At 54.3% G+C, this 134,461-nt stretch overlaps 38 protein-coding genes across 38 annotated transcripts in view; 18 read left to right on the top strand and 20 right to left on the bottom strand.

Moving 5' to 3' along the window:
• Positions 1–1,611: 1,611 nt before the first annotated feature.
• Positions 1,612–3,343, bottom strand: BBK36DRAFT_1203571 (MFS general substrate transporter; the record flags this gene model as incomplete). Its single annotated transcript, XM_024897271.1, has 5 exons — positions 1,612–2,089; positions 2,161–2,575; positions 2,617–2,677; positions 2,748–3,214; positions 3,272–3,343. 5 exons carry the CDS (start codon positions 3,341–3,343, stop codon positions 1,617–1,619), a joined length of 1,488 nt encoding a protein of 495 aa, XP_024749368.1. The 3' UTR covers positions 1,612–1,616.
• Positions 3,344–6,969: 3,626 nt separating this feature from the next.
• BBK36DRAFT_1160162 (hypothetical protein) lies at positions 6,970–8,813 on the bottom strand (the record flags this gene model as incomplete). The annotated part of the gene is made up of 3 exons (XM_024894268.1): positions 6,970–7,565; positions 7,668–7,880; positions 8,615–8,813. The coding sequence occupies 3 exons, from the start codon at positions 8,811–8,813 to the stop codon at positions 6,970–6,972; spliced, it is 1,008 nt and encodes a 335-aa protein (XP_024749367.1).
• A 228-nt stretch (positions 8,814–9,041) lies between these two features.
• On the top strand, positions 9,042–10,570 carry BBK36DRAFT_1121002 (oxalate decarboxylase; the record flags this gene model as incomplete). The annotated part of the gene is made up of 3 exons (XM_024890769.1): positions 9,042–9,398; positions 9,527–9,866; positions 9,924–10,570. 3 exons carry the CDS (start codon positions 9,042–9,044, stop codon positions 10,568–10,570), a joined length of 1,344 nt encoding a protein of 447 aa, XP_024749366.1.
• Positions 10,571–17,290: 6,720 nt separating this feature from the next.
• Positions 17,291–19,489, top strand: BBK36DRAFT_1121103 (sulfate permease; the record flags this gene model as incomplete). The annotated part of the gene is made up of 3 exons (XM_024890789.1): positions 17,291–17,636; positions 17,732–18,621; positions 18,683–19,489. 3 exons carry the CDS (start codon positions 17,291–17,293, stop codon positions 19,487–19,489), a joined length of 2,043 nt encoding a protein of 680 aa, XP_024749365.1.
• A 2,233-nt stretch (positions 19,490–21,722) lies between these two features.
• Positions 21,723–31,332, bottom strand: BBK36DRAFT_1120856 (hypothetical protein; the record flags this gene model as incomplete). The annotated part of the gene is made up of 5 exons (XM_024890750.1): positions 21,723–22,268; positions 22,349–23,112; positions 23,199–25,025; positions 25,082–30,942; positions 31,004–31,332. The coding sequence occupies 5 exons, from the start codon at positions 31,330–31,332 to the stop codon at positions 21,723–21,725; spliced, it is 9,327 nt and encodes a 3,108-aa protein (XP_024749364.1).
• A 1,518-nt stretch (positions 31,333–32,850) lies between these two features.
• On the bottom strand, positions 32,851–34,291 carry BBK36DRAFT_1203540 (GPCR, PTH11-type; the record flags this gene model as incomplete). Its single annotated transcript, XM_024897270.1, has 7 exons — positions 32,851–33,115; positions 33,182–33,277; positions 33,345–33,721; positions 33,788–33,855; positions 33,923–33,959; positions 34,018–34,037; positions 34,102–34,291. The coding sequence occupies 7 exons, from the start codon at positions 34,289–34,291 to the stop codon at positions 32,851–32,853; spliced, it is 1,053 nt and encodes a 350-aa protein (XP_024749363.1).
• A 1,043-nt stretch (positions 34,292–35,334) lies between these two features.
• BBK36DRAFT_1120935 (cytochrome P450) lies at positions 35,335–37,171 on the top strand (the record flags this gene model as incomplete). The annotated part of the gene is made up of 3 exons (XM_024890761.1): positions 35,335–35,406; positions 35,495–36,604; positions 36,794–37,171. 3 exons carry the CDS (start codon positions 35,335–35,337, stop codon positions 37,169–37,171), a joined length of 1,560 nt encoding a protein of 519 aa, XP_024749362.1.
• A 1,497-nt stretch (positions 37,172–38,668) lies between these two features.
• On the bottom strand, positions 38,669–40,732 carry BBK36DRAFT_1120797 (cytochrome P450; the record flags this gene model as incomplete). Its single annotated transcript, XM_024890743.1, has 9 exons — positions 38,669–38,834; positions 38,910–39,070; positions 39,161–39,245; positions 39,306–39,646; positions 39,697–39,772; positions 39,825–39,890; positions 39,947–40,235; positions 40,299–40,430; positions 40,486–40,732. The coding sequence occupies 9 exons, from the start codon at positions 40,730–40,732 to the stop codon at positions 38,669–38,671; spliced, it is 1,563 nt and encodes a 520-aa protein (XP_024749361.1).
• Positions 40,733–41,724: 992 nt separating this feature from the next.
• BBK36DRAFT_1120599 (terpenoid synthase) lies at positions 41,725–42,818 on the top strand (the record flags this gene model as incomplete). Its single annotated transcript, XM_024890719.1, has 3 exons — positions 41,725–42,001; positions 42,070–42,358; positions 42,413–42,818. 3 exons carry the CDS (start codon positions 41,725–41,727, stop codon positions 42,816–42,818), a joined length of 972 nt encoding a protein of 323 aa, XP_024749360.1.
• Positions 42,819–43,656: 838 nt separating this feature from the next.
• On the top strand, positions 43,657–44,628 carry BBK36DRAFT_1121075 (NAD(P)-binding protein; the record flags this gene model as incomplete). Its single annotated transcript, XM_024890785.1, has 1 exon — positions 43,657–44,628. One exon carries the CDS (start codon positions 43,657–43,659, stop codon positions 44,626–44,628), a length of 972 nt encoding a protein of 323 aa, XP_024749359.1.
• Positions 44,629–44,843: 215 nt separating this feature from the next.
• On the bottom strand, positions 44,844–46,944 carry BBK36DRAFT_54150 (alpha/beta-hydrolase; the record flags this gene model as incomplete). Its single annotated transcript, XM_024898232.1, has 3 exons — positions 44,844–45,936; positions 46,012–46,754; positions 46,840–46,944. The coding sequence occupies 3 exons, from the start codon at positions 46,942–46,944 to the stop codon at positions 44,844–44,846; spliced, it is 1,941 nt and encodes a 646-aa protein (XP_024749358.1).
• A 922-nt stretch (positions 46,945–47,866) lies between these two features.
• On the top strand, positions 47,867–49,918 carry BBK36DRAFT_1160152 (hypothetical protein; the record flags this gene model as incomplete). The annotated part of the gene is made up of 1 exon (XM_024894267.1): positions 47,867–49,918. The coding sequence occupies one exon, from the start codon at positions 47,867–47,869 to the stop codon at positions 49,916–49,918; it is 2,052 nt and encodes a 683-aa protein (XP_024749357.1).
• Positions 49,919–50,761: 843 nt separating this feature from the next.
• On the bottom strand, positions 50,762–52,003 carry BBK36DRAFT_164700 (hypothetical protein; the record flags this gene model as incomplete). The annotated part of the gene is made up of 1 exon (XM_024897762.1): positions 50,762–52,003. The coding sequence occupies one exon, from the start codon at positions 52,001–52,003 to the stop codon at positions 50,762–50,764; it is 1,242 nt and encodes a 413-aa protein (XP_024749356.1).
• A 2,827-nt stretch (positions 52,004–54,830) lies between these two features.
• On the top strand, positions 54,831–56,723 carry BBK36DRAFT_1160150 (kinase-like protein; the record flags this gene model as incomplete). Its single annotated transcript, XM_024894266.1, has 1 exon — positions 54,831–56,723. The coding sequence occupies one exon, from the start codon at positions 54,831–54,833 to the stop codon at positions 56,721–56,723; it is 1,893 nt and encodes a 630-aa protein (XP_024749355.1).
• A 682-nt stretch (positions 56,724–57,405) lies between these two features.
• Positions 57,406–58,188, bottom strand: BBK36DRAFT_1121230 (hypothetical protein; the record flags this gene model as incomplete). Its single annotated transcript, XM_024890801.1, has 2 exons — positions 57,406–57,971; positions 58,050–58,188. 2 exons carry the CDS (start codon positions 58,186–58,188, stop codon positions 57,406–57,408), a joined length of 705 nt encoding a protein of 234 aa, XP_024749354.1.
• A 1,561-nt stretch (positions 58,189–59,749) lies between these two features.
• Positions 59,750–60,796, bottom strand: BBK36DRAFT_1088158 (hypothetical protein; the record flags this gene model as incomplete). Its single annotated transcript, XM_024888985.1, has 1 exon — positions 59,750–60,796. A coding segment is annotated over one exon (1,047 nt), but the record flags the coding sequence as incomplete, so codon positions are not given.
• A 580-nt stretch (positions 60,797–61,376) lies between these two features.
• On the bottom strand, positions 61,377–62,534 carry BBK36DRAFT_1120002 (hypothetical protein; the record flags this gene model as incomplete). The annotated part of the gene is made up of 2 exons (XM_024890643.1): positions 61,377–62,008; positions 62,066–62,534. The coding sequence occupies 2 exons, from the start codon at positions 62,532–62,534 to the stop codon at positions 61,377–61,379; spliced, it is 1,101 nt and encodes a 366-aa protein (XP_024749352.1).
• A 611-nt stretch (positions 62,535–63,145) lies between these two features.
• Positions 63,146–65,716, bottom strand: BBK36DRAFT_1169704 (hypothetical protein; the record flags this gene model as incomplete). The annotated part of the gene is made up of 1 exon (XM_024895352.1): positions 63,146–65,716. The coding sequence occupies one exon, from the start codon at positions 65,714–65,716 to the stop codon at positions 63,146–63,148; it is 2,571 nt and encodes an 856-aa protein (XP_024749351.1).
• Positions 65,717–66,157: 441 nt separating this feature from the next.
• On the top strand, positions 66,158–66,548 carry BBK36DRAFT_1135634 (ribosomal protein S21e). Its single transcript, XM_024892706.1, has 2 exons — positions 66,158–66,209; positions 66,274–66,548. Exons 1-2 carry the CDS (start codon positions 66,178–66,180, stop codon positions 66,503–66,505), a joined length of 264 nt encoding a protein of 87 aa, XP_024749350.1. The 5' UTR covers positions 66,158–66,177; the 3' UTR covers positions 66,506–66,548.
• A 494-nt stretch (positions 66,549–67,042) lies between these two features.
• On the bottom strand, positions 67,043–68,874 carry BBK36DRAFT_1120722 (DNA photolyase, class I; the record flags this gene model as incomplete). Its single annotated transcript, XM_024890733.1, has 2 exons — positions 67,043–67,589; positions 67,646–68,874. The coding sequence occupies 2 exons, from the start codon at positions 68,872–68,874 to the stop codon at positions 67,043–67,045; spliced, it is 1,776 nt and encodes a 591-aa protein (XP_024749349.1).
• Positions 68,875–70,345: 1,471 nt separating this feature from the next.
• BBK36DRAFT_1141943 (XLF-domain-containing protein) lies at positions 70,346–71,968 on the top strand (the record flags this gene model as incomplete). The annotated part of the gene is made up of 1 exon (XM_024893488.1): positions 70,346–71,968. The coding sequence occupies one exon, from the start codon at positions 70,346–70,348 to the stop codon at positions 71,966–71,968; it is 1,623 nt and encodes a 540-aa protein (XP_024749348.1).
• A 7,846-nt stretch (positions 71,969–79,814) lies between these two features.
• On the bottom strand, positions 79,815–82,046 carry BBK36DRAFT_1120693 (hypothetical protein; the record flags this gene model as incomplete). Its single annotated transcript, XM_024890727.1, has 2 exons — positions 79,815–80,576; positions 80,850–82,046. The coding sequence occupies 2 exons, from the start codon at positions 82,044–82,046 to the stop codon at positions 79,815–79,817; spliced, it is 1,959 nt and encodes a 652-aa protein (XP_024749347.1).
• Positions 82,047–85,992: 3,946 nt separating this feature from the next.
• BBK36DRAFT_1203494 (hypothetical protein) lies at positions 85,993–87,486 on the bottom strand (the record flags this gene model as incomplete). Its single annotated transcript, XM_024897269.1, has 2 exons — positions 85,993–86,034; positions 86,119–87,486. 2 exons carry the CDS (start codon positions 87,484–87,486, stop codon positions 85,993–85,995), a joined length of 1,410 nt encoding a protein of 469 aa, XP_024749346.1.
• A 923-nt stretch (positions 87,487–88,409) lies between these two features.
• Positions 88,410–91,344, bottom strand: BBK36DRAFT_1160141 (hypothetical protein; the record flags this gene model as incomplete). Its single annotated transcript, XM_024894265.1, has 3 exons — positions 88,410–90,122; positions 90,181–90,552; positions 90,634–91,344. The coding sequence occupies 3 exons, from the start codon at positions 91,342–91,344 to the stop codon at positions 88,410–88,412; spliced, it is 2,796 nt and encodes a 931-aa protein (XP_024749345.1).
• A 4,337-nt stretch (positions 91,345–95,681) lies between these two features.
• Positions 95,682–96,688, top strand: BBK36DRAFT_1164440 (ribosomal protein L14b/L23e; the record flags this gene model as incomplete). Its single annotated transcript, XM_024894645.1, has 4 exons — positions 95,682–95,695; positions 96,086–96,380; positions 96,519–96,596; positions 96,656–96,688. 4 exons carry the CDS (start codon positions 95,682–95,684, stop codon positions 96,686–96,688), a joined length of 420 nt encoding a protein of 139 aa, XP_024749344.1.
• A 2,242-nt stretch (positions 96,689–98,930) lies between these two features.
• Positions 98,931–103,019, bottom strand: BBK36DRAFT_1121375 (hypothetical protein; the record flags this gene model as incomplete). Its single annotated transcript, XM_024890819.1, has 2 exons — positions 98,931–99,166; positions 99,227–103,019. The coding sequence occupies 2 exons, from the start codon at positions 103,017–103,019 to the stop codon at positions 98,931–98,933; spliced, it is 4,029 nt and encodes a 1,342-aa protein (XP_024749343.1).
• Positions 103,020–104,843: 1,824 nt separating this feature from the next.
• Positions 104,844–106,450, top strand: BBK36DRAFT_1120070 (hypothetical protein; the record flags this gene model as incomplete). The annotated part of the gene is made up of 2 exons (XM_024890655.1): positions 104,844–105,429; positions 105,492–106,450. 2 exons carry the CDS (start codon positions 104,844–104,846, stop codon positions 106,448–106,450), a joined length of 1,545 nt encoding a protein of 514 aa, XP_024749342.1.
• A 304-nt stretch (positions 106,451–106,754) lies between these two features.
• On the bottom strand, positions 106,755–108,793 carry BBK36DRAFT_164662 (malate dehydrogenase; the record flags this gene model as incomplete). The annotated part of the gene is made up of 5 exons (XM_024897761.1): positions 106,755–107,517; positions 107,578–107,821; positions 107,881–108,145; positions 108,204–108,235; positions 108,301–108,793. 5 exons carry the CDS (start codon positions 108,791–108,793, stop codon positions 106,755–106,757), a joined length of 1,797 nt encoding a protein of 598 aa, XP_024749341.1.
• Positions 108,794–113,296: 4,503 nt separating this feature from the next.
• Positions 113,297–113,518, top strand: BBK36DRAFT_1120046 (hypothetical protein; the record flags this gene model as incomplete). The annotated part of the gene is made up of 1 exon (XM_024890650.1): positions 113,297–113,518. A coding segment is annotated over one exon (222 nt), but the record flags the coding sequence as incomplete, so codon positions are not given.
• Positions 113,519–113,824: 306 nt separating this feature from the next.
• BBK36DRAFT_1085205 (hypothetical protein) lies at positions 113,825–114,415 on the top strand (the record flags this gene model as incomplete). Its single annotated transcript, XM_024888951.1, has 1 exon — positions 113,825–114,415. A coding segment is annotated over one exon (591 nt), but the record flags the coding sequence as incomplete, so codon positions are not given.
• A 1,998-nt stretch (positions 114,416–116,413) lies between these two features.
• BBK36DRAFT_1135629 (hypothetical protein) lies at positions 116,414–118,396 on the top strand (the record flags this gene model as incomplete). The annotated part of the gene is given in 7 exon segments (XM_024892705.1): positions 116,414–116,432; positions 116,479–116,543; positions 116,580–116,634; positions 116,867–116,911; positions 116,924–117,693; positions 117,771–118,072; positions 118,130–118,396. Coding segments are annotated over 4 exon segments (1,380 nt in total), but the record flags the coding sequence as incomplete, so codon positions are not given.
• Positions 118,397–118,536: 140 nt separating this feature from the next.
• BBK36DRAFT_1169693 (hypothetical protein) lies at positions 118,537–119,010 on the top strand (the record flags this gene model as incomplete). The annotated part of the gene is made up of 1 exon (XM_024895351.1): positions 118,537–119,010. The coding sequence occupies one exon, from the start codon at positions 118,537–118,539 to the stop codon at positions 119,008–119,010; it is 474 nt and encodes a 157-aa protein (XP_024749337.1).
• Positions 119,011–120,062: 1,052 nt separating this feature from the next.
• On the bottom strand, positions 120,063–121,193 carry BBK36DRAFT_1119877 (GroES-like protein; the record flags this gene model as incomplete). The annotated part of the gene is made up of 1 exon (XM_024890634.1): positions 120,063–121,193. The coding sequence occupies one exon, from the start codon at positions 121,191–121,193 to the stop codon at positions 120,063–120,065; it is 1,131 nt and encodes a 376-aa protein (XP_024749336.1).
• Positions 121,194–121,773: 580 nt separating this feature from the next.
• On the bottom strand, positions 121,774–124,338 carry BBK36DRAFT_1120432 (glycoside hydrolase family 2 protein; the record flags this gene model as incomplete). The annotated part of the gene is made up of 1 exon (XM_024890695.1): positions 121,774–124,338. One exon carries the CDS (start codon positions 124,336–124,338, stop codon positions 121,774–121,776), a length of 2,565 nt encoding a protein of 854 aa, XP_024749335.1.
• A 679-nt stretch (positions 124,339–125,017) lies between these two features.
• Positions 125,018–126,527, bottom strand: BBK36DRAFT_1135628 (rab-type ras small GTPase). Its single transcript, XM_024892704.1, has 5 exons — positions 126,454–126,527; positions 126,310–126,374; positions 126,103–126,232; positions 125,204–126,021; positions 125,018–125,125 (listed from the first exon to the last, which is right to left on the bottom strand). Exons 1-4 carry the CDS (start codon positions 126,514–126,516, stop codon positions 125,275–125,277), a joined length of 1,005 nt encoding a protein of 334 aa, XP_024749334.1. The 5' UTR covers positions 126,517–126,527; the 3' UTR covers positions 125,018–125,125; positions 125,204–125,274.
• An 814-nt stretch (positions 126,528–127,341) lies between these two features.
• On the top strand, positions 127,342–128,256 carry BBK36DRAFT_1169689 (NAD(P)-binding protein; the record flags this gene model as incomplete). Its single annotated transcript, XM_024895350.1, has 3 exons — positions 127,342–127,638; positions 127,703–128,113; positions 128,176–128,256. 3 exons carry the CDS (start codon positions 127,342–127,344, stop codon positions 128,254–128,256), a joined length of 789 nt encoding a protein of 262 aa, XP_024749333.1.
• Positions 128,257–129,592: 1,336 nt separating this feature from the next.
• BBK36DRAFT_1121211 (lactate dehydrogenase-like protein) lies at positions 129,593–130,728 on the top strand (the record flags this gene model as incomplete). Its single annotated transcript, XM_024890800.1, has 2 exons — positions 129,593–129,785; positions 129,842–130,728. 2 exons carry the CDS (start codon positions 129,593–129,595, stop codon positions 130,726–130,728), a joined length of 1,080 nt encoding a protein of 359 aa, XP_024749332.1.
• A 2,972-nt stretch (positions 130,729–133,700) lies between these two features.
• BBK36DRAFT_1135627 (hypothetical protein) overlaps positions 133,701–134,461 on the top strand; it is a 1,142-nt gene continuing 381 nt past the window's right edge. The window contains exons 1-3 of the mRNA XM_024892703.1: positions 133,701–134,081; positions 134,147–134,179; positions 134,238–134,461. The exon at positions 134,238–134,461 is cut by the window's right edge and continues 18 nt beyond it. Coding sequence (XP_024749331.1) covers positions 133,705–134,081; positions 134,147–134,179; positions 134,238–134,461 — 634 coding nt within the window. The 5' untranslated portion in view covers positions 133,701–133,704. The remainder of the gene's footprint in view (positions 134,082–134,146; positions 134,180–134,237) is intronic.

The following is a 134,461-nucleotide window of genomic DNA, read 5'->3' as shown; positions in this document are numbered from 1 at the left end:
GGTCTCGTTACGATGCAGTCATCGTGCGTCACAGTGGGCCTCCGAGTCTAAGCCGTCATTTTACACGTTCCGGTACCTGATCATGGACCTTGTTTCGACATCACGGGGTAGCGCCATCTCGTATGCAAAGCACAGATCGTCACAGTCCAAGTATCTCCTCGATGTGAAACTCTATTTGCATCTCTCTGGACTGCCACCATCGTGAGGCTATCGTAGGGGTCGATTTCAGCTCCGGGTTGACGCAACGCTGCTTGAGACATGCCTCCCCTGCTTTCACATGCTTCGCGGACATTTGACTCTCCCGTCAGAACCACTAGGCAGACAGAGGATATCAAAAGACTGATTCAGCTGCTACAGTACTAACAGAACGTTGCTTACCCTCACATTCGCAGAGTTGTCGCTTCAATGCACTGTACATAGCAGCTTGCGTATCACAACTGGCACGCACAGGCGTCTCCCCCCCAAAAGGGCGAGATTACCAGACACGGGCAGCCATCGAGTCTATCTGGAGGCCAATGACGTTGAGCGTTTGCTGCGCGGCAGGGCACATAAACTGCTGATGTCATGGTGCAACTCGTTCCAAGGGATTGGACGTCTGACGTGCAGAGAGACCTTGGACAAAGCGTACAGTATCAATCTACCATCACAATGTATTGGAGAGGAGAGCGTCAGGTTCACTTTGCGAGCATTTACTTGATCAAGTAACATACCTAACATGCAGAACGAGGTACTGTACATACCCGTGCTGTTTGAGACGTCTACCTATTCCTATTGAAGAGGAGAAGACACAATCGTCTCTCTCCAAGTGAGTCTATGCTATCATTTGCCACGCAGATCTATATGCAAGCAGCATCATTCCGGGGGACGACGAGACCGGACTGGCGGGACTCGTTCCCCGTCCTGCCCGTTCTCTCCGACGCCACGTCCCCTGACGAATAGAAGTTGCAGTAAATGGATTGGGTGTGTGTTGTCTGCAAGATGCATCTGCCCCGGAGCTTCTCGGCCGGCGGTGACCCTATCCCCAGGTATTGTCCACTTGGTGGAAATGCATCATCTGTGGGAAAGCATTGGGACTGATGTGTAAATTCTGGGACCAGCTATTGCCCTTCCCTTTTGGGGGTATGTCACTCTTATTATTCGTTGGTTGTCTTCCCTCAGGAAGACACTACCCACTTGTCAGTAATCATCTGGGTGCTTGTGGACAGGGGTGAAGCAATTTCTCTACTTCTGACTTCACCATTTTATTTAGAGCCACGAGTTGTAGAATGCTACGATTTCACAAGTCAAGATACAGTCAACTACAAGCAGATTTGCAAGGGAAATCGCAAACCCCTGAGCAGAGAAAAGCATATATAGGTAGCGTGTAGAACTTCATGAGGCTTTACAGTGTCCTCAGCTATAAACAAAAGATTTACCAACAACATCACAGAATCCTGGACAAGGAAAACCAGTCATGACGAGTATCAACTTGAGGACACTTTACGGTGTCCATGACAGATGTTGATGACTACATTGAAATGATGGGAAATGCCTTGCAGGTTGGCAACTACACGCCCGATCTAAATGTGCCATCGTGATTCAGAACCCATCAACCGCACTCGTGAGCTACGCCCACCTCAGAGCTTGTACAGTCGAACAGAAACCCCCTCCCTCTCCCCATGCGCAATCAAAGCCTTATTCTTCCGCCCGTAAAACACCCTCAACCCCAGCGTAACGGCCACAACAAAAAGCAAAAAGCCCGCATTCGTCCAATGGCCCGTGGGGTACCCCTTCTTCGCCTCGTCCGCCTTGTAGATCCACACGCCGGGGATCTGCCCCAAGCCTCCGCCGATGCTCACGTTGATGGCGATGGCGAGGCCCGTGGACGCGGTGCTGACGACGTTGGACGTCAGCCAGCCCAGCATGGGCGGGATGCTGGCGAAGGAGCCCGCGGTAGCGAGGATGAGGCCTCCGTAGCGAGCCTTGTACGATGTTGCTGGGAGAGCGGCCGAGACGATGAAGCCGACTGCGCCCACCAGGGCGGCCCCTGCAGCGTGATAGCCGCGGGCGTTGAAGCGGTCTGCTGAGATTGCGACGAGGACTTGGCAGACTGCCAATCACGAGCCCTAGTCAGCCACACTCGAACTGCTTGTTATCTGGACGTTATGGGGGGAAGCTTACCGTAGGCAACCGCCCAAGGGGGCACCGTCATGAGCTGCGCCTCCAGGTCGACATATCCAAGACCGCTCGTGATGGACGGCGAAAAGAGACTCAGACTGGCAAACGGCGGGCTGACGGCGAAGTAGATGGCGTAGTGAGCATACAGACGCCAGTCGGTGAGCGTAGCTTTGGCGTCTTGCCACGTCATGCTGGGATGATGGCCCTTGCTGCCCTCGTGAAAGAGGCGCTGGACGGCGAGGTCCTTTTCGGGCTCGGACAGCCAGGTGGCGCTCTCTGGGTAGTCGGGGAGGAAGAAGAGGACGAGGAAGGCGGAGAGGCAGGACGGGATGCCTTCGAGGATGAAGAGCCAGCGCCAGCCGGCCAGGCCCTGGGTCTGGTTCATGTGGCCGATTCCATAGGCGATGGCACCGCCAAACTGCAAGTATCGGCAATGGTCAGGATACGGTAAGATACGACAAAGAATGAGATTGGGCTTACAGCGCCTGCTAACGTTGCCGAGGCAAGAATAAAGGCCACTCTGATTGAGAGGCGTGCAAGTCAGCAGTCCGTATCCAAGTCAAAGGGAATCGTCTCAACATGAAGCTCACCTCACGCTTCGCTCATCGTGACGATACCAAAAGGTCAAGTAATAGACCAATCCCGGGAACAAGCCCGCCTCAAACACCCCCAGCAAGAACCTCACCCCCGTGACAGTCCCGAAGCTGTTCGTGGCACCCATACACATGGTAATGATGCCCCAGCAAAACATCAAAAAGGCCAGCCACCGGCTCGGACGCAGCTTCTTGAGCAGGATGTTGCTGGGCACTTCAAAGACGGCATACGCAACGAGGAAGACCATGAGGGCGACGTTGAACTGCTTGTTGCTCATGTTGGCGGTGTGCTGCAGGTCGTCGTTGGTGGTGACGTTGAGGACCTTTGCGTTGCCAATGTTGGCGCGGTCGAGGAAGCAGAGGAAGTAGATGCCTGCCGAGATGGGGATGATGCGGATGTCTTGTTTCCAGAGGAGCTTCTTCTCTGCCTCGGTTATGGCGCCGGATTGAGATGGCGGGATGTCCTGGGAGATTGTGAGTTAAGAGAGCTTGTTACATCTTGTAGAGAGTGATGGTCATACATCTTTGAGAACTGCAATTGCTTCAATCTCTGCTTTTTGCGAAGCCGTGGCTTCTTCCAGTTTTGCATCCATCTTGAAGAGTCAACCACTTGCGACTTCGCCTACCAACTCAAGCCAAGCACAAGACTCAAGTAAGGGACGCCTCTAACATAGGAAGGAAGTAATAAAGAAGAGAAGAGAAGACAAGAAAAGAAAAAACTGAGAGTCTCGGCGAGGAGAGACAATCGAAAAGCCGTTACACCGTCGCACCGCCATTGCAGGAATGCGGGGGAGGAGGAGCTTCATGCCCGTCCAAGACACACCAGACGCAGGGCCTCAACTGCCGAACAGGGACGTTGGTGATAGCCGGACGAATCAAGCTTGGCCGTTGAGAGGCCGGCGGTGGAGATTGGCGACACTTTGGAGCAGTTCTCAGCTTGTGCCGGACCCCTGCTCCTTCGTCTCGTCCCCCCCGCGGGCAGCGTCACATCGGGGCTTTCTGGGGAAGCGAGGCTTGGCCGGCCAATGGTAGGGGCCGCAAACAAGACGAGATGCGCATGTCTGGGGAGAACCGGCGGTGTTGGCAGATGCTAGTGATAAGCGAGATGGAGAGCGCGGAATGGATATAAGGTTGTAAGAGGGGTGATCTGGGGTAAGAGTATTAGTTGTGTGTTGTCAGAATAACGATAAAGGAGGGTGTCCTTTTGTCGTGTCACGACGCCGGTGATTGACATGCTAACCTGCAATTTGAAAACATCAGAGTCCTATCAAGGGTTCGCTTCAAATGACGATTTCATATACTCTGAAGATAGAATTGGTGGTCGATATGGTTCTCATCGAGAATACACTCCCAGCAAGGCCGTCAAAAATGCCAAAGCGTCAACCCCTACAAAGTCCGCGACGCCAGCCAATAACCAAAGTGTCCTACGTTCACTGGTGCCAAGCCAAAGTCAAGGTACCGTAGATGCAAACTGCCTCTGTCAAAGCCTACATGTACCTTATCTGACAGTAATCAAATAAGGCCAGACAGTTTGCCGTGTCTGAAAATCGAGTCCCTCCGTTCATGCATTGGAGATGTTCGCCCTTCAGGGTAGGATCGAGAGCTCTGTGCCTCTGCGACTAGTATCTGATCGTGGTGTGTCGAGAACAAAATCTGAACAGACCCAGGCATAACAGCCGTCCATATTTCCCAATCACAAAGGGAAGTCAAAGACTGAGGTTGCCATATCGGTGTTTCGCCAAGTGTCTGACTTTGTAAGAGAGCAAGCCTATATGTCCAGATTGATGACGATTTCACGTCATTAGAAGTGTCTCCAAAATCTTATATTGCGTTCGTATTTGCTATATGATCCTGCTGTTCCGGTGGTATAATAATAGAATGATGGTTTGACCCTCACCACCCTCGTCATGATCCATTGAATACCGCGTTTCATTCGCTATCACGTTAATGGTATCCTATCCGATTGACGCAAACTCAACAGGCACAAGCTGTACGATTGAGAACCATTCATGCGGTGTAAAGAAAACATCAGATTGATTTCCATACAACAAGGGACTGGCTGGCCAGCACCCCAAGTCCGTTGAGGAAAGTGAAGGTGCTAGATTTCCTTCACTCTATTTATTGGCAGTTGCAACATATAGCAAGACCAGAGATACAGACAGACAGTAACAGAAAGTAAAGGTCTTATCTTCTATTATTGTCAGTAGTAACACTAGCAGTAATACATGATAACCAGAGATCTGCTGGGATACTCGAAAACCAAATTGGGATGCTGGCCTAGCCACTCCCTGTAACAAACATTGATTTGCGTGGCTTCAGGATGGAGAATGACAGCGTTTGGCTGTATGTTGCTTGCAAAGTAAATGATAGAACCCGAGAAAGAGAGCAGTTACACATTGGATACATGTACATCTACTCTACTTCCTTCTTCTAAAGCTCTGCCTGACCGGGAACTCCGACGTGGACCTCGTCTCCCACCAAAGTGCCCCGTGCGCCCAAGCCATGTGAGTACCTGGTTTTAATGCTTGGCCAAACTTCTCGCAGGGGTCGATACTCGGACCTCCGAGGTATGGCGTATCGTGCGGCTTGCCATCTTCTATACCCAAGGTAATATCGAAGTCGGAAAATGGGGTTGTCTTGGCGGCAGTTGTAGCTTCTCGCAGGTCCCGATGTGACTTACGGGAGTGGGAAAGGTAAAAGACGTGCCCAAGAAACATAATTCCGGCTAGAATGGCAAAGTTGTCTTGGTCTCTTGGGAAAGCTGTCCGTGTCGACGATGGGAACGAGAACAATGTCCAGGTCGAGGAAGGACATGGGCAAACATCTGCTCTGCAGCCATCAGTCATGTGTTGTAGATGACTGTATAACGAGTGTATGTAGCAAAGTGATGTTATTGAAGGAGTCAAGTGTTCCAAGACGACGTTGTGCGTTGGTTGTTCTTACATCAGGTACTTAGCCATAATAACAATGATGGTCAAGACGTATGGGCCATCCCTTCGCAATGTGAGATTGCTGAAAGACCAACTGACGGATTGGGCGGTGGCAAAGAATAGAGAATCACTGGCATACAGGATTGCGTCTTGGCGACGCTTGATCTCGGAACAAAATCACGAAGCCAAAGGCAACTGTTCGAATTTTCCATGCTATAAATACTATTACCCCGAATTCCTACAGGCTGAATCCTGTTCTTGTTACCAGACCGAACCTGGAAGCTCTCCAGAGACAAATGGCAATCGACATGGTCGAGCACATCAAATCCGAATGATGCGGAGAAGTATGTCCAGCACTCATCCAGGGACTTGACTCGGTGAACTTAATCTGACGACGACTGGTGAAGAGACGACGCTTGCAATGACTGATACACCAGAGCCGCCTGTTGTACATGGAGAGCGACATGTTCTGGAGTGACTTCGCCTTGCCGTTCAGCATCCCTCTGAACTTACAGTAATATCACGATGCCTGAGACCATCCTGACGTACCCACCATGATGGCCTCACTGCCGCTCTCACTGCGTTGACGAATCCTCCCATGTCTAGTAACCTCCTGACAAGCAGACCGTCCCTACGGTGAGCAGCTCAGAGGCGTGGAATGTCAGGCTGTGAAGAAAAAACACCGTATTGATTGTTGTGCCTCCGATCATCGCAGCTCGCCTGTTGGGCTATAGCTGTGCTGGCGTCACTAATAACATGAAGTCGGCAGTCGGTGATGCTTCGTCGTCTCCTCTTCTTTTTGCCGACATCATTGTTGGCGGTACTCCGTACATTTAGTGGGTCCCCAGTTCTCTAGAATGTCTCGGGGCCTTGAAATGAGAGCCGAGCGGGCGAGAGGGCGAAAAAAAGTTCAAGGTGGTGAAAGGCTCATTTTTCCGGACATGTGAATGAGAGCTACCTTGGTGAAAGATTGATCTGAGCGGTTACTGCGGCTGCAGTTTGCGATTGAAGTGCGGAGGAAATTGGGGAGCTCGATTGGTGCAGAAATCGGGATGCTGTCTGGTAGTACCTAATGATACTAGTAGTCACCCTGGAGTCGTCTCAATGCAGTGTACGAGGTGTGACAGCTTGTGTATTGACTCGTCTCTTCATCTATCCAATGCTGTAATTGATTGTGATTGTACAGCCAATGCTTGACGCTGATTGTCCCCCTCCAACGCCCCCCTCCATGAACCCCACGCTGAGAACAGAATAAACCAGAATTTTGCTCGGACAGAATGCCCCCCCGTCTACTCCTCCTCGTCTTCTGAGGGCTCAGCCGGCCAGAAGAACCATGTCACCACCATGAGCGCCTTGAGCGTGGCGGCAGTCCACAATGCGCCCGCAATGCCAAAGGAGCTGTGAGAAAAGATACCACCCAAGACAGCGCCGATGAGCAAAAGCGTGGGCGCAGCCGCCCGTCGGTTCCTCTCGGCGTTCTGAAAGGCAAACAGATCCTGGTCGGAAAAGAGATCGCAGTAGATGCTGGTGAGGACGACGCTGGTCAGGGCGTTGTACTTGAGGGCGCGGCTGGTGACGGCCTGGCCGCAGCTCTGGAAGGCGACGAGGGCGAGGGGCGCGAGGACGGTCCAGCCGACGTGGTCCTTGTCGGGGGAGGGCGTGGTGAGGGTGACGATGAGGGCGGCGGCGACGATGAAGAGCGTCTGGGCGGCGAAGGAGACGCAGAGGACCCAGCGGCGCTTGGGCGAGAAGCGGCGGTGGAAGCGGGCGAAGAGGAAGGATCCGATGCAGAAGCAGGCGAGCGAGATGCCCGACTTGTAGAGGCGCGCGCTGGTCGGGGGGTAGATGAGCGAGGCCAGGCCCAGGCCGACGTAGACGGTGTTTCCTGGTGAGGAGTGTCAGTTCTCTGGTGTTTCTGATGAGCCCTCTTGAAGGCATCACGCGATCCATCTTCCAGGCCAAAGTATCAGAGTCTGGATGGACTCACCCGTTTGCATCGACACAAAGGCGCCCCAAACCTGCGTCGACGCGCTGTCCAGCAGCCCTGTGACGACGTAGCACAGCAGCAGTACGATGTCGGCCCACGATCGCGACACCTCGGCCGTCATCAGCCTGCGCAGCCGGGACACGGCGGACCGCGGCTTGGTGGGCGAGCGCAGCAGCGGCTGCTCCTCGTCGCCGTGGACACCGTTGGGCACGGCTGCGAGCCGTTGGCGGTGCCGTACGTGGTCATGTCTGTATTGCCCGGAGATGGAGAGACGATCGGAATAGTATTCGTGATAACTAGAATCAGAAGCCAGATGGGAAGTGAAGCCTCGCCAGAGCGAGGGGGGACGGCTGCTTCTTGATATCCCGGGCAGGGGGTCGGCTAAGGGTTCAGCCCAATGCTACTCCGTACAATCAATCAATCGCCTGCGCGTTTATCTCGGCCGGCAGGATCAGGATCCAATTCGATTTGTCCTCGGTAATATTTGCTGCGCTGAAACCACTCTGAGTAGTAGACGAGAGGCGAATCGCATTGCGCAATAAGCTAAAATCGAAGCTTGAGCCTTTCTGCAGCGCCGCAAAACGGACCTCAGGCCTCGATGACACCCTGCGAGTCTCAGCTACTCCCAAGGCGGCCGGGGTCGTGATTGGGGGAACGAACTATTCTCCTGCAGCGAGGCCCGGCATCTACTTCTGCGCCGCTGACAGCCCAGGCACCGCCAGCGAGGCTCGAGCTCGCCATTGGCGGAGGCCAGATCTGGGCCCGACTCCCCGGCCGTTATTGGGTGCGATCCGCTGCAATCAGAGGGCCAAGAGCGGACTTGCTTCGGAATCGGTCAAGGCGCGGCGGCCCCTGCGGCGCGTGGCGGTACCGGATTGCCGTCGCGGTACTTGCGAGGCCCATGGCCGGCTGCGGGAATCTGCAGGTACCGGGCTATCAGGGAGTACTTCCCAGCTCCCGCTTAGCCCCTAAGGAGCCTTCCAGGTTGCCCGCGAGGTCCCGCTCGCACATCATCGCCAGTGGGCTGCTGAAGCAATGCGGCGCGACCTTGCCGATACACGTCGATGACGAGGATTCAGGAGGACGGGGATGGTACTGTGGATGTAGCTGTAGATAGAGGCTTGCGGGAGTCGGTGGCGGAGGCATGAATTGTCATACGACGGACACTCGACGCCTTGCTTTTATAAACCGGCCCTGCCCGCCATTCGTCTTGCCGGACCATCCTGAAGCTTCACCTGCACCTCTTCTCGCACAATTGACCAGCAGAGGAAGCTCGCCGCAGCATCGATTGGGCATTCCCGTGACTGTTTGACGGCATCTACAGCTCTGACCGGCATCGCAAGCAGTAAAACCACACACAGAACCAGCAGCAGAATGAAGCTCTCAGCAGCCCAATTGCTCCTCGCCGGAGCCAGCCTGAGCGCTGCCCTGCCGCACCTCGACAGCCCGCGCCAGCGCCTGCTCAACGGCATGGACCTGCCCGCCAAGTTCGGCGACGACAGCAAGCCCTACACGCCCGGCCACCGCGACGCCAACGACAACTACGTCGACGCCATCGGCAAGAAGCTCGACCCCAAGCCCTGGCGCAACGGCATGGGAGCCTCCGTCCTGGGGCCCTACAACCGCGACCGCTCGCGCCAGAGCCCGGACATGATCCGCCCGCCCAGCACCGACCACGGCAACATTGCCAACATGCGATGGAGTTTCACTGATTCTCACGTGCGAATCGAGGTATGTAGTAGCTCTCTATCTGCGGCATGATGTGACGGTGACGAGCTGGTCGAGGGACAAACCTGAAACTCGCGCGTCGCCAATTGATTCGAGTCTGTTGCTGACAACCCCTGTTCGCTGCGTTGTAGGAGGGAGGCTGGACCCGGCAGACGACGGTTCGCGAGCTGCCCACCAGCGTCGAGCTGGCCGGCGTCAACATGAGGCTCGACAAGGGCGTCATCCGCGAGCTCCACTGGCACAAGGAGGCCGAGTGGGCGTACGTGCTGGACGGCGAGGTGCGCGTCACCGCTCTCGACTACGAGGGCGGCAACTTCATCGACGACCTCAAGAAGGGCGACCTGTGGTACTTCCCCAGCGGCGTGCCTCACTCGCTGCAGGGCCTGGGCGAGAACGGCACCGAGTTCCTCATCATCTTTGACGACGGCAACTTTTCCGAGGAGTCGACCTTTATCCTGTCCGACTGGCTGGGTATGTTGCTTTCTACTGACGAAAGCCATGTATATGATATGCTAACAAATGCTCCAGCGCACACGCCCAAGTCCGTCATTGCCGAAAACTTCCACCTCGCCCCCGAGCTCTTCGACCACCTGCCCAAGGGCGAAAAGTACATCTTCCAGGGCTCCGTGCCCGGCGCCATCGACGACGAGGCGCCCAAGGGCAAGCACGTGAAGAAGTCCAACTACCAGTTCACCCACAAGATGCTCGACCAGGAGCCCAAGAAGACGACGGGCGGCCAGGTGCGCATCACCGACTCCAAGAACTTCCCCATCTCCAAGACGGTCGCCGCCGCCCACGCCGTCATCGAGCCCGGCGCCATCCGCGAGATGCACTGGCACCCCAACGCCGACGAGTGGTCCTTTTTCATCAGCGGCCGCGCCCGCGTCACCATCTTCGCCTCCGAGGGCACCGCCCGCACCTTTGACTACGTCGCCGGCGACGTCGGCATCGTGCCCCGCAACATGGGCCACTTTGTCCAGAACATTGGCGACGAGCCCGTCGAGATGCTCGAGATCTTCCGCGCCGACGAGTTCCGCGACTTTTCCCTCTTCCAGTGGATGGGCGAGACGCCCCAGCGCCTGGTGCTCGACCACCTCTTTGCCGACGACAAGGAGGCTGGCGAGAAGTTTTGGGAGCAGGTCAAGGATGCCAAGAAGGATGAGATTACGAAGTAAAGCAATATTGACGAAGGAAGAAGAGGAGGAGGAGGGGAAAAGGGCAACGAAGAAACCTCACGAAGAGGGGGAAAGGGGTAATGAAGATATTAACAGACGTTATTGTACATGTATTCAAACGTGGGAACGAGGACATTTCAAACAGTCATGTCAACTTTGGAGAGGGGCGTTTCATTTCTTTTTTGCTCAATCTATAACAATCTATAATTCTTTTCTGGTTACCTCTTGGGCCTCTTCTCACACGAGGCCATAGTGTGTGTACTTTGATTACTCTTTCGGGTTGACACAATGAACAAAGTTTGTTTAAGCATAAAGATAATCTTGTTTCTCAAAGTTCCCTAACTTTCCCTCTTCTTGCCCATGCTGCTACGACCCGATGCTCCCGGAACCGGGGGATGTTGCGGTTCGTCTTGTGTTTTGTTGGGGGTCAGTGTCACACACACACACAGGCACTCACGATGGGGGGATTCCATACGCACTCGTGAATATGCAGCTGCATGCATGACGCTACCAACCTATACCAAATATAAGGAAGCATGGGACGCATGGGCGGGAATACATGGGAAGTTTATGCACCGTATTACCTGCTATTTCGCAAATACTCTGTACGAGCCCATTCGACGTGATCGTGCTGGTTTCTTCATGTATTTGAGGTGAAAGGAGATTGAGATGATGCGAGGTGTGGTGTGGTGGTATTGTCATGAGATGAGATGATATGCAGTAAGAAAAGGAGAGAGGTCGGATATATGTCCGCCTTTTGCCGTGGATTTCCGTTGGGCATCGCGTTTACGAGATATTGGCGCCCTTTTAACAATGGCTCACGATATGATTTCCGTCCAAGTGTTCGTGTGAGGAAGACGGTATGGCTCCGATATGGCTTGCCAGAGGGAGCTGGTGAGGGTCCCCAAGTTTTGGCCCTGGAGTCCCTTATTGAATGGGGACATGTGCAACACAAGCAGGCCTGTCGTGTAATCATGTCATATGACATGTCCCTGAAGCACGCGTTCTCTCGGCTATATTCATGGAACCAATGGAGTTCGTTCGGTCGTATCACGATAGATTTGGCAGAAACGTGTGCGTCTGCTCCTTCATGTCGTCCGTCCTCACACTTTTGTGCCCTAGAATTTTAATAGAGATGTAAGAGTGAGCTGATCGCAAACACCTTCTCCTCCTCTGTTTACACGGGACTATCGGCGGAATCACCGCCCCCCCTTCTCATCAGCTCTGCAGTGGTAGGGCCCTTGCTCTTCTTGGAAAAGGGGGCGGACTTGAATACATCGGACTCAGCCCCGAAAGCCAACGGACATGATGCTGTAGCCTGGAACTGCGTATGGTGTAGCCGTAGAACGAATAGCGAAAACGCACTGCACTTCGGCACTTCTCCGTCAAAGCCTTAACCGCTTCTTTTCCCCCCTCTCATAGGCTGTCGTCAGTCTCCCCGGGGAAAAGCGGCCGTTCGACTGAGCACTCCCCTAGGACCCAGTATGCAGCAACCTGCAGCTCGGCCGCTATAACAACATCCCGCATGCTAAAACTGAAGCTTCAAAACAAAAGAACCCAATCTTTAATCAAACGCACTGCGTCTCGCATCTTGGGAGGAAATCATGCTTATCATGCTTCACAGATAGAGTTATGTGCAAAAAGTCCCGAGGCCACTAGAGAAGACCGCTAAATATTTCGCTCGAGATAAGGCACGCTTTTGGTCTGCGGGTGTCGACCCGTTTGGGCAGCTGTGTAAGGGACCTGGACCATCATCAGATCAGATTGGTATGTGTTATCTGCACACAAAACCCACTTACTGCAAAGTATGTACTATCAATGGGCACTTGAGGACGTTTTCCCATTCATTAATAGACCGAGATCTGGATTTCGTATGGGGCTGCTCGTCGTGTAGGTGGCGATTCTGCGTATTAGTAGTCCGTGTGTCAGATTGTCGGCTAGGGGGGTGGACGGCGTAAAGGAAGGCATCGCGACGGGGCAACAGCTCGACATTCATGCATATCCAATGTAGAACACTGCCCAAATGCGTCCAGGGCCGGCAGTTAGACGGAAATTGCGCCATAGACCCATAGTAGCATCGGAAGGGCTTGAGTCAGGCTTCTTGATGTGACGCTGCGAGCGGTTGAATAACCTCAGACCGGAGTAAAGTAAAGCGCGTTGCTTTGATAAATGTGCAGCCCAAGGGCCTCCATGGCTGTCTGTATGCCGATCATTGGGCTAAACGCGGACGCGAAAGGACATCCAAATCTTCATAGGCTGTTTAGAACACGAGGGGATCTCGGTCTAAAGCCGCGAAGTCCTGCAAGATGGGGGAGCTTTTGGCTTTGCCATGCGCTGGGGACAAAGATTTACGTGCCGAACTAGCTGTGAGATGGCCTCAACCGTTTCAGTGTGTTAGCAAGCGGGATATTCAACTGCTCCAGCACTGTTGAGGAGGGGGGGTGTTGGAGGGAGAGGCGGAGGAGGCAAATGTCATGCGAGAATGCCCGTGGGATGAAGAGGCGATCAATGAAACATGGCAACTCTCAACGTTACCACTAACACAGGGACCTCAGAGGCATGACAAGCTTGAGCCGGACTAAAATCGGCTTCAGGCAGTTACCGACATGGCCGACGCATGAGGTCTCCCACACGGGAAATTCTGTAATAGGGATTCATCCCACGGGCCGTATCGGGGGTATTGATAATTCTCCTCACCTGGTTGGTGTAGGGAGAATCTGAAAGGCTGCAAGAGACATGAGGCATAACGTGGATGGTGGGAGGTTCTGTAGTGGTGCCCATTGAGACGGTACACATATCTCTATCGTCTCATCAAAGACGGATATCAGAAGCGGGAGGACGGTTTCACTGATGGCCAAGCACCGTGATACGATCTCCAGGGACGATCCTTGCTGGATATAGGCCAACGTAATGGCAACAATAGGACAGGCAAACAGGTTAGTAGCTCGGCGGTACGACTGCGTTTTTGATGCTCTGTAAGGTGAACGTAATCTGTCATCTGCACCCCGTATTCTGCACCCTGCCCATACATACCGTACATGTGCGTGACATGAAAGGCCGGGCATCGTGTCCATGGGTTGAAAGCTTGGCAATAGCCCTGTATATAAAATCTTGGCCTCGAATCGTTTTCCTAGCCTGTGGGCTGAGTATGGAGTTGTCCGCAAGGGTACGGAGCGAGAGGAATAGGACAGTATTCGTATTAGAGTATGGAGGCGGGATCTGGTAGAATGAGCCTGATCACCGAAATCTAGAGTATAATACGCGGTAACTACTCGACGACAGCCGGAGAGAGTGGGAGGCAGGGGTGGGGGGATCCCTACCTGGGCCCATAATACCATATCCCTTGTACTTGTCAGTCCTTGGTACTCGTACTTCGGAGCTTGTCGAGGTGAAGCTGACCCATGTCGTTTGTTGGTCGGGCCTCTCACGCGCCGTGCCGGTGGTGCATACGCACGCCTCTCTGTGTATCTTGCTCTGGCTGGTCCGTATCGACGAGGTTGACGTTGCATGGGAACACGCCGGCGGAGTCTCCAGTGGCGATGTGCAGTTCGAATGCGGCATTATACAAGATGGCGCCTTCAAGAAAGATGTGATGTGAATGTTGTAGTGTGTAGGACAAATGATACCCAGATTTAGTAGCAGGACGAAGAATATCAGAGGCAGAAGAGGTGGTTACGAGAGTACCTACCTTACCTTAACACTAACGCGGCCCTAGGTAGATGTACACACTCAAACGCACTAAGAGCAGTGCTAATCGCTAGTCTTGCCTACTTTCGCTTCCCCGAACCCCAGATAGTGGAGGTTCCCAGTGGTCCTGCCGCCTTCTAGCTCCATCACCATCGCTGGCCTTCCGCGACAATCTCTCCACTTCATCTCCATTTGCCTAATGTACCCCGCAAAGAGGCGCCGAGCTATCAAACAGCTATTGGATGTCAAGCAGATTCGACGAGATGCTGGAGAGAGTCCAGGTTGATGAGTGAGTATCTCATGTTCGCAGCTCGGCTTCAACGCCAGCAGTTCGAGGCTGACAAAGGACGGCACGCATGTACAGGCATATTTGGCGAGCATTTCTCTCCACCAGGGGCCCGAGGTCTGGCTGATGCTACGCCAACCAGGAGTCGCTGCCCGAGTTATCCGTCGCCTGTTTCTAAAACGGGACACAGCCCATGCAGCCTCAGCGTTGCATTGCTTGGTTTCCTTGCCGCTGAAGGGACCCATTGTTCCCAGGGTGGACATGTTGCCCAGGAGGGGGTCGTGCAGGATCGCCGAGCCCAATCACAGCAGATGGGCGTGGTACAGATAGGGCAAGTCCACACTAGCAGGGCTGGAACCAGCTAAATCGACGAAGAGGAAAAGGCAATGCCAGCCGTTGGCAGTTGGAGATGCAGTCGAGCTGGAGACGCAAAGGCCCCCCGGGGTCAAGAAGTGGTCTCCGCACTAGCCGCCTGGGCTAAGCCCATCTGCCGGAGTGCCTGCGCCAGCCACTCACGGAACTCCATCGCCATCAGATGCGGCCTCGTCGTCTTCATTTGAAGTCCGGAGAGGCGCTTTTGGAGATCCCCTTGCCAGGAACAGGGGACGGCGAGCAGCCACTCCCCCCCGATGACCAGCTCCCAGCTCTTCCATGTTGCTCCGAAGTCCTCCCCTTTCTTTCTCGTTTTCTTTTCAAGCTATGTGGTAAGTATTAGTCGAGAGCTGACCGTTAGCCTACAGCTCGAAGACGTGTAGTTGACAAGGTACACCTCATGCGGTAGGGTCTATTTCAAGCCGACAAGGTACTGCTTGTATGTACATACATACGTACATGACAGATGCCAGTCAAACGGTTCCCTTCTCGTTTCTGGGCACACGCTGCTGTGTAACGGTCTTGGCTCGCATCACTGCAACGCCATGTCACCTTGTTCGGAAAACCGGCACGGCTGGAAGCGTTGATGATAATCTATCATTGGCATGCTGATCCCCTGGTGGAATTGCAAGATGCCCTGGATGCCTTGCCGTGATACCTGCAAGGACCAGGAAAGAGCACAAGTACGTGACGGAGTACAGAGTACGGAGCACATGTACTATTCTGCAACACCCCGGTCTTTGTGCTTGATGCCATCTCTCGATTAAACTTGCAAGCCCGTGGATTCTCCCGAACCCCGCCCGCTTGTCTACAATGTGGAGACGAGCAACAGATCACGTCGTTGACACCGGCCGGTTCTTCGTCGTGAGTGGAGGTCTCCTTTCCAGGCTCACAAGAAAGATTGGACGGCTCGTTCAGACGGCAGGAAAGGTGGACTTGGTGGAACAGAGGAGCAAAAGGTAAATTGAACGGCTACAGGGGCAAAACATGGCCAGCTCCCCGTTGACGATGCCTGCAGACCTGCAATAAGAGATACCCACTGCGGACAGCATCATGCTAGCCGGCCGCTAAACATGTTTAGCCTCTGACAGGGGGGTTAGAATTGAGTTACTACTCTATCGCCCAGAAGACGCCACTGAGGGGCTCGCCATGGCGCAACTGTGTGATTCTCCAACAGCTCGCCTCGTCGTGGGGGACAGAAGGCCTTCTTCTGGCTGCCTTCATTGGCTCGGTGCCAGCATTTCCAACTCGGGCCCTGACTCCTCACGCCGACTGGAGAAGCTAGTTAGCGAACATTACCCCGTGAACTGGGGAGCGTTTGCGAGAGCCGTTGGTTCTTCTTTTGGATGAGAATTAAGCTGTCATTATGTCCCGACGCTTCTCAGGTATGTACTTGTACACACACCCTGTCTCGATGACTATTCACATACTACTCGTGGGAGACGGAAAGGAGCCGTAGGGGAGGGGAGCCTGGTCAAGATACTTACAGGCATACACGGAGCAACACGCCCTGGCTCTTCCGGGGATCCAAGTGACCGGCCATAAGCGCAGCTCAATACGCGGCCGGTTGCACATGTCGTTAACGGCACACTAGCACGAAGTCCAGATTACTTCGTACATGGGATAGAATGACAGACGGCTTCCTTGTCGACACTGCCTGCATGCACGGAGCAATTGCTCGTTTGCTCTGCACGCGGCGACTGTAACAGGACGTCCGGGCCATGCAACATGACGTTCCCCATCCAGAGAGGGCCTTGAAATACTGCCGAGCCAGGCACTCGTGTGTGCTTCGAGATTCGCGTTTGCTGTCGTCGAGGCGATTCTTAGCTCCCAATGCTACCCCTCTCGGTGAACCGTCGACGACTGTGATCAAGGTTGGTGTGCCTCGTCCTTCGCCTTTCTTGCTCGTCAAGGGAGGGTGGTAACTCGGATAAAGTTGGTGTCCTGCATGCGACAGATTCGGATTTCCTTGTCAAATCTAAGGACCGGTACTTTTTGGAGGGTACCATTCGTTTTGAAGTTCTTGAGCCCGAGTATTGCAACAGCCATTCAGCGTGAGGCAGGCTCGTTCTCAACTGCCTAGGCATTGATAGTCATCGCCAAGGAGACGTCTGGGTTTTGGAGTCGCCATACTCGCACCTATATAGAGTCGAGGAGCTCCCCCTTTTTCTCCTTTTCCCCTCCCCCAGCTTTGACCATCGGCATCCGGCTCCATCGACAGCATCAAGGTTGGCCCTAGCTCTTATATACGCACATCGACTTGTGTATCTCGAGCCAACTAAGGCTTGATCAGGTTGCCGCAACCCCGAGACCTTCCCGAACCTCCTGATCTCGGGCTTCAAACACACTCCCCGAGACTCTCCGAAACCGCCAACATGGAGAAGGTTTCCAAGGGCCTTTCCCACGCTAAAGAGGATGTCATTACGGCCTACCGTACTGATACCAACATCAACAGGGCCAAGCGTTGGGCTGGTCCTATTGCTCGCCGCATCCCGTCTGCAGCAGCCGAGTACCTCATCGAAAAGGTTCCCATCGTCCAATGGCTGCCCAGATACAATCCCAAGTGGCTACTGAACGACTTCATTGCCGGCATTACGGTTGGTGTCATGTTTGTGCCTCAGGGCATTTCCTACGCCAAGATTGCCACTATCCCGGTGGTACACGGCCTGTACTCTGCCTGGATTCCGTCCTTGCTCTATCTCTTCATGGGAACGTCTAAAGGTTAGTCTAACTGCCTCTCCGCATGATTCTACTATATAACAGCGGCACACGCCGTCTTGTTTTTGAGCCTTTGCTGATAAAGTTCCATCATGCAGAGGTCTCTACTGGCCCAACATCGGTCCTTGGTCTTCTTACCGCTGAGGCGGTTGCCTCCCTGCCAGATGAAAACCCGGCCACAGTTGCTTCGGCCGTGGCCTTCATGGTTGGTGTCTACGCCCTGATTGTTGGAGCTCTCAAACTCGGTTTCCTCCTCGACTTCGTTAGCGGACCCGTCTTGACTGGCTGGATTTCGGCCGTTGCCTTGGTCATCTTGCTCGGCCAGGTCGGCTCGCTCGTCGGTCTCACGGTCGGTAGCACAACTGTCGAAATCATCCGCGGCGTCCTTGGCCACCTTGACAAGATCCAGGGCATGACGGCTTGCATTGGCTTGACTGGTATTGCGATGCTCCTCGTCTTCGAGCACGTCGGCAAGACTCTGGGCAAGAAGAACAAGTGGATCAAGTTTGTCTGCACCAGCCGAGCGGCAGTCGTCCTCGTTATCTACACCTTGATCTCCTGGGGCGTTAACCACAACCGTGATGAGGAAGATTACATGTGGGCTGTGACTGAGATCAACTCCAGCGGTCTGGCCAAGGCCAAGACTCATGACGCCTCTCTCCTCGCCAAGGTCGCCGGTCGATCTGTCGCCCCCTTCATCGCCATGTCCATCGAGCATCTGGGTGTTGGCAAGGCCTTTGGTCTGCGAAACGGATACGACATTGACCGCTCTCAGGAGCTCTTGTTCCTTGGAACCGCCAACATGGTTGCCAGCATTCAAGGCTCGATGGCGTCTGGAGGAGCCATGAGTCGCACGGCTGTTTCCAGCGAGGCCGGCTCAAAGTCCCCGCTCAACTTTATCTTCACCGCTGGCTTCGTTCTCTTGACTCTCTACGAGCTTGCTCCGGCCCTGTACTGGATCCCCAAGGCAACTCTTGCGGCTATCATTGTAAGTTTCATCCCAGGCCATTGGAACTCAAAAGGATGCTAACGCGCTTTCTTCCTTCTAGATCATGGCCGTCGCTCATCTCGTCTCCCCGCCCAAGCTCTTTTACCGATACTGGAGAATCAGCTTCATCGATTTTATCGCTTCTATGCTCGGCTTCTGGGTGACGCTCTTCACCTCAACCGAGATTGGGTTGGCCGTATCCGTGGCCTTCAGCCTCGTGTATACCCTTCTCAGACTTGCCTTCCCTAAATTGGTCAAGGTCTCTCACTCGCAGGCGGAGAACAACCACTGGACACTTTCCAAGAGCCGTCCCGTTGATGCGGAGATCGATGTCCCCCCGGAAGCGTATTTTGTCAGATTCACGACCGATCTACTGTTTCCTCACGCCGAGCGTCTCAAGAATGCGATTGTTGATGACATCAAGGTTCGCTACACGCCCAACGCCGCACAGGTGCAAGCCGCCGAGGACAACCGAATGTGGAACGACTCTACGAGGCGGCGAGTTGCCAACATTCGTAAACGCGAACATATCCAACCCATTTCCACAGACATTTCCCCCTTGCGCTATATTGTGCTTGATTTCGGCCAGATTTCATTCATCGACACGACTGGTGTCTTGCTCCTTATCGAGCTGAAGATGGCCCTGCGCAAGTACATTGGCAAGGAGCTGCAGTTCCGCTTTGTCAACATGGCCCCGCAGGTGCTTGAGAGGTTCACACGCTCCGAGTGGGAATTTGCCCGCGAGGGCGAAGAGAGGACTGGCGATGCCGACGTCATCTACTCCTCCTTGGAGGTTGCTCTTCTCCACCGCGATGGCGACGAGAAGGACGAAAAGATTGAGTTTGTCGAGAAGACGCTGGACGTGTAAAGGGTCGGGTTTGTGAGTGGATTGGGACTTGGGTTTGGGTATACGCGCGTGTGGACAGGGCTTGGAACCCCTGGTGGAGTTTGGGATAAGGGACTTTTTTGCGATGGAACATGGGCAACGTTATGATTATGATATCAATATCTGTCTGCTGAGGGACGACCCGGCGTGACACAACTTTAGCTTCTCTATACACATTTTTGATCATTGAAGCACGCTTTCTCTTCCAGTAAAGGGGTTCTTGGTACCCCTATCAGTAGGCAGTTTCGCAACGACATCTCAAACAACCGGACAGACATGGACTACCAACCAGAGGGACGATTCGATGGTACTGACACCGAATGGCTAAGTTTATAAAGACGTCTCGCTGACGTATAGCTGCCCAAGCATCTACAAGACCCCGGAGTCTAGATCTGGGCGTATGACACTGCACGTAACAAGTATGGCGCCAGACGCCTTTCCCTTTCCTTCCACCTTTTCCCACCTTCTTTATGCGCACTTCTGTGTTCCGGCCGGACGAAGTTCGGTATCAAATAGAAGGGATGACTGCCCGCTGAGGCTTGCCTTTTCAGCTTTGATTATTCTTCTTACTATTGTTGCTATGGTTTGATAAGAGGGGGAGACTATCGTTTCCTTTGCTTTGTTCCCCTCACGGTCTTCCTCCTGTGGGATATGTTTGATTGGGTGGACTTTAAATGTAGATTTGGGGTAGACAGTCGATAGACGTATGGATCTTTTCTCTACTGGACTGAGTGGGTGGGAGGGGGGGAGAGAATGAAGGATGGAAGGAATTGGCCTCGGTGTACATACTCTCGCATGTTTAACTTGGGAACTTTTGGGACTGGATCCCACAGAGCAGTGGAGAAGAGTGGTGTAGAAGGGCCGAGGGGAGGCAAAACCTCTGAAAGATGGGAGGAGAAAGAGGAGAAACATGGGAGACTTCGTAAGGAGGCAAGAACTCGGCGAAGGGGGGGAAATGGGGAACGGGGAACGGGGGAATATGCGAGGGACCTTGGTTTGGAGGCGAATAAAGCTATGGGGCTTGATACCTGAGCATGTCCGGGGAGGGGGTTGTGTCTCTAGGGGGGTTAATACGGTGTTATGTGCTGTTTGTAAGAAGGAGGAAAGGGGGGTGTGTGTTTGGTGGTGGTGAGGAGAGAAAGGGGGGCGTGTGGAGGGCGTATGTCACTTTCGTATGGTAAGCTGTACGTGTACTTGAAACGTGCTGGATCATGAGGGAGGCAAAGTCTTGGGGATGGGGGGGGGGAGCACTGTAGACGAGACTGTTGGGGGTTTTGTGTAGGGGTTGGTTGAGGGGAAGAGGCGAATAGGGGGGCGTGGATATGCCTTGTTTCTGCCTTTTCTTGTAGAGGAACTTTGTGTACATGGAAACCAGGGTATCTATCTGAATGGGGAGAGTGGAGGAGGAAGACGAGGAGGCAATGGGGCGTGTGAGAGTGTCTATGGGGCAATATTGGAGTAGTAATGCTTCGTAAAAAAGGTCGGATGATAAGCTTAGGTGGCGAGGAGGGGAGGCCCGAGGAGCGGTAAGTATTCACGGATGATGAGTATCGCGGGAGGATGAAACGATGGGCCTGAGCATGCTCGGGCCGTTGTGGATAATTGTCATCAATGTGCTTATCAGGTTAGGTTAAGCAGGGTATTGCTCTTTACGATGTGTTTTGCGTGGTTCTGACTATTCTTGGACAGATCCTTCTTCTGATATATATAAGCTTGAGCTGCTGCCATGGGAGAGACGGGGCCACATAATGGAATGACTACTATCAAGCTTACTGTTCTTTGTGTGAAGGCATAACGGAGGTTCTCGGCTGCATAAGTAGCATGGCTTTTTTATATGTCCCCTTTAGTATGAGAACATGATGCTTCTCCATACAAGATTGACCTCATTCCGACCTGTATCAGCAACAGCATGAGATGGGCTCACTTGAAGCACAATCGCTCTCTCACCCCTCCTTCTTCCAAGTACAGAAAAAAGCAATCGACGTATATAACTACAAGGCTCTTACAAGACACGTTATCTCCCTCGACCCTCGCAGCTGACGACAATCTCACTCATGCTCATCCCTTTTTATCCATCAACCTTTTCCACATGTTTCCCAGGCACAAGTTTTTTCCATACTCAAGTCAAGCAGCAAAATTTTCGTCTCTCAGCCTTCAATTCCTTCAGTCACATCCTTTCAAATTTGGCGACAAATACAACGGCATTCGTGGTTCATCATCTCCAGGCATCCAGCTTCACATCCCTCAACTTCTCGGCAACATCGTCGGGTTGAGCGGCCGTAACATCAGGAGTAACTGCAGCAGTGTTTCGCACAAAAAACGGGTGGGACTCAGTCGCCTCCCGGCCAAGGCAAATGTAGCCTATAGGCGTATGAAGGATGTCATGAGCTCTGCAACGAAGACCAAGCCATTCTATAAGAAAGGCAAGGCTGATCGGTTTATTGCCCTGTGTCCCTCTGACATAGTCGTCCGTGAGCTTCCACTCTTCGTAATCTGTGTAGAGTCGGCCTGCCAAAATGCCCAGCTCGACCTTGAGCCACGCGGGAAACGAAGTATTTGCCGGAATTGGCGGGAATGAGTAATATCGAAGCTCATTGAAGGGCACCATAGCTCGGGTAATGGGAGCGGCGTAGGCGATCAGATGTATCTTTGCTTTGGTCGGAGAAGATCGAAGCGCCGGAATAAGCAGCTCTACCTCTTCGGGAATGACGACGAGGGCGGTCTGGGTAGACGGACTCCAAAGAAGCCATTCCACAGGGCGCTGTCAGTATCACGAAACGGTTAGCATCAGGCCGCATTGATCATAGCAACAAGAGATTGGATAGAAAGTGTTGAGCTTACCAGAAAATGGTCACCGACAGTCTTGTCCGCCTTGGGCAGGACAATAGTCTGACAAAACTCCCGTGAAACAAAGAGTCTTGTTCCTCTGCTGCGGATCCCAAACTTCTTTCCCACCGTGGTCTTGCCAATGTAGTCGAGAGCATGGATAGTCTCGGCAAAGTTGGTCTCTAACACTCCAGTTTCCATGAAGTTTCGAATGACCGCGCTCAGGCCGGCAAATTTGAGCGGTTGATACTGAACGGGCTTCTCTACCTCGCGGACTGCTTCAACCTGCACCTCCACTTGTCGCTCCTGCTCGACTTCTCCCATGACTTCAAGTAAAGACAAGCCGGTGTCCGCATAGCCTCCAAGCGTATCAGCGAACTTTTGGAGTCGCAAAGACTTCAGCGGACCATGTGGTTGCGACGATCCTCTGTTCGACATTGCTCCGTACAACTGGGCAAGCGTTTGATGTTCTGGCTGCTTTAACAGCTGGAGAAGCTTCGACCTCAATGCCGACGAGTTCAAGAACTCCGGGTACTGTAACAAGGCGTTCTCACGTCGACAGAAGTCCCTGCCCTGTGCCACAAAGAGTGGTCGCAAGTCCTCATTAGCACGGCAAGTTTGTTCAAGAAGCCAAAAGATGACCTCGGGAGACCCGATCAACTGCCCTGCTGAATACAAATGATACTTCTCGCAGGCCTCTTTGATGCTCAGGTCGACTTCTGGGGGAGCGAAAAATGTCACTGCTTGCGTAGAGCCCAACTGCCTCAGGCGCATGGCCGCTGAGATGAGATGTAATAGTTAGCATCATTCTCGCCCCGAAGGATTACCAAAACACAGAGCGTGTATAGAAGACAGGGACACTTACCTTGCATAGTATTATCCTTTGTCTGCTTTAGTGCCAAAGTCAGTGCCGCTCTTGCATCTTCCGGTAGCTTCAGGTCTACGCCTCTGGTATGAGCCTCATCGAAGTAGACGAAGCATCCCGTGAGATCGTCTGCAAGCCTTGTTGCTAACAAGGGCATATCCTCTTTTGCTGTATCTCGAAACATAACCCAAGGTCTGTTGTCGTCGCGAAAGTAAACAGCTGACTGTGCGTGGGGATCGATGGAGAACCACATCCCAGCTACAGCTCTGTTTCCCGTCTCAAGAATATATGCGCCAGCATCGATAAGGATTTTGATTTTTTGACGGTAAAGCATCTGAAGCATCTCATACTCACCGAGGCGCCGCTTATTGCGGTCAGTCAAGACTGTGTATTCCCGATTCCTGGGCTGCAGCAGATACGACAAAACCTCGGCATTCGTCTGAAGCAAGCTGGGAAGATCCTCTTGCCGAATCGTCATGGGGAGAATGTATCGGTTGTCGTTGGTGCCGCTGAAGCCTGTCGTCCGCGCACCGGGAATCGTTCTCGACAGTTTGAGAGGCACGTCCCACGCCGAAGCCTGAAGCTTTACGGCGAACTGCCGGGCATGGAGCGGGAAAACAAAGTTGTTCATGAAGTGGTTGGTCACCACTCTATTCTTTCCCAGATGGCGCCAAAGAGCTTGCATCTGGATCTCATCATCCACGTTGATCAAATTCCAGGACTGCAATGCCAGGGGCAGAGTGGACTCTGAAATCCATCGCTCATATTCCAAAGCCGCATCCTCGGAAGTTAGCACACGCTGCAATCCCTGTCGAAGCTGATCATAAGAGAGACCAGCGGAATAAAAACTCAGACATGTCAAGACAATGGCGACATCTGGATGGCCGTACTCTGACAGCTCAGACGGGACACCCTTGGCTGCAAAGGGAACTGCAACGGGAGAGCGAGTCGGGTGCAGGCCGTACTGGACATTCCATCTCTTCCCAAGGCAAAGTATCATGATTTTGTGAACAAGTAGGCCTCTGACAACCAGCAGCTTGGTCCTCGCGCTCTTTGGGTCAGCAAAAGCCTTGCTGGCCTTCTCAAACAAGTTGTTATCGAACGCTTCTTCAGACAGCACTTTCTTGATTGCCAATCGTGTGTTATCATTGACCACCTTATCTTGGTGAAGGAATGGCGCTCTGCCGCTCGCAATATCTTCGATGATAAGTCGGTGAAGCTCATCTTCGACGTCGCTCTTGAGAAACTGTACGGACGGAAACCAAGACGAGCGAGTAACCACTTCGATGCTTCCAGGAAAGCGAACCTTTAGCCGCGGAATGTACTCTGCTGCTATAGCAAGCAGGCCCTGTGCAACCTGCCATCGGAAGGGATGCCCATCAACCGCAATTTCTCCCCCGCTTGGATAGTTCAGTTGAGTCTTGGGAGACAGAGTGAAATCCGATTCGTCGAGCAAGTCACGACAGTGCGCATTTAGCCAGTTCTGGAACTTGATCATTCTTCCCGCCTCAGCCAGCTTGTTGTCTGCGAGCCGTTGCAGACCGGATAACCTGTAAGAGAGCACGTGTTCATGGCTGGTCAATATCAAGCCCTGCGACCTCTGGATATCCCTGTGCAGTTCACTGTATGCCTCCAGTACGTCGTCGGTAGTGGGCGTTTGTCGAGAGAATGGTATGTGGCATATGTCTCGACCAACGAGGCCACCCAGCCTTGAATGCATCATCTGCGCTGTCTGCATGATTAGCGGCTTTGGAACAATAAGACGAGAGACATTGTTCCCGTTGGCCAGCACAGCTGCCGCCATGGGCATGATGCACGAGGTCTTGCCTGGTCACAGAAGTCAGTCCGTTGTCATACTTAAGCAAGAATCTGGTATAACCTACCGCGTCCCATGTTCAGTTGCAGCACACTGTTTTCGCCCGAGACTGGGTTAATAATGGCCCGTGCAACATCGATTTGGTCCTCACGGATGAGGATATTGCTATCGATCTCAAGGAGGAGCCAATCTGGATTTTCTTCGGCGGGATTCCAGTTCTCATGGCCAGTGTTCTGCAGCTCTTCAGCTATACCGCGTCGGTTGTTTTGGAGAGCAGCTGTCCGCAGTCGTCGTAGTCTCTGAAGCTCAGCTATTGCGCAGCCATACACGATCAGTGCATTCTTCATTCCAGGCCCAAACTGGTGATCGGCCTTGGACTGTAGGAGCTCAAGCATCTCTACGGTAGTTGAGCATGGCAAAAGGTTACCCATCTTGAGCCACTTAAAGCTAGAGTCGCCTGCCCAAAGTGCGTCTTGGATGGAGTCGTTGTAGAAGCTTGCTACTAATTTCATGCTCTGAATGGCGTCCGCAACAGTTTCCGCAATAGTTTCCGCAGAGGGATTCGACCAATTTGAGCCACTGCCTGGTCCTCCATGGCTCCTTTTGAAAGCCGCCAAGCTGCTCAACAAATCTTGGCTATAGCTATTCCGAAGGGCATCAGGTGACCGAGCAAAAGAGGTGAGAATCCCTTCCAACTCTACAATCTCCTTTGACGACCCCTCCTGTTCTCTTTGGTCTTCACGGACCGAACTCCTCTCCTCATACGCTTTGGCAGAGAGATCAATCTTGAAAATTTCGAGCGGTGGACATGTCTTAATCACAAGATCTTGCGACACCGATGGGATTATGCGCTCGTCCGCTCTGGTAACAAATTGAGAGGCACTTGACATGGGAGGCTGAGGGCGTTCTGTGACTTGAAGCCCCCGATATCCACGCAAAATCGCATCAACTTTGGCGATATAAGCACACAACTCGTCGTTATGGCACCTGCGGTCCCACTCCGGCTCGATATAGTCTAAAGCAAGATCCACGTCGATGAGAGACAAGTCATTGGTGGTGAAGCTGGCATGATCTGGAAGTTGAGGCCACTGAGCCAATAGAAGTTGAGTGAGCTGTTTGCCTTGTTCTTCGCAGTTTTTCTGGTGGCGTTCACTGTCTGCATACGCCCTCCCCTTGCTCCTTTTGACGTTTTGCGCAGGTATATAAGCATTGGAGATGAGTTCTTGAAGAGTGTCGGCTGAGATTGGACCACGATCCTTGAAGCGTGAGAATGTAGCGTGCGGCGGAGGTTCCAGTTGGTTGATCTGCTTTATGCGACAGAATCCGACAAAAGACATTACAAGGTCCATGTCAACTTCGAGGTTGAAAGCCAGTAGACCTAGCTGAAAAGCCCACAAAGATGAATCCTTTGTGTTACGGCACATGCTGACCAAGCTTCCCCAGCGCGAACTGACTGAATCTTCGAGCTGGCTAGCAAGGGGCTGTACGCTCCGTGAAGGGAGGCCCTCACTAAAGCCGTCTATAGAATCCCAGGTCTCGAGGATTTTCATGAGGTCGTTGCTCATGTTTATGCGTGGCTCAGACGCACGAAGAAGCTTGATGATGTGGTAGACTCTGTCGCCCCTTGGAGTTGACCGCTTATCACGAGCTGGATAAGTGTAGTCAGTCTGGATCAGGTCTGCGGTATTCTGGGTGGGACGCTCGTAGAGCTGCCGTCGAACTTGCGATCGATAGCGAAGCTGAGAGAATCCTCCGACAGAGTTCACGTATTCTGTTTCGGATGAAGAGAACTTCGCCAGTCGGTTGACTCTCGTTTCAATGGACCTAATAATCCTTTCGAAGCAATCACTCTGGATGGTTGTCGTCAGAGAAGAATCCCAAGCCACCTTTTGCAAGCGTTTGATGGTTTGAGGGTAGTATTCCCGCCGAGGGAGGAGACTGGTCAGCATTTGCAGGTCAGTTGGGGCAAATGGAGCCCAAGGTTGAGCGGCACCTGAGTTGAGGATTCGGAGTGCTTCTTCAGTGCCGGTGTGGCCTGTCAGAGGATCTGGCAAACAGAAAGACGTCGCAGCATGGCACGTGGCTTTCAGAAAGAGTAAGCGGCGCTCTGGTGGTGCTATAAGTCGACCGACACAATCATCAATCTCGAATCGAGAATACCCTTTGGAAGTGCTCAACTTCACAGACACGTGGATATCATGGCGACTCCAGGTCATATCTCCGATAGGTATGATGACACTCCTCTTGTCCTTATCAGCAGAAGCCCGCAGCACAATTTTGCTGGCAAGCCCATACCATGTACCGATATCCTGGTTCAAGTCAATGGAAGCTTTGAGTTCACGGCTATAAAGCAAGCCGATCTTGTTGACGTGGAATGACAGGTCTAGGTGATGAAGCTCAACTGACAGTCTTCCTGTAGGAGACCGAGTTTGAAAGACGGTCAAGTTTCGTGGCGTTTCAAAGTGCTCAAAGACTCTTGATATCTGCTTGAATTCCGGAGACTTTGGATCTACCAGTATCACGTCATCGCGGCCACCACGAGTTGCGGATTGGCGTTGTAGATCAATGAGCCAATCCTGCGGCTGCCAAGTCCACGGTCGCCGGCGGACTTGGACGACTCTCGTCTTAAGATTCAGCCAGTGAAAACAGTTGTCTACTAGGCTTGCAGGTAAGTCGAATGAGCCGTCCGCAACCCTTAAAAATATCTCAGGGCGAAGGAGCTCAAACTGGTCGCCGGTGACTGTAATAGCCCGAATGGTGATCTGAGAGCCGCGCATGCCAAAATGAATAGCGTAACCCTCAACATATTCGGCAAGCTGATGTGTCATATGAGGAATGACTGAAGGATACACAGATAGATGGCGATTTCCGAAGAGAGATCGAACAGCTGGATGATTGCGCATTTCCATGGGAAGACTTCCTCGCGGCTTTCCATTCACTAAGAAATGTCCGTCCAGGACATTCAGGTGAAATACTTGCGAGCGTCCAAATGGCTCAAGTTTGGTACAAACTATCCATTGGGAATTCGAAAGCCTTGTCCAAGGGGAATGAGTTGGGGCTTGGTCCTTCGTCGGACATTGTCCAGTCAGTCCAAGGGCCTCCTCCAGAACATTCGAATGCACTTGAACAGCCTCATGAAGCGCGTTCTCCAGGTGGCAAGCCATCTTGGCATCCCGGATCATCATGCTTCTTAACATCGTGGGCATGCCGCTGATGCCAAATGTCAGGTTTTCTTGCAGTGCTACCGACGCTTTGACCCAGGCAGAAAGCTCTGAGGACGTCAGTTGTGCCTTGGACTCGATGTGTGCTTCAAAGGTTCGGCGACACAGTAAGGCTGCTTTGAGACCGTACAAGGAAATACGACTCGCCACCACTCCATCCTGCGTCTTTCTAGACTCCATCTGTAGCTGTGAAATCCAAGCCAAGGTGGCCACTCGAGCTGTGCTGAGTAGATGCTTGGAATGACAGCGCATTTGACTGCCGGGCAGTAGAGAAAACATTCGCAGAGACAAGTTGATCAGCAGCTCCATGCAGTTTGATTCCCTCCAGTTGTTTCGAATGGACGTCAGCCTATTCTCGATCTGCTCTCTTAGGCCAATGACAAATTCTTGCTCTCCCATAACTGCATGAACGGATCGGAGGACCCCGGTTTCCTTCTCGAGGCAGGGACCAGCCTGGACGGCCAACTGGGACAGTAACATGGTGGTATCTTCGTTGCTGAAGTTGAGATTTGAAGACCCTAACTCAACAAGAATGTTCAACCACCGACGCTGTTTACCAGCAAGAAGCTTTTGGTATGTGGAAAATTCAGCCGCAGACATATTTGGGGGACATTTCGTGAGATTCGCTTGGATCTGGTGAGATGATGGGCCGTCGATATCCGTGGCTGAATGGCTTTGGGACTTCATCACGGTAGCGAAGAGGCCCCGTGGAATATGCACTCCGCAAAGATGCTGCAGAGTCAGATGCTTGTTGAGATCTGCCACCCAGACTTTGGCACTATGATCGTAGAGATCAAAGTCGGCGGCAAACGGCAAAAGGATCTTCGATAGAGGAACCAAGCCACTATTGAAGCTGTAATGGGTCTGGGTGAAGCACTTTTTGATCGATGCAAAAGAAAGGCAGCTGCTGTCTGCTGTCATGAAGCCCTGAAGCTGGGGGCACTTATGAAGCTTCGTTTGAGGTGAAGCCGAAGACTGCCGAGTTGGATGGGCCAGATCGCGCAGGATTTCCCAAGTCGTATTCCGGTAGGCCGACAGGTATGTTGGGACAGCGAGCTCAAAAACGATCGATTGCCGTTTGGAGTCGTCGATGGGAAGGAAATCCTCGTGAACTTGGACGGTCAGCCGCTTTCGGCGGCGCCAGTATAGACATCTCGCGCAGTTCGAGACATCGCGAACTTCGCCATTGAATGTGCATAAGCACTCCAAGCTGTTGATTTTCTCGGTGTATTCTTTGTACTGACGGGTTTCCTCTTCCCAAGTCGCCTCCTTGACAGCACGGTCTACATCCGAAGCCTCTTGGATGTTGACCATTAGCTGCCCCATAACTACGTCCTGGCGCGCATACTCTACGGGAAAGCTGCCTTCCGTCCGGTTGTGCAAAAAGTGAGGATGTCTGGCATTCTCCCGACGTTGTGCCAAGTATGCCTGGATAGCCTGTAGCCGTCGCATGCCCGCCAGAGTAGGCAACTGCAGTACGTCCAACAGTCGAGGATCGAAGATGGGCCTATAGTTACGCAACAGTGGGCAGCAAGCGATGGCGCACTCATCCATCCGCATCCAGAGCTCAAAGATGGAGAGGATTTTGATGCTTTGCTGAGCAGGATCCCTGTTGTAAAGGTCGCCCACTTGGCTGAGATAGTCGTGGATGCTACTGGCGAGCTCCTGGCAGCGAGCTTTCGCTTTCTGCGGAGTAAGTGGCTTCTTCTGTGCATCTCTTTCGATGTTCAATTCCAATTGGACCAGATTTGATATCTTGTTGGTGAAGGCGAGTTTTTCTTGAAGCGGCTTGTCCAAAGGGTCGGGAAGGTCCAGCGACGTGTCGCCAGGGTTGGCAGAAGGAACGTAGTATCTTGCCAAGAGCTGGTCGAGATGGCTACGACTATTCGTAAGTGATAGCCGTACAGAGTCATCTGAGGCACGTGGTCGTAGCCTCAGGACACGGCGCATCGTCTTTGACTTGAAGTCCTCCCAAACCTTTTGGACATTATTGCTCGCTTGCCGGATCGATTCTTCAATATGTGGAACGGTGCTGCAGAAGACTGCGTCGAAACTCTGCTTGTATGTCGATGACACGTTAACCTTCTCCTTTTCGAGTTTTATCATTCGACGGCATAGTTTGGCTCGAAGGGTAATGACCACATCAGGCTCAAGACGTTCAGGTCCGGCGAAGGATGAAAGTTCCGCTGAAGCGTCATCGAGCAGTTCGGAAAAGAAGATGCACATCAGCAGTTTGTAGCATGCTCTTCCTGATTTTCCCAGGGAAAGATGAAGATGTCTTTGAGCTGCCACTCGTAGTACTAGCCAAAAAGGAAGTCGCCGCCATGGCAACAAGCCGTTTGTCGCGAAGTTGACATCGTCTCTGACTCTCTTCCTGAGCTTGGGAACAGGTGCAGATTCACCGATGGCCTCGAGGAGGCCCAAAAGCATCTGTGAGATCAGTGCCGGATCGGGAGTATCTCGAATCTCTGCGACCGAAACCCGTGCTTTTTTGGCCCGAGCTTGCACATGATGGATGGCTTCCATGCTCGCCTGTTCAAGAAATGCAGCCAGATTTTCCTGAAACTTCTTGTTGTTGAATTCGGCCGACCTTAAACGCACAGCACGGCCTGGAAAGTCCCATGTGAGTGCATTATTTGCAGCCAGCACATGCTCAGTCATTGGAGAGACTTCAAAAATCTCAAAAACGACGAAGTCTTCTTTGCTTCTATCATGGCGTGGTCAGTAACCCGGACTAATTGTCCCGGCAAAGGGGTCAAGAGACTTACTCGTCGATCTCGCGTCGGATGAGGACTGCGGCGTTCTGCTCGACAACATAGCAAACGAGAGTCAGGTCCGGTTTGAGCAGGCTGAAGTGTTTCAGCAGCGCTTTTTTATCGAGTTGTCCTCTGTTCAGAGCTCTGCATGCTCGGAGTGATTCGCTCAAAGAGTGAAGGGCATCTGCGAGCGGCGGGCCAGCCAGATGCCTCAGCTTCTCGCAAGCGTTCAGAAGCCTCTTCAGAAACTCGCCCGAGATCGCGTCGTAGTTATCTTCCTTGGCCCCTGGCGTCTTGGGAGGAAGCACCGCATGGTCGATGATAGACCGTAGCGACGCCATGCCGAAGGGCTGGGAGGAGGTTGGGAGTTGGGACGCAAACTGGCAGAACACAAGAGAGAAGAAAACGCGAAGTGCGGAGTTTGGAGAGCGTGGAAGTTTTGCAAACGGAAAGATCAGAGAAATGGGAACGCGTCATGATAAATATTGGCCGCGCTGGCGTTGACAGCTGTCTGGAGTTGGTGCCCAAGGCTGCCGCCAGCTGGCAGCCGGCGGCCAACAGAATTTCGACGCAGCGAACCGAACTCCATATCCAATCATGCGGGAGGCCTACTATGTTCTTTTTTGTAGAGAGCACATGCGCCAATAGAGATCGAGTGCCGACGGAGATGAAGAAAATGGCAATCGTATGGGAAAGGTAAGTCCGGCAGCACTGCAAGTTAGGAAAAAGCAGCTATCAGGAAGCAGATTTAAACATAGAAGAAATTGAGGCCCTGAGCTGATGCTGCGAAGTAGTAAGAGATGTGCTTGGGACTGGAGAACTTGGTGGTGATGATGATGAGAAAAGGGAGCAGCAGCAGCAGCAGCAGCAGCAGGAGGAGGAGGAACGGTAAAAGCAAAGCAGCAGCAGTGATGATGGCACAGAGCGGAGAGTCAGGTGACCTCATGCGATGTATAAAGCAGCAGCCTGGAGAAATTTCCACACATGAAGAGACGTGCTATCAGGTACTACATAGGTAGGTAAGCTCAGGGCAACTAGCAGCGTCTTTGCATAGATTCAAATTCAGATACTCCTCGGAGAGGGGCTGCAGAGTGAGTGTTGAGCATGTGGGAGGCAACGAGAAGAAAAGGGGGTCTGCGGCGGGCACCGGAGAGGACTACAAGCCGCACCGGGTCAGAATCTTGTGAGCGCAAGACCTTGACACTCATCATTGCCCATGAAAAGTGGCATACGACATGAAATATCTCAATAATTGTGTCTATGTGTTTGGAAGCTTCAAAGTTTGTTACTGCAATGACAGATGCTACACCCCCATCGCGAAGTGAGGTGATGGGGTTGTCTGCCCGCTACTATCTGATATACTGCTTTGACTTGTGGAACAATCACTCTCACTATGAGCTTCTTGCTACTACCTCGCAGGGTTTCATCCGTCCATGTCTTGCATCGACCGCAAGTTTCACCTTTGTTGGAGCCTTGTTATCCTCTTATGCAACGTGCCTCAAAAGAATAGTGCTCCTTCATCGAGAGACTGACCAGAAGATATCCATAGCCCACCGTCACCGATATTCAGAGCGACAGAGGAGAGTGATACGAAACTGATCAATTCTCTGAACATAACAGCAAAGGCCATCTCCTTCTCGAGAAGAGGCTTTATACCAAAGAGTTACAACAAGCCCTCGCTGAAAAGTCGATCCAGGTCTCGAGAAGAGAAATTGAACACAAAAGGGCAAACGGAAACCCTCCAAAGGTGAATATTCAGCTCTTACCAAACATCCCAAAAACTTTGATAGTACACAGCAGCCATAAAAAGCAGCTCTCTTTCCCAATACACTCCCTCCTTCCCTCGGCCTTATTGCCCTTTATCTTGCATGCACCGTCATCTGGTGGTTGTTGAGGCCCTTGAACTGCGAATCGGAGTCTCGCTGCTCGACGTAGGGAACCCACGTGTCGTGGCCCCCGATGGGCGACTTGCTCTCTTGGGTCCTCCGTCCGGAAAGTCGTCCAAAGGCGCCGGAGAAGAGGCGCGACATGGAGTTCAGGATGGGGCCTTCGAGGACGTGGTTGAGGAAGGCGGGGAGAAGCATCAGACAGGCGCAGATGAGACCGACGTTGATCTCGACGGTCCTGCAGTAGAGTATGGATTAGCACATATCGTCGAATAGTGAAAGAGGTGTTGTCGGGATAACGTACGCCCACACGGCCATCCAGGAGAGGTTCCATGAAGCATCGGGGTTGCTGCGGAGAATCGGCGTCATTCCAAGGCGGACAAGGCTCGCAGCGCAGGCACTATCAAGATTATCCACGTTAAACATCATCCCTGAAGAATAGTAGAATAAGATGGCTCGTCACTCACAAGAGACCAATGCCAAACACCGCAACGACCTTGAACTTCCGCTTCAGGTCCATGTTAAGTCCCACAACGACAGGCACAGGCAAGATGAGCGTGTACAAGTCCAGAGCCGAGCTCGAGACGCCAGAGACATAAGGCAGATAGACAGGGTTCAGACAGTGGCCAGGGACGATTGGGTTCCACGCCCGCTCGACGGGGATGCAGCTGAAGACGGTGCCGAAGAAGAGGCTGGTGGTGAAGCCAAATGTCAAGACGATGCCGGCAATGATGAGGTAGCGCATCTTGGTAGATCCAGAGAAGATGCGGTAGTAGAAGAAGAGGAAGGTGAGTTTGACGCAGCCGGAGGCAAGTAAGTAGATGTATGAGCCGATGGTGAAGAACTGAATAGGCCGTCTCCGTTAGTTGCGCCGTTCAAGATAAACATGCCGTGAAGGGGAACGCTGTACCTTTAGCATATCGACGACCCATTGAACAGGGACATTCCATAGATGGCGCCCGATGCCTTTGTGATAACCTGTGCTGATGGTTATTCTACCAGAACTTGTAAGAATAGAGGATAGAGGTAGGTAAACTTTACTTACAGAGAAACATGAATACCGAGAACCCCACGGTTAAAAACTACCCACGTCAGTTGATGTTGTTCGAAACATGGTCTTTCTCTATCCATGATGCTCACATATGATATCACACAAAAGTCTATCAAACAACATAAAGTCAGAAACTTGACGCAGAACAACCATAGCGGCTCGATGGAACTCACAATCATCCACGCCCAGCTTGGCCTTTGTGATAATACTGCGCGTATACAGCCTCATGCCCACGGCCAGCGTGGTGATGGTCAACAAGACCGAGTGCAGCGCAATGTTCTCCTTCATATGGTCATACGGATCGATAAAGTTCGGCTCGACTCCCGGAGGAGGGGGCATTGAACCTAGCCATTGTGAAGTCATGATTGTCCTTGAATCTGTCGGTTTCCCCCCCTGGAAGCTCGTTTTGTTTCTTTCTTTGGGTTCGGTGGCTGGAGCTGGTGTTCAAATGAGTGGAAGCAGGAACCTGCAGCAGGCCGGGAAGCAGCAGCAGCAGCAGCAGCAGCAGATCAGCAGTGCGTTGTTAGACGCACGATCCTTGGAACCCAGGGGAGCGGAGGCGCATAACTGATATGTATTCCGAACGGCAAAGGGTAGATAGTAATAATGCGCCGAAAACAGAAACACGGAACCCCCCTCGGGCTGAGTGAGGGAGAGACATACTTGCAGAGAGGCATGGCTAATCTAAATGGAGCGCATCGAAGCTGATCCTGTCGGCACAAGGATAACCGTAAACCTGCGCAGCGGCCTCAACTGCCTTGTTGGAAGAACCCCCATGCTTGATATTGTGTGCCAGATTGCATATCAACAGAGCAGCACAGACACACACCACTCACACCCTCCACCACGCTGCCGTCTGTTTTCCACTCCGGGCACGCAAGAGAAGTCACCTCCTCTCCCCCATTCACCAGCCAATATTTTGCTCCAATAAATAGATGCGCTCACTGTTGTGTTGCAGAAGGACTAAGCTCGGAGGGGGGGGCACAACGACCGAATCCTTCGGGCTTCTCTGGGTGTAACCCTCCCCGCGAGGCTGCCAATTGGAGAGCCAGAAGGGGGCTTGTAAACTGGGGCTTGGCTGTGTCCAGTTGAGTTGGAGAGGGTAAGACACGGGATTAGGCATGGTCGAGTTGCATTTGGCGCAGGCAGGGCAGAGGGTCAGGAATGTCCCGTCCTACGTTGGTGGCGTCGTGTCGAGGGTGAGAAGAAGCGTGGACGGAGAGTTGCGGAAGGCCGTTGGCAGGCGGCTTGTTGGCCAAGGCGTTCGATTCATTCACGGGTTCGTTCTCGTCTGTCATTTAAAGAGAATGAAGAAAATGAAATCCTTATTTTTACTTCCATGAATCTCGTCTTTCTCTTACACTATATGATTTGACTGGATCAGCTCCATTTATACAAGTGTCACGATGGTGACTCTTTGGGGATGGCATGTCTCGGCCTTGGCGTGGCTCAGCACCACAGCCCTCACCCTCATAACCGTATGAGCGCCAAGAGGAAAACAGCACAAAGACGAGTGAAGACATGGAAACGAAAATCAGAATCATGGGCTGACCGGAACCGTTCCAGTACAATGTGCTCCGCATAATCTATAATCTGTATTTCCATCCCCTGGCCAAGGTTCCCGGCGCAACCGCCTGGAAGGCCTCACGACTGCCCTTCATCAGGTCGCTGCTCAGGGGCACCATCGTCCATGATATCGAGCGCCTGCACCGCCAGTATGGCCCCGTCCTGCGCATCGCGCCCAACGAGGTCACCTTTGCCCACGAGGACGCCTGGCGAGACATCTTCCAGCTGCGGAAAGACCACCAGCCCTTCCTCAAGGACCCCATCTGGTGGAAGTCTCAGCCTGGCATGCCCGAGTCCCTGCTCAGCGCCATCGACCCGAAGCGCCATGCGCGCATCCGCAGCCTTCTCGCGCCTGGCTTCACCCCGAAGGCGCTGAAAGAGCAGGAGCACATTCTGCACTTTTACGTCAACCTCCTGGTGGAGAGGTTCCGGGAGCGGGCGAGCAAAGGGCCCAAGAGCGGCGCCGTCGTCGACGTCGTGCCGTGGTTCAACTTCATCGCCTTTGACATCTTTGGCGACCTCGGATTCGGCGAGTCTTTCAACTGCCTCCAGGACTCCAAGTACCACCCCTGGATTGCGCTGCTCTTCAACAGCGTCAAGGCAGCGTCGTTTGTCGCGGCAGCACGCTTCTACCCAATAGTCCAGCGCCTCCTCATGATGTGCATCCCACAGTCTCTGAGGAAGATGCAGAGGGACCACTACCAGCAGATCGTCGACAAGGTGGACCGGCGTCTCAACTTTGAGCTGGAGCGTCCCGACATCATGTCCCATGTGATACGGGGCACAGAGCGCCGCGAGCTGCCCCCGGGGACCATTCACACTACCTTCATGGTGCTGACGACGGCAGGGAGTGAGACAACGGCCACGGCCCTGAGCGGAACCCTCAACTACCTGGTCAACAACCCAGACAAGCTCGGGGCCCTGACGCGAGAGATCCGCGGGGCCTTTGAGGCCGAGGGCGACATCGACCTCGACTCTCTCCGCAAGCTACCATATCTCAACGCCGTGCTAAACGAGGGCCTCAGGCTCTGTCCGCCCATCCCCTGGGTCCTCCCCAGGGTCGTCCATGAGGGAGGAGATACAGTATGCGGAACGTGGCTCCCAGGAGGGGTAAGGCAAAACCCCCCCGTACATCCTTTGCATCATGTTGCTTTCAGTCTCCTTGCCCCTGTTTGCCATGCTCGTTATCCCCCCCCCCCTCTTCTCGCGTGCAACCGTTGCATCTCTCACCATGATCCCTGACTACTACTACTATCAACATCAACCGAACATGGGGGCGGCCGCTGACCACGAACCCAGACTCCCGTCTCGATACAGGCATACTCCATGAACCGCGACCCGGCAAACTTCCACGCGGCCACGTCATTCGAACCGGAGCGCTGGCTTCCCGCCAGCCGCACAGACCCAGCGTCGCCCTTCTTCCATGATCGCCTCCAGGTTGTGCAGCCGTTCAGCGACGGGCCCCGGGCCTGCCTGGGCCAGCACCTGGCATGGGCCGAGATGCGGCTCATCATGACCAAGCTGCTCTGGACGTTTGACTTTGGGGTGGTGGAGGACCGCAGGACGCGGTGGGAGGATCTGAGGACGTTTCTGCTTGTAGAAAAGCGCCCGATCGAGGTGCGAGTACGGCTCAGGGACACTACTACTACCGCCTCCTCCTCCGTCGCATACCAGTAGATAGCTTGTTTTACCAACTTTGGCTCCTCGTGTTGTGCTTCTGTTTCTGTTTTTGTCTCTGTATCTGTCCAAACTTGTGTTACTCGCGAGCTTGACAGGGATATCGGGCTTGGACAGGGGGGGGGACTGTTGCGGGTGGTTAGACAAGGACACATACCGATTGACGTGACCCTCCTCCCTCCCCTGTCCCCCGTATCACCCACGTGAAGCGAGTGCGAGCCGCTTGTTGGTGGTCGCACGCCGAAAGCCTGCATGGTAAGCTGTCAGAGCGGGTAAACCTGAGAGTGTCTTGGGGTGAGACTCTGTGTAAAACCACAGGCCTGGAGACGGACGGGCAAAGGCCATGTCTTTCAGCGTTGCAGCAGCAGCAATAATTGGGGGCCAAATCCCAGTCGCAGTCATCCTTCTCGCAATATGCATTGCCTGTTTTCTGTGGTTTTTCCCCTCTTGGCCATCCGTACTCGTCAAAGTCCGTAACCCTGCTGCGCCTCTTGGTGTTGCATCGTGTGGGTGACTTTTGCATTCTGCCTGGCCCCAGTCACGGTCCCGTTCCATCAGCCGTGTTTCTCTCTCCCTCCCTCTCACACAAACTCTCTCGCGTGCCTTCTTTTCTTGCTTTCGTGCTGTGTTGTGTCTCCCTAACCATCCATGACAAACAGCATCTACTGTAAGCGCCAGGCAGGCAGGCAAAGTGGCGAGCGTCGTTCCCGTCTCTCAGCTCAGCGTTACATGGCCAACATGCACAACTGACGACGAGGGCCCTTTTATGGCCCACAGATCTCTCTCATTGGACCCCCCACCGGCCGAGGCTTTGGCGCATCCTCTGATCATGCACCAACTCGCTTACAAGACCTGCATAGCCTGTATTCAGCATGGGACTGGACGGCAGATATCGCGCACGATGTCGACAGATGCGGTGGTCTGAGCGTGAGATCGCCCTCGGTGGGGGGAGACTGGGCTGTTTCTCCTCACCTTTTTGCCTCGGGATCTTCGTGGCTTTGGCCCCCAAAAGACCAAAAACAGCATACACTCGGCTGTCCGGAGGCTTTCTTGGAAGGAATGCCGGATAAGGATCTTGGAAGGATGCTGATGCCAGACGCGCGGCAGTACGTGGACGAAAGACGAAGGCCAATTCTCTGGGAAACTCCTCTATCTGATCTCGGCATCTGAAGGTAATAGTGATAGTAGAGCATCTTAACGCCGTCGGGAATTATTGACCACAGATCTCCCACTTCCAGCAAGGGTGAATAATAACTGTAGCCGTATCCTGCCCTGGATTCTCCCACATCCCTGACCTTGACAAACAAAAACAACCTTAGATGGACGCAAGCTGAAGAGTTCAACCCGCTCGCTTACTACAAATGATGCCACGTTTTGGAGCGACAGTGCTGTGGACTGCATTTCCATCAAGGTCCCATCTATGGCACCTTGTCTCTGCCCTGAATGTCACTTCGCCCCCCCTTAGAATACTACCTACACAAAAAGAATGACTATCCTCTAACGAATCAATGCCCGCACTCCCTTTGTTGTAAGCTTTGGAAGGGGGATCAAAAAGTCATGTGCTTGTTTGACATCGCTCTCGTCGGTCTCGTACAGCTCCAGCTTGGGGCCGTTAGGACGATATAGAACTGCCAAAATAAGACTCATCTCCGCCATGGCCAGGCTGTTTGGACACATTGTGTTAGCTTTCTGCCAGTACGACTATAACCCGCGAGGGGGAGCGATAGGAGCTGCTTACTTCATTCCCAGACAATTCCTCGATCCGCGGCAGAAGGGCACGTACGACCGATGCATGGCCGGAGTCACATCGTGAATCCACCGCTCGGGTATGAACTCGCCCGGATTGGGGTAGACCTGAGGGTCTGAGTGCATCAGATAGGCAGACATGCCCACGGGGACCTGTGTGGTCTCGATTAGCCACTGTTACCTTGACGCGGAATACGGATGGTAGTGCCATCAAGGGCACAGAAGGTGGTCAGACTGCCTCACCCCAATCGGTATCACCCAGTCCTTGTACTGGAGTGGTTGGTCGGGAAATACTCTCGGCAAGCGGTGCATGACGCCATAGCTGAGCCTGTTTACACACAAAAATGTCAGAAACGGCGATTCTCGTTGGGCTCATTCGTCCACGTACCTGAGGGACTCCTTGATGATTCCCTGTAAGAGCGGCAGCTGCTCAAGCTCGGCCCAGGTAGGAACCTGCTGGGGCCAGTTGGCCATCGGCTCCCGTAGCTCAGCCTCGAGCTTGCTTCTCAACTCTGGCCGGGAGAGGATATAGTAGGAGGCAAAGCCGATAGTGCGTGCCGTGCTTGCAGTGCCGCCGCCAAGCAGGACCTGGGCTTCCTTGGCCAGTCGTTCCTCGGTCCTCTCCTCCACCGGCATGTCACTGTTTGCAATGTGTCGGAAGATGGAGATGTCGTTGGCGTCCTTTTCGGACTTGTCCCTGTTTGCAATGCGGATTTGTTCCAACGCTCGCTGAAAATCTCGTTAGAACTGGTATGGCTCAAGGTAATCTGTGCACTCACTTGGCGGAAGATGTTGAACATTTGCCCTTTCGGGTATATCTTGAGCAACAGGCTTTCGGGGAGTAGGCTCAGGATTCTGTTCATCATGTCAGTTTCCGCTAACTATTGACCCAGAACGTAAAACGTACTGAATAATCTGAGGAAACCCTGTAAACAGCGGGATGGATCGCACAATTGCGTGGATGACATCGTACCTGAAACGGCAGCATAATTAGCACTGGTTTCGCGTGGAATGGGTGTGAAAGCATACCAGTCAGAAGCAAAATCCTGCGAATCGAGAAAGCGGTCGCCATGGGAGCCTCTGTCGTCGGTGCCAAGGCAAATCCTTCCGATGATATCGCCCGAAAAGGCAGAAAAGGCATGGTCTAGCCGGATGACCGAGTTTGTGCCTTCGAGCTCTCTGAAGCGGGACTCGAGGTGCAGGGCCACCTCGGCGAGCATGGGCTGCAATCTCGTGATACCTTTGCGCGAGAAGAAGCCCTCCATGGGCTTTCTTCTCTTTCTGTGCAGGTCGTGATCTGTGGTGAGCAGATGGGAGCCTATGGCAAAAGTTTCAGCAACTAAACTCTCTCTCTCTCTTCAGAATGGACAACCGGCCTCACCATCAAAGTCGATGCCCTTGCAAAAGACATCGTAGCTCTCGGTTCGTCGCTTGCTCTCCGTAACATAGACCTCGTTGTAAAACTCGGGATCATGAATAGAGAGCTCGTCCGGATTCACACGGACGATAGGGCCTGGAGTTTAAAGAGATCAGTGCCGGTACTGACAGCGAGGGTTCATCCCACATACCGTATTTCTTGTGCATCTTCTCGATTTCAAACAGGTACTTGCCGTCCAGCCAGTAATCATAGTAGAACTCATACCAGAAAGAGGCGGCGGCAAACTTGGGCCCCGGGAACTTGGCCAGCGGAGAGAACCAGAGACGGTAGATCGTGAGGTACACATTGTAGACGATGAAGTACAAGACTGTAGCCCAAAGGACGGTCGTCGCAAGGGGCTGCGACGCCAACCTGTCCACGATGGCTGACAAGTACATGGCCGCACTGCTTTTGCAGATGATCTTGAGAGAGAGAAGGTGGGATTGACAGAGGAAGAGAAAGAAAAGATTTGGGCGTGCAGGCAGATAGAATAGATGTCAGGTTGGCCTCGAGGGGAGATATCAGAACAGTACCTTGCCTACACCACATGTACACCACCCCGGCCTTTAGCAGCAGCTACTATACGCAGGGGCATATTCGTAGATGGTGTTGCGGAATCATGCCGCTGAGACGCTGTTTCGGGATCTCAATTGGCCCGTCTCAGGGTAATCCAAATGAATGGCTTGCTGCTGATCGGACGAAGCCTCCACGTACCGACATACGGGCTCCTTCAGCCTTCCCCAAAGGAATGGATCCTTCATCCCATGTGATGCGGGTAATACGGCCGAAGGGCCTTGCAGAATCGAGCAGAGATTGGATAGTATCAGAGCCAACAACTCGCGGGTCGTGGGTTGCGGCAAGGTGAGGGGCGTCCGATGTTGCATCGTATGCAGTATTAATAGGCTGCATGAGGTGAGGTGTGTGGATAAGTCTCAACCTGCATCTTGTGAACCTCGGTGGCTAATTCGGTGCAGCCAAATGCAGGACGCGCCGGGCACAGCCTGATAGGTAGCCCAGGGAGCTGCAGGTGTAAGTGCCGGACATGCTGACGCCGTACACTTTCTATAAGCGGCAGTCGTGGGCCGTGGTCGACTTGTCGACCAGATATCCCAGGGATCGCGGCGCCATATACGGTGTAACGTTGGGGAAAAGGCCTTCGTCAAACGGGGCACGGCGGTGATTCATGCGTAATCATCTCATCCCCCGTGGTCCAGCGGTTGGGCATTCCGACGGGACACAAGGCTGCCCCGGTCGAGGATAAAATGTCGCTGAGTTTCACCCAATGCTGGGCTCCGGCATATAAGGTAACAAGGTATCTTCAAATTGCATCACCCTGTATCATTGGTCCACCATTGTGCAGATAATACTACAGACGATACCGTCAGAAACCATGGAGTACCGCTACTCAGAGATCATCGATCCCAATGTCTATGAGACACATGGGCTGGACAATGGCATTGCTCTCCGAGGGCACAAGGAGCCTATGAAGGAAGTCCGCGGGGCACAGCGAGCTCAAGGCGACTGGTCCAAGCATGTAAAGCCACTCGGCGACTACAAAGGCGGCCTCGGGGATCGTTTTGGCTTCATGCAGGTGACTGTTCCGGAATGCTTGCCAGAGAGGCTCGAGATCATCTCGTATGCCAACGAGTTTGCGTTCATCTACGATGGTGAGTTATTGCTTCACTCTGACATGGCGTAACCGGCCAATTCTGGTAGCGCTAACTGTCTTGTTAAGACGAAATGGAAAACATGGACCTTGAGAACATCTCAAAGGCACAGCCAGGCATCCTCGAGGCCTTTTCTGGAAAGGGCGTTCTCGACAGCAGGACGGACAGCAGATCACGCCCCGAGAAGCGGCTTCAAGCACAAATCTTGAAGGAGATGCTAGCCATTGACCCCCCGCGGGCCATCACGTCCATGAAGGCGTGGGCGAGATTCGTGCAGCTCGCATCTCAGACCAGAGAGTCGCCGTTCCGTACGTTGGCAGAATACGTTCCCGCGAGGGTGATTGACGCTGGCGAGTTGTGAGTCTCAATATTTCCAAGCCGCGGAAGCACATGCTGACTTTGGATATCAAGGATCTGGTTCGGAACGCTGACCTTCGGGATGGCCCTGACGATCCCGGACGAAGAGTACGACCTCTGCATGGAGCTGGCCCGGCCTGGATACGCCGTCCTGGGCCTCACCAACGACCTGTACTCGTGGGAGAAGGAGCGGCAGGCAGCCGAGAGGGCGGGCCAGGACTATGTCTTCAACGCCATCTGGGTCATCATGAACGAGCAGCAGGTCAGCGAGGAGGAGGCCAAGGCCATCTGTGCCGAGGAGATCCGGCGGTATGCGCGAGTCTTCTGCGAGAATGTCGACGAGACGAAGCAGAACCTGGCGCTGTCGCGGGATCTCCGCGCGTACGTCGAGGCCGTCATGTACAGCTGCAGCGGCAACCTCGTCTGGAGCATCTACTGCCCGCGATACCACGAGCTGTAGGCAGGGGAGGAGGATTGCGTAGGACTCGTGCTCAGGCGTCTGTATGTATATGCTTGTACGGCGGGGAGTAAGAAGAGGGTGGTAGTGCAGCAGCCTGCGGTTGGATTTGGCGTTGCAGATAAGGCCATGACTGGCCCGAGCAGGTAGCGGTACGGCAGGGTAGAGTGAATGCTGCGCCCGATAAAGTACATGTACGGATCTGCATGGAGACGGCTCGTAGGGAGTACCTCGTGTGGCCCGCCTTCACGGCAGGCGATGTCTGCGGTTTCCAATTAAAGTTGAGGTAGACAGAACCATGTGGAGGAGCGGTGGGTACGGGAAGCATCGATCCCATCCCCCACCTTGCCGGTACCTCTGCGTACCTGCACATGGAATGAACTGCCGGCTGCCCTCAAGTGCCTCTACTTTGCTCTACCGGCCGGCGTTTGCACAGCATCAGGTCACGTCAAGTCACATCACAGCCTGAAACAGTCCCTCACTGAGTCCTTTTCTTCTTTCTCTCTTTCGTGCAGAGTGACTCTGGAATGCACATGATTCGACCGGATGCACTTGGACGGAGTCGTGCTGCAGTTCCCCCTCATTCACTGTCCAACACGACAATATCCCTGCTGATGCGGGTATAAGAGGTTGGTGTTGGCCGCTCGCCGCTTGGATGGGCAGATTGCGCAGGATTGTGTGATTTCGAGGCATTCTCTCCTTTTCATCTGGCTTCAGGTTTTCTTCTTTCTGTCGCTCATCAAGTCTTGATTACGAGACACATTGCCTACAGAATCCATCTCTCCCACCACCATCACCATCGCTAATCCATCACCGTCGCTTCAACTTTGCCAACGCCACAATGGGAGCCCAGTGGTCGCAGTTCTTCCCCCCCAAGCCAACATTCACAGAGGCCAACGTGGATAATCAAGAGGGCAAGGTCTTCATCGTCACCGGCGGCGCCTCTGGCATTGGCCTTGAGCTCGCCCGGATTCTGTACCTCAAGAACGCAAAAGTCTACATTGCGACGCGCTCTGAGGAAAAGGCTCGCCAGGCAATCGCCGACATCCAGGCTTCTGGTAGCTCCAACGGCAGCCTCGAATTCCTGCATCTGGACTTGGCCGACCTGGCCAGCATCAAGGCCTCGGCGGAGGAGTTCAAGGCCAAGGAGTCCAAGCTCCACGTGCTCTGGAACAATGCTGGCGTCTCGCAGCCCCCGGTTGGCAGCGTCTCGGCACAGGGTATCGAGCTGCAGTTTGCGACAAACTGTCTTGGGCCCTTTGCCTTTACGCAGCTGCTTCTTCCCCTGCTCAAATCGACAGCCGCAGATGAGGCCACGCCCAAGGGCTCAGTTCGTGTGGTCTGGCTCTCCAGCCAAGTCATGGAGCTCTCCGCTCCTACCGACGGCATCGACCTGGAAGAGATCCGCACGCCTCCCAAGGATCGGAACCGCAATTACACCAACTCAAAGACTGGAAACTACTTCCTCGCTACAGAACTTGCTCGGAGAGAGGGCCCTTCTTCCATCGTGAGCGTGTCCCTGAATCCCGGCGCTCTCAACACCAACCTCCTGCGCCACGCGCCTCATCTCAAGTATCTGGCCTACCCGCTCCTCCACAAGCCCCGAATGGGAGCTCTGAGCGAGCTGTACGCTGGGCTCTCGACGGACATCGGCCTGGAGAATAATGGATGCTACGTCATTCCTTGGGGTAGGATCTCGCACAATGTCAGAGCAGACCTGGTCAAGGCTTCAAAACCCACTGAGGAGGGAGGTTCGGGAAGGGCGCAGGAGTTTTGGGAGCTATGTGCCGAAAAGACGAGGGACTACCTGTAAACGGACGTGATGCATGCGACAGAGATTGACTTATGAGACCAAATTGCTCTTCCACTTCGGATAGGGGGGTTGCCAACATTCAGGTTCACCAACTAATCTAATTACTCTACTCACTGACTTGGCCAGAAAATATTTGACTACGATCGTAGCATGATCAGAAGCATATGTGCCGTACATCCACTCCTAAAATCGTTGCCCATATTCTCGACAAGTTCTCACAGCAAAGTCTTTCTCCACCACTTCTCCTCCTCCTCCAGCCATCCCTTTGCACTCTCCGGGTGAGAAAGCGTATGACCGTCACCAGGAAACTCCACAAGCTTGACATCTTTCCCACTCTTCTCAAGCGACGCTGCAATCAGCCGCGCCTGTTCCAAGGGCACAACCGTGTCCTCCTGGCCGTGCAGCAGCAACAGGGGGGCCTTGAACTTATCAACCTGGTATAGCGCGCTGCGTTCTCTATAAATCTCGTCTCGCTCCTCGTCACTTGCGTCCTTTGGAAGGGCGAGTGCCTGCGTGTAGTGCAGCTCCAGCTTGTGCGTCTTCTCATCAAACTTCTTCAGATCCGAGACGCCAGACGCGCAGACTCCGCCGGCAAACGTATCGGGGAACCGCGTCAGGCACTGCAGCGTGTTGTAGCCGCCGGCACTGATGCCGGTGATGCCAATCTTGCCGATGGCGCTGATCTGGCCGAACCAGCTGGCTGCGGCGTCGGCATCGGCAGCATCGACGTGGCCCCAGTTCCCCCATAGGGCGTTGCGGTAGTCTCGTCCGTAGCCGGTCGAGCCCGTGTAGTTCATGGCAAAGTAGCCGTAGCCCCGGGACGTAAAGTACTGGATCCTCCATGAGAGCCCGGGGCCGGCATGAGCGGTCGGACCGCCGTGGGCGTTGATGATGAGCGGGAATGGAACGCTCAGGTCCAGTTCGTACCTGTCGCTGGTGGGTTCCCAGAAGAACCCATAGATGGTATGGTTCGGGAATCCCTTGGAGGAGAGGCAGATGAGATCAGGTTCGGCGATGAGTTCCTTGGGAAACTGCTCGTCGACCGCGAGGCGCAGGATCTTGCTGCGTTCTGGCTGGTGAATGTTGATTTTGTGTACTGCGTGGGGAATACGAGTCCCGGTGCCAACTATAATGACATGAGAGTCGTCGAATCGAGCAACGGCATCCCAGGCAGTGTGGCAGAGCACATCCCCATCAGCAGCCTCTCGCCACGAGTCATCGTGGAGGTCGATGATGAGGAGACGGCGCGTGCCGTTTGATGTGCCGACGGCTGCCATGAATCTTTCCGTGACGGGGACAAACGTACAGCTGTATCATGCCCGTGTTAGACCAGCTAAGCCACCATCTGGAGAGAAGACATCATTCAGGTACAGGAATTCTTACCTCCCCTCCAAGAAGCTGACTTCGCCCAACTCTGACGTCTCCAAACCCCTGAGCTTGATCTTGCTGGGAGTGGTACCACCAGGATTGAGCCTGAAGAGCTGACGATAGCCGCCGCTTTCCTGCGCAAAGAATAGAGTAGCTCCATCCACGCCCCATCGCGGCTCTGTGGTGCTTTCGCCGTTTCCACCAGCAATGTGACGGACACCGCTAATAGTACCATCCAGGTGGAAATCAGCGACATACAGCTTGCAGGCATCAATGAACAGTCCCGGATGGTTCCATTCAAGCCATGCAATCCTGGTTCCGTCCGCATTGGACTGCGGTATATAGTAAAAGTCGGCACCGGAGACGATCCTCTTGACCTCAGCCGTCAGGATGTCGATGGCCACAAGATAGTTTCTGACATTGGCGGCAGAGGTTTTTGTGTGGTCTTCTTCGATTGCGAGCACCCACGGGGTCTTTTTGTTCGCTTGGAAACTCGAATATCGCAAGGTGGGAGATTGGAGCAGCACGGACGAATACTTTGCGTCTGGCTCCAAGATCCTCACTGCGTTGTCTTGGTCGGAGAAGATGAGCCGTCCATCGGGCAGCACATCGTATAAGCCGGCGCCGTATTCGTATACCGTATTCTGGCAGCTTAAATCTTCAGGCAGGACTTCCTTCAGAGTGTCGTCGGGAGAGACTTGCACAATGGTTCTTCGTGCGCCGTTGCTCTCGGCGAAGTACGCCCGTCCGGTGCGTGGCTGCAGGAAGCAATGAGCTGTGAGGCCGAGCAGAATGGCATCAAAGAGAGATATATGAGGAGGCATCATGGCATCTTACACAAACACGAGGAGCTATGAAGGACCGGACTTTGGAAACAACAAAGTCGGAGGTGATTGGCGAGTCCCAATTCCCATAGTCCGACGAGATGGGCTTCTTCTTCACTAACATGGCGTGCGGCCGGTGTGGGATGAAGGCGGTACGGGTACGCATGAGCCTGGGGTTTTCTGCGTGTTGTTGTCCCGGATCAGGTCCCCTCTCACAGGTTAAACATGATATAGAAGAGAACGAAAGCTATAGCGAAAGCCGAAGAGACAAGATTGACTCCATCGCGATCAATCTTTCACCCATACATCCGGCCGCTTCTTATATTCATAGCTTTTCCGACGGAGCGAACAAAGATCCCGTCATGGAAAGGGCTTTGAAGCTATGCTGTGCTACCTACTCTCAAGTACATGCCCTCCACTATGTAAAGTCGAAGCACTCCAATGGGACATCTCCCTCCCTCCCCGCGGCTCGCCCTGGGTACGGCTTCCGAAGCGGCAACTAGTAACCGGATGAGATGCGGTGCTGAACCAGGATACGGAGTACTTGTTCTGAACAGATTGGGAACTCAGAAGCCAGGTATCAATAATTTATTTTAACGCTCATGTAGTATACACGGCTTGCTCCCATATTTGAGTCGTGGTTTGGTTTGTGAGAATGTTGAACTTGAAGGCTGTTCGCCCCCATGTGATGCTTAGTTCAACGTCGGTTGAGCCGCTCAGAAGCGGATACGATATCTTAGCTACCTATCGAGCACTCATGTCAACTACACAATGCCCAGCGACTGTACAGTTACTCATACCTGAGCATTGATGCCGTTGGCTCTGGGCCGTTGCAAAGGGCCTGCTGAGTGTATCCGTGTTCCTTGTGTCGTTTGAGGAGAGGAGGATCCCCTCTCGTGCCGTTCCTGGCACTAACACGCCACCCCCGGTCAGTTGCGTGCGCGTCCCGGGGTACCTTTTGCTAGCATACCTAGGTACGGTCGGAATAAATGCATCAACTCTTACATCCGACTTCTCTTCGCGTCTTTGTTGTCGCAAAGAACAAGATGGAAAAGACGGAAAGGACGGACATAGAGGTCTCGGCCTCGCCACCTATTGCCGCCGTCCCGCAGACCAGGAAGCGCAGGTCGTGGCATCTCAGGGCGGCCTGCGTTGCTGCTCTTGTCTGCCTGGCCGGGCTTTACCATCATCTCCAGCTGCCTCCTCATCCTCATCCTCCTCATCGGCACCACAATCACCATCATGATCACAACCATCATCACCATGACTGCAAGAGGCCGTCTCCTTATGGCAGATTCCCTCGGCCAAACGATCCCTTTCACTTTCTCCCATGCACCAACGTGACCGTCCCTCCCGCTCTCGATGACCGCCATCCCGAGAAGAGCTGGTCGAAGCTCTTTGACCCCAATCCCAAGCACTGGAGCTGGGGCAACAAGACGGAGGACCAAGACACGGAAGCTCGCCCCAGACACGACCCGTTTGCTGGCCGCGGCATCTACCTGTGCGGATGGCTCGACGTTCCGCTCGACTACACCAATGCCTCTGATACCCGCATCACGCGCCTTGCCGTGACAAAGTACCAGGTCTCCGGCCTCGCCCCCGTCCGCGGCCGCTCCAAGCCGTCCGCCGGCCACAAGAGCGAGCGCACCATCGTCGTCGAGCCCGGCGGCCCCGGCGGCAGCGGAACGTCTCTGGTCTGGCGGTTTGCAGAAGCCTTCTCGGAGCGCCTGAGCGGCGGCGCCTTTGACGTGCTGGGCTGGGATCCTCGCGGCGTCAACACGACCCTGCCCGCCCTCTCGTGCTTCCCCTTTGACGCCGACAGGGACCACTGGTCCATGTTTGCCGGGCAGTACCGCGAGGTTCTCGCCTCGCCGAGGGCTCAGCTCGAGGTCGCCGACGCCTTGAACGATGCCATCTTTGGCGCCTGCTACAAGACGCACGGCGACCTGCCCCGGTTCGTCAGCACGGCGTTTGTCGCGCGCGACTTGGAGGAGATCCGCAAGGCCCTTGGGGAGGAGGAGCTCACGGCGCACATGATCTCGTACGGCACGGGCATCGGGCAGACGTATGCAAACATGTTTCCGTCGAGCGTCGGCCGGATGATCCTGGACGGCACCGAGTATGTCAGGGACCACAGGCTTCTGGGAGGCTTTGGCTGGACCGCCTTGGACAATGCCACGGATGCCTGGCACGATGGCTTCCTCGGGGAGTGCATCAGCGCTGGACCCGAGCATTGCGATCTGGCCAAGCCGGTGGATGATGGCAAAAATGTCACTCTGGACGGTCTGGAGTCCCGGATGGAAGCGCTCATCACTTCGCTTATTGCGCGACCCGTGCCAGGATACACAGACTTCAGCGGCCCGTCTCTCATCACGTACTCTGGCCTGGTCGGCGCCATCTACGGCTTTCTCTACAATGCGTTCTCGTGGCCCGCGTTGGCCACTCTGCTGTACGAGCTGGAAGCAGGAAACTCGACGCTTGCTTCCATCATGCTCGAGCACTCGGCATGGGAATACGATCCCACCCTCCCGTCCCTTCCCAACAAGAAGCCGTCCACCGACGAGCTGACCTTTATGGTCATCTGCTCAGACGGATACGACGCTCCGCTGCCCGAGGACGGCCTCGACTGGTGGGAGTCGCTGTGGGCGAACATGACGGCCAAGTCGTGGGTCTCGGGCAACTCGCGCTTCTTCGACGTCTTCCCCTGCCAGCACTTCACAGACTACTGGCCCACGCCGGCCGAGGTGTACCGCGGCGACCTCAACAAGACGCTCAAGAACCCGGTGCTGCTCATCGCCGAGACGTACGACCCAGCCACGCCGCTGCGCAACGGGCGCAGGCTGCTCGCCGAGATGGGCAGCAACGCGCGGCTGATTGCGCACCACGGCTACGGCCATTCCTCGCGGGACAAGTCCAACTGCACGGACGCCATTGCCAAGAGGTTCATCCTGCACGGGGAGTTGCCGGAGGAGCAGGAGACGGCGTGTTTTGCGAACGAGAAGCCGTATTTATATGGCGTGGATAAGGGCAAGAATGCGCTTACGATTTGGAGTGAGCATGTGGAGGAGCTGCCGTATCTGAATCCTCGTCTGGGTTAAGCCACGCTTTCTCATTGGATGCACTGGGTACCTTATATATCAGAGTAAAGACGTGTTCATTTGTATGATGCTGTTCATCTACATGTAGCCATATGGGTATCATTTTCCAACGCGGAAGAGACATACAAAGTAAAGACGAGTAATCGAGTCGAAAGCAACTCACCTACCTAGCAATACCTGAAAGTAGAAGGAGAATCACAATAGTATTTGCCATAGATTTTTCCTTACCAGTGACGTAGAGTGTTGATGTCGACGTCGTGTCCGGGTGAGGTTGAGTAACACATGGCAGCAGTCAGTAAATTTCAGCTATTCCGCATCACCACACCCTCTCATGAACAAAAACCACAAGAACAAATTAAGAATTCCACAAAACCCAATCCCAAAAAACCAGAGAACAATATAGAGAAATGACGTCATTCACATGCTAGACAGCACAGAAATTAAAGTCGAGAATAACTCCTGGTACCTGCATCCTCCATGTGACCACCTTCAGCGCAAGTGATGCTGACTTTGATCACACGTTCAGAGAGTCCGTGATGAGCTGCGGCTCGTTCGACCCAAAAGGACGACGTAAACAAAGCAGATTTCTGAAACAAAGAACAAAACACAGAAACATTAGAAATCATATATACCTTACCAAGAAGACGCTCATATTAACTTGACGTCTAAGTAGCGTTCCACAAGCGCCAGACTTGATGACATCATCGCATACGGGCGAGAGATCGTGACTCTTTTCTTGTGTTTTTGAAAATCATTAGTGTCATAAGACTCGGAATATGTACAGTGAGCATCATGATATATATACAACTCCAGCGCGCCGCACCGCACGCCCGCCTCCTCGAGTCAAGCCAACCACCTCCTGCTGCTGCTACTGCTGCTGCTGCTGCTCTTGGGCTTTTGTATCCTGCTGAGCGCCTCCTCCGGGCTTCTTCGGACATCTTGGGGGGGACTCCCCTCTCGCCGCCGGCCAAGAAGCGATCTCGGCGATGGGGAGCGGCGGTATGAAGGGCGTTGCTGCGATGGTGATGCTTTTCGCAGAATCGCGGTTTTATAGTCGACATAACTTGTGGATTCAGAGACTTGCCTAGGGGTGGGGGTGTTGTCGGATTCAAGGGTATCATAATTGGTATTGTTGCTGTTGAACGAGGTTGGGGTATCGAGGGAGTCTAAAATGCAGAAATCGTCTTCCGGAAGTTGAGCGGTAGAAAATTCATCGTCTTCCTCATCCCCATCTACAATGTGTACAGGTAAGGACTCCTCCTTGGCATTGTCGGCGACATCGGTGGGGTCAAAGGAAGATCGAGTCTCCGTGGAATCGCACACAGACGTGACTGTCGTGTCGCCGTCGTCGGATTGAGACGTCTCGTCATCGTCACGAATCGAAGATCGCCTGATAAAGTGAGAGTCTAGGCGCTCCGAGCGCTTGCTGGAGAAGGACATGGACCGCGACGGCGGGTTCGTCGAGGTGAATGCCGGCGAATCGGCCGACTCGGATGGAGAGCCCTCAGACTCTGGTGAAAGGGGCATGTCTCGAGTGTTGATAGCGCAGGGCTCGGCGGTGATGGAGCCGTGGGGGAAGAACTCGTCGTCGTCGTCGTCGACAAAGTAAGGAGCATCGCCGGCGCTGCTGGCCTTTGTGCTGGTCGTGTGAATAGAATCGGCTTCGGAAAACGACGATGACATCGACGGCACGGAGCTGGGTCCGTGGCGATCAAGGTAATCATCGGGGAGGTAGCTTGCAAAGTATCGGACAATGGAGTCGAAGGACTTGGTCCGGAAGAGCTGAAGGGCGTGCTGCCACTGGTCAGAACCGATCAACTTCGGATTGGCAATGATCTCGACAGCGAGCGTTTCAAGAGACTCCTCGAGTTCGGAGAGCCGCTGCCGCTGCCGAGCCGCCATGAAGCGATGGAACTCTTCGGCCGTGTCCGCACGGTGGGAAATTTCGTAGACATCGTGGTGAAAGGCTTCGGGGTCTTGGAGGGTGTAGGTAAAGGTGTTGTACTGATCGTGGAGTGTCGTAAATAAGTCGTCCCGCTTCAGGCCAAACTTCCAGGCGGGCCACGAAATGTCGGGATCGTCCATGTTGCGGGTCGGAGGGTTTCTCTGCGAGCTCGCAGAGGGGGTAAGGTAAAGGCGTGTGTCGTTGAGGCGGTTATGCAAAAGGCGCAGTCGGGGTGAGGAGAGCCCAGGTGTTATTCGAGAACAACACGGCTCGCTTAGAGCATGGGACTCGCGATCATGGCCATGGCGGAGAGTCACTAACGAGCACTACTAGACAGTCACTGGTCGAATAGCTGCTCGTGTCGTCGTGATGCGGGTGCGATGGGTATGATGAATATGATGATATGGCGGTTGAAGGTGCTGGAGAGTGCTGGAGATGCGGCCACAACGACGTCGACAGGGCCCTTGGACGTTCTGCCACAGCAGCTGGGGGGAGGCGCGCGTATACCCATTGCCCCCGGCGCCCGATCGTGAGGCCATGGCAGCCTGAGGCATTCACGCTGCCCTGCACCTGGCCTCCACCTGCGCAGCGTTGGTTGGCTACTGGTCTCGGCTGCGGCAAGCACTAGATCCGATCTGGACTAGCCCACTCCTAGCGCTGCACTAGGGCGTCAGAGGACACCAACCTATCCAACCAAGACACCAATCAGGCTGCGGTGGCTGAATTGGAAAAAGCTTGGGCTGATGCGCTATTCCGGCTGATTCTCAGGTTGCGCAGCAGCAACTTGTTCCATTTCTCTTCTGCGGTGTTTCTTCCTTTGTCTTCGGACACGACGAGTGATTGGGCGTCTTGTTTATCATCACAAGCAATGTTTCTCAGTACTGCAATCATTGATGTACATGCAGATACTGTGTCATCAAGAGAACTCGCCCATTCTTCTCGCTTCGACTTCTTCTCCTTCTTCTCGCCTTTCATCTCGCCTTTGTGCTGCTGAGATGATGATGTGATCGTGCGTTTCCAAGTGCCAAACATACACACATTCTCGCTACTCCTTCATGCGGCCAGCACATGGATCACCCCCTCGCTGCTGTTCTCGACCAGCATCCCTGTCTCTGCCCAATCGCCTCAGCTACAGTGGCCTCCGCTCACACCACACTGTCCAGCTGGTGCGGCGACATGCTGGCAGACCCTGGTCGAGAGAGGAAATTTCTGCTCAGAGGATGACGCTCCTACAAGTTGGTACCAATGGCCTGCCCATCGCTTCCGGACGGCTGTGGCTGGTGTACCCTTGCGCCATCAGTTGCGAGCAGCTCTCTGCGCCACCGTGGTAGAGTGGTAGAGGTTCGCTCAACATGCTTTTTCTCGAGCGCCCGCAGCAACACGAGACGCTGAGCCTGAAGATATTTGGCTGTCACGCTGACTTGCGGCTGACTCGAAGCGTGAGAAGAGTCGCATTCCTCCAGGCAGCTGAGACAACCCTCCAACAGGAGGAGTCGGCCTGCGACTGATCAGGAGGACGCCGTGAGCGTCTTGCATACCAACTCAGTTTGACACGGTCTTGGCTGGATCCCCCAAGTGGTTATTTACGGTCACTCGCACCACTCTGACCAAAGCTTGTTGTGAGGCTCTTTCCATCGAGTCGGGCTCTCTGGACGCATCACGTGTGGACGAGTCAGCGTCGACGCAACTGTTGCTCTCATTCTCTCTTCCTCTTCCTCGTGAGATGGCAGTTGTTGGTGGCATCACGGCAGCTCGCGTGAGAGAGTGTCCGGTGAGTTGCTCGCATGCAATATGCTTTCGTCATTGACTGCTACTGAGCTTCCTGATGATTCTGTCGTTTACCGCTGTGACAGCGTGAGAGGAATGATGAACGAATTCTGAACAGGCTGTTGCGGTGTTGCTATTTCCAACAGGCTGAACATGTTGCAATACTTCCAGCAGCTCCCATGGAATGAACGCAGATAGCCGAAAGGTCTCTGCACAGCAGTTGCTGCCGCAAGGGATACCGTTCGGCCTATCGTCAGCATCTGGGACGTCTGTCGTGCTCTGTCCACTATCGAGCGCGGATGAGGCGCAGCTTGAACAAGGGAGCGCGCACCGCCTCATCCATCGCCTTGCCAGGGTCCTTGTCTATTACCAATCCTGCCTTGCCTGCCTCTATCGTACTCTGTGCAGAGGCTCTATCAGTTAACCAGTTACCAAGCACTCGCCTTACAGACAGGCTAAACCAACCAGCTGCTGGCTTGTCTCCTCTAGTTCCCGCCCTGGGGCTGTCCATCGCGTGCAGTCCCCAGTGTCTCGCCCGCGGTCCGCAAGGCACCCGGTGCCCACTAGCTTGGTCGTTGGTTACCTTTTCCTTCCTTCTCCAGCGTTCCTATTTGTACCTGTCCATGACTGTCCGGGCGGCTGAGACTCCATCACCAGGCCCGCAACCTCGTCTTGCACTCTGGCCATCTGACACTGGCTACCATGACCAGACCCTGATATAGCGCTTCAGCTGCTGGCTCCTTGCATTTATTGTGCGTCTAGGCAATAGCTGGCCTCTTTTCGCTCTCCGTTTTCAACTTGACCCTACCAACATTATACTGCTGTGTCTTTGCTGGTTGTGACACAGATTTGCACAACTGTCTGTCAACCCCGCTGCTGTTCTGCCTGCTGCTACTCAACCATCCATACTGTCTTCCTGTCAGCCCGGCTTCTGCCTGGACGAGTGCCTGTTGTTGGGACTGCCCAGGCTTCTGAATACAACAACCAAACGTTTACCTACCTATTTACTTGTACGCTGACTGTACTTCCGTTTTATCCACCCAACCAGTCTGCTTGCCTGCCTGTTCCCCCTCCACTCTATTTCCCAAGGCACTCACTTCGTTGCCCGTCGTTCATCGATCTCTTGGGTGCTGAGTTGGAGAGACAGTCACATCACCACCGGCATATGGGCCTTCGGCAAGGCACCATTTGCTATCCCCTATGTTCGAAACCAGGGCCGAGCCCTCGCAGGGCGTCTCGGAGGAGAAAACCGAGCCTTTCTCTCAGTCAGAGATCGAGGCCCGATTTCACGGCGTCGGAGACGATGAGCCAGGCATCCCTGCGGACCCCGAGGCCGTTCCGCTCGACGTCTTGCAAGTCGAAGATCACCACCACGAGCAAGGCATCCGCATCCTCGTGCGGCCTCTCACCAAGCTTCCCGGCGCCCGCTCCGTGAGTCCCGGCAGCGACAATTGCCAGTGGCTGGCTCTGCGCGCCGAGGTGGCCTCCTCGGACAAGCCTGAGCACAAGGTCCTGGCTGTGACTCAGACCTCCAAGGACATCAAGTTCTCCGTTAGGATACCCGGATCTACCCAGGACGACCTGTCACGACCACCACTGTGGTGTGAGCTCTATTACGATCCCGCCAGCGACAAGGTCATCTTCCTCAACCGGTCGGATGTGCCCATACTGCTCGGCCGTGTGTCCCATGTTGCCGCCGCCGCCAGTCCTCCCCCAAGCGAACGCCATGTCATCAACCCGGGCCTCGCCAAGGGGCTTACACCTGGCACCTTTCGGATCAAAGTGAGAGACGTTGCCGTACTTGATTTTCGCATTTTGGAGAAGCGTCCAGTGGCCATCTATCAACAGCCAATCTCATTGACAGTGCCCGAGGAGGACACGCCCGCATCATCGCCGTCGTTCGTCACGTCTGACCAAGTCAACGCAAGTATGAAGAGAGCTCTTACCCCGGAGGAAGACGTGAAGAGGGTGAAGCGGAGAATTACGGACGCCAGAGGAGATGACGGCGTTGTCATGTTTCTGGGACCAACTGACCCTCTCGTCTTCCCTCTTCCCAACAACGCGAGAGAGGCCAAGGTACTGGCTGCATCCGACGGCCATGCACTCTTGGACGCAGAGCAGGGCGAGACAATTGCTGTCAATGGAGTGTGTGAGCTGGACGAATACCACTTGACGAAACGCGAGCCCATTGCATCCACGGCTCTGTCGGCAGTCTATACCGCATCACATTCGCAGGTGCCCAATAACATCGTCACAGTCAAGGTGCTCAAGACAAGGGTCGCAAACCCAGACAACAAGCCGCTGGTGCATGAGCGGAGTGTCATCCGCCAAGCAGACATGTGGCTGCGAGAGTGCCAGAGCCAACAAGACTTGCAACACGACTCGATTGTACGCTACTACGGAGGAGATGCCAGATTCCTGAGTCTCTACATGGAGCACATCGACGCCAAAGATCTCACTGCTCCTACCAGGTGGAGAAACAAGGCTACGGACGAGTTCGTCGGAACACGCGAAGACTCTGTTCGGATATTACGCGACATCTCGGGCGCCCTCAACTACCTCCACGGCCGCAAACTCGTCCACAACGACATCAAGCCCGCCAATATCCTGTACGCGCCTGAGCGTGGCGCCGTCCTCTGCGACTTTGGGCTGACGACGCCGGCGGCAAGCTCGCCTTCTGGCGGCGGAACTCCTTACTACATTCCTCCCGAGTTCATCACACGCAAGAGCCGCGGCCCAGCCTCTGACGTCTGGGCGCTGGGTGTCACGATGCTATACACGTTGCGCTTCATCAAGTTCCCCGACTCGCGAGCACGCAGGCAGCATCCCAAGCCGCTGTACTGGCAAATCGCCCAAATCCACGGCCAGCCGGCGCCGCCTCATGCTTATAAGCAGTACGGCAATGGTCAGCCGGCGGTGAACCAGATGAGGGACTGGCTCACGGAGATTTATGAAGCAAGAGAGAAGCTGAACCCCAAAGACCGCTTGGAGCGGCTGGTGAGGGATATGCTGGCGCCGAACCCAGCTCAGCGCATCACCATGGAGAGGATCGTCAGAGAACTCTCGGGCGAACAAACAAGTACAAGTCGCTAAAGGGACGGGGCTTACACAAAGAGTTCACCTACGAGCTATTTATCATTTTTTCTTCACACCTGATTTTGGTTTTTTCTTTGCATTTTCATCATTTCGGTCATCGAACAGTTCATCAACAACAATGGGATCTGGAGTTTTTTATTTGGGAAGTACAAACGACATTTACATGGCAGATGGCAAGCGTTTTGAAGCGGGCACAAGATGAGACACCCACTGGAGTAAGCAGCATGCGGTTATACGCTTTTGGCAATGACTGACTCGAGCAGGGAAGAAGAAATTGACGACAATCTTGTGTTTCTTTTTTCCTGCTATCTTGCCATATTTGTTCTTTTTATTCTCTTCTGTTTTTCCTCCTCTTGCGCTTTTTTTCTTATATGATACCTTTACACTGGCGCATTTACTTGTACATATACAGCTTATACCCTTCTTGTACTATTATTACTTTGAGTTTTCGCATGGCGGCAATTACAGACGGACAGACGGGCAGACAGACCAACGACAGACAGACAGACAAAGAGACAGACAGACAGAGAGAGGGGGGGACGGTATATACGTATAAGGAGTTGAAGACGACGCTACTGCGCTAATATCATTATCTTGCATTTCATGATGCCCTGTCCTCGTATATATGTCTTGGTGTACTTAATCTATACCCTCATTCACGTCATATGTTCTCCGTCAACTAGAGACCCAGGCCCAGAGAAAAGGCAATCGCCAGACCAACAACCGTAGCCAAGACAGGCTTATCAGAGCCCATCAAGCCCGCAGCACTCTTCTCACCCGCCGAGCTCGAGCTGTTTTTGCCTCCCTCGGTAGCACCATCCTGCGAAGAAGAGCCGCCGGAGTCCGTGCTGTTGTTATCAGTCGTCTCGTCCCCGATGGTATGCAACACCAGTCCGTCCGAGGTAGAGCAGTTGCTGGGCCCCGTGGCGTTCTTGGTGAAGCGGATGTCGGCGCAGTTGTACAGCGCGCTGCCGGACTCGCCGCTGGTGACGACCTGGATGGAGGCGAGGGTGCCCTCCTTGATGGCGGCGTCGTCGTCGACGGGCAGCTTGTCGATGCAGAGGGTGCCCTTGCCGGTGACGTTGGTCAGGGCCGGGGTGAGGGAGATGTTGAAGTTTGTCGTGTTGGCGCCGAGGCCGAGGTTGACGAAGAGGTAGGTCCAGGGGTGGTGGAGGTCGAGCTGGAGGGCGCCGCCGGAGAGGGGCCAGTTGGTGATGTTGCCGGCCTTGTAGGGGACGCCGCCGCCTGTTTGTTGTTAGCACATCATCATGATGATGATGATTGAGAGATTTGGATATGGGGGTCATGATGGGGGGAACGTACAGGGATAGTCCCATTGGCTGTACTTGTCTTCGTTTTCCTCAGAGAGGGTGTCGGCGCGCCATTCGGGGTATACGACGGAGAAGTGGGCGGTGACGGCCTGGACGGCGGCGAGGCCGAGGAGGAGAGACTTGAGGGCCATTGTTTTGAGGTGAGGTGAGGTGATGTTTTGGTGAAAGAATAGGGTGGTGGGAGAAGGGAGGAGAGGAGGAGGAGGAGGAGAAGAGGGGTATAAAGGTCAGGGCACAGCTGAAAGCATGGACCAGATTTTTTGCTTTCTTCCCTGAAGAATGGGGTAGACAGGATACACAGAAGATATTTATATTGACCATCAAGGTAGTCGGTTAGCGGACAGTTGCGCAAAGTACATTCTTAGGGGGGCTACAAAGAAAGGTTGTGACTGAACCAGCCAGGGGTACCTGGATAGGCCAGAGGGGGTGGGTTAGTTTGGTACGGTTAAGCTTGTTTTGAGCATATAAGTTGGGCCAAGCTGGATGACGAGAGGGGATTTCCATTGGTTTGTTTCCTGCTGGTTCCCTTGTTTAGTTCGTGGATCTATGTTATGATCTGAGCAGATATTGCTGTTAGTTGGGGAGGAGGTGATTTGCGGTGTGGATGTTTTGGCACAGGCACAGGGGTCTGTGAGGGCTTCTTGGTGAGGATGAGAACGAGTGAAGAAGCCAGCCATGATGCATCCTTCATCACAGATGTTTCTATTTCTCAGCGCCATATGACAGATGAGTGTGTTTTGTTTCAATGGCATGTCTCACTTGTTGCTGTTGTTTACGCATGTCTCATTCCAGCCTCAACGGAGAGACACGGCTTCTCTCTTACACCGAGTAGGTACCCGGATCTGCACCGGCTGCGCTATGACTCTCGCACGCACTCAACTGCTTCATTGGTGCATATCACAGAACGCCAGGCTCTGTGCAACGACTCAAAAACTTGCTCAAATGCACGCAAGGAAGCGCAAAGACCCGGCGCTGTGGTTGCTTTCTTTCTGCGCCTTGACCGTTTCTTTTCTCTTATTTTCCCCTCTCATATCCTCTTTTGGACCCCTTGCATTTCTTGCACTCTGGACATCGTCCTTCTTCGGCTTAAGTGGTTATAATTCGCCGAAGAATAACGTGCTACCTACTGGTTGACTTAAGGATACATCGTCCAGCTATCTCTTGGCTTCGCTTGTGATATTCAGCTTCCCATCCTTATTCTTCAACACCCATAGCTTTGGGAAGATGAGTCTCCATCCTGGCTCTAAGCTTCGATTTCCTTGGTCGGCATGATCAACTCGTAGTCGGCCTTGAGACATCCGCCATCTTACCCTGAATTCGATCTAGATTGATAAGTTGTCTCTGGATATAGCAAAGATTTGAATTGACGACCTCAAGTCACTTTTCGACTGCATATTTCTCCTCCGCCAAGCCACTGTTATCATGCAAATGGCTAGATCTGGAGATGAGAGAGACTCGAGCTACAGGCTCAACAGCACCAATGTCCTCCCCGTCCGAAGCAAACTCTTCCCTCACCTCCTCTGCTTCATGCTTTGCCCCAAAACAGAGCCGGCTAATAACTTTCAATCTCTCGAACAGCCACACATCACTCCCATTTTTCCCTACTAGAGAAGATAGAAGAATATATCTCTAGTTCGCTCTTGTCTCTCGCGATATCACCCCAAATCATTACCTTTCTGGATTTCTCTTCCTCATCTGCTCGGTCAATCTCTCGAGTAGCTCCGAGTTGCGATGCACAGCGTTGTTGTGCTCCGATATAGCCTCGCCAAACACTGTCAGAGCCTCGATAAACCGATCTATCTGATCGCAATCCTCCTTCGCTCTGCTGGAGCTACCTGTAGCTTCTTCTTGGCTACGCGGCCCTCTGCCTGAGCTCGTTGGCTGCGTGCGGCGGTCTCTGATTGCGGTAGATGGCCTGTCCCTTTTCTGCTTTCGAGGCGGGGGCTCACAGGCCGTGCTGTGATTGGCCTCGCTTTCTACCTCGCTGTCCTCTGGAAGAGCCCGTTTGTCCTGACTTGATGGAACTGCAACACGCTGTCGAGGGTTTGCTCTGTTCCCGTTTTGCTGGTTGATCATCTTATGACCCTCTCTTCCCCCGTTGTTGGCCGCGGCTGTAGGCTCAGGTTTGATCGCATTCGGGGTAACGAATGTCTTAGTCGGCCAAGCATCTTCTTCGTCACTGAGGAAACCATTGGGAGCTTCGTTCAAACGCCGAGGAGCGGGCTGTGAAGCTTCTCCGACTGGCCCCTCGGCTCCAACTCGCAGCTCATGTGCGCTGGAAGCTGTCACCGGGCTCTTTTTTGCCGTCTTCTCTGCTTTGACCTCCTCATCTATCTTGACGGGCCTCTTGTAATCCTCGTGGAAGACATATGTGTTGAAGTTGCCTCTTGGATACTTGTCTCGGATGAGCTTCATAAGCTTTCGGCTCTTGAATAACTGTGTCTTATAGATGATTCGAAGGGCGACGACATGAGCCCACGTCACATTGGTCTGCATCATATTTCTCGCAATTGAATGATTTGTGAGTTTGCCGACGGTTGACTTTGGCAGCGATGCATGCTCGACAATATAAGGCCACACTTCGCGGGATTCAGCGTCCCAGGAGGTGTAATGCTCCAGATAGACGTCTTTCAATCTCTTGTACAGTCTCTTTTCCTCTGGTGTGTGATAGAGGCATGGTGGATAATGCGCTTCGCCGTCTGGCGCCTCTTGCTGGGCGGTTGTCGGAAGCTGGGACATGATTGCTGATTTGGTAGCTGCTAGAGGTTAGCAATAGCACGAGTAGTATATCGGGATAAGATGGTATTACACTTCAGTATCTGAATCAAATTTGAGATATTGAGACGCGATGTTATGAGCTCAAGAGTCCTCGAGAGTCCCTCGATTTTCGACGAAGAAGAGAGAGAGGCGCCGATCCTATACAGGAGACGAGGGGAAATAAAATGAGATTAGTGAACGACAGCAGGAGAAGGATTGAATAAAGGGAATAAGTGACAGGAGGAAGAGATTGAGGAAGAAGTAAGTAGTAGAAAGCAAGAGACAAAGGAATTATAGGTCGCCATTCAGATTTTGCCCAAGGCGGTCGAGATGAGGGAAGTCGCAGAGTTTATCGCCTCAGGTCTGAAGATTCTCACCTGATTTTAAAGGCAGAAAATATATGCGAGTTGCTCCTGCCGCATTATTTCACTCGAGGCCAATACCGTACTCATATCTAGTCGCTGTATTTATATCTAGGTATTTCATGATAGATGACGAAATAAATCTACATCAAAGCCGCCCCGAAACTCCTGCCTCCTACAATCCTCCCCCCGTCAATACATCACAGCTTTGACTCTCCAGCGGCAGCCTCCTTCTCTTCCCTCAGCACATCCTCTCTCAGCCGAACCTCCACCCGAGAAGGCCCAGCCTTGCCGAAACTCACCAACACGACCCTCTCCCAGTCACCTCCTCTCCCCGAGTCCTTGAGCTCCGGCCCCGGCTTTTCCAGACCAAGCACAACTCTCTTATCGCTCTTCCTGACGAACAAGTGGTACGGACTCATCACCTTGTCCGCCCACGGAATGCTGGCCGTGGCATGTTCACGACCCTTTTCTGTATCCGCCGTCGGAATCGCCTTTACGAATCTGAGAAGCTCCCTGCGCTGCTTCGTATAGTGAAGAGGACCCTCTTCTACTGAAGCCGTCAGCCCCTTGAGGAACTTTGTGAGAAGCGAGAGGATGTACACCTGAGGCGGAAAGAGAATGATGTCATTGGCGGCAACGCGTGAGAGAAACGTCTGCGGAGGAGCGAAGAGAGCCTCGGTGTGCTCGACGCCGCCATCTGGTGTTGGAACCAGCATCTCGGATGGCACGTCGGTGCGTGAAATGGGGAGCAGATATAGGTACATCTGAGTGGTGAAGCGCTTCGGGACGCCGACTGGAGTTACCCATCTCGTGAAAGGGACGAGTCCATCTACGAAGAGATTGTCAATTCACAGTCAATAATCATGGGAAATCGCTCAGAACACACCCAGGTCAGCTTCTGCGCCAATCTCCTTCAACCAATCCGCAAACTTGATCTGGCTCCCATGGATCCTCTTCCTCGCCTCGTCTCTCTCTTGCTGAGGCAAATCAACTAAACGCCCGCCTTTCGAGGCAAGCAAAATGCCCGTCTCTTCAAAGCACTCGCGAATAGCGCCAAGCCTGTACGCCGGACCATCAACATGACGATCCTCTGTTCCGGGAGCTGGTATATCGCCGTCGTGAAAAGCGTCCAAGTTGCCCCCGGGAAAGACGTGCGCAGATGCAAATGAGGTGGACGTCTTGACTCGATGCAGCAGAAGAACCTCGTTGGTAGGAGACAGCAGCACAATGGAAGAGCTCGGCCGTGGCTCGGGAATCGGTTTCTTTGTCGCGCCAGAGCCCTTCTCTTTCTCCTCCTTCTGGGGAGACGCGGGCGACGAGTAGAGACGCGTCCAAGTCGGTGATTTCGACGCCATGAGGCCGGCTGTCAGATTGAACGGGCGGATACACTCAGCGGCTGGTCTGTGAGCTGATGATGCCAGGCTGCTGACACGACGAGGCAACGACCTGGTGACAGCACATGAGACCAGATTCATCGGAGGTCTGAAAGAGCGGAATGAGACGCAGACAATCTGGAAGGGGGTGTGAGTGAGATACAGCGTGTCCCCGTTTCCCCAGTTTGGCTGCACGGGGAGTGGCGACGAGCCGAGGTCCGGTTTGCCGGCTCTATTTTGCGGGGGAAAAGAGAAATCAACCCTGCAGCCACTCCGTGCTCCGAAGGATGGAGAAATGGGGCCCGATCTCATCTCACGCGGATATAAAATGGGCCTTGAGCCGTGGACTGCGCTATGCTGCAAGGGGTCATTTTTGCGATGAGTGTCATGTCCACGACTGGGAACAAAGTTCTCCGTGAGAAAAGCGGTATATTCTATACGAAACGACAATATCCTGTGTAACATCATAAAAGGCTAGGCCGAGGGAAGACGTAGAAAGGGACGAAAAGCAGGAAAAGAGGAAACGGCCCACTGAAACTCCTGTATGCTCATGACCATGCCTACCTAGGCTCAAATCTCATATCCATCCTCTTTCATAATCGCTTCCTTTCTTTACCACGCAAATTCACTTTCCACAAACAACACACACTCTTCGACTCGCACCACTGCTTCACCTCCATGGTGCTCACCTCGCCGTCAAAGCCCACGCGAGTCAATTGCCCGCAATTTAGCCACGTTGTTAGATCCTCGAGCACGATTGGGTCGTAAAGTAGCATCTTCTCGTGCCAGGAAGGGTTTGCAGGGTCAGTTGTCCTCGGTGCAGAGGTCACGGCTTTGGTGATGTACTCATGGCTAAGAGGCTGATCTTCAGTAGGATGGATAGCCAGCGACGGATCGGTGTCGTCCATGACAGATACAGAGAGATCCACTGGCAGCGGCGAAGAAGCACACTCGAGAGACGGTGATGGGATCGGCGATAGACTGCCGTCACTCTCAGATGCGGAGTCTGGAATCTCGACAACCATTTTGGCGGGCGGTGCTTTGCGTTTTCCTGCCGTGGGTGCGTCTGCCACACTCTTGGATGGCGTCCTCTTTGCCCTGGATGCGCTCGCCGTAGTGCGTTTTCCAGCAGTAGAAGCGGCAGCAGCATCCTTCCTAGGCCTGCCTCGACGCTTGGTCGGAGAGACCGGCGGCTGTGCTGAGGGTGGAGGTTCCTGTGCTTCAGGTGTACTCCCACTATTCTTCCTCGGCCGCCCACGAGGGGTCCTGACCTCACTATGTGAAGCACTCTCTCCTGCAGCTGTAGATGTAGTGACGGTCCTCCTCGCAGCAGGAGATACGGGATGGTTTCTGCCTTGCCAGCACTGCTCTAGCAAGGCAATTTTGGCCTGTCGCGACTTGACTGCCTTGAAACCATAAGAGGCAATTTCTTTGGAGAGTCGAGCATCTGTATACAGTTCGAAAGAGGGCTTTACAGCCTGTGTCTCAGCCTGCTTTACCTCGCTGTTGCTGCCTTGTGGCTTTGCAGCTGGACTCTCGGCAGCTGGTTTGGTTCGTCTCGGAATCGGCGATCCGGTTGAGATGTCACTACCCAGCTGTATGGAGTCATCGGCGATGAGGAAGTTGGTGGCCTCGACACTTTTGGATGGTGACCCATTGACCGGCTCGACGAGGAGCTCACCATCTAAGCTAGTCTCGACTTCGTTGACGTTGATGCTCAGATTGGGCAAAGTAATCTTTCTGTCGACGCCGGTATACCCGAAAAGATCATCATCAGAACGCGCAGGCAAGGGCGGGGAAGACTTTTCCATCATCTTGCTCAACTCAACATCAAATAAGTCTCCGTCGACGTCGCGAGCGCCGGCAGCCCATAACCTCTTCCGTTCTGGCGGCTCGATGCCGTCACTGTTCACAGGGGTGTCAAGGTCTATATACTCGGCTTGATTAGACCGCCTCATTGCAGCATGGAGATCTCGTAGAAAAGTAGGCGAAGTTTCGACCGCTAACTGGCTTGACGTCCCAAAAACAAAATCTTGCCTGGCGACTTCTTGCAGCGCCTCTGTTGGGGGCAACAAGACTGGGGGCGGAGGTGGAGCCGGCTTCTTCTTCTTCGCGGCAGAAGCTTTGGACGTCCTCTTTCTGGGCTTCGCCTTGTTTGCCCCTTTCACAGTTGTGGCATCTGACTCCTTGATCGTGGCGGGTTCATCAGCAATCAATGGCGCTGGCCCTGGCGGCTCCGGAACCCTATACGCTGATGTGGCAAGCTCTGTTATGGTGCGCGGTCTCTTCTTCGGTGCTTTCGCTTTCTGTTTTGGAGGGCCCATAGGCTCTGCCTCTGGAGATGTATCTGCGGGTGCTGCAGATGTCATGACGAGTTCGACAAGCTTTCGCTTTCTGAATATGCTGGCATCTTCATCCATGGTAGTCGTAGAATTCTGCTGTAAATTGTCCGGGCACTTGTAGATTTCGAGAAGCTGCTCAAAGTTTTGAGCCCCTCCACGAGGCTCTCCCGGCGATTGTAGATCCCCAAGAGCAGGAGAACTCGGCTTAAGGATAGTCGTGGTCTTGTGGGATGGAGGAGTCCAGTCAAGCCTTCGAATCATGGCCGGCTCTAGCCTGAGTGGCGCATTGATATCATTCTCAACCCGCAATGACTCAATTACAGGCTGAGCCGGTATTGGTCCAGCTTTTTCGATTTCTGTCGGCCTTGAATCACTGGAATCACTCTGTGAACCGTTCACCTTTGATTTGAACCTTTTCCAGGGCTGGTCCTTTGCGGGAGAGCCAGAGGGAGAGCCAGACTGCGACCTGAATCTAGGAGGCGCTGCATGATGCCTTCTAGCCTCAGGGGTCCGTACGGTGGGAGGATCAATGATGAGCAGCGAAGTGTCGTCAGATTCCGTGGCTTTGAACCCATTAGACATTGATCGAGTTGACCTTGATGAAAACCCAGCATCCTGCGTAGTTCGTGCTCTTGTGATTTCCGTCTCCTCGTCAGATGAGATGACCAATGCCGGGTCGTCGCGTTTCGGTGGCTGATTCCTGGCGCCGCGTGACAAGATGTCTCCAATTGCCGGTAAGTCAGGCGACGATGAGCGAAAGAAGTGAGATTTCCGGTTGGCGCTCCGTGATGGCGAAGAGAGAAAGGCATTAGGAGACGCCATCACGCCAAGAGGAGACCTCTGAGATGCGCGTTGGCATCTCAGCAAGATTCCGCGCGGCAGGATGATGGACTTGCGAAGCTGCACTCATAGATAGAAACTGGAGTCGCCTGTCGGTATAGTATGCATCGGATTTCTTTGGCGTTACCGCTCACTAAGTGCCTTATGGCAGACTAGAGGCGTGTTTGATGTTTGTCCAAAGCGTCGGTCGGGCCCATCAATATCAATCACGCCGTCTGGAGAAAAGCGGGGCGCAACAGAAGTCGCGGAATCGCCACGATGTCACATGACGGGTCAGCTGACGCACAGAAAGCCCTCCCCGCCCCACGAAATTCATGGGCCATGTCAAATTTCCTAGGCGAATTTTCGCTGTATCCCACCACCACGGCCCTCGACAACTTCTTCCCGCCAAACGCATCCTAATCCGCCTCTTCACCACCAATACCCCCTCCCTCACAGCCAAAATGGAGAACGACCGTGGCGAGATCGTCGACCTGTAAGGAGGACTCATGCAGAAAATTGCTGGAGGAATGCAGGAATGCTGATTGTTGCCCGTCCAGCTACGTCCCGCGCAAGTGCAGCGCTACCAACCGCATCATCAAGGCCAAGGACCACGGCTCTGTCCAGATCTCCATCGCCAAGGTCGACGAGAACGGCCGCGCTGTCCCCGGCGAGAACCACGTCTACGCCCTCTGCGGCTTCATCCGCGCCATGGGCGAGTCCGACGACTCCCTGAACCGATTGGCCCAGCGTGACGGTCTCGTCAAGAGCGTCTGGAGCGCCCAGCGATAAATTTTTCCTTTTTTGCAACAACACGAAAAAAGACTTGGAAGAGGTACAATCCAGCGCCGAGACGACCATGCCGACGAGCATTCGAGGAAACCCAGGCTTAGCTAACCTGAGAGTAGGGACTAGCTCGGGTATGAAGGCAGGCGTGGAAACTAGAGTTGGCTGCATGTAGCAAATCCAATTCAAGGCGTTTTGGCTCCGTTTCGAGACAAACTTGGCGACATTGAAATATGCGACGCGGACGTGACGTTGATTGAAACATTTTCCTATCGTCTTATGAACACCCACCGGCTAGCAAAGTCTCCTCGGACGAGCGCCTTTCTGTTCTCCATGATCGGGGAGATTTTGGGGCTACTTTGATAGCCTCCGAGCCGAAGATGAAACATGTGGCCTTCAAATAGCTGTGGCGGTTAAGTCGCTCGTCATGGTACAGATACGGGTCATACATGTCTAGTTTAGTTCAGCATGAGTTGCATATTAATCTGGACTTAGAATTCTTATACTACGTCAACAACAACTCCTAGAAACTCGGGTCCTTCTCTACCTTCCACTCTCGATGCCTTCCTTGTACGCGCTCAAGGCACGCTCTCTTGCGCCTCTATGCTCGACAATCTGTTTCGGATAACCCTGCTTCTTCGCTTTCGTACCAGCACCTCGATTGTACGGATCATGGATTTCCTTGTTGCTCAGTCCCGCCAACTCTGGCACCCACTTTCGGATATAATCGCCATTGGGGTCGAACTTTTCACTTTGGAGCAGCGGATTGAAGATACGGAAGTAGGGCTGAGGATCGACTCCAACGCTCGCACTGAAGCCCCAGCCGCCATTGTTGCTCGCGAAATCCCCGTCTATCAGATGCTCCATGAAATACCGCTCACCCATGCGCCAGTCGATGAGCAGGTCTTTGGAGAGGAATGAAGCAACAATCATTCGGCACCGGTTGTGCATGTATCCCATATGATTGAGCTGGCGCATCGCGGCGTCGACGATGGGGTAACCCGTTCGGCCCTCGCACCATGCGGCGAAATGATCTCGGTCATAGGACCATTGGATATTCGAGTACTCTGGCTTAAATGGTTTGTTCATGCTGGATTTGTTAACACAGGTCCACTTGCTATAGTTGATACACTATTCGTTACTCACCAGACATATGGCCAATGGACGAGAACGTGCTTATAAAAGTCTCGCCAGGCGATTTCGCTGATCCAAGTTTGAATCCCCTGGTGTCCGCCGTCCAGCTTCTTTGTTTTGTTTCTATCCCTGGCCGTCCGAACACAGGTTCTCGAGCTAATCGTCCCGCTCGCAAGATGGACAGACAGCCGTGACGTGCCGTCATCTCCTGGAATGTTCCGCTTGTTGTGGTAGTCGCCAATGGCCTCGTCGCAGTACTTTTCCAGCCTAGCCATAGCTTCATGTTCACCGCAAGGCCACAAAGGACGAAGCGTCTTCTTCTCTGCGTCGCTAAGCCTCTTGTTCTCTGGCGCATCGGGAATGCTGCAATCGAAGAGCTTCTGGAACTTTGTACGCACTCCGTTTGGATTCCTCTCAGGCCGATCAAAAAGCTCCAGGAGATCCAGATTCTCGTGTATGTGAGCCATCCAGGCGCGGTACCAGGGAGTATAAACAGCATATTGCTTCCCGGAGCCAGTATGCAACTCTCCTGGAGGTACAATGCATGTGTCATGGACAACTTCATACGATTTGTTGTTCGCCGCAAAGTGGCGAATCATTTGAGCTTCTCGCCGTAGCTCGTCAACTTCGTATTCGATGTTGGCAAATAGATGATTGCTGCCCCATTCCTCCAAGAGCTCGAAAACGCGCTGTGGGACATGCTTTCTCTTATGCACTGTTTCCACGTACAACGGAATATCGAGGGCCGCCAGATCCTGCTTCAGGACGCTCAACGTTCTCAGCATGAAATCCACTCTGACGGGCGAGGTGAGATGAGCCTCAAAGTCTTGAGGGCTCACGATGTACATGCAGATAAGAGGAACGCCGGCTTCTTTCGCTTTAGCGTTGGCCAGTGCAAGAGATCGGTTGTCGGTATGTCGTAGGTCCATCTTGAACCAATGCACGACTGCGTCCTTGGGTTTGACTTGTTTGCGAGCTTGAGCAGTCTCCTCCAGAGCCTTGACGAGCACCTCCATGGGTCTGGGAAGTTGATCCGAGTTGTAAGCCAGAGCTCGAGAGTTGCTCATCTCAGGGGGGTAGAACCGCCGCAGAACGATGCCATTTTCCTCAGCTTCATGGGCAAATGGATGTGGTTGGCGAAGGTCGTCTCCATTCGCCTCATGCTTGAGCTTCTTCGGTTGGAAACCGTTGGCTCTGTCCACGGAAAATGCTGTCTTTCTTTTTGCACCTTTGAAAGGCATGGTGCAGAAACTGTATGCCGGTAAAGCAAACCGAGGTACTCGGAGCGACGAAGGTGGCTGCAGATAGATTTTGTCTGTGACTCGAAAACGACTTATAGCACGGATGCTTGTGAGTGTCATTTACAATGCGTGATGAGGGTCCTGGATCAATAATGAACAAGCTGCGGACGTGGAATGACACGGTACGGTCTAAGAAAGATAGCAGAGTGCTGCGCATTTTGAGTCTTGGGGCTGCCTCGCGTTTATCTATGACTTTCATGGCTGTAAGGGTCTTCGATGTAGTCTGCGTCAATGGCGTCTGGAGATCGAGACTTTGGGCTGCCGGAACTCGGTGCGATTGTGGTGGCTTGATATCCCTGCGTTAGACGGCGAGACAAGGCGGAGATTGTCGGTGCAGTGGCAGGCGAATAGGACTGAGCCAAACCCAAATATCTTCTTGCATTACGTTTAGGAGATTCTTCTCGGGGATAGCAGTCTATTCTGTGTCTCTTAGAAGAGGAGGTGATGATGACTCGGAGTTCACCTACACTGGGAGCTGAGCGTGATTCACATCATAGGATGGTAGCCTTGAGAGTATACAATACCTGACATCACTCACTGAGGGACATAGTGCAACTAGTGCACAGTACCTAGGTACGAAGAGCCTTATCACTTAATGACCACCGTCCACCTGGTCATCAAAGAGAAGGTGCGACCTCATAACGGTTAGATGCACATTTTCCTCCCAGAAAACATCACCGAGCATCATTCCCTCTCTCTCTTGATAAACTCATCTTCATCCCCCAAAAAACTCCAAGTCCCGTGAATGATGCGACGTCTCGACATCGACTCCGACAGCTACCGCCATCCGTCCAGGCCAAAGTGCCGGCTGGACCCAGAACCGCCATTGCGCTAACCTTTTTGTGCAGTCCCGAATCACCAAAGCTGCCTGGCCACCAGCAAGGATCAATGGTGCCTTATCGCCAGACCGCGCCGCCGCCGGGCCTCAAACGCGTTCCGCCTCGTTTCCAGAACACTTCCCGGTTCGACTCTAGGGCGTATTCTGGAGAGACAGCCGTGCCGAACTTGTACACGTTTTGGATGTGAATCATCCTGAGCTCAAGGCTACACAGCGACATCCAACGCCGTTGGTCCTATCCCGCTTGGTGCCACAGGGCGGACCTGGTCTGCCTCTCCCAGATATTGAGGGGCCGCGTCCGTCTCACGAGCTCACCAGCTTGACGGCTCATAGGCTACAGTTCCGCTGCGGCATAGATATACAGACAGATCTGTTGCGCACGGCCCAGCGCTCGGTGCAACACCGACCTGTTCAGTCCTGCTCCGACTACAGAACCCCAGCTTGTATTCACCGAGAACCCCCTTGCGGGCACACGGGTGTTGCCTCACAAGCACGCGGCCCTCTGGAACTTACGACACTCCTCCTTCACCTCTCTCCCACGGCAACATCTAGGGCTTTCATATCGGTGACACCATGTCTAGCGACTTGACCTGGCGGCCGTTGCCGCAGGCCACATCATCTGACATACCGATGCTTCTCGTCTCGGTTGAAATCGGCGCCGCCGCATACACCGTCCGGATCACAGACATGGCCAACATCTGGGTTGAGAGCCTGGACCGAAAGGCCATCTTCATGAGGGGATGGAGCGAGAACACAAGCATAGACCCGAGTGATACACCCGAGAATATGGCCAAATTGCTTGGTAGTCTGAGATCGGCCCTAGATCCCACGCAGCCGGGCCATGAGCAGACCTCCCTCACCCTGTCACCAGGCTCCTCCGCAGACGCTGGGGAGGACAGCCTCACACTGCTGGTGACCTGCCCGCTCCCGGGGTTCCAACCTCTCAAGTGGCCTATTCATCTCAACAAGTCTCCGCCGTCGGCTATTGCTACTGATCTCGTCTTGCCTTTGCTTGAGGCACAATTTGCAAGAAAGCAAGAGGTGGACTCGCTCGTACAGGCGTTGCAGCAGAAAGACGCAGTCATTGGCAAGTTGGCTGACAAGTTGGAGGCCACTGGGACTGGCCTCGAGCACGTCTTTACATCTCTTTCGGGAAGAAAGAAGGTGTCGAGAGCCGCTGCGGAAGATAAAGTGAAGGGGCTGGCGCCGTTCCGCCAAGACAGTTGGAGATCAAGCCTCAAGGCGGTCGACTGCCCAACCAATGTTGGCGATCTTGCGCGGAATGTCTTCGACGGGGAAGGACTGAACAGACGCTGCCAGATACAAGTGGACGCCTCCCCAGCTCTGGATAAATGGTGGCATGGTTTCAAGGGTGCCTCGCAGCTGGTGCACCGTCACAAGCGGCAAACAACTCCATTTGCGAAAAGGTCGCCATCGCCGAGAGCCAAGTCTACAAGTGCGGAGGACGACGACTTTCAAGTCCAGCCAACGCCTCCGCATCTTCGGTCCAAGGATAAAGGCTCGCCTGTAGCTATAGCAGACGATGAATCGACAGCGGATGAAGAGGATTTGGATGAGGAGCCAGCGCCGTCTCACCAAGCTCCGCAACCCAGCACAGGAAAGCCTGCGTCACGTATGGCCAATTTCGGCTCGGGTGAATCGAAACCTAGGACCTCAATACAGGATACCAAGGCCACCGGTTCGCGGGCTACAACGGCACCAGCCCCGGAAGACGATGTGAAAACGGCGTCAGAAGCCAGTGACGAAGAGATGCCTTCGGTCCGTCCTGCATCTTCCCCCAAGCCAACGCCAACGCCTCCGCCAGCGTCGCCTCGGCCTACCCCTAAGGTTGGAGGTCTAGGACGCATCGGCGGTGCTTCAAAAAGGCATGCTGCAGAGGCTGCAGCAGCTCCCAAGACCAAAGACACTGAGACTTCGGAGGATCGGACGACCGCAAAGCCTCCCGCTACAAAGAAGCTGGGGCATATCGGGAAGAAGGCTGATACAGGAAGCTCAAAAGCACCCGCAGCTGACAGTACTAAACGTGGACGCCCAACGGAGCGTGAAGAGTCCCAAGACGAAGATGAACCCAGAGAAACTTCTCAGGAGCGCGCTGATCGGAGGCGCGAAGAGTTGAAGAAGGAGCTTGAGAGGAAGGCAGCAGCTGGTCCGGCGAAGAAAAAGAGGCGATTCTAAACCAGCGGCCTAACACTTCGAAACATGCTACATCATCAATATATGATGTCCAACATGGCTTGGCCATGGCCAGTACATTGTTGGATATTCTGCCCACTGAGCTGCTTACTAGCGATAGTCGCTCATTCTGACTGAGTACCCGGTTGCACAATGGTTCTGGGTCTTTCCGTGCCTCTTGGGACACGTTGCAAGAAGCATATATCTTTGCAACCATAGTTCAATCATTACTACCTTCTAGCTAGAGTTGGTTAAAAGGTTACCATCGGTCAAACCCATCGTGCCCCCCTGAGCCATTGTATGTCACGTTGCTGTGCAGCGTATCAGTTCAACAGTTTCAGATACAAGAAGCACGGGTTGCTATCACGGTATACTCCAGGATTTTCGATCCGGGACTATCGACACACTGTCAATATCAGTCACTGCTCAGCACCTTGGGCCCCTTCTCGACAGCAATTCGTCGTGGCACATAGGCCCATGTCACACGTATCGATACTGGAGTGCAAGTGTTCTGTCGGCAGTCGAATGGCCCAGAATTTTGGTCGTGCCCGCTACTACTATTTTTCAAAAGAAGCCCCTATTTGAGTGTAGCTGTTGTCATTATCCAAACACTCGTGAACATCGTAGCACAGATTGACGATGCAGACGGTCCGAATATGGCTCAAGCTTTGACACATGGGTGGTCCAAGTAGAAGACGCACGCCGATGCATCATTGTACACGCCTTGGGTATACTAAGAACTATGTCTCATAGAGAGGCTAGAGGCCGTGATACCGAATTTTCGAGGTAGGTGGCCAGTACGATTTTCATTGTGGGAACTATTCGGCTGATTCTCTCCAGAGATTCTACTCCTACGCTCGAGCTACTTCATAAAACGAGAACGGTGTGAAGATGCTAAGGTAACTATGGCCCTCGCGTCTGCTCCTGGGAAGGCAGCAGAGATCCTGCCATTGTCTGGCCATCTTTCTTGACGGGGCGGATGCATTACACGAAGGCCTCTACTGACATTGGTTGATACCCAGCGGCCTCCATTGCGGTCGAGTACTTGGTCTGAGCTTCAGGAAATGAGGCGTAAAGAGAGACCCGTCGTTTGAGGCGTATGTTGCCTGGAAACTGCTGCAGAAGCTTGAAGAAATCAGCGCAACAAGAGCCTCCTGGCGGTCAGTGTCATTCGAAATTCCTCGGAGACGATTCTGTCCTTTCTCCTCCCTTTCTGCATTTTATTCCGCCAAGCATGATCGGCCGAGTCTATCTCTAACCTGCTTCATAGAAATTATGTGGACTTGCAGCGCTGCATCAAGCCCTCTTCACAACGTTCCGAAGGCGTGCATCGCGCCTGACTGCGTCTGAGACAGAGCATGGGATGTATGTGGTCAAGCCGTGCTACTACAGAATTCGAGCAGGAGACAGCAAACCATGGAAGGAAAAGAAAAGATGAATAGAGGACCTCGAGAAGATGCGACGGCGATGGCTTACGATTGGCTCTTGTGGCTGACGCCGCTCATCTCGACTGGGCGCGTACGTCTGCATGCACGTGTACGAAACGGGCCAGTATCATATCATATTCGAGGCAGGCTGCGGCTGGGGCCGCCTGACTCCCTACCTCGAGTGGCTGTCAAGTCCTCAGCTGAAGGCTAGCCGTACGGTAAACCGCCGTACAGAGGTCGAGGTGTCAATGCACATTGCCTAAGACAAGGATCTCTGGGTGGATGCTTGACAAAGCAGTGTCACCACATGCATGTTGCCAGGACGAGGTTGCTTCTCCAAGTCGCACAGCAACGTCCAGATGCGAGGCGACCCCAGGTGGGAGGATTGGGCTGAAGACTCGAAACGAGATTGGTTTTCGAGATGCCAGGGCTCAATGACTGTACTGGAGGTCAATTTATGTGCATTGCCTGTCTGCCTCTATCGCACTGGAATATCTGAGCTTGCTGCAAAGCCGTCTCTCTTTGCACAGCATGGCCGCAGCCGTTGTCTGAATTCGGATTCGAATACTACACTATCACGATAAAGCAGCGAGGATTCGGCAGCAACTGCATAGTATCACGAAGATCAACCCGAAGCACTTTTCTCTTAAGTCTTCCATTTCAAGGTTCGCAATGTACAATGCAGCACCTGCGTGTTATGGATGGTATGCCGGTGCCCACCCCCAACGACGATGACGAGACGTCTTCTCGGCCCCTAGACCGTAAAGATCGGTTAACGCTAAGCAATCTATATAATCCCGGCTAAGGGACATGTCAGAAATCAAGAGAGAAAGAAAACAACAGCCCTGGACAGTGAGAGGCAGTGCTGCATGGCCCTGCAGCCACAGCAGAGAGATGTTGATTCGCTCGATCTTGCTCGCCGGCCAGGATCGTGCTCATCGAGAAGGATTCATTGCCTGACATCGGGCGTCACTATGAAGTGCCCCGATGGGCTCCATGTTCCTGGATTATGGCAACGAGGATGGCCACTTGTCCTTGGCATATGCATCCTGCTCTCGAGCCGTCCGTCCCGGGGTGTTACGGTAGCAGTGAACGCCTCGCATATTTCAGCCCTCCGGTCTATGTCAGCCGCAGCGAGGAGTCCGGAAGAAGTGAAATAGACTACCACCAAGCCTTCGACTAAGCCGGGATGGCTTCCTTACTCAGCCAACTTCACATCGCAGCTGCACGGGGCCGAACCGCTACCACACGAAACCTCGTTCAGCCCCATTATCAACAAGAGCCTCTCCCCACTCTTCAGAGGCATGATTGTGGAGCAAACGAGCCGCAACGGCATGGGAGACGTCTTGAGCAAAGTCGAAGGAGAAGGAAGAAGAAGTTCGCTTGGAGAAGGCCTATGGCAGAGGTGGCACTCATCAAGTCCTTCTGATATGCTCTTGTGGGCCTCGCCGGCTTTCCACTCGCTTGGAATTCCTACATTCGACGGCTGTGACATCGTACGAATTCCAAGCCCACTAGTCTGCAACAACCTCTTCGTGCCACGCGACCTTCTCGGTATCTCTCTGCTGACTCTGTCGCTCAAGATATCCCCATACCGCCAAGGAGCGCTCCCAGCTAACACTCCTTTTCAACTGTTCTCTGCCGCTGTCGTCTTGCATGTTTATGCAAGCATACTACTATTCTTGGAGTACAGGAATGGTCGTATTCACATATGGAGATGAAGAGCCGGGGTCACGACGGAATGCTGTTGTTCTCCGCATCACGTACTACTACGGTACTTGTGCTGCCACTACTTACTTGTACAGCATTTGACACCAACCCGACATGCCCCGGTTGCTGTACACCCACATGATCGCCGGAGCCCTGATGGGCATGGGCGTAGGCAACGCCTGTCCGTGGCGCTGCTCGCCAGAGTAAAGTCAACGGGACGAAGATGCAGGCTAGTCTGGGGTTCTTTGGCACGCTCAAGGCAACACATGGCCAGTGCCAGACCAGGCACCACTGAAAAGGAGAGGCCCGCGCATCAGGTACGAGAAGGAAGGGGGGTGGAAGACGCAAGGCACAGGATTCAGCAGAGCGGTTTCTGGAGCCATGCTCCGTGCATCCGTCCAGCATGATGCTTCCGCCCGGGTACCTGAGAAGTATCTGGAACCTCTTCGACTTGGCCGATGATGTTCTCGTATGGATACCAAGATGCGTAGCGGTGAGGGCCAGAGGTAATGGGAATGGGATCTGCAATGCAATGCAGAGAGGGCTCGCACTGTTGGTGCAGGTCCAGGTTGGTTCCGATACTAGAGCCACCGTCTCACTTGCATGAGTTATGCCATGTGTTATCTATGCACAACGCCAGAGCGTGGGGCAAAACTCTCCGGAAGCAACGAAAGTGCCACCAAGGTGCATCTCATAGGAGAAGAACTATCCACCAATGACTGGGCTCGTCTCATCGTCGGTCGAGGCTCGATGGTCTACTGCAGGTGTCAGGTAAGTCTCTCCGTTGCCGCTAGACACCACTCTCATGCGAGTACGGCAGACGCTCGATGGCTGCTGGGGCCGCAAAGGCATGGTGATCGATCATATAAGTCAATTGGCTTAAGGCATGCTCGAGCTGGACTAGTATCACGGAAGTTCGAGGTTCCCGTACGGATTTCGATACGAGGAGCGGCTGCAGGCAGATGCCAGCAGCTGGCTCTACCTACTTCACCCGAGCACGTCTATCTGAGACATTCAAAGCCTTTGCCGGTTTGAGGGACTATGCCGAGAAGAGAGGTTTTTGTTTATACTCATCTATGAGTAGGCCAATGCTCGTCAGGGATTCCACCTCTTTCTTTCTGCGATACGTTGTTCTTCTCTCTTCAGCCTTGCTCTTCTTCGCTCAACAAGAGGCCATGTGCCATTATGCAGTTTCTTTCCTTTTTGACGGTGGTACTCGTACGAGTTGTACATGGGGTTGACTGTGGCTGGATGTTTCTGGACCTCTTCCCCGCCTGTCCTTGGTTCTGTCCATCTCGCCCACCATTGCCACACCACCACACCCGCCATACCGACGCACATGCCCATATCCTTGCCCCCGGGAGATCCTCCAGACACGCGAGGCAGGGCTATCCTTGACCGTGAGGCGTGTGGATGCACATGATGTACGTACCCAGCCTTGCTGCAAGGCTTGACAACTCTGTGGGCTTCTTTGCGCCATGTCCACACCCCCCACACCCCTCAAATCTCATCTTGAGACTCGGTCCCAGCAGATGTCACTTCTGCGGACAAGGTATGTGGGTAAGTATGACAGCTTCGTCTTCTTTCCTCTTTGTTCACTGTTGGCGAGAGACGTCGAAACCCACCGTATCGGGTCTCTACTGCTTTCTCTGGTTATCTCTCCACCACGGAACAATGTCCCCATGAACACGTCTACGTACGTGCTCTGACGCTCCTGTATGTACACTATCATACATCATCTGTCTTCACCGACTCTTGCAGAGATCCTTGTTGGGACTTCGCCGGTGGCGTGTCGTCCCTAATCTCGGACTCCCATCGCGCTATCTCCTGCTCAAGCACAGCTACAGCTTTAAGCATAGCTAAGCTCTTCTAGTTCTATTAGCCAGGGGCAGGTTACGTTCTTGATCCGATGTCACAAGATGCCAGCTGACGCATGGGTGATGAAGCACTGCATGTCAAGCAAGTACCTTGATCCTGACCCATGCATGCTTCCCGCCGGAAGGAAAGCAGAAGAAGGGTTGAGACAGTATGTGCATTGTGTGTTTTGTGTTGTTGGTTCGTGACAGGAACTGACGCTAGGAAGATTTTTCTTTCTTGGTCGGAACTTGCCGGCTTGGGGAGGCAGAAGAGTTCTGTTTCTTTGCTTTTTTTTGCCCTTTTTGTCTCTTTTTTGCCCTGTTTCGTTCTGCCTGGAGCAAGATACTGGCTTGTGGCACTTTGTTGTTACGCAAAGATGATCACCACTTATACCTCGTGCGCCGGTTATGAAGCCTTGGGATACGATACTGGACAATGGAGAAGAAATAACAGAAACAACATGATAATTAAGCTATTTGGAAGATAACGAAAGAAAAATCTATAGAACCCAGAAGCAAGCAAACCTTGAGCAAACGAAACAAGAAAACACTATGGGTATGAAGGCAACTCAATCGAAACAGAAGCAAGTAGAAGCGGCCGTTGCCAAGAGCAAAGAAGGAAACAATAAAAAGAAGAACAAGGGGCAAAGAAACAAGCAGCAAAAATGAAGAACTGAAGAACATCGCTCCACATGAAAGACAAACCTTGGAAGACAAGAGGAAACTCGAACACGCCCAGTTGAACACAGAAAGGCCGGAAAAGCAAAACTATTATCCATCCATCGTCGGATCCAAATCCCGTTCACCGTGCCCTTTCCAATCATTGTCCATTGCATGAACAGCGCTCAATGTATTCCAAAGACAGAAAACTCATGAAGGCACCCTTTTTCTTGCCAGAGCCATAGCAGAAATAGAGAGAAAAATCATGGAAGCAAAACTCCAAGCAGAAAACAGACGGTCAGTCAAAAGACAACGAGAACCGGTGAGCAAAATAGACACCAAAAATCGAAGAGGATCCAGAAACTCCCCAGCCACCAAGATCCTAACTCTGAATTCCAAGAGTGTGGGAGCCAGATCCGAAGATCACCGCCCGCAAAACAGAGTCCAGCCAAAGCTTCTTCCTTGGCAAGAAGAAGAGAGAAAGGTACCGAGAGAGAGGAATTCTCTCTCTCCACGATTGATGGGGATCTCATCCACCCGCCACCCGCATCCATACATACACACCCCCTCCCATGACAAGGAGCAGGGTATGCGGCGGCGGCATCATGTCTCCAACTGACTGCAAAGAAAATGTATCCAGCAGTTGTCCCTTTGTTCGCCCGTTTAGGCAACTTCTTCTTTGCCCACTCTTAACACCGATCGGAGAAAGATAAAGAGACAAGGTAAGGGTTGAAGAGAGAGGATGGGGGCGTGCCCTTCTCCCATGTGCCCAGGATTCTTGCAGGCGACTGTTGGTTCGCCTGAGATGGTCATGGGCTGGGGGGGTCTTTGTGTGGTCTGCATGTATGCTGTACAAAGCAGGAGAGGCATCGGTAGAGTAATAGTGACGGTATCAGTACGTACATCGTCATCCTTGTCTATGACCTCTCTCTTCGCCTCTTGAGAATCGTCTGGTTCTCTTGTACGTATGCGTTTGCCCGTCCACGGACAATAAGCAGAGGCGTATGCATCAAACACCCAGAAATAGCAAATCAGGTCTCCCAGAGAGGTAGATAAGTGAGGGCGATAACCTCGGAGAGCACAAGAGACGACTGCTTGAAGCTTGATGCTTTGATGCTTTTGGTGCTTGCTTCTTGTGTCACCCAGGCAAGGCAGAAGCCACGTTGAGAAGACGCATGGGCCGGGCTTCACCTCCACGGGCCACTCCGTCGTACAAAGTACCCAAGTTCCCATCTTCTCTTCTTTCCGAGTGGGAATTTCGTTTGCAACAGCCAGTGGCTGGGCAAGTCTAGAACCTTGCGGTATCAAGATATGATCCATCTCGTAGCCAGAGAAGTACTGGCGGCGCGTTGTCTCCGGTGTTGTTGTTTGATACTTCGCCGCTGCTGTTGTTGTTGCTGTTAATCTGCTTGAAGTTTCTGGTAGTGGCGGTGTCTCTGCATCTCCTCCACCTGATAATGGATTGCGTGCTTTTTCATCGCTTCCAGTTATTGTTATCGCCGTTGACGTCGCTCATGCTGATGCCCGCCTTTATACAAGCAACTTGTCTGCGTGTACTGTACTCGCCAACCCCGTCTCGGGCCTTGTCCCCGTGAGGGAGGCTGCGTGTGTATGCCTGCGCGTGCATATGCAAGTTTGACATTGGCATGCGGGACGCGGTGAACAGCAGGGGCAGGGGACCAAAAGGAAGAGAGAGAGAAACGTGTGCGTGTGTGTAAGAGTGTGTGGGTGAGCCCAGACAGATTGAGAGAGGCAGAAGTGAGTGTGTGCGTGTGTGTGTGTGTTGTGTGTGTCTGTGTGGCCCGTCATATCGCATCGCCAATCGGAACGGCAGCCTGGGTGTGTAACACGGCCAACCGTCCAAGCGTGACGCTGTGTATGCCAAACTCTCTCTTCCGCCCCCCCGAGAACCGGCTCGGTTTTCCATCAGATGTGTATGTATGGCTGAGGGCAAAGGTTTGTTGGATCTTCTTTGGGCTGTAATGAACATGTATCTCTGTCTGTCTGTCTGTCTCTCTCTCCCTCTCTCTCTTTCCCCCCAAGAGGTAACAACGTAGCAAAGCACAGCCATGCAAAATCAGGGGAGAAGGGAGGTACCAAAGCCAAGCAGGCAGCAGAGCGATCAAGCAAGCAAGCAAGCAGCATTTTAACATGGTGCAAACAGTTCACGTCATGCCGCTGCTGCTGCTGCTTCCTTCATATGCCGTTAGGACTGGCCCAGCCGACCCTGGGCGTGCCCGTCAGGGCCTCGTACCGCCGCAGCTGGGCACCGATGTCGCCACTGGGGTCCTCGCCAGGGTAGTCCAGCTGGACCTGGACGTCTGCAATGCCGTACGGGAACGGCGGCGTGTACAGCGGCTCTTCCTGTTGGTGGTGGTGGTGGCCCATGTACGAAACAGAGATATCGCCGCCGCCGCCGTGGCTGCTGCTGCGCGGTCCCATCTGCAGGCCAAAGAGGTCCGAGGCTGCGTCTGCGGATCCAAAGTCGTGCCCGTGCGCCGCCATCGGGGCCTGGATCGCCGCCGGGTCGATCCGTGGGATGGCGATGGGCATGGAGTAGTAGCCGTCGGGCATGCTCGAGGGCGGCGGCGAGCCCAGGCCGCTCTCGATCAGCCGGTACTGGCGCCCGTCGGCCAGCGACAGCCCCTGGCCGTACAGATGGCTGCGGACCCGCGCGTTTCTGGCCGCGTGGCCGCCCTTCTGGCCCGACAGCGCCTTGATCGAGCTGCGTTGGCTGCCCCGGACAACGTCCCCGGCTGGCTGGCTGGTGCTGGCGCTGCGTCTGCTCGCGCGCCGCCCAGAGTTGCCCTTGCGGTATCTGGTCGTGCTCTGCACGCCCTTCCCAATGGCGGACTCGGCCAGACGCCATAAGTTGGTCCGCTTGGATTCGCCTGCCTTTTCTGCACACGTTGAGGGCTCCTGGCCATTGGCAAGCTTGCGATCGCATCTTTCGAAGGCCTGTAGCAGAAGAGGAGGGTCAGCATTTCCTCCTAAGTATGTATGTAGTACTAGATGATGTAGTGAAGGAAAAGAAAGGATTAGAAAAAAGCAATGAAAACTGAGGCTGGCTCATGCGGTGGCCCCACGACATGGGATCCTTGAAGCTGTTGTAAGACGAAGAGGGCCGAAAAAAAGGAAAGTGGACAAGAGAATCTTATCGTAGCAGTAACAGCAACGCCACAAAATCAAAACGTGCATAAAAAGGAGAACCCAGAGGAACTCAAGACTCACCCCGTTCATGCTCAAATTGTGCCGGATGCTGTTCTGCCACCCGCCCTTTTCGTTCTTGGCCTTGGTGGTGTTCTCCCGGAACCACTGGTAAATCTCCTGCAGGCTCATGGTGTAGTCCGGCGCGCTCATCAGCGCTCTGTAGATGAGCTTCGCGTACGGCTCGTCGGTCTTCTCGTCGTGGCCCACGGCGCTGCTCGTCGGGACGGGGTAGTCTGGGACGGTGATGACATCGACGGGGACGGAAACGGGGGCTAGGACTGGCTTGACCTCGTCCCCGATCGACTCCAGGAACTTTGCGCGCCCTCGGCGCTTCTCAGGCCTCATCCTCATTCTGGGAGTCACCCGAGACATCACAGGCGACCGCGGCATTCTACGCCTGAGCGCTTCAGATCCAAAATCCGGCAGACGAGCGGGCGGGGCAGTAGAGTATCTGACCATGGCATCAGAAGGCGTCACCGACATGCTCAGGCCAGCTGAGACGTCGGCGTCGGATCCCGCGCCAAAACCCGGCGTATAGGAGGTCGAAGAAGACATGTCTGGTTGGTGGTGCTGGGCCGGCAGTTCCTGCGCCGACATGGGGGTGCGGAGGCGGAAGAGCGTCTGATCGCCAGAGTTTCGTGGATCGAACAACGCCGTCGTCGTCGTCGTATTCGGAGGGTATCCAGATACAGATGCGGACGACCATCCACTGGGAGACGCGGGCGACGTGGTGTAATAGGGCAGACGGGCGCTCCCGCAGACGGGCGAGTCTTGGAATGAAATAGTACAGCTCTGGATGTCTCCCGGTCCAAGGGGAGGCGACGGCCAGATGTTTTGGCTTCTCGGCTGCTGATACGACGACAGGTACGGGCTCATATAGGCGCCGGCGGCGGCGGCGTCGCTGCAGCAGACTGGCGGCGACGACAGAATCCGTCTCCCGTGCTGGTCTTGCAGGTTCTGCGGTTGTTGTTGTTGCTGTTGTTGATGATGCCGTTGCTGTTCTTCTTGAGGGAGGGCGCAAGCTGTCGGAGGAAACGAGCATGTATCAGGTTGGTGATGCTGTTGCTGCCCCTGCTGCCCGAAATCAGATGGCAAAGTCGAAAGGGCCGCAGGTGAGCAGCACGCCATCAAGCACGATTGTTGCTCCGTCTGCTGCGGGTGTCGGAAATCCGTGTAGCTATCCACCGGAAGCTTCCTCTCCAGCATTTGCAACGCCATAGATGGGAACCGGCGGGAAGAGAGAGCCCTTTGAGTGTGTGATTCGAAACAAAGCAACAAGAGAGTTTCGTATCAAAGGATAGCAACAAAAAGGGGGGGCGGCGGTTAAAGCCTTGTGCTTGCTCCAAAGGGAACTTCTTTTTTGTCGAAAACAACAAAAGCCGATAATGGGAGAAGGAGAAAGAAGAAAGGAGGACAAAAAGAGAGAAGAGAAGAGATAGTCTCTCCAATGTCGTAACAGCGCCGTCAGGGAAAACGGGAAAATGGGGGAAAGGGCCGTTGAACCCAAGCAGTATGTGTAAGTGGAGGCGGGCCAAAGTGTCACAAGAAGGACAGCATGGGACACCCGAAGCTATGGGAAGTTATGGCAAGGGAAAACAAGAAGCAGCCGACGGGATGACAGTGATGAGCAGACGAAAAAGATACAACAGGAGGATGAGGTTGTATAAGTCCGCTGCTTGTTCCGCGTTTGAACAAAGAGTAGGAGGAGATTGGGATAAACGGCTGTCTTGGCTTGTTGAAGTGGTTGGTTCCCCGGCCTTGTCTGGGGAGAGTGAAGCTATTTATTCGTCCATCAAGCAAAACAACAGCAGCAGCACGCAGCGTAGAGAGGCGGCGTTCCTGACGATAGAGGTCCTGCAGCCCCCGGTTCCCATGGGGTAGACCGTAGAAGGGGCCCTGCTCGCCGCTCTTCTGCCCGCGACCAGGGTCCAAGATGCTAAAAATTCCCGGACCAGATCCTCATCCCAGATCGGCTCTCCCGGGGGGGGTGAGTCCAGTCTTCTGCATCGTACACCATGGGACACTAGTGACATGAGGGTGCCTGCTCAAACCTTGCCCCCCCTCCCCCCTCTGTGGGTACCTCTGATAGTAGTGTGTGTGTATGTGCACAGGTGCATGTGCAGGAGGAGAGGACCGCGGGAGTGGGGGAGTGGACGAGAGAGGTCTGTGAGGGAGTGGGAGATAGACAGACGGAGAGAAGAGATGTAAGAGAGGGCAGAGGAAGGTAGACGGGCAGAGCTTGGGGAGAGCAAATTGTGTAAGTAAAGCTCCCAGAATAGACATCATATGCCGGTCCCGTGAACAAAGACATACCTCCCAGTACGTCTCCCCACGCGGACGAGGAACAATCATTCTTTGCTATCCCGCCCCAGACCACACCAGCCAAGCCAGACCAACCATCATCGAGAGCTGGCCCTGTCAACAAGCAAAGCTCAGCGTTTCTTCGTGTCACTCACCACACATCACTTACACGCACACACCCCCCTCGTCCACCCAAACAGAAGGCAATACCGTCAATACACGTAAGGGAAAAGATGAAAAAGGGCTCTGGTCTGGCAGGTTTCTCGATTGGGCCATCGGTACACCATCTCTTGCCGTCCCTCTGATTTCTATAGCTACTTTTTTCGAAGCAGCCACCGGTTACACTCTGAGTAACGTGGGCAAAGGCTCGTTGAAACAGGTGCCGGGTGGCCGTTAGATATGTAGGAGATATGGACCGGCCGGCAGAGCTTAGGCGATGGGACTTGTGCGACGGGGGAGAAGCCAAGGCCGGCCCACGAGGTAGGCAGGGTGGAAGAGAGAGAAACACAGAGAGAGAGGCGGAGGGGAGAGAGGGTCAGCGTGTGAGCGGTAGAGCCACAGAGGAGTCGGAGAGCACCAGAAAGAGCAAATCGGCGACCACGGGTTCCTCGCCGGCAGTGAATCATCAGGAGCCCACCAGGCTGGCTAATGCCGCCGTCGCTGCCACCTCCGTCGCTGCGACTGCAATCGCCCAGGCCCCATTCCATGCCATGGCCATGGGCCTTGTCTCTTCGAGAGATACGAGACGCGTCGGGACGGGGTCTCCACCAGGGGGGACGGTCTACTCGGGGGCACGGATAACCTCTGGCGAGAGCGCCTCTTGCCTGTGCCATCTCGCCGTCACGATTGGTCTATATACGAACGATGGGAATGGGAGGAGGGGGGTGGAAGGCAAGGGAAGGAAACGCGTTGCCATTCATGCAGCTGTACGTAGCTCCTCCTCCCCCGGCGGGATGCTACTTGCACCTGAACAGCTTTTGCCTCGAGTCGGCTCTCGCCCGTGTTTCCTATTGGCAGCAGGACATGGGGAGGGAAGAGGGGAGATGGCAGGGTGAGGGGGGGCCGGAGGGTAGCAGTTGATCCTAGACGGCTTGCTGCATCTTCCGCGGCGCTGGTGAGGCCAGATGCGATGGGATTCCCGCTGAACCACCGTAATTCGTGGCCCTACATCGACCCACGGGCACCAGCAGCAGCACCAAGGCAGGGGTCAGGCCATGGAGGGGAGGAGGGGGGCCCCAAGCCAAGAACAAAGGAAGCCAAAGAGAAGCTTCCACGCCCAATGTTCATCCCGTCCACAGAATAATCTGCATGGTCCAAGGGTCGCGGGAGCCGGCTCAGCACCTTAGGGGAGCGAGAGGCTGCGTTTCCGGAGGCTCGTGCCATGAGACAATTGCGGACGACAAAAAGTAGGCATTAAGCGAACTCAGCCGTGGGGTTGCCATGAGGGAATAAAAGAATGTTTGATTGCTTTCCCATATCCATCCCGTTTCGCATAGATTCTTGGTTGCGTGTCGAATAGTAGCCTCTGCAGCCTCTCCTCCTCTTGGTCAGGCCATGAGGGAACACGCCCTGCATAACTCGCATACGCACAACTCACGCGATTCCCGTCCGGCAGTCCTTCCTCCAAACCACCTATCTGTCTCTCTGTCCCTCTCTCTCCCCCCCTCGTCTTTATACCACCTCTTCCTCAGCCCGTCTCATGCCAGCCAGCGGATCTTAATTTGATTGTCGCACCCCGAAAGGAAGCGTCAGCCGATTCTTCTAGAACGTCCGGCAAGCAGCATCATGGGATCGAGAGGCGCTCATCCTCCAATCTGTCCGACACATCAAGCCCCAGCCCCTGCCGGGGATCACCGGGCTTCTCCAGAGAAAGGATGCTGGTGAACCCTTCGCGAAGCATTCTAGCCTCTTCCCCGAAACGGAATCTCAGCCACGACCCATCTTTTCTCGTCCATAGGCGTACAACGAGCAGCAGAAATGTGAGCGTGTAGCGTGTGTGTGCCAATTGTCCTCGATCAGCGGCCAGGATCTCGAGTGTTGAACATCGGTCCAGTGATCGCCGAGAGGGTGGACTGTGCACAATCATGTGTGAAGTGCCATGCACGAAGGTTCAGCCAAAGCCAGCAGAAGCCCGTCCATGGATGCGAATAGCCTTGCCGTTCCTTGTTTTTGTTTATTAGCCCTTGAAAGTATTGATTATCCTGCAGCTCGCTCTACCTGTCTCAAGTTTCTAGCCCTGTTTCCTCTTCTGCAGTGGGTCGAGGGACCGGTGTTGTCATTTCCTTCGTACGGTGTACTCATTCTCGTTTCGTCCTCTTGTCCAATTTCGCTCATCTCTCGTTGCTTTTTGTGATCGCGGTGGCAAGGTACGCCAGATAAATCCATATCGCTGAGGTCATAGACAAACCCTCTTGTCCGTGGGGGAGAAAGAAAAGAAAAGAAAAGAAAAGTATATGTTATAGACGAGCGCGAAGAGATGGTGCGCCATGCAGCTGTCGCTCGTCCAGCCAGTCGCTGGTCTATTTCCTGTAAAAGATCTGCATAATCCGGGTTAGCAATTGCCTTGTTTTCTGCACTTTTGACTCTTGTTCTCTCCTATTCCGCCTCAGAGACTGCGCCGTCTTTCTTCGTTTCTCTTTCTCTCTTCCTCTCTTGCTTACCTTTTTGAACTGAAAGTGTAGCTGCAATATGCCCTATCAGAGGTTACAGCGTTAGCTCGACAGGGTCCAGGATGCTAAGGCAAGGGAAGCACTAGGGCAAGACAAGGGGGGGAAACGTATCCGGCCAACAGAACCGCGCGTGTGGCGCGGCTGTCTGGGAACCGGGTGGGCATCCTTCTCAGTGGCGCTCGCAGGATTGCGGTTCAGACCACACACACACCCAGAGGACCCAGGCCCTGACCAGGCTTTGGAGCCCGTGGCCAAGGATAGTCAAGTGGGCAGGGAAAGCAAACCGGGTAATTGGAAACAAGAATAGAGAGCAATCGTACCTTGTCAAATGAGCTTTTGAAGCCACGCTCTTTCTTAGCGCTATAGTCCCATTCGCGATCAACGATGCGGAACGCAATGTCTTCGTACGGAGGGCCCGCGATGAAGCGGATCAGGCATGTGTCGACCTCGCCGGCGGCTGCAAACGACTCGCCCCGCCGCCTGCCGTGCTCGCGGATGATCTTGAAGGTGGGCGCCTTGGTCTTGTCCACCAGGTCCGGGTAGAAGATGTTGAACTTGTATCCCTGCACGACCTTGGGCGGCGGGTTGTCGTGGTCATAGTGCGTCTGGTTGTACTTGTTCCACTCGTAGCCCATCTGCACGCGGTTGAAGTACCGTGGCTTGCGAGGCGTATACTTGTCCGTCCACTGCGGGGGCTTGGAGCCGCCGGGCAGGGCCTCTTCAGCCGCAAAGACCTCCTCGTTTTCAGAGATTCCGCGGGCCGCTTCTCTGTCGTAGAGGGCCATTGTGGCCTGGGAGTCATCCTCGTTCCCGGTTTCGCCATCCAATTTGTTTGTGGGCGCCAAGCCGCCGGACACACCGCTGCTTCTCGCCGCGTCCGCTGCCGTGGATGTCGTCGTCGTCGTCGTCGTCGAGCGTGGTGCGCGTTGTGCGAGCCGTTCCTTCTTCTTCGCCTCAATCTCCTCCCCTATGCGGGCCAGCGTCGCCTTGGCCTTCCACACTCTGAGGCTCCGCAGCAGCTGCTCCCAGTAGTCGGTGTCAATGTCCTCGTTGGACCGCAGCTTGGCCTTGATCTGCTGCTCCAGCGTCTCAAGCTGCTCGTACGTCTTGGGCGCCAGGATCTTGTCAATGTCTTCCGCGACGCTGCTGACGACCCTCCCCTCGTGGCCCTGCGGGTCGAGCTTGGCCCTGCGATCCGCGCACAGCGTCCGCAGCGCCTCCCAGTACCGCCGGTTCCGCGGGTCCGTCTCCAGCACGTGGTACGACACAATGTTGGAGTCGAGCTCCGAGATCTGCGCGGCGGTCGTCAGGCCCTCGATGACCTTGGTGGGCGCGTCCACCTGGATCTCGTCGTCGGCCTCCTCGTCGTCAAAGGGGTCGCGGTCCTCGTCGACGAAGCGCAGGTTGAAGGCCAGCACGTCGATGGGCTTCGCGCGACCCTCGCGCACGCGGATGTCGGCCTTCTTCTTGGCCTGCTTCAGCACGAACTTGTCCTCATCGGCCACGAATTGGCGCGACTGCTCGTCCTGGCTGAGATACCGGGCGGCATTGCGGGCGGTCGTCGACGGTCCTGGTTTGCTGGGCTTGGACACGCGCGAGTTCGAGTCGGAGCGCGGCGCCGTGGGATCTCGACGGCTCGACGGTGAGCCGCGAGGCTCTGCGAGCATGGCTCGTCTTCCGGGATCCATTGATTGTGTTTGTGATGCGTCGTGAGAGTGTTTGTGGTGATGGTGTCGCGGGAGAGAGTGAAGAAGCTGCTAGAATCGGTGGTTGGTTCGCGATCTCCAGCCTTGTCGTTAGTCGCTCGGTATTTACTGCCCCGATAAGCTTTTTTAGTCCCGGTCCGCTAAAAAAAGATCACGACAAGGCCTTGACGTTGCTCCAGTCGATCCCTAGAGCCTCCCGCCAATTCCTACCATTCTCGGTAGCGTCACATGACAGCACGCAACTTATCACAGCCACTTACCCTAGACGACAGACTGTTATAGGAGGTTTTCCTTTGGTGTTTTGTTGGTCAAGATGCCTTAAGAAAGCGTCTAGCCGTCAGCAAAAGTCGAGTACTGAGTGAAGTGATGAAGAACGCGCAGTTTCCGGGGTAGAAGCTCCGTACATGGTTGGGTCTGTCTGTTTGTTGTCATAATAGACTGATCACACTGGTAGATTCCCGTGGGGTTGACACAGGATTGAGGACAACCTCAAAGTATTGCCGGTAATGTCTTTGCAGGATGAGTACTTTGCCCTAATAAGAGGCGAGACGCTTTGTGCTGAGTATTTGGGACGTTGGCAGAAGAGGTGTACCAGTATCAATTCGTGGAACACCAAGTAAAAACACCAAGAGGCAAGCCATACTTAGCATCATAATCAGGTAGTACTCATACAGACATATCTAATTCCCATGACATAAAGAATAAAGTAAACGCCCCATTTACCCAAGGGTATCGTGAGATAATGATTCCCACAGCTTTCCCCAGTTTCTCCCCTATATATATATCGGTAGATTGATTGCTTCCCCCTCAACCAATGGTTCGGTACGCATACATGGTGACACAGCGTCGGAACAAACCTCAAGTTCGTGACATCTGCCAAATCGTACACATAGACTTCCTTCACCTTACCATCCCGGTTTCGGCTGCCCGCCATCCATCAGGCCGCGGACGCTCTGGCTCCAGTCCTGCCAGTTAAAGTCAGCCCCCAGCATCTCCGCATCTTCCAGGTCAAACTTCTGGTTGGTCGACGCAAAGGACTCGGGCCAGAGATAGGGCGGAACGTGATGCTCCTCCTTGGATTGCTGCTGGTTTGGTGGCATCATCATCGGCTGCTGTCCGAGCACGCTGTCCTGGCCCTGCTGCCTCCCGTCCATGGCCATGGCCTGGCCCTCCCCTAATCCCACGGTCCAGAGCTCGGCCATGGGGACGCTGGATTGCGCCATGAAGTCATCCATGTACTCCATGGTGACGTTGGAGATGTCCATGGGTATCTGGTTTCCCCCACTGACTTGTGGCTGGAGCTGCGGCTGTTGGTAGGGTTGTCCAGCACCGGCAGCTACCTGCTGAGACGGTGGGTGAGCCTCTTTGGATACGGGAGGCGCCACTGGTCCTTGTTGTATGCCGGGAGCTGGGATGGCCTGTTCCAGATTGACCATCGCCCTCCATCGGTCTCTGACCTGCTGCATCCTGGCCTCGGCGCCCGGAATGGGATCGAATCGCGCCTGGGCTGCCTTGATCCTCTCCGCGAGATCCAGGCGCTTGGCCTCTTCAGGGTTGGCCCTGAGGCGTGCCACCTCTAATTCTTGGTATCTTTTAGCTCTGATGAAGAGTTTGCGCAGCGGGAGGAACACAGAGGCATGGTCGGCTCTCTTCATGTTCTCCGCAAGGTCCTTGTCATAGCCGACGACGGCTTCCCAGCCGCGCTGGACCAGCGCCGACCAAGGACGGCGGCACGTCTCAACCAGGATGTAAGCAATCGCGTGCCAATTTGTATATGTCCTGAACAGCCATCGGTACTGCTTGCCTCTGGGGTCCAGGTTCAGTTTGTGGTTGTATTCGACGATTTCGATCGAGGCAATGTATATCCGTTCTCGAACCTCCGCCGTAAGCGCCGTATCCGTGCCCGGGAAGAGCATCGGCTGGTATATGATGAGACACATCTTGGCCATGATGATGCGGGATATCATGGCTGCAACCCAGTACAGCGCGTCAACGTCCTCGTCCATGTGCTGGAGAAACTTGTCTTCGATCCTCTTGTAGAATTCGACCAGGAGCCGCTCCTTTTCAGCGAGTCCGTCGGTTTCGCCCTTGCCAGACGAGTTCTTATTATTCGCCGCCTCATGTAAGCGTCGCGACATGGAGCAGACTTCAAACCGGACCAGGGTGATGGTCGTGTCCGACTTTCCTTCTCTTGCAGCTGGGTATTGGGTGCCCGTGGGTGTAATGTCGGTGTCGTTGATGCTGGTGGGCAGCTGGGTGTCGAAATCGCCCTCTGACACAACCAAGTCGGTGCCCATCTCTTCCGAAGAGCGAAAGTCGAGAGTCAGGATGGCCCACCAAAGGCGCCGCCTCTGCTCTGTTTCATAGGGAGACAGCCCGAAGTGGGTTCCATCACGGTGAATACCCAGTCCTTGGGCAATGCGAACCACGAGGGCCGTGAGAGACCAAGAGAAGCGAGACTCGTCGTGCCGCCTAACGACGAGGAGGAACAGCACGAACGCCTGGACGACGGTGATGTCTGCGGTGTTTAGAAAGTTGGCCTTCGCGAGCGACTGCTCTACGGCGAACCGGAATTGAGCAAGGCATTCCTCTTTGCCAGTGTTGAAGTTGGTTTGGACCTGGCGGTGTTAGCAAAGTCTTGAAAGAAACTCTATATCCAGGCATGGGAGCACCTACATCAGCCTCGTCGAGCGTTACAACCGCGGCAAAGTATACCGCAAACACCAGACACTCGTTACCATGGCTCAGCTTTTCGGGATTTCGCCGAGCTTCCCGCAGTATACCTTCCATGGTTGGGACATGGAGGATTTTGAGTAACGGATCTACGTTTTCCAGATAGACGGACCAGAGAAACGTGCCGTGAGACGGCAGAGGATGGCATTTCTGCAGGTTGACATCAATTGATCGATATCCCAGGATGAAGCCATGGTGGTCATAGACGGAGCTGCTGGCGGTGAAGGGTGAGTCAATGGGCGGCGATTCTTCAAACTCAGAGTCGTCGGCGTCTTCATCGGTAAGCTTTTGCGTTTCCTCTCGGATGGCATCCAGCTGAGTGAGGAGATGTGAAAGTCAGTACATGAGTCGCAACCACGCGGGCCAAGAGGGGGGCACGGGAAGAGGGGGCCGTACCTCGTCGTTCAGCCTGGACCAGAACCCACTGCTCACATAGCGAGACGTGCCCTTGTTATCATTCAAGACCAATCGTCCCAACTGCTTCCGGCTCTCCCTCATCATTGGCGATTCGCTCCCATCTCCGGCACTGTGGCCGTCGCCGTGGTCCGCAAGCCCCGAGGTCATTGCGCTCAAGCTGGAGGATTTGGCTCGCTGCGTCGACGGAGATCCATCATTGGAAGGCGAGGCCCCGGCGGACGAGACCCTGGCGCCCGTCTCAATCTCGATCTGGCCGCTCAGCTCCTCGACGATGCCCTCGAGCTTCTTGAGCCGCTTGACCAGCTCGACCTCGCGCTGGCTCGTGGCCTTGGGGGGGGCGTTGGGGTCTTTAGGCCGGTGCTGGCGAGGCGCGCGGCCGGGCGCGGGGAAGACGCAGGGGATGAGGGCGCGGCGGCAGTTGGAGCAGGGCATCTGCTTGTCGCACCGCACCTTGCGCCGGCGGCAGGTGACGCAGGATCGCGGGTTGAGCAGCGGCGTGCCCGCATCGCCGGGGGCCATGACGGGGCCGTAGTGGGCATCGGGCCCCGTCGTCTGGTAGATGGTGACGTTGCTCGGGTGGTGCGGCGACGAGACGCTGTGCTCGGCCATGGCGTGCGCGTGCTGGTGCTGCTGGTGCTGCGGCGGCGTCGCGGAGGAGGCAGAGGCGCTGAAGTCGAAATGTGCCGCCATTCCCGGCCAGTCTCTCTCACAACCTAAGTCTTTCCCACCTCACTTCTTCCTGCGGTGTCTCCCCTCCGTCGCTTCGTCTCAGGCGCTGCCGTGTCGCTCGAAAGGCGCGCCGAGGGCAGTCGATGACCTCACAGCAGGCGGCGAGATTTCAATGCGGCGACTAGCAACAAAGTAATGACGCAGGATTTCGGGGTCAGGTAGTCGAAGACGGCCGGCGGTCTGCTTCATCCGCGGAACGCACTCGAGGGGGGGTCCTGAGTCGCATCAATGCTGCGGCAGCTCCGGCGTTGCGACTGACTCGAGCGCCGGGCCAGAACGGACAGCAGCAGAGCAGTTGCGGGTGCGAAGATGATTCAAGGCTCAATTCCGGTGGCTCTCGATAGGGAGTTCGATAAGGGAAAGGGACTGGACGGTGATTTGTAGGGAACGGAGACGGAGACCGAGCTGCTGCTGCTGCTTGCAGGTGGGGGGTAGGAGAGGCAGCACGCAGATTGGCAGACGGGCAGCACAACGGGGGACCGTGACAGGGCCGGGACTATGACAGGACCAGGGAACCTCTCGATGCCTCAAGCCACAGGCCGGGGCGGGCTAGAGCTGGCCTGTGGAGCTGGCGGGCTGGGGGGGTCAACTGTGGCATTGCCTGAAGCGGGCGGCTGGTTCGACGTTATTTGCCCTTGGATGCCCAGAGACCGTCCGTCTGAGCCGGAGGGCTTCGTTCACATGGGCCGCTGCAGATGGTATGACGGTGCACGGCGTCGGGTCTTGTGTCTGGTGTAGGCGCCGCCTAAACGCCTGTATGCTGCACCGCCACAGCTGCTGGGCATGAGCATGAGCTTGAGCACGAGCACGACGAAATCGACAGCATGAAGATCCATCGCTAGTACTAGCCTTACCTGAACGGTAGTACCCATGCAGTATTCCGTGACAAAACCTCAACCGCTGCTGCTATGCATTTCGACGATCCCAAGCCCTTTGCGCTGTCGACGAGGGACCAACAGCTGCCGAGCTAGGCAGGTGGTGAGGCCGGCAAAATGACCACCACCGCTTCCTGCTCGGCTTGGCGGCTCCTCCTGTAGACACTGCATGCGACTATACAGATCAATCTCCTATCTCTATAGTAGTAGGTTATAGTAGCAGACAAAAGTCCAGCAGAGGATGATGGGCTTGAAAAATTTGCAATTCTCGCGGAGGAATAGTAATACATAGTACCGACACTACCCCTTAGGTTGCAGGCTTATCAGACGCAGTTTGCAGCATCAGCCCCCACATGAGGTTGGTTCTAGGTCCGTGGATACGACATGGGAAAGGGTTCATCATCGTCGCGCAAATCAGACGCCCAGCTAGTGTATCTGTTTGGCGTTCCCATCTGAGATGTGACCTTTCAAGTTGACAGCTGCCCACCCACCGGCACACGGCGATGTTCAGCCCTTGTTCCTACCAGGGAGCAGCAAAGTGGCTGGCAGGCGAGCGTGTTGGCACTGTGACAGGGGATGGAACGAACACTCGATCCTTCGTTCAGGCTTGAGATCTCCTCCTCCTGATGGCCGACACAAGCTGGCTCGACACGCACATACAACCAAGGCAGAACCAACATCTGCAATTTCCCTCTGTGAATCATGACGAGCAATTCCGGCGTTGAAACCATCTCCTAGTGCGCTGCGTATTACCTTAGGTTCAAGTGCTAGTTGAGATGCAAACTGTCACTCTTCTGGATCTCAGGCGGCTAGGGTAGTATATCCGTTGTATATTTCCGTGCAGCGCCAACCCAGACGCTACCGCTCGGGTACCGCAAGCTCTAGCACATACTTTTCGGACCCGACTTCATGTTGTCAGCATTGCCAGCCAACAAGTAATAAGAGAAGACGCCCCGTCTGTTGCCTCTTCCGTCATCGACATGCCGCATGTCGTCTTTATCCGATGCAGACATGAATTTGTAAAAGGCAGATAGTGGTCAATGTCGTACACGATGTCGCTGTGCTTGGTGGGACCAGCCTGTTTATAGTATGCAAAGGTAAGGAGCAGCACTGCAGCACAAGAATGCTACCACTTCGGCTGCTTTCTGAGCCCAAGGCCCCGGATCCATTGAGCCCATCTTCTGCAGATAACATTGGATTGCCACTCTTCAGGACACGCAGAATCACCCCGCACGTGGTGTGGGGGATTGGCGAATCAACAAGCATCAAGACATGCTTGTCTGCGTGTTGCTGCACGGAACCAACGCCGCCCAGGCTTGTGGTTGGCACAATTGCTGCGAGAATCGCCTCTTGAGACCGGGCAGATGGACTGTCTTCCTCCCTGTGTGTGTGTCTCCTCTGGCCCCCATTTGAGGTCCAGCAGAGCGGTCGCTTTTAGCGCAGGGCAAGACACCGTTGGGTCGCATTTGCCCACACGCACCATCACGAGGAGGAGAGGTCGCACACATATGGAGAGAGCTCAGTGTTGGTACCTGGCCTGACTTCTCCTGCTTGGGACCTGGAATAGCCGATTAGCGGGAACGCGATCCCATCAGACATTGCCGCCAAGTTCTTTGGCCTACTAGTGGTAATATCAGATACCCGAATCAAGTTCGTATTCTTCGCATGCCGGATCCATTCCAGATTGCTTCGACTTCCGGCGGAGATGGGCAAACGTCGGGCATATGTGCTTCTGTGCTGCAATTCGTTGCCTCCTCAGACGCTGGAGCGCATTCAGGCGCTTACCGCGCACTCCATGCATGCGTGGTTGCATGCAGTCTCACCGTCGGTTCGAGTATCCAGCCGTGATGCTCGAGCGTCGACAACGAGAGGGCATCGTGGCCAATGGAGGTTGGGGGCCGTCAGTGGCCAGCGCTGGTCGTCCGACTCTCAGGAGGACGGACATGTCTAGCGTCCTTGACCGATATGACCTCATTCGATGCATTCGATGCACACCGCATGCAGATGGACAACATCGACAACAACTCGCAGGTCGAGACGTCTCACTCATTGGCCCCTGGCAAACGGTTAATATAAGGATTACAGACGTTGTGCCTCCTTTCAGTGAGAGTGAGACACGACCACGTGCCGTGGTCAACTTGGGAGGTCACTGAACCTGTTCTTGTCGCACAAGCAGAGCCGCAAGCTGAGATGTGTTGCGGTATCATTGGCGATTCCGGCCATACACTACGAGGCATGTTGTAGAGCTTCGAGCCTGATGAAGAGCATGATGGTTGGGACAGCAATGAGGCTGAAGGGACTTCTAGTTGATAGCCAGGTTGGCCATCCATGAGCTGATGGGTGCAAAGGAAAGCAGGGGATATAAGAAGATGCTGCTGCCCCAGTTGTGATTGATGAGACTTTGTGGTTCTTCACTGATAAACAGCCTCGGCTTTCATTGTGAACATTCTCACTCGTCCGAATCACACAATATTAGCAACAACGCCTCAAACATGCCCGCTGGAGAAGAGAGAGAGGGGTCGTAAGTGCCTGGTAGTCGGCGATGGAGGCGTGTTCCTTGTGTTAATGTGTCAGCAGCTCAGCGTTGACAAAATATGTCAACGACTTCGAGGGCGACATCGCCTGCAGACTCGTCACGATCGCTCACGAGGATGTGAAGGAAATGAATAAACTCGACACTCAAATGACGAATGGCGAGGCCCCAGCAGCTGAGGCGAACGACTCGCCCGTCTCGGAAGCCGAGAAGAACTGGGACTGATGCCCATGGAAATGCTGAGCCGTTACTGTTTGGCTGAGCTGGATGGAATATGGTTGCAAGTGGTGGCTCTTTGGCTGAGTTGGATATCTGGACATGTCTTCCTGCCTTTTCTGTCCCTTATGCGAGTATTTCCAATGCGAGTTCTCTGATCAAGCAAGTCGGTGTTGGATCGTTTCTGATACCTTAGCCGTGGTCCTGAGACATTGCTCACATCTCATGTTCGCAGTATTGGTCCATTGTTCCTTTCCGTGTGATTCCAGATGCAAGATTGCCGAGTCCAGAGTAGCAGCGGTCGTACACACATGCGTCTCGTTAAGAGCATCACCAATCACCTCCCTCACCACAGCTCGTCAATATGACTGATCGTGATGCCCAACGCGAAAATGCTGTGAAAACGCACCAGAACGAAAAAGAGCGGGGCCGTGGTTTTCTTTAGCCCCGGCCCCCGCTGCCGCCAATCACAGCCCAGGAACCAAGACCTCCTCCGCCAGCCCGCCCGATAAGCGCTATCTTCACGTGCACCACACAAACTCGCTTCTCGTAGGGTTTCTCACCCCCACAGATTGCATGAGGAAAATTTGGCCCTGAAAAGCTTCAGCTTCACGACGGCAATCCGCGACTTTGGCACGTTTCCCACGAATTAACGCCCCAACCCTTCAGACACAATGGCCAAGCAATCGTAAGTTGCTCTTAATCTGTGACAACAACGTTCTTCACGTCTTTGTGTCTCTTGATTTCCTCGACGAGATGAATGCAATACTGGGAGAAAGCATGCCGGGCAAGAGGAGGATGGACAAAGTGGACGAGCGACGACTTGAGCCTCTATAACGCCGACGAACGATGCTGCTCGAATTTTTCACGCCAAGCGACTCAACGCCAGATTCCATCTTGGAGACAATTGCGGCAAACCGACCGACCTCGAAATCTCGAAACGGAGCAACCTCTGGCCACGCTTATGCCGACACCAGTATTCATGAATCTCGCCGGGGAATTGCAAAAGACAGCCGGAGAACCGCGCAGGACAAACGTATCGAGAGACTCCGTGGACTGACCAAGCGTGTGACTGCAGTCGTGGTGCCCCCGGTGGCAAGCTCAAGATGACCCTGGGTCTCCCCGTCGGTGCCGTCATGAACTGCGCCGACAACTCGGGTGCCCGCAACCTGTACATCATCTCCGTCAAGGGTATCGGTGCCCGCCTGAACCGCCTGCCCGCCGGCGGTGTCGGCGACATGGTCATGGCCACCGTCAAGAAGGGAAAGCCTGAGCTGCGAAAGAAGGTCCACCCCGCCGTCATTGTCCGACAGTCCAAGCCCTGGAAGCGATTCGACGGTGTTTTCCTGTACTTTGAGGACAACGCTGGTGTTGTATGTTTCCCCCCATCTTTTCCTGGCGTCTGGTCATGAAATGGCTCCGAGTCCCGTTTCGAGACTTGGGATGTTCTTCAAGACCAAATCCAACACGTCACGACATGAGCAGAGGAACTAATTCGATGCGTGTTACAGATCGTCAACCCCAAGGGTGAGATGAAGGGCTCCGCTATCACCGGACCCGTCGGCAAGGAGGCTGCTGAGCTGTGGCCCGTAAGTCTTGACAGACCAGCTCCTCGCATTGAAAGATCCATGCTAACACACGTGTCCAGCGTATTGCCAGCAACTCCGGTGTCGTCATGTAAGAGGTTTTTCACAAAGGGAGGAAGAAGGGAGTTATTTTTTATATCAAGAGAGGAAGAAAAGAAACACCAATGACCAAGTCCCTCGATGCGAACTTATAGAAGCGTGGAAACTCTTCTTCTTTTCCACCTTCCCACCCCCTTCTCCCCCCACCTATTTTTCTTTTCTGATTTCTTTGTTCGCACGGGAGAAGATGGGAGGGGGGAGAAAAGGGAAGAAAAAAAGCGGGAAAGTAAAGTCGCTGGATTTCGGCAGGCTCTTGCATTTCGGTTTGCGGCGTGTAAGGATGATTCAATATCAGGTATCGCATCAAACGGACAAAGACAAAAAAATCCTTAAGTCGGGTGTCTCTTGATGATGTGAAACTGTTGTGATGCTGTTGCGTCGATACGCTGCCGTGTTTCTGATGCAGACGGAGACATGAATCCCTGAGACATGCTGTGGATAATCGAATTAGATGTCATGAGCGTTTCTCTGTCAACACTTTATCGATGGTCGAGACATCTGTTCCTACCTATTTGTTAGCTAAGCCATTGACTGACTCGCGCTCCGTCGTGAGAGCCTCAAGCCCAGCACCTCGAACGTCTACCCTGCACTATAAGGAAGAAACACAGCATCCGTACTAAATCCAATACATAAGCACCTTAACAACGGAATAAATCCAGAAAATGAATGCCTCTTATTCAAGTTTCCTCCAGTCTACTCATTGGTCCTCATGAGAGATCACAACGATCTAGATGCTACCATTTCTCTCAAGCCCACTCTATACCTCATACTACCTTACTCCTAAGAGCCCTACTTCCGGCTACCCACATTACCTGTGTATGATACTGCGCCAAACATCCCATTGCCAAGCATGTCCTACTACAAAGGGTCACTTCACGAAGTCTTATGAGAAAATTGTGCAAAATCTGCCAACTTTTATTGTCCCTTAGGCACTACCCTAGTATTCAACAACGAACCCTCAAAGTCAAATCGAAAAGAAAAAGCAAGTGTATTACCTCCGCCCTACCCCCGAGACCACCAAACCAGCCAGCCGGCTCAAAACTCACCAGAGTGATAAAAACAAAAACAAGAAACCTGATAAAAAAAGCGAATCGAATAAGTACAACAGAATCAAAATCCGCAATCGCGAAAAGGAGAAGAAAACAAGGCCTCAAAGGGTATAAAGAGTAGGAAAAGGGAGAAAAAAGAGGTCGAAGATGAAGCAAGCAGGTTCTTCTGCATCCAGCCCAGCCCTGCTGTCACAAAAATAGATACCTGACCTGTATCTTCGCTCTCCTCCTTTCATTTTCATCCCTATCCATCCATATCCCTCGAATAACCTGCCATTCATTGTTTCGTAGTCGTTCGTTGGCTCGTCGTCTCAAAGAAGTGCTTTTGTTTTGTTTGTACAAAATGCAAAAGGGGGAATCCGCAGTGAACCTCCTGTATTCTCTTCCTAGATGCAGCGAGGAGAAAGGGAAAGCCGGCTAGCAGGGAAAACGACAAAGGTGGAAAAGAGAAGATGACAACCTCCCTAGAGTAGCGTCGCTCGAGGAAGTCGACGATGAGGGAAAAAGGTAAAACGACACAAAAAAACCGAGTTCCGAGTTCCAATTTGGACAAGGAAAAAACAGTAGGGTAAAAAAAAGCAGATATTCCTCCTGTATAGCCGCGGCTCTCAACGAGGCCAACCAACGCCGGAGGGACCAACCGGCTGTATGCTCTTTCAAAAAGAGGCTGGTCCGAATGCCAATGCCAATCCGGTAAACAAAAGTCGGGAAAAGCTGGAAAAACAAGAAACGGGGAGGGCCAAAAGTCGAAGACCCTTATAACCGATGTCCAATATACATCGTGTTCAATCGCCTCGATATCTCTCAAACGCAGACCGGGCAACTGTGGCGTCCTATATGGAAGCGATCCAGTGCCTCTCGGTGTAATTTTTTTTTGTGTTTTTTCTGTTTTCTTTTTTGTGCGCGCTCAACGTATGTGCTCCGAGTGACTCGTGCAAGTCGTCTTTGCCAGTTGTGTGGACTGCGCAAAGCAGACAGACTCCTGTCGTCCAAGTATGGTACATGAATCGGCAATTGAGAGATATAAAACCACCGTTTCCAAACCGGAAAACCGGGCAATAAAAATCTTACAGTCGAAAGCCTGCTGTAGATGCAAAAGAGAAAGGCCCTCTCTTGGGCTCTCTCGAGACCCGCCCTATGTCGGGGGGAGGGTGCTCTGTTGTGTGTGTTGATGCGAGTTGGGGTATCTCTAAGAGGGAGGGAACGGGTATCCCATTCCGGGAATCTGCGGCTGAGGCTGCTGGGGAGCAAAGGCCGGAGGCATCTCCGTCTGCTCGACCGGCTCCTTCTTGGCCGCCTTCACCTTGGGCTTCGGAGCGATCAGTCCAACCCTCTGCTCAGCCGCTGCCTGGGCGGCTTTTTTCGCAGCGAGGGTCGCCTTTCGCTTCTCGACAGCACCAGCCATGTTGCCGTTGGCCCATCGACCTAGGACGAAGTTTGTTAGCGGGTTGAGGCACGGGGGGGAGAGGGGAACATGATACTCACTCTTCATAGACGCGGACATCTTCTCCGACTTGGTCATGGACTTGTAGTCCTTCTGGGGCTCCTCACCCTCCTCGCCGGTGGGCGGCACCGATGCCGACGGCGTTGCTTTGCGGCTGGCGGGCGTCTGTCGGACAACCTTGATCTTCTGGATCTTACGGCCATTGACCCCGAGAGCGGCGTCGGCCTCGACGGGCTCTGGGGCAGCAAGTTCGTCCTCAATGGTAGGCACGGGAGTGGGAGTGTATGCTTGAGCGGGAGCAGCAGGGGCGGCGTTGGTGCGCTTGTTCCTCTTCTTGGCGGGAGGAGGCTGCGCGGTGGCCTCCTCGCTCTCCTCGGGCTCGTCGCGGAATCGCTTCTGGCGCTTAGGGCGGAACGAATACGACGACTCGGCAGTGTGCACACTAGACTCAGAATTGGCTGTCGAAGGTCGCGAATCGCCATTGTCCGTGATGGCCGAAGATGGCTCGCTGATGTTCTTGCCCTTGGGGATCTTGAGGGTAAGCATGCGCTTCCGCGGCTGCTGCGGCTTCTCCTCTTCCTGCTGCGGCTCCTCCTCGACGGAGGGGAAGGGCACCGGCTCGTCGTCGTACTTGACGGGCTGCTTGGCGCGCGACTTGCGGCCCGACTTGGATGGGGTCTGCACGGCGGCGGCGGCCTCCTCAATGGCAGGGGCAGCCACGAGCTCCTCGACGATGCTGGGGACGACAGCCGCCTTGGCGCGGGTCGCGCGGTTGCGTCTTCGCTTGGTATCGCTAGTCGCCTCTTCCTCTGAGGCGACGGGCTCACCGTTGAAGACGGCGGCGGCGTTGGCCTGGCCGTCGTCGTTGTCGCCGTTGGCGGTCCTGCGTCGGCGAGGCCTGGAAGCTGGCACGGGCGTCGCGGCGCGGCTGACGTCCTGGGTGGCCGGGTCGAACAGCTGGACGGGCTTGCGCTGCCTCTTGCCGGTGACCTCGTCCGCCTCGGTGGCCTTGGCCGTGGGCTTGGGCTGGTTGCGCAGCGAACGGCCGCGCGTCATGATGCCCGCCTGCTGGGTCTCGGGATTCTGGCGGCCAATCTTGGAGGGGTGCGGATCATACTCGAAACCGTAAGAGGCGGCCATGATCTTGTCCTGGGCTTGGAGGTAGCGCGTCTCATTCATGCCTTCTTTGTCCTTGGCCTTGTAGCCCTTGGGGAAAAACTCGGGCTCCTCCCAGCTGATGCCCTGCTGGTTCAGGTTGCGTGTCCGGTTCTCATACTTGATGTCTGCCGCGCGCCGGCGCAGTGAGTTTTCGTAGTCATCGACCTCTTGGCCGAGGCAATTCCACTCGTCTTGCCAGTGGGCCATGGCGGTGGTGATGACGTGCAGAGCCTGCCTGAGCTCTTCCGTTGGCATGGTCTCATAGTTTTTGATGAGGTCGAGGAACTCTTGGGGGTTCCTGACTCTGCGGTAGCGGTATGAGCGGCTACGCTCGGGCGTTTCTTCAGAGACGTCCACTTCGTCACCGTCCTCTCCGCCGGCGGCGGGAGAGTTGTAAGCGGTGGGATCCATTGAGTCGGGAACGGGTGATCCTCGCAATGGGGTGTTGAGGGCGTTAGTAGGAGCTCCAGTGCCAGCGTCGGCAACGTCGTCGTTGTCCTCGGCAACTGGCTCCAAGTCATCGGCAGCCGGGTCCTCGTTGGCGACGGCCTCGTCTTCTTGAGGCGCCTTCTTCTCGGGGTACCAGACCCATTCACCTTCAATGTAAGGGGTGAGATGGCTCCATTTACCAGTAGGAATGTAATCACCCGGCAATGCATCTTGCTCGGAGACGGCTGGCGATGCTCGGCTTGTGGCATCCGCCTCCAAGTCTTGAGTCTGGTCATCTGCCAATGACTGAGTAGTGGCGGCGGCGACCTCTTCGCCCTCGGGCTGTGGGATAAGATGGTCGGCGCACTTTGTGTCGGCGCTTGTCGACTGCGAGGCTTCCATGACGGCCGAGTCAAAACCAGACGTGGTGGGTGACGCTGGAGAGCTGGCGACGGTGACGGAGATGGCTACGGCGGGCACAGGGCTGGAGGCCTTGGAGTCTTGCTCCGGAGACTGCTCCTGTTTGTCGATGGACATGTCTGGTGCAGGTGTATGGGGTTGATCTTGATCTTGATCTCGATCTTGTGGTTCTTGGGGTTGAGGATGAGGCTGGGCCTGAGGTTGATATTGAGGTTGAGGGTGCTGCGCCAATGGGGCAGACACGGTAAACAAGTGAGCCGCAGCCGAAGGATAGTATGGCTGCTCCTGAGCAGAAGCAGAAACAGAGGCGGATGCAGCAGGCTGAGGGAGCAATTGAGCCCCGGACTCAGACTGCGGCCGAGGCTGGGCAGGCGTCTCGCTGTCCTGCGGCTCAACTGTGCGGCCCTGGAGAATTTCCTTTTCGGGAAGTTGGAGAGACGGCTCGAGAGGTGCAGCGGCTTCAGCGCGGGTGTCTTTGTCATCAACAGCGGCTGTTACAGGCGTGTAAGCGTCGTCTTTTGCGGCAGCTTGCGATGCGGGAAGCGGCGATGAAGGCAGCGATGGAGGATGCAGAGAGAGAGATGATGAAGACTGCACAGCTTCCTCAGCGGCCTGCGGGTTGTCGGTGCCATTGTTTATATGTGTGCTGGGCTCTGCCTCTGCCTTTTGTTGTGCTAGCGAGTCGTCGCCCTGAACTGTATCGTCCAAAGCAGCAAAGGGCCCAAAAGTGGCGTCGCGGGCTTGCGATTTGAGTTGTGGCTGGGCAGGAGGGTTTGAGGCTGGTGCGGTTGTGGTGAGGTGTGGCGCGTGCGCGGACACGGACGGCGGGTGAGCGTCTGCGGGTGAGTGAGGCGTGGGTGAGGGTGAGGGTGAGGGTGAGGGTGAGGGTGAGTGAGGCTTGAGGCTGCCGCTGGCCGTGGCGGCTGCCATGCTGGTGGAATCCAACATAGACGAAGATGAGGCTGGCTCTTGAGCGTCGTCGTGATGCTGCTGCTGCTGCTGTTCGGCGAGGCCGGCAAGAGTCGTGCTGTCATGCTGCTCAGACGCTGGCTGGACGGGTGTAGATTTTTGTGGGCCGGCCGCCAGAGACAGAGACAGGTCTGCAGACGAGGCATCCGAGGGCGAGCTGTCCGGGCCTGCAAACGCCGTCACGCCGACCTCAATGGTGTCCTGGACGTCCTTTTCGTCGTCGTCGACGTCGTCCTTGTAGGCCTTGGCCTCGAGCAGCTTGCGGGCGGACGAGCGGCGCCGGCTCGAGGGCGTGTCAGCGTCCACGGAGACGCCTCGCCGCTTGGGGCTGGGCCCGTAGAGATCCTCAGAGTCGTAGTTGGAGCCCTCCGTGGTCCGTCGCTTCTTGCCGTTGCGAGAGGCTGCAGCAGACGCCGCTGCCGCTGCCGAGGCTGAGGCGGACGCAGCGTTGGCCGCAAAGTCACCGTCGTCGTCAATCTGCTCCAGGGTGTAGTCGACACGCGCGCGTTTGCGCAGGCTGTGACCGCCCTTTTTGGGGCTGTCGTTTTCAAAGTCACCGTCGTCGGCCACGGCGTAGTCGTCCATGGTCTTGGACCACTTCCTCAGCGTCGACGGCCGGACAGGGCCTGGCGTGGAAAAGGTAAAGGCAGGCTGAAGGGATTTGTTGGCGCGCCGTGCGGTTGTGGGAGTGTTAGTGGCATGCGCCATGATGGGACTGGCCGACGACTGATGGCGCTCCAGGGAGGCGTCCGACGCCGACGCAGACGCAGCAGAGGCCGATGCAGTCGCGGACGGAGGAGACGAAGAGGCTCCCTGGGGCTTGCGGCGGCTGTTTGTTGCGCGGCGAGCGCGGTCCATGATGCTGGTGAGGAAAACAGGATTGAGTGTGTGAGTGGTTAAGGGGTGTGTAAGAGAATAACAGGCAGTGCAGGGAAGATGTCATCCGCGAGGCCGAAATGAACGAGGCGAAGGCCGCAGACGAAGAGGAAGTTGCGAGAGAAAAAAAAGCAGAGAGGGAAAACGTTGAACGAGAGAAGAAACAGATGTTGCAAGTGAAGACGTCTGGGGGGCAAATGGTGACGGCCGCCTTGGCTGGAGTTTTGGCTTCTGGGTATAAAATGTGAGGGAAACCAAGCGTGACGTGCCGGGCCAAAGGCGAAGCAGGATTTTGTGCGAGAGCAGTAGAGGGAAAAAAAGAAGGGCAGCAATGGCAAATCAGCAGGCGGCAATGAGCGCGCAGGCGGCAGAGAAGAAAACGACGGGCCTGGCAGCTGTCAAGTGAGGCCGAGGTGAGCTCGATATCAGAGATTTCCTTGCTGGCCGTCGGTGTCAGTGCTGCTCTGCTGGCTGTCAGTCGTTTTTCGGCTGCAGCTTCGTGGATCGAATAAGCCACGGCTGCGCTGCTGCGCTTCTGCGCTCTGACTGGCCCAGCGCTGCCGCGACGGGCGGTACGTACCGAAAAGTAGCCGCTACTGCACTTCAGCGCTGCGAAATGCCGTGCAGCCTGGGTACTGAGTACCTACTTACCTGTGCCTGGCTGTGCGCGCCCTGAACCTCCTGACCTTGAAATTCAATGTTTGATGCCTACGAGATGCCGACGAGTTTTCACGTTCGACGCCTCATCGAATAGTTGCTTGCTCTCACAGACACAAGACAGTCACCACGCAGATAAGAAACAATGACGGTGACGGCTCCACTCTGTGAATGTGGGTGGAGAGCCAGTGAGTCCAAGGTGAGGGCATCTCAAAAGTGAGGTGAGGGCAAAGTGAGGCCTGCTTCTCACGCTGCTTTAGTGGTTGACTTAAGAGATCGGCACCTAATCGGTTAAGGTCGAGAAGAAACTGGAAGATTGGGCTCAGCTTAAGCAAAGGTCCACTGTGGCTTTTACCTGCTTTTACTTGGAGGTCTTCTCTCAAGGTGATTGACCCTATCAATCGATTGCGGCTCTGGATCCCAATCCTCAAAGATGGCCCTCTTGATGAAGAAATGCAGGGCAGAGCTGAGGCGGCAGGTTTGGCTGCAAGTACAAGTACCGCTACAACGTGGCCGTCTCATCCCCCAGGGGCACGTCCGGCGCGACAGAGGTACAGCACATCTGCCCGCCCAAGCGATGCCGCGCTAAGCCAACCTGGAACTGCGTGTCGCTGCATCTGCTGCTGTTTCTCTCCATCTTTCCAGCCATGTTTCCATGTATGGGTACAAGCTGTTCCTGTCTGCATCTGCATCTGGGGTACTTGGTATCGAATCTTGAATGCCGCTTTATCGTCCCATATCCAGAGCCTTGGCCACTTGACAACAGACTCAATAGCACCAAGCTCATTTTTAGAGTATCTGAAATACCATCTCGTGCCTGATACCTCATGTGCCTTGATCGCATCGTGTCCTCTCTTGCCGTTATTGCAACTTCACGTGCGAACCCCTGCTGACCAGCGTCTGTACTCCGTACAATGTACTCGTACATCGACCTCCAAACTGCTACCGCTACCCCACCACTGCAGACATTCCTACAGTACCGCGCTACTCCGTATTCCTCCCAATCAACCAAACAACACAGCCAAACAAACCACCGTCAGTCAATCCATCGTCAACATCAGCTTCTACATGGTCCACCACAACCACATGCTGCATCCCCCATCATAGCATCCCACCAGCTTCACAAACCTCCCCCCAGCAACCCCCGCCATGGCCTCCAAAAAGTCCAAGGCCGCCCCCACTGCCGACGACAACCTCGACGAGCTCTTCTCAGGCATCGGCGACGACTCCAAGGCCAAGAAGCCCCCCAAGAAGCCCACCTCGGCCGCCGCCGCCGCAAAGGCCATTGGCAACGACGACATACTCGCCGACCTCGAGTCCGAGCTGGCCCCCCAGCCCGCCTCCCGCCCGCACACGCCCCGTCTCAAGGAGGCCATTGCCCGCCGCTCCACGGCCACGCCCCCCATTGGCGACGACAGCAACAAGGGCGGTGCCGCCGCGGCGCGCAAGTCCACCGACAGCTCGCAGAGCCTCAAGGCCAGCTTCACGCCCAGCGCTACGAGCTCCGAGCTCCACGATGCCGAGAGGCAGCAGCCGCAGTCGCAGCAGCAGCAGCAGCAGCAGCAGCAGTCCGGAGGCGGCTGGTGGGGGGGCATCCTGTCGACGGCGACCGGGGTCGTTAAGCAGGCCGAGGCTGCGTACAACCAGATCCAGCAGAACGAGGAGGCCCGGAAGTGGGCTGAGCAGGTCAAGGGCTTGAGGACCGGCATCGACGTCAACACACTCAAGAGCTATGGTGAGCTTCCCCAGCTGCAACAACCTCTTAGTACCGTCTTCGACTAACAATGTCTCAAAAAGGCGACGAGCTTCGCAACCGCGCTCTGCCAACGCTATCCAACATCATCAACACCATCGCTCCCCCCATCGGCTCTCACGAGCGCCTCCTCATCCACATCACCCACGACCTCGTCGGCTACCCGTCCCTCGACCCCCTCATCTACGATGTCTTCGCCGACGTCATGCAGCAGGTCGAAGGCGGTGACCTCAAGGTCGTTCAGAGGGGCCACGACAGCGGCTCCTCGCGGGCTCACGACAACACCGCCGGCTGGGACGACGGCCCCTGGTGGAGACAGGTCGACCAGCCCCGCGAGCTGGGCGTCGTCAAGGGCCTCGTTGAAGGCACCAAGCTCTGCCGCGTCAATGCCGAGTCGTACGCGACCGAGTACTTTGCCTCGCAGGGAGGCATTGACGCCGTCAAGGCCAAGGCGAGGTCAGGCGTCGTCGAGCCCGGCTCCGTCCGGACGTCGGATGTGTTCTTGTCTGTTCAGGCCATCGTCACTGATCAGGACAAGACGCTCTTTGGCCGGACTGCGGCCGCGGCCAAGGAGAAGAAGGATGCCGACGAGGAGGAAGAGAACGAGGACGAGTTCCGATTCGCCATCTTCATTGTCGATCCGGTTCACGAGATCGAATATGCCACCATCAGCCAGCCCATCCCCGCCAAGTGGGCTCGCTGGCTCGAGGCCCCTAGTCCCTTAACACCCCAGTCTGGAGATGACGATGCCGCGGGCTCTTCGCATAGCCGCATCCATGAGGATATCCGGAGCCTTGTCGAGGAGGGCGAGCTCGATCCCAGGGAGTGGGTTGCCGGGTGGCTGAAGGATTCGCTGACGCTTTCTGTGGGCATTGTAGCGCAGTGGTATGTGGCTCGCCGTATGCAGGTGGGTGTGAAGCATGCTGCTGCGAAGGCGGCAGAGAAGAAGGTTGATGACGATGATGACGAGGAAGAGGAAGAGGAGGAGTCTGATGAGGAGTAAATGATACTGTTATGGGCGTATGTTATTGATATTTGGACAATCCCCTTGACATTCTTCGCGCTTTCTGGGTGCTAGAACTCAGCTTACGACACTCCTTGCATTGTGCATCATATAATATACCTCTTGATATCTGAAAGATACTCATTGTCTATGCTTTGAACGTATCTGAATACCCAACAGGCAGTCTAGCAGTCTAGGTATCTAGACGCCCCTTTACCTTTTACATCTACATCTACTGTATCAATGTAGCCAAGCATCATCATTCTTTCCCTCCCCACCTCCGCTGCCTCCTCACCACCCTGTGCTACAGCCCCGGCATCGCCTTTCCAAGCTCCCCCTTGGCCGCCCTCGTCGCGTCCTCCATCTTGACCAGCTTCAGCGGGCGGTACTCTGGGTTCCACATCTGCTCCCTGATCCACTCCTCGAGCTCCTTCTCGTCCGAGGGGATCCCCTTTTCCGTGGCCACGCCTTCTTTGACGGCCGCCTGGATCACGCTCTTGGCCACTTGGACGCTCACGGGGCGCACATCCTCGACGTCCGGGAGCAGCGGCGCCGTGGCGTCTTTGAGCGCGGGGCTCAGTGCTGCGACGCCCTCGACGGCGGCCACGAGCATCTTGTCCGTGAGGAGCCTTGCCCGACTGAGCACGCAGCCGAGGCCTATGCCGGGGAAGACGACCGAATTGTTGCACTCGGCAACCTCAATCGTCACGTCCCCGCCATCGTCACCCCAGGGCCCCGTGACGGGCTCAAATGGCGACCCGGTGGCGACCAGCGCCTTGCCGTTGGTCCACTTGAGCAGGTCCGCCGGCTTCGCCTCGTGAAGCCGCGTCGGGTTGGACAGCGGGAAGATGATGGGTCGGGGCGCGTGCTCATGCATGGCCTTGACAATGTCCTCGGTGAAGGCGCCAGGCACGGTGGACGTGCCGATGAGGATGTTGGGGTTGACCTGCTGGACGACGGAGAGGAGGCTGGTGTTATCACTCCATTCGGAGGCGTCTTTGACGTACAACTTTTGGGCGGTCGAGACGTCCGATTTGGTTGTCAGGAGGCCTTCCTTGTCGATCAACCTGTGAAAAATTAGCATGTTAGAGGCATTCACTAGGGTATATATGAGTTGATAAACGTACCATATCTGCTGCGAAGCCTTCTCGTGACTAATGTTTTGCTCCGTGGCAATGGCGTCTCTGACTTGGTCTGCAATGCCGACTCCAGCACTGCCGGCGCCAAAAATGACGATGCGAGAGTCGCTGAGCTTCTGCTTACTGGCGTGCAGCGCGGCCATGATGGCAGCAAGCGTCACGCAGCCCGTGCCCTGAACGTCGTCATTGAAACAAGCAATCTTGGGGCGATATAGCTCCAGCAGACGCCTGGCTGCAGTTTGAATGACTATTAGCCTTGATGCAAAAGCAAACTTGAAGGTCAAATCATACCGTTTTTCGTGCCAAAGTCCTCAAAGTGAATGTACGCTCGAGGGAACAGCTTCCTAGCAGCTTCGACAAACGTCTGAATGAAGTCGTCGTATCGTTTCCCCCTAACACGAGGCTGGCGGAGGCCGAGGTAGAGGTCATCGTTGAGCAGCTCTTCGTTGTCTGTGCCGCAGTCTAGGACCACAGGGAGGGTTCGGTTGGGGTGGACACCGGCGCAGAGGGACGCGAGAGTCAGCTTTGCTCCAGATATGAGTATGCCGCCCACGCCCTGAGGGATGAGTTAACAATGACAACGTATCACGAATATAAAGTGAGATAGAGCATACCTGGTCGCCGATGCCAAGAATCTCTTCACCATCTAGGACAGGAGTAAGTAAAAGCTTATAGAAAGAGTGAGCAGTTGAAACGTAAAGGCAGCATTACCTGTAACGCAGATGTAGTCGACATCATCGGCCGTTCCCCACAGAGCAAGATCCTGCTCCACGAGTTCGGGATTGTTAATATTCAAGAAGCAGCCCTCCGGACGGCGGAAAAGCCTCGAGTAGTTCTGGATGGCATCGCCCTCGGTGGGCGTATACACGACGCTGAACATTTCCTTGAGGTGGGTGAGCAGCAGCTTGAAGAACAGCACCTCATTCTGGTCCTTGAGCGAGGTCAGGAACGTGTTCTTGTCCAGGGCGTCGCTCCTGGACTGGTACTGCTGGTATGCGCGCTTGACCTGGTTGTCCAGCGACTGCACGTTTGCCGGGAGCAGCCCGGTCAGGTTGAACTCTCGACGCTCGGAGAGCGGGAAAGCAGATCCCTTGTTGAACGTGGGGCTGTTGAGGAGCGCGGTGCCGGCGAGAGCGCAGTCGAGGGGGCCGGTCGTGCTAAGCGGGAGGTGGCTGAACTTGGTGGGCTTGTTGCTCGGAGGCATGGTGAGGGAGGATAGGGAGCGAGAATTACAGAGGAGGAGTGATGAGGGCTGCTGTGAGTATCTGAGGGTTGGTATACGATATAAATGGCATCTGCTGGAATGAGAGGAGGTTGTTCTTAGGATGCTGTTCATGCCGATGTTTAGGATGTGAGGGGAAATGGGGGGAAGTGAGGGGAAGGATAGGGAAGAATAGCGTGGTGATGATGACAGTTTGGTGTTGAGGTTTAAACTACGGCCAGGTCGTACTTGTGCCTCATGAGGTTGTAAGGTAGGCACGATAAGATGGATGCCGAAGATGGAGCGAGGGAAAGTGACGTAACCATGTGGTGACGATGTACAGCAGACGACAGCCCACGAGTTGCGCGATCATCTGCAGGCTTCCAGATTGGGACATACGTGGCAGACTCGAAGTCTTATTTTCTCTCCTTTGTTCCCTCGCAGACGCAGATTGTGTGCTACTTGGCTACAGGTACGAGTAGTAATAACTACAATAAGGTAGTGGTTGTCGTCCGCAGCCTTCAAGTTCCGACCTTGCAATAGCGTAAACGCCACCCGAGACCTCAACACACAATGCAAACACAAGTATTATACTACTTTGTACACAGATGTTCAATTGGTTACGTAGCGGAGATATGTAGGAGCGCTGGGAGCCGCGCCGATGTGGGCAATTTTCCCAGAGGGAAACCGAATCGACACGGACTATGATGGCCCATTCGTCTTGCAGCAGAAGCTGGAGGCGAGACTATCGGAATAGTCTCGTCTGCAATCGATACGCCAGCCCTTCCAGGCGCAATCGCAAGACGCGACGCGCCTGGAAGAAAGACTCGTGGGAGGACTGAGTGGCTGGCATGGATGTGCTGCGGGTAACAAGAGAAAGAAGGAAATCACAGAGTTTTACCGTGTGCCGAATTGGAAATATTGAGACTGAGTCAAGTCTGAAGCTTCTTGTCGGCGTCGAACAATCGTCATCACTTGAAAAGCTTCGATGGAAGCATTTGTGTTGTGAGAAGAGGAACAAACAAGTGCGTGAAGAGAGAAAATTCTTAGCAGTTGCTGTTTTGTTTGCGATTCTTGCCTTATCGATTAGGACCCCGTTTGGTTTCCCCGCAGCAAATGGAAACCTCAGGCGTCCCTTGTTCAGCCATTGTACGACACTCGTGTCTTGGAACAGCCAAGACACAATGCCAGCTTGCCCGATACATGATCGCGGTCCCAGATTCGTGGCTGCTGTTGAACTGCACCTCATGTCGGCAGCAAACGATGAGACTGAGGCTCATCGATGACCCGACGAAAGGTATGACGCGGCAACACTGGTGAAAGACCACTGAAGAACCAAGCAGCCAAGGTAGAGATGCTGAGAGTCTAGATTGCTGATCTCCTTGGCTGGCATCTTGTTAATATGGAGAAGAGAGTTGTACTCGTACTCCGTACGGTTGAGCTGATCAAAGGAGTAGGTTATCATGCAATCTCCAGGCTGTTCATCCTCCCGCTTACCTATCGCGCACTACGGAGTACCTTATGAGAGATGACCTGTGCAAGAGGGGGAAAGAAACCACCGCCGCCCATCACATACAAATTTATAGTGGCAGACCGGCGGTGGTTTCCCTCCCCCCTGTTGCTGTGCCACGGCCTGAAAACACATGGGCGACCTCCCTTGCCCCCCTTTGATCGTCGGAGGGACAGTTTGTCGGAGAATACCTGTGTCCCCCGTGGCATGCGAGCTGCATCGCGGCCCAACCCGGTGATTCCTGCAACTCGCATGGGTGGTGCGGCTGGTGCGGCTGAGGCAAGGCGCACCACACCAAACCCACAAAGTAAAGAAAACAGCCCACTCTAAAGGCAGGTTTCCTTCCATCATAGAAAAGAACGTAGCACGATACGCCATGTGGCGGTCATCCGCGATCAGGGATTGGCTGTAGGGAGGAAGACGTAAGGTGTCAGGGCGAATTATGCTGTGTCCTCGGCACATCTGACTCCCTTTGCTACGCTCGCTCGCATCCAATGCGGCACGCGTGAATGGCTACACTTCACGGGGGGAAAACACCACCTACAATAAGGAGATATAAAAAGCTAAGGACACACCATTAGTGACCTTGACGCTATAACCAGATCTGGCATCGACCCAGGCAACCAAGTTTCAAACTGTCTCGCTCTTCACCGAAATTGGCATCTCTAGCAATATGGCGGTGGTGAACAATGCGACAGACTTTGAGGCTCAATGCCACTTGAAGTAAGGCATCTGAGTTTACGGAGTATCTCAGCCCAATCTCGTGTGTAGGACAACTACTCTACAGAATGTAGGGTGTCAGGGGCGAACTGTACAAGTGTTTGGCAATAAGGGCACTGGTACCACGAGGCTGCTTAGGCCGATGTCATTATTCATTTCTTACCAGCAGAGCTGCATTAAGCATGCGTGAGAGAACACGAAGTAAAAGAGCCTACAGTATATACCTGACCGAGTGAGGCGCTGCCTGCCACGATGTCGTGAGTCCTGTTACAGACAACATCACAACATTAGTGGGCTTTTGCCTTACATATCTCTACATAGCACCACGGTTGCCACCGATCACATTCAATGCTTGGGAATTCTGGATAAAGCAGCGGGCAATTGGAAGGATCAGAGTACACTGCAGGAGGCGTTACATGCAGGAGGCGTTACATGCTTCTCAAGTGGAATCCATTCCCACCTCATGTAAGTGGGTAAACTCTCTAGATTTACTATCTAGGTACCTACCAGTACTAAATAGATGGGTAAGTGTCTTCTGTCACCTCCACTAGGCGCTACTGTCAAGCACGCATACCCCGGCGGGGGCAGCCGAAGTCTAGAGCTGTCGTCGCTAGGCCACCAGCAACGTCATCCCACCTAGTGGCCTCCTCCCGTGTTGCCAGCAAATAAAAATTAAATACCAGGGGGGCCTCTATCCCGGCCATTCCCCTACATCATTAATCCCTACATCGCATCAACGAGTGTAGGCTAGGTACCTGTAGTCAACACGACACAAAAGGCTCTCCCACTCTTGCCCTTCAACATCGCGAAGTTTAACGTCACAAGGTTAACCGTCGCCCGCGTTAAGACATCAGTACGAAGCTCTATGTACGAAGGGTCTATTGCAACATGAGTTAGAGGGCGGCAGCGCCTCGCCTGCGTAATTGCCTTAAGATCGAGGACGTACTTGTAATCGCGGTCACGGCCGCGGGTCTCTCCTTGTGATATCTCCTTTACGGTATTGACTGCAAGTGTGCCACACTGTGATGCAGTGTAGAGGCGTGGGAATTACGACTTGGAGGGTGTAGCACGGACCACTGCAGTTCAAATAGGAATTTGTTACGGTTCAAATAGGACTACTCTTTGCTTTTCAGTAACCCCCTACATCGTTGATGCGATGGAAGTGGAGGGAATGGCCGAGATAGAGAAGCGCCCAAACATGCAGAGACGCCCCTAGGTAGTAAGGTACAACTAACTACAGTTGGCGGGGTCACTGGGGCGCTTCCTATTCGCCGGCGCGTGTTGGATCAAGGTACGAGACACATGACGGTACATGTACCTTTTTCATACGCGTACGGATTGGGTCAAAGTAGCGCTGCTTTCGAAGAGTTGGGAGTTTCAAGCCGCCACCGCAGTGTTAGAAATGAGGGGAGAGAGAAGAAGGAGACCTCCTTACAAAGAAAAGAAAGGTAAGAGAAAAAGCAAAGAGAAAGAGGGTATAGGAAGACAAAAAGCTAATAGAGGGCAACGAAGAGCCGGAGGCAGACGAGAGACTATCACGCACCCAGTCAGTCGTCTGGGGCCGCTACACAAGTCGTTTGTCTCGCGGTGTCTAAAAAAAGACAAGTAAGAGAGAAAAGCAAAGAGGAAGAGACAACGAAGCGCCAGAGGTAGACGAGAGACTACCATGTAGACAAGAGATTATGGCGTACCGAGACAAGAGACTGTCATCCACCTACTAGTCAGTCCACTGGGACCGCTATACAAGCTGGGTGTCTCGCTGTTTGTAACCCCCTACCATCTGTCTTACAGCAAATTAGGCTCGGGAATTTCTCTCGCCGAGGATAGAAGAGATCAGATGCAGGGACAATGAATGCTAGAGGCGGGTCCGGCTGCCACGTTTGTGCGAGGCTGGCCACGGCACGGAACTGGGAGTGACTCCCGAGAGAAACCAGATATCTGGTTCGGTGATTGCTCAGGTGTAGGGCGATTGTCGTTGCCTTTTACCCCAAGGCTTCCTGCATCAGTATAAATACCTAACCATGCGACGCTTTAACTTCACTCTCCAACCAGGTCCTTCACCCTCAGACCTTAACCCCATCATCACTCCTTGAACATATCTGAACTACATGCACCGAGCTGGCTAAGTCGGGAGATGCCGTCCACCAGCATGGCCTCTCATGACCATGAATCCGGCGATACTGAGTCTTCCTCAGTGTCAGCACGGAGAGAGCTGATATGTGGTGGGTATTTTGTCCGTCTGATGTGGTGGGTGGACAAGACGATTGCTAATCTCAATGATACCATCATCAGGTCTCCCGTACGATGATTCCTCTCCCTGGTCCCCTCTTCAACCACAGGGTACAAATACTGGCCTTGTCAACACATTGGTGTTGTGTCCTGGCAAAGACTGCGAGTCTTCATCCTCAGATGGCACGAGTGTCTTCACCCCAGCAGCCACCGACCCCAGCCATGATTTTGTTGATGCTACGAGTACCACACACACTGATCTCCAAGATGGACGCGCGTCCCGTGATGCCATGAGTGCCATGAGCCTTGATGCTCAGTTTGGATGCTCGGGCATTCGTGGCCATGATGTTGATGGCATCCTCCAGGGACTTGGGGGCACTTTGCGCCAAAGTATCGAGCCGATATGCGACGGTAACCCTAAGCGATATCCCACAGAACTGATGATAGACGAGGGCGATGACGGAGACGAAACTGCAAGTCTATCACCGGATGCCATAGCTGAGGAAGCACTCGCAGCTGAATGCTTTCCCCAACCGCCCGGTCTGATCGATACTCAATACGCCAAACCCATCTGTAAATGTGCCACCGAAACACATGGCTCTGTCGAGGTACGCATCGGATGGGATTCTGCAATACGTCGCTGGCGGAAGGGTTCTGAACTCAGGTACATCGTGTGCACTGACGGCTTCCCACCGTGTCTCGCGAGGCGAGTGGAAGACGACATGAAACAGGCGATTTCCGCTTGGCAGGGTATTGGCGTGAGCTTCAAGCAAGTCTCTCGCGATTCTAAAGCCACATTCACCGTCAGATACCAAAGGGGCATATGGAAGAAAGCTTACGCCTGCTCTTTCTTTCCTGATCCTTCGCCGGCAGAGTTGCTCGTGTTCGAGCCGACTTGTTCCAAGCCCGAATACCTGCCGAACATACTGGCACACGAGATCGGTCATATTCTGGGTCTTCGCCACGAATTTGCTCTTGAGAAAGAGGGGTGGGAACCTTCTTGTCGCCTTGGGCCTGAGAATCCCCAGTCGATCATGCAATATTATGATCACTTGGGGAAGTACAAAGTCAATGATCTTGACCTCCAAGGCCTAAGGGAATTCTATGAGTACGATCAAGAAAAGTACGACGGGCTAGCGGTACTTGATATCGAACCAGGACTACATGATTTCAGCGAGGGAAGTATTCCCGGGGCTGTAATGAGAGTCGCGCCGCCGATACTCACATTGATCTGTGCTCACATACTTCTTTCTTATCTTTTTTGAACCCTTTTCAAAGATCCTATCAGACAATTACATCCGAATCAGTCTTTATTTTCTATTCTAATCATTTTTTTTTTTTTTCAATAAAACATGGCTTATTTCCCTTCTCTCCCCCCTCTACCTTTTTCTTTCTTTCTTTTCTTTTCTCCCCTCTCGTCTTCCTTTCTCTCTCAGTTTCCCCTCCTCGTTTTCCTTCTATTTGGGCTCTTTCTTTGTTTTATAGCCAGGATGACCGATCTTCGTTCATCGCTTTATCTATACCTTCAGAACAATATTTCTATCCTGCGAATCTTGTTTAGTATAGATGTACATTGGGCAGTCTAGCTTGGCGCGAGTATCTACTAGATCAGTATACAGAGAATAATTCAATTCCTTTATTGGGCAATAAACAGCAAAGTGGAAGACGGTCAGAATCAGAATCTACAATTATCATCGACGATGCTCTGTTCTACTTTCCGACCAGATAGAATGTATCCACTCAGGCAGTCTTACACAAAAGCGCCGATGTGCCGCTGTTCATGACGGCTCCATATTGTTCTTGAGTGAAGTCAAGGTTGTCGCTCATACGTAAAATGCAAGAGCAGACTTCGACGATGCAGGATACCATCAAATTAAAGCAGTCTTGGGAACAGATCTCACGGATTATGGGTGCGAGCAAAGCAGTCCCTTGAGCACCCCCTTCTCTGAAGCGGCTCTTGGTTCAGATTTACACAATATGGTGGCTCGAGCGAGTCGGAGGTCTGGTACCTATATAGAGAACCCGCTTCCACTTGCCTTCTCTACGTCAGACTCAATCTCACTCATAACAATCTCGTCACATCATACAACCCACATTCTGAAGCGTCCATCACACTTCACCAGAATTTCAGGAGACGAGCTCATGGAATTTGGTAAGAATCGGCTAATTGAAGGTGCGGAGGAAGACCGCGAGAACGTGGAACTAGCTCTGGACGACATCGAAGCCTTTGGTGAGAAAATCGAGTGGTACGTCAGACGATGCTAACACAGCCATCCCTCGAGGGCAATCAATTGATGGATCTCGCAGCCCTAATAGATACTGCAACAGCAGGGTCTGCTCCAAGTCGTGCTTCGCTCGATCTTGCTTCGACTGGTGTCTTACGCATAGTCACCCCTCCGTGGAGGATACAGACGGCACGACCCCCGTCGCAATGCAGTACTACACGAACGATGCTCAAGGGCAACCTGTGTCTCGGACAAAGACTGTACATCGACGAGTATGCGGGCATGGAGATGCTCGAGAGCTTCCTGGCGATTGCAACATCGTCAAGTGTCCCTTCTCTGAGGACGAGTTATGGGAGCTCGAGTGGGAGCAACAAATGCAGGCCATGATGGCGCGTGAATCACCGTGAAGGGGCATTCGTCGCTATTGTATACGAAGCGCGGGCTGCTGCTGTGTACCGTAACAAGCCAAATCTTGCAGCCGGTCCGAATTCAGTGTACGTCAAGCTTGGGGTATGTATCATACCAGGTGAACGCTGAGCATGAACTGCGCGTGTACTTGTAAGTGAGCGCGAATACACGACATAGTTCGGCCCAGTGGTATCTGCGAGCTGCTCTGTATAGTCTTGAAGATTGAATAAACCTTTGTCAACAACCCCTTTTATAGACGCGGGCGGCGGAATTACAAGACATCGGAATTGTCAGCAAAGTCCATTTGAGGCGCTATTCCCGCCACTGCGCACCGTGTGGATAGCGAGGTGCCGATAAAATCTGAGACACTGCTGACTTGGTATATCAGCCTTTTAATTCCGTGCTCCGACCTTTCGACTCGAAGATCCAACATCAATCTCATCATCTCATTGGCGAGGAGCGAGGAGTCTGATGTCAAATTGGCGTTGAGACTGTGGGTTCAATGCCGGCTTCGAGATCGAACGTTCATTATCAGACTGACAAATGCAGCTCTCTCCATTGCCTCGCCAGACATACGGAGTACTACTACATACATTGCAACTGCAACATCACTGCGGACCACTCTATGAATAGCATCCCCCGTTATTCCTGTTATTCCGCAGTTCACACAACAACAAGAGACTCAAACCTCCGGCGGTGTTGCGTGTGAAACCCCGTCTCCCGCCTCCGCGTTGCCCATCCCGTCTAGTCCTATACCCGTCTCCCAGCCCCCCCCCCCCCCCCCCCCCCCCCCCCCCCCCCCGGACACAGATGACCAACATCGGAAAGGCCTGCGAGGCGTGCCGGGCCCGGAAAACGAGATGTGACGGCAAGGAGCCGTGCGCGCGGTGCCTCAACCGGAGCGTGTCGTGCGTCTACCGCACCCGGACGAGGAACCGGCCTCGCAAGTCGCAGACGCCGGGGACGGCCACGGCAGCGGCCTCGTCCTCCGGAGCTAGCAACCCGGACGAGACCCCGGCGCCGGCCGCCGCCGCGGGGGCACCGGAGCCCCGGGACAAGCCGCGGGACGACAACAGCTGGGGCTTCCACGTGCACAGCGTGGCCGCCATCACCACGTCGCCGTCGTCCATCATCCAGCTGCACTACGGGCCCTCGTCCAACTTCTCCATGCTGCACTCCATCTACCGCCTCATCACGGGCATACAGACGCCGCTGACGCGCCGCGAGGAGGTGGCCCAGGTCGGCCCCGGCCTGGACCTGTTCCAGAACCGGCAGCTCTTCTTCGGCGACCTGGCCGACGGCAGCAAGTCGACCATGGTCTCCAGCGACTACTCGGCCATGTTCCTCGACAAGGAGCTGTGCGGCCGCGCGCTGGAGCGCTACCTGTCCACCTTCTGGCACCTGCTGCCCATCCTGACCAAGGAAGACTTCCGCCGCCGCGCCGACATGCTGTACGCCTCGCCGGGGCTCTTCTCCTTCGACGCGCCCGACGTCGTCGTCGTCCTGCTGGCCATGGCCATTGGCGCGTCCATCCTCGAGGAGGAGGCCATGGCGCAGTTCCTCTTCCAGCGCGCCTCCCAGGGCGCCGACAAGCTCGACGAGCTCGTCAACATCCAGGCCATCCACATCCCGCTGCTGCAGGCCCAGTTCCAGCTCGAGCGGTCGCGGCCGCACTCTGCGTTTCTCTACGTCGGCGTGGCGTCGAGGAAGGCCGTCGCGGCGGGCCTGCACAGGGGGATCAGCATCAGGGGGCAGATGCGAGACTGCCTGCAGCGCCGGTTGACGTTTTGGAGTCTGTTCATCATGGAGACGTATGCAACAACTTACCTTTTTCTTCTTCTTCTTCTTCTATTCTTACGTCGTCATGCTAAAAAAAAAGTTGATACAGCTGGGTCTGCTTCTGCCTCGGACGCCCGACGTCCATCTCCGATCCGGGCGGCGGCGTCCCCGTGCCGCACGAGGAAAAGTTCATCCTGGCGCTCGTCAGGCTGGCGAGATTCATGTCCAAGTGCGCGGCGCGCATCTACAACCAGCACCACGAATCGCTGCTGCACATGTGGAACGCCGCGACGGAGCTCCGCCACGAGCTGCAGGCGTACGCGGAGGAGCAGCTGCTCGACATCCACATCGACGTTCAGGGGGAGCCGGGGGCGGGGGAGTGCGGCTTCTGCAAGACCATCATCGTCTCAAGTAGGTGGAAATTTCCCCTTAACTTCGAGTCGATGATAAGCTAATAAGATATGGCAGTGTATAACCACGTTCAGCTCCTAATGTTTCGCCCCTTTCTGGTCCTACGCGGCAAGCTGCGCGCTCCCGCGCCGCAGGTCGGCGCCGAGTCGTGCGACAAGCTCCGGGAGCTCACATGGCTCGATACGGCATGCGAGTACTGCCTGGAGCCCGCCCGCCAGATCATAAAGTACATCAACAAGTCGTGCGAGATCAACGACCTCTGCAAGGTACGCCCCTTCGAACTACGATCGAGTCGGGGGCTGACGAAGTATGGAACTTGACCGCTCTCCCAACAGGAAACCAAGTACTTCTCCTTCTTCCTCGAAGGCGCCTGCTACGTCCTCGGCTTCGACATGCTCCAGGACAAGACAAAGGTCGAAGCCCACCTCCCCTGGCTGCACGTCGCCCTCGACTGCCTCTCCTCCATGTCGCCCACCAACCCGGCCTCGCCCGCCCAGATCCAGATCCTCATCAAGGCCGTCAACCGCATCATCTGCACCGTCGTCCCAACCGCGAATCCCTGCCGCGGCATCCAGAGCCTCTGCGGCACGCCCCAGTGCGCCCCTGCCGGCGGCGGCGGCATGCCCATGCACGCCAACAACAACAACAACAACGGCAGCAACAGCCTGCTGACGCCCTCCGACACCTCGCCCGCGGCATCCGGATACCCGCTGTCGCTGACGTACTACGCGCCCAACAGCGCCCGGTCGTCGTCCGCCATGCCCGGGTTTCCCCCGCCCGGAGAGGGCCAGGGAGGAGCGGGCGCGATGAGCATCCCAGGGGCGCACGACCCGGACTTTGACTGGAGGATGTTTGACGTCGAGACGCTCATGTCGATTGATCCGTTTGAGTTTATCTTGAACGCGAAGATGAATGAGGAGGGGCAGACGGGGCTGTGAAGGACTTTCTGTTCTGCCTTTGCCTTTTTCACTCTGCATTTTTCGTTGGGGGGGGTCTTCGGCTTGCTGTGTATTATTATAGATTGGATGTTGAGTGAGACTCTGTACGCTACCTCAGATTGATATAAGTGGGAAACACATGGGAAAAGGTAATACGGCGTTTGGATGTTGGACGGCATACATAACATGACTTTGCAATAGGCTCTATATAATGACATCACGAGCATTCGAACTGTGGTCAATATCCATTCCATTTTCAGACCAAGTCAACTTCTCGTCCAATCTACTGCCTCACGACTCTCATCGCTCCGTCTTCACTAATGGACCATAACAACCTTCGGCGTTTTTTACAGCAGACCCTCCTGTCAATAGCAGAAAACACAGCTTCGGTAATGTAGGTATTCGACTGCAAGATCCATCACGCCACTTCGCGGTCATATACGATGAATGCGATTAGATCGACGGAATTACGGAGTTACAACGCATATAACTTGAACAGTATTACATCAGCTCTTCAAACATGATTCGAGCGGCTATAACTATCATTGTGCGCGCCTCTTATACGCACTAAGACTACACTCCATACTTATCCTTCATAACCTCTAACTTACATGTGATACCTACTAAGGTATACTTTGTACAGCCGCCTTGATCAGACCTTCAAGAGCCAACCTTCTGGTATGCTTATATCTTTAGAGTAACTCAATTGCTCTTACAAACGTTGTGATTGAAGGATGACTAGCCGCAAGTGCATGTAGGCCATCATGCTTTGGCTATACTTAGTCTATCTCGACTTTAGTAGGATGCCAACTCCACAGGGGCTCATTCTCCCCGTCATAGGTGGCTATGACACGATGAATCAAATCTTGAGAAACATAAGAGTCACCAAGCTCAACGAGAAGTCAAATCATGGGGCCGCGGACGAAAGATAAAACAAGATGCCATCAAAATATCTGCCCCTGACTGAGCTCCGTCACATTGACCCCTATCGCTCCTCAAGCAGAGTGACCCCTATACAAACCCTCACCACACATCCAACTTCCCCAACACCCTCAAGGCTTAATAACAACAAACTGCCCAGGCCCAGCATTCCCCTTCGCAGCATCAAAAGCCTCACTCCACTCCTCCAGCCCAAACCTCCCCTCGCACATCGCCCCAATCCTGCCCCCCAGCCCCAAAACCCCCGTCTCCACCATCTTCACCAACAGCCTCGCATCCTCCCGCTCATACATGAACTTCCCATGCAGCTTCAAGTCGTTGAACATAATCGCCGCATACGGAATCGCAACATCCCCCGCGATGCCCCCCATCAGGCTCACCCGCCCCGAATGAGCCAGTGACAGTATCCCGCTCATGATGTGCGTCGACGACGCCGCCGCCGGGGGGCAAATGTCATAGAAGACGTCAATGGGGCCGTGCCGCTTGATAGCCGCCGTGTCCGCCTTGACGTCTCCCGTGAGCTGCACCGTCTTCACCCTGTCGCTCGTCGCGGCCAGCTTCTCCAGCACCTGCCCGTTTCTTCCCATGGCAACGACCTTTGCCCCCAGCGCAAGCGCAAGACTCACAGCCGCAGTCCCATAGGGCCCCGTGGCAGGCCCTATGAGAACCGTCTCACCAACCTTGAGATCAATGTCCCTGAACCCCCCAAACGGAACGAGAAGTCGATACAAGTACGCCAAATCTTCAACAGTATACCCCAGCCCCCCCTTGGCTGAATCCCCCAACAACCGCTCCTCATCAAGCGCATACACATTCTCAAGCGGAACTTTGGCGTACTCTGCATACGTCGAGTCCCTCCACTCATCAGTCGCAAGCTTCACAGTCGTCGTCGAAAACCCCTGGTGAATGCCCATCAGGTAGCTCGCCGAAGTGTCGTCCCGAGCACGCGTCATGATGTCCACGAGCACCAGCTGCCCAGGCGCAAAGGTGCTGCAGTCCGGTCCCACGGCCGCGATCCTTCCCACTGCGCTGCCGCCGGGGACGTACGGCTTGGGATAGGGGTACGGACGGGTGCCGTCGAGCATCTCGCGGCTGTAGGAGAGGACGTTGGCGGCGAGGACGCGGACGACGACGTTGCCTGGGGTTGCCTGCGGTACGGGACGGGTTTCGACTTTGGGGGGAGTGTCGTTGGAGTGTAACACGAGGGCTCGATGAGTCTCGGGAAGAGGAGATTGAGAAGCCATTGCTGAGATATGTTGTCGTAGACTGGTGATGGATTGAGAGAATCTGAATGATTGACGGGGTCCGCTTGACGAGACTCACCTCGATCATTCCATCTCCAGAGCTTTTATAATGCTCACATCTTGCCCTCTTACACCATACATCTCATTCAACTATATCCAGGTGAACTTGAGATGGCCGGAGTTTGCGACCATCAGAGCTATTTCCGGAATCGTGCAGAGGCTGTCCATAGCTGATTAATTTAGTCCCGCGGGGTTCCGCATCTCGCCCGCAGGATTCTTTAAACCCGGCCAGCCTCGCCATCGCCAGAGCACGTCGAACCATGTCGAGGGAGACAATGTTTAGTGATTCGCCGCCCTATCAGCCACACATCATTGAGCAGTCGTGCAACCATCCTTGCGACCGATCACTTATACCTAGTCAGCCCGTCAGTTGTCCAATGAGGGGAGGGAAAGAAGTCCGACAAAGTGCGGTTTATCCATGAGAGTGCGGCGATGATGTGATTGATTAATTTTCAAGTACAGAGCGTGATGCTTGTCAATATGTCAGTCAAGCCGTGGTGATAGAACCTGAAGCAGTAATCTAGCTGCGCATTCCCAGATATCTCGTGGTCATCGTCGTGCTCTTAGAAGCGCCTGTTACCCCAATCACAACCTCTTCCCCGGGAACGAGATCAACCAGATTGTCGTCAAAATTGACGGCTTCATCGTCCACCTCTAGAGCAACTCCCTTCACTGGCACTTCCGAACTGAGCGTGACTGAGCTGCCATCTTCAGAGAGCTTCGCTTTCAAGCTCTGAGGCTGCTGAAAGTGGACATGCTTCAGCGGCTGCGGCCAGTCGACATACCGAGCAAGTAGCTTGCCATCCTGGTACAAGTAGGCAGCAACAACTGTGCGGCCCTCAAGCCCAGCATTGGGAATCTTCACTGGAACCTCCATGGTCTTCAGCTCAGTGGTCCTGTTGCCGGGCAGCTGTTGTGACGCTGCGATGGTCTCACTGTAGACTTCTTCCGCTGTCTCCACATCCCAAGCCTTGACGACGCAGCTGGTTTTGACCTCGTCCAGTGTAAAATTGGAAGCCCAAATCTCAAGCTTGGTGCTGACTTCAACATCGACCCTCGTGTACTTGCTCTTGGGATGGCGGTGCTCGGTGCGCTTGATTCCCACCGTTATGGGAAGCAGTTCCCTCTTGACGGTGTAGTAGGCGAGCTTCGGCCGCAGATAGTAATCACAGATGGCCCATGATGTCACAGGCCAGCAATCATTCAGCTGCCAAAGCAGAGCTCCGCTGCAGTATTCTCGCCCAGGACCTTTCCATTGACGGCGCCAGAGCCGGAAGGCAGACGACAGACACTCTGCCTGAACCAACTGTGTGGAGTAGATGTACTGCTCCAGAGGGCTCGTAACATACGGAATGTTCTCTGCGAGATACAGAGCAATTCGGCGCTCATGCCCGTCGGCCTTGTTGTGAAAGTCCACAATGTCCGACTGCGCGTGCCGGTCTGGGTCGTCTTTGCCTTTGGGCAGCGCAGCATCAATGGTTCGAGCAGATGGGAAAGCCTCCAGACCAAACTCGGAGACAAATCTTCCCATCAGCTTGTCGAAGTCCTGATATCTTGCTTGAGAGCCATGCCATACGTTCCACTGGTGGATGTCTCCTATAGTGGGATCCGACGATGTCTTGCCACCCCAAGGACTTCCATAGTGGTAGAACGTCGCCGGCACGAGGTCTTGACACACCTGCACGAGAAGGTACTCGTAAATGTAGCGGGCGGGGAAGTCCGACTTGAGCCAGCTTTGAGGATCTTTGTCTTGCACGTCGTATGTGAGCCCCTCGCTCTCCTGAAACTGGTAGTCTTCGTTGTTTCCAGCATAAATGACAATGCTGGGGTGGTGGCGCATGATTTTGACGTTCGCTCGGGCTTCTCTTTCGACAGATTGCAACATCTCCGGGTTGCAGGGGTAGTTGCCACAAGCGAAGAGAAAGTCAACCCAGACCAGTATTCCTTGTTCGTCGCAAGCGTCCAGCAAGTTCTCATCCTCATAGACGCCACCGCCCCAGATGCGTATCATGGACTGATTGCCTTCCACCATGAGCTTGATCCAGTTTTGATACTTTTCTTTGGTGATTCGGGGAGTAAAGTTGTCGGCGGGAATCCAGCAGCTGCCTCCGCAGAAGATTGGAATATTGTTCACCTTGAAAAAGAAGGATGTTCCTGGTTGGTCCTCGAGGGGCTTCTGGACAAGCTCTACCTTTCGGATGCCTATCCTCTTTGACAAAGCATCGACTTCTTCGTTGCCATCCAGCAGCGTTGCTTTGGCCGTGTACAACGGCTGCTTTCCATATCTGGCCGGATACCACAGCTCTGGGTTGCTGATTGTCAAAGTAGCCACTGCACCCCCTTTCGACACATCCACAGTATCACTCAAAACAGTCTCGCCGAGCGAGAGCTCGAACCGCACCTTGGACGCCTTTCCCTCCGTCTCTGCATGAAGCTCAACCTTGGCGCTCTTCAGAGTATCATCCAAAGTGACATTTGCGTACAGATCAGCCAGGCGTGATTCGTAGACCTCGAGGTTGATGGGCTTCCAGGGCCCGCAAGTCAACAGCGTGGGGCCCCAGTCCCAGCCCCAGTGATACTGCGCTTTTCGAACCGCCAGTCTGGAGTGGTCTCCATTCCAGACTCCCCATTTGTGCTCGGGGATCTGCTCTACTCGCTCCCATCCTCGCAGATACGCACTGTCAAAGGTGATGACGAGCTGGTTGTCCTTGTCCGCCTCGTTGAGGAGTGCAGTGACGTCCACACGCTCGGGTATGAACATGTTGTCCGTCTCGAGGATCTTTTTGTCGTTGAGCAGCACCTCGGCAAAGGTATCCAAGCCGTCAAATGCGAGAACCGCCTTTTCTTGGCTGCCCAGCTTGGGCGTCTTGAATGAGGTGCGGTACTGCCATGCCCTCACTTCTCCGACCCACTGCACGTCCAGTTCATTCTTTCCGATAAAGGGGTCAGGAATGAGCTTGTGATGCAGGAGATCAAGATGGACGTTGGTAGGAAACTGAGAGACTGGCCGGAACTCAGGCTTCTCGACATCTGTCCTGCCAAACTGCCAGCCTGCATCGACGGGGATGATCTTGCGAGGTGCCATTGCGGGGGAAGTTGGACAGCCGGTGAGCTGACGGTGAATCTCCCGCTTGGCGAAAGAGTCACACTCTTGATATGGAGAGGGAAGAAGAAGAGGACAAAAGGAGCTTTAAAAGAGGAAGAGAACAAGAGATTGTGTAAATTATAGAAGCAGTCAGTCAGTTACTGTCTCAAGTACTTATACCTGAAGTCTTGAAGCTTATGGAAATGGCATGACGGAAGGAGCACCTCCGCGTTCAAAAGCGGGAAGGCGGGGGAATCTTGGAGGACCAGCATTTCCCTTTAAGCAGCGATAAGAAAGCGACAGGCAGAGAAATGCCCGAGAATTGATGCGAAGAGCCGAGTAAAGCTGCGAACTGCTGCAGGCAATTTATCCTGATGTACCGTAAGTTGCTTGACGCACGTTGCGACAAATCAAAAGCGTGCGGAGAAACGAAGAAATCGACGCTGTGCCGCATCTGGCATGATGGAGATGCAGAGTGACTTCAGTGGGCGTGGCACGATGATGCCCAACGATACCTTGTGCGAGCATCAAATACTTTGACTAAGACAGGAGGAAGCAGAATGGGGCTACATCAAATATTCGCCAGGAGATGGATACTTCATAATACTCATCAATTAAAGAAAAAAAGAGCTCGACGAGAAGAACAGGTCAGAACGAATCCATCCAAGGGCCTGCTTCAAAACTTCTATAACACTCCCAAACGCCAAGTTTGCTTGCTGCCATTACCCTCTCAAAGCTCGTTTCTGCATTAACGAAGGAAACCAACAAACCAGAATAGGCTCAGTATAACTTGATAGTACTTCCACTCTTCCACCATTTTGTCATGCGCGCAAAAGAAACTGAACTTGGCTGAGCTCGTGGCATCAAAACAAGGGCTAACGCAAGGAGAGTGAACATAACAGCAAATGTCGTTCGATACAGCTCCGGCTGTCGTCATCAGCAACATCCTCGCCCCCTCCGACGGCTGCTGAGCGTAAAGACCTCTTCCCACTCCCGCAGGTTCCAGTTCTGGTTTCGTTTGCCTCGTCTGCGCCTCCGTGGGCCGCTCAGGCCCTCATCCAGCGTGCCTCCGGTGACGGAGCTCTTGATGCTGCCTCCATCACTGGCCGTGTTCCATCCGCCGCCGTCTCCGTATTGGATGCCGCTCATGGGGTCGTCCGGGTCGATCTCGCCCAACTCAATCTTGGTCAGGATCATTCTCGCCAATCGGTGAAAGATCTCATCCACGCCTTCGCCATTCAATGCGCTCGCTTCTGTCACGACCGGAATGCCCACAGTGCTCGCCCATCGAGTCGCCTCGGCGGACGAGATCTCGCGCCCCTCTGGTGCCTCGGTAGCTCTCTGCTGCGTGCCCGCTCCGATCGAGTTGGCGTGGTCTCTGTACGAAGATGGAACACCGCCATTGCCGCCTGCCGTCACCGTCGCCGCTGAGCCCACGCTGCTGGGAGTCGGGGGAGGCAAACTTGTATCGATAAGGTTCTCAGAAGCCAGGTCCAGCTTGTTGCCCACCAGCAGGACGCTCAGATGAGGAGACGCCAGCGCCCGCGCATCGTTCAGAAACGGCTGCAGACCTCGAAAGGACATGTGCGATGAGATGTCGTAGACCAGGATTGCTCCCGCCGCTCCGCGATAGTACGATCTCGAGACGGATCGAAACCGCTCGGTGCCTGCTGTATCCCATAGCTGCCAATGAGGAAAACATCTGTATCAGCACACCGTGACCCCTGTAGTAGGTAGAAGAGATGATGAGAGTGTCGGTTATACTTGGAGTTTTATCCGCTTTCGCCGCGCCCCGCTCCCGACCTTGATGATCTTGGTTGCGAACTCGACGCCGATGGTCTGGGACGACAGCACCCTCCACTCGTTCTTCACAAACCGGTGAAGCAGACACGACCTGTGCGCAGACAGGGAACCGCCTTGTTAGCCGTCCGTGATGCCCATCGCAAGAGACTCCGAAGTAGCGGCACTTACTTGCCCGAGCCGCTGGGTCCCAGCAGTATGATCTTGGCCAGGTAGTCGTACATGCTGCCGAGCTCCTAACATTCCACCGCCGTCTCAGTACATGTCCCTCGCCGTGTCATCGCGTATCTAGCTTTCGTCTCGAGCTTCGCTCACCTGCTCGGGGCGAGCTGTTCCAGCGCTGGATTCGCTCGCCCCAGACGACCGCCTCGGTCGCATCATGGGGCGCAGAGTCGTCGGGGAAGGAGATTATCGAAGAAAAGCGCAAGGAAATAAGTCGTACGTCGTCGCTGGTCGAGTCGAAGATGCGAAAGCAAAATCCCGAGAGCGCCGGCTTGTCGTCAGAGTGAAACACACAGATAAGAGAGAAAACGGATGTCGTTGGCGGCAGAGAATCTGGATTGGATGTGTGATGTCGCTTCTGGTCGCCAAAAGCGGCCTGGAATGCAGGGATGGTGTCACTGGTTCACTCGGCGCACGGGCCCCCGATTGTCTTCACCTCACCTGAGGTCCAAGGCTCCAGTGGGACTCTCTTACCTAGTAGCTGTATGGCCACTGTAACGGGCCCCTGTAGGCGCGAAGACCCCCACTGGGCTGGAACAGCTCGCTGAGCGCGGCCCAATGACTAAGCGACCGGCTGGGCATGAATGGAGACGTCGAATCCACCAAAAGAGCTGTCATGTGGTGTTGCTGCATGACTGTTGATGCTGATAAAAGAGGTTGGAGAGAGGGAAAATGGGGAGATTGTGGAGGAGAATCACATGAGTTTCTGAAGATCTTCCGAGAATTTGATATAATTTTGTAGCCATAAGACTTGATGGTGATAAACGGCAGCTTCTAGTGCTGAGCAACCACCTGCAGTTGATGGTGGAAGCTGGAGCTTCGAGCCTCGGCACAGCGTGCTGCTGCAATGACCGCCACTTATGGCTGACCACAACTTGCCAAGATGGTATTACACAGCATCACCATCTTACACGAGCTCTCACTAGCAGAAATTGCCTCCAATTTACAAGTTCTCCCTTCAATAAACACTCACATCAAGCCATGAAGATCCAAAATCGCACATTCATCATCTCCGGTGGCGCGTCCGGGCTCGGCAAAGGCTCCGCCCTTGAACTCATCCAAGCCGGCGGCCACGTCGCGGTCCTCGACATCTCCGACCCGGAAGCCGGCCAAGCCGTCGAAAAGGAACTCGGCCCAGCAGCAAAGTTCTTCCACTGCAACGTCCTGGACACGGAGAGCATCGCAAAGGCCGTCCAGGGCGCGGTGGACTGGGCGAGCAAGACGGGGAAGCCCCTTGGCGGCGTGATTCCGGCAGCGGGCGTCAATCTCCCAGCAGCGGTAGGCCACCATGTGTCGATACTACTAGATCGATTGCTTCTTTGGATTCTAAGTAGAGATGCAGATACTTAATAGCAAGGGCAAGACTGTCAATCTAGACGACGTCGATTTCGTCCTGGGCGTCAATATCAGAGGCACAATCGACCTCATCCGGCAATCCGCAGTGCATCTCGCCAAGGTCGAGCCCGAGGGCCCGGACGGAGAGCGCGGCGTCGTGATTCTGGTCAGCAGCTCGAGCGCCTTTGACGGCCAGTACGGCCAGGTCGTCTACGGGGCGAGCAAGGGAGCTGTCGCGTCAATGGCCCTGCCCATGGCCCGCGACCTGGCTCGGTACGGCATCCGCGTCGTTGCCATTGCTCCCAACCTGTTTGTGACGGGCATGTCATCGGTGATGAGCGAGAAGTCGTGGAAGAGCATCTCGCAGACGTTTTTGTTTCCGAACAGAGCAGGCAATCCGCCCGAGTTTTCCATGCTGGTGAGTTCATACTTGACAGACACCTGCTTGGATGTTGCCGAGATTAACCTGCTTCCGTGTAGGTCAAGCACATCATCGAGAACCCCATGCTGAACGGGGCTGTCATCCGACTGGATGGAGGATCGAGGTTGGCCAAGATCTAAGCCGCCTGTTTGTGTTGGTTTATCTCTATGAGACGCGGCGAGACTATTACGTGTACATGTACCCTATATACTGTCTCCATTTGTATAGTATCAGAGCAATTCGTGTCCCTTCAACTCATCACTGCTGCTCTACCTGCTCATCTCCGTTTAAAATGAATGCAGCTGTAAAAGAAGCACATGTCCATCATTTACAGTCTCATTCCAAGCTCGAAAGGCAAGTGCAGGTGTTGGACTCGCCCCACCATGATTTACACAGGGCAACACCAGATGTGAAGCATCAAAATACGTCACCTTCATTCACTCCATCTCACTTTCATCTCTCTATCCACTTGCCCGCTCACTCAGCCCTCAATCTCACTAAACAAACTTGCGTCTCTGCCTTCATTATCCTCGAGTACGCGATACGGATGCCTTTTCCATTCCCCCCAGTTTCTACAGCTCATCTCCCAATGGAAGGCACCATAGTCAGTCCTCACCTTGAGACGCCCGGGGCCTTCAATCTCATGGGACATCTCCAAAGCATCAGTCACTGGCTTGCAGCCACGACAACTGCTAAGTTCTACGATTGCGCCTCATGGAATTCCATACGATGGCACATCCTTCTCAGCCTTGCCTTTCAACACGCCCGAATATGCGCTGCCATGACACCAAAGGAAGCCCACGACAGAATACTCACCCGTCTGCAGCAAGAGTACTATCCCCTACGCCAGAGGCCAACATGGTGTCGTCTAGCAATTCAGGCTCTGATTGTAGTCCGATACGTCTGGCTGGCCGCAAAGATGCTCTTTCTGGAGCTCTATCTCCTGGACCTAGCCTTCTGGAAGATGCATCGCTATGCTCGACAAAGGAACCTCCTCCCTCATATGACACGCATCTTCTCACCCGGCTTTCACAGGTTGGCCGTCTTGGCTCCCTTGCCGCCCTCTAGGTTTCGTTATGTGCTGGCGAACACTGTCGCCAGTATTTGGTACTCGTGGGCGTATTTCTTTAGCATCCCGCTGATCGCCTGGATGCTTCTCGCCGCGTTCAAAGCATGATGCTGATAAGCGACTCAAATTGTCGCAAACAGTCGTGGACTGCATTTGCCGTCAAAGAAGCCGTAATATCAGATGCGGAGTGCATGAGACAGTATCGATTCGCTACGGTAACTGTACGCGGATATAACGCTTACAGACCGGAAGAGTGCATACACACACAGTGAGCCTACATAGAAGATGTAAGGATGCAATGGTCTGCTCCACCAACAGCCTGGGCGATGTCGCAATCGCATTCATAATCTCGCAAACCTACATCGTGTCTCAAGAATGTTGAGAAACTCACGCAAAGATCATTGAAAATGGCTGCCAAACGACTCAAGATCGCCATCCTGGACGACTACCAAAGGGTGTCCGAGAAGCACTTTGCAAGATTCAAAGACGACCACGAGATCGCTTATTTCCCAGACACCCTGCCGCCATACAATGGTCCAGACACCCCGCAATCAGTCAAAGATGCCTTGGTCAAGAGACTCGAGCCATTCAACATCATCAGTATGTATTCGAATCCTGACAGAAAGATCACTGGTCACTGATGATGATCGCCTCAGATACCGTACGAGAGAGGACACCGTTCCCTGCAGAGCTGGTCAATCGGCTGCCCAACTTACAGCTTCTCTTGACACAAGGTCGCCGCAACCTGTCCCTGGATCTCGACGCCTTCAAGGCGCGGGGCATCCCCGTCGCCACAGCAATCCACGTCCATCCCGCCGGCGAGAACAACGTCGAGAGCACAGTCGAGCACATTGTGACCATGATCATGGCTCTCGCGCGCAACATTGCAGCCGACGACGCGGGCTTGAAAGCCGGCCTCTGGCAAGCCAACCTCTGCACCTCCGTGTCCGGAAAGACGCTGGGCATCATCGGGCTCGGTCGCCTGGGAGGTGCCGCGGCCCGGATTCTCCACGTTGCTTTCGGCATGAAGGTCATTGCCTGGAGCCAGAACCTGACGCAAGAAGTTGCCGATGAGCAAGCGGCACACTTCAAGTTACCCGTCGCAAACTCTGAAGGAGAAAAGACGTTCAGGGCCGTTAGCCGGGAGGAGCTGTTCAAGACCGCCGACGTCGTCAGTTTACACGTCGTGCTCTCGGACCGCACCCGGGGCTTCATCACATCGAAGGACTTGGATCTAATGAAGCCGTCAGCCTTCTTCGTCAACACGTCCAGAGGCCCGCTCGTCGTCGAACAAGACCTGCTCGACACTCTCAAGGCCGGCAAGATCCGGGGTGCCGCGCTGGATGTCTTCTGGCAGGAGCCGCTTCCTCGGGATAGCGAGTGGAGGAGTGACGGCTGGGGCAAGGATGGTCGTAGCCATTTGCTGGTGACGCCGCATACGGGGTATGTCGAGGAGGCGGCCATTAATGGTTTCTATGAGCAGGCGGCGAATGATGTGGAGGCGTGGATTGCAGGGAAGCCTCTGAAAATTCGGCTTGCATGAGGGCAATGTCCCTTGCAAGTACCACTGGTATGAGGCTGAGGAAGACGGAGGGTTTCCTTGAACCAACGATGAGAGCAGACATGTATCCATGAATGAAGCAGAAGATCCGGAAAAGTACGAGTAGGTGACAAGTGAGACTGTTTTGATACCATCTGTGGTTACACATGTATAGGGTTCTCATGTCCAGCTGTGTCTGAACACGTGTAAGTCAAAGATGACCGGTACTGACATGAGATGCAGTGTCGCTTATCCAAGACACTTGAAGCACCTTAACCCAATATATCTTGTACCCATCATGGTGAAATACCCAAGACATGTAACTCTTCTGGCCGTGTCTCATCTGATTCATTTGTCTCAAGCTTAATGTAGGAGCCTTATCATAAGCATGAACGGCATGACATGACATGACGTACGCAGGCAGCATATGTCACTCCGGTTTCACCTGCAAATAGAGACGATTATCCCGTACCTGCGGCACCATCAAGTCTCCGGCCCAGGTCGATGAACTACCCAGGTACTGGCTACGTAGGTTATTACAAACTTCCATCAGTATAGTCCACGTCTTCATACATAGTAAGTATAGCCTTACGAATGTACGATTCAGCAATGCACCGATGAGGTGCTGCCTGTCTGCACTCGGTATCATGACCCCAGATGGAGTCCAAGTCCTATCAAGACCTTCAAACAAGTCCCGGCCACAAGAACAAGTCCTCGGAGAAATTATAAACGAAGAAAAGAATGCAATGGTATTCCAGGATTTGGATCATTTCGTGTTAAGATGGCATGTGAAACGATGCACGAGCGCCCGAAATTACCATGTGCCACGTATGAGGCACGTTGCACTCGGTAGAAAAATGCCCGTACTTTTTGGTGCTCCCTCCAAGATACATATTGCTCTGTAACAGATAGAGAGGGATGTAACAACGGTGAAGCCTGGAAAGAAAACAGAGGATGAAAAATGTCATCGTATGTGACGTTGACACTTGTTACTTGCTTCAACAAGCCCTAGAACGGCATGCCTGCTCATCTTTGTGGATCTCATCCATGGATCACTCATTATCAGAGCCAGTAGGTATTCCAACATTGTCCCCCAAATGGCGGTCCATCCTGTGAGCTTCAACTCATGCCACCGGTCAACATCAAGGAATTTTCGAGGACCATCATGGCCAATCCAGTGCTCTCAATCCGGCACCTGGGCGCGCTTTAGTTGCAAGCGCTCACTTACGCACTGCCGAGGATGCGGAAACCACCGCTCCAAGGCCTTGTTCGGCCCTCTTGCCGGGGGGGCGCTGGTGTCCTATGGCGAGGCCACGAGGGTTGAATAGCTGCATCTTTAAAAGCCTTCTTGAACGGTTTCGACACCGAAGCTACTGTGACTATACAGGTATGCAGTCCGCACCTTCATCCACGGCGACATCTGTGCTACTGCACTGTCGTGCCCTGGCTCATCGGCCGTACTTCCAAGATGGGCACTGCCGGCCTTCCGCTTCCGGGGACTAGCAATGCACCTTGTCGAGTTTGGTTTGTCTTCTTCCCCTCTTCTTCACCTTCTTTGCCAAGCTCGTTCTAGTGACGATCTGTGGCCCTTGAGCCAGGAATTGAAAGTTATTTGCGGAGTAGTAGATACATCAAGTTGTCACTGCGAGGGATAGGAAACGAGCCAAGCGTCGCGCCCTCACGGTGGTCTCATAGGCGGACGTGATGTCGGTCAGCCGGAACATTCGTGTCAGCTCGAGATCAGAACGCGTGCATCGCTGATCACTCGGCGACAGCCGCCAAACCAACCTGACGTATGTACATTTCGAGGTCTCACAGCGTCTAGTCGTACCGTTTCTGGATCAAGTGGACGGAAGCGCATATGAGCCCTCCAGTCGGCCACTCATCCCGGCATACCAACCACCAGCGGTAACAGAGTGCCGAAATGCATGTAAGGTACATTCACATCCCTTTGCCATGGCCATAGCCAGAAGCCGGTTGATCATCTTGGTGACCTATTTGATCCTATGTTCTTTCTTACCAGTAATTTATGGTCTTACCTTCACTGATCATTGAAGGCTGCAAATTATACCTCCACAAAAGGTCACACAGTGTAAGCATCTTAACACCCCAGGACGAATTCCCAAACGCACACACAGACTTAAACAGAAGCATAACTACGACAACTCTCGAGTCCTCAGATACCCGTGAAAGTGTCCGTAGATGCTGAACAATCCCGCCCGTGGACGTTTTGACCGTCTCGTCCCGCCCAATCTCTCTCCACCTCCCCGCGAGTTTCCACCTCCATCCCCAAAAGGGCACCTGGTTTTGCTCTTGACCCAGAAGTAAGAAAAAAAAAAAAAAAGACCTGAACCGCCCCATCGATCTAGCCAGGGGCTATGCGTGGCCTTGCATGAATGATGTGACGGCCTAATGTGACTCTGTGTGAGCACTCGACTCAGTATCAGCCGCGACGCCCTCGCACACCCTCAAAGACCTGCCGTATTGTATCAACCTCTTCTCACAAGCGCCGCTGGCTAAACGAGAGAAATCCACAAAAAAGTTGTCTTTCCATTGTTCGGTCGATCAAGCCCAAAAGAGGCTACAAAATAACTAATTACTCGGCCGAGCAGACAAGGCTACACCAGGGGAGGGTCTGGCCGATTGGTCCCCGGCCGATTAGTGAGGTGTCAAGAAGCACTTCGCTGAATGGAATAGGCAGGTCGACGCTGGAATGTGCAAGTGGTAGTGACGAGACACGGGCTGGGACCCGATGGCTCCATCACGAGCCTCTTGGCTTTTGCAATGAGTTGCAAGGATCTGGAAAGCCTATGGGGACAGAGACGTGGTAGGTAGTCGTAGCAAATGGCAGTATATAACACAGCTGACATTCCCCCCCTACTCCGTCGATCTCTTTCGGACTGTCGCTCCAGCCCAAGCAACAACTCCCAATTCCTTCCAGATCTCACGGTATCTGATCCAGCCAAAGGGAAAAGCAAGATGAAGTCCTCGCTCAAGGCCCTCGTCGCCGGCACCGGCCTGGCCTCGCTGGCCTCCGCCGTCACCCCCGTCTCCGACTCGGACATGACCAACCTGCTCAATGCCGGAGGCGTCGAGCTCGCCATGAAGGCCCAGCCCATGTGGTTCTTCGGCCAGGCCATGAACCAGCCTCCGTGCATCCCTACCTTTGCCACCACCAACGGCGGCCAGACGCCCTCTGCTGCCCTCTGCGCCTATCCCGACATGGGCTGCAACTGCCGCACCCCCGGCGTTCCCATCACCAACGTTGCGCCGTCGTTCCCTACCTACTACAGCTACGAGAAGTGCACGGACACCACCATCCGAATTCAGTACTCTCTGTTCTACGAGAAGGACGGGTGAGTTTTGGTCTTGTCGGAATCTTTGTGTGGAAGGTCCACGATACTGACCAATTCCGTTTCAGCTCTGAACCTGAGGGCATCCTCGGCCACCCTTAGTAAGTACCCTCCAGCTCAAAAGACTGCGGGTAGCTCAACTTACTGACACCCACAAAGCGACTGGGAGCGTGTCATCGTCGAGTGGTCCAAGGGCTCCGACAGCAACTGGGTCCCCGGCCAGATCCTCCTGTCCCAGCACTCCGGCTACGACCGCCTGAACTGGACCGACATCCAGAACACCTTCAACACCGAGGACGCCAGCCTGCAGCGCGGCGGTGACAACGGACGCACGAACCTTGACCACCCCAAGGTCTACGTTGCTTGGAGCAAGCACGCCAACT

This window comes from Trichoderma citrinoviride, assembly GCF_003025115.1.
Source record: "Trichoderma citrinoviride strain TUCIM 6016 unplaced genomic scaffold BBK36scaffold_8, whole genome shotgun sequence".
Taxonomy (NCBI): Eukaryota; Fungi; Ascomycota; class Sordariomycetes; order Hypocreales; family Hypocreaceae; genus Trichoderma; species Trichoderma citrinoviride.
This window is presented reverse-complemented; position numbering and strand designations above follow the sequence as displayed.

Coding starts and splice junctions, on each gene's coding strand:
- BBK36DRAFT_1135628 (XM_024892704.1), bottom strand. CDS start 126,516: ATGCGACCGAGGCGGTCGTCTGGGGCGAGCGAATCCAGCGCTGGAACA. Junction 126,375..126,453: donor GAACAGCTCGCCCCGAGCAG/GTGAGCGAAGCT, acceptor GTGGAATGTTAG/GAGCTCGGCAGCATGTACGA. Junction 126,022..126,102: donor GAAAGCGGATAAAACTCCAA/GTATAACCGACA, acceptor CCTCATTGGCAG/CTATGGGATACAGCAGGCAC.
- BBK36DRAFT_1135634 (XM_024892706.1), top strand. CDS start 66,178: ATGGAGAACGACCGTGGCGAGATCGTCGACCT. Junction 66,210..66,273: donor CGTGGCGAGATCGTCGACCT/GTAAGGAGGACT, acceptor TTGCCCGTCCAG/CTACGTCCCGCGCAAGTGCA.